The sequence below is a fragment of the Pinus tabuliformis genome, chromosome 5_2, assembly GCF_031772625.1.
Source record: "Pinus tabuliformis cultivar Carrire ecotype Pingquan chromosome 5_2, CPIR1, whole genome shotgun sequence".
NCBI lineage: Eukaryota > Viridiplantae > Streptophyta > Pinopsida > Pinales > Pinaceae > Pinus > Pinus tabuliformis.
Window position 1 is genome coordinate 277451500 of NC_142306.1, and position 144179 is coordinate 277595678.

General features: G+C 37.0%; 1 protein-coding gene across 1 annotated transcript; it reads right to left on the reverse strand.

Moving 5' to 3' along the window:
• Positions 1-6430: 6430 nt before the first annotated feature.
• Positions 6431-105317, reverse strand: LOC149158594 (agamous-like MADS-box protein AGL11). The gene is made up of 10 exons (XM_089437775.1): positions 105197-105317; positions 104846-105101; positions 29166-29255; positions 22607-22696; positions 7707-7788; positions 7441-7502; positions 7225-7306; positions 7033-7074; positions 6815-6856; positions 6431-6662 (listed from the first exon to the last, which is right to left on the reverse strand). Exons 2-10 carry the CDS (start codon positions 105025-105027, stop codon positions 6516-6518), a joined length of 819 nt encoding a protein of 272 aa, XP_089293901.1. The 5' UTR covers positions 105028-105101; positions 105197-105317; the 3' UTR covers positions 6431-6515.
• Positions 105318-144179: the final 38862 nt, after the last annotated feature.

A 144179-nucleotide genomic window follows, 5' to 3' on the forward strand; every position in this document is an offset into this window, starting at 1 on the left:
AAGTATACATTAAAACCATCTAGATCTGGAGCTTTGCCATTCTGCATATCTTTGATAGTTGCACTGACTTCAGCTTCAGTTACTGGTTTATTCAGGTTGAAATTATCTTCTCTGGACACCATCCTCGGGATATTCTTTATAATTTCTTTGATGTGTTGATCTCTGTCTAGATTATTTTGTTTTGTGATGCCTCTAAAATGTTGAACCATCATAGCTTTAATATTCCTGTGAGAGGTTTGAAGCTCCCCATCTTCATTCAATATCGAAGAGATTCTATTGTGTGTTCTATTGGCTATGGTGGATCTGTGGAAAAATCTGGTATTTCATTCACCTTCTTTGAGCCATTGAGCTCTAGACTATTGTTTCCAAAATATTTCCTCTTGTTTGCATAAATTCAGCCATTCTTGGTTGTGTTTTTCAGCTTGCTCACCTTTGATTTTATCAAAACCATCTATGATGATTGCTTGGTTTAGTTCCTGTATTTTGATTTCCGCTAATTTTTTGTTTACGAAAATGTTACCAAAATCCTTCTTGTTCCATTCTTTGAGTTTGAGTTTAGACCACCATTTTTCAATATTGTTGATGAAATCTGAGTGGGAGAGCAAGATATTCTCAAATATGAAGGGTATATTCCTCGGAGAATCAATCCCCTTGATTTCTAATTTAATCGGCCAGTGATCAGAGCCTCCAAATGGGAGAACACTTGCAGATATTTCTTTATTTGTGAGCATCAGCTTCTCAGAGAACAAAAATCTATCTAACTTGGAGGCAACCTGGGCGTTACCTCCTCTTTTGTTAGTCCAATTAAAAAGGTCGTTATGTATTTCAGACTCAACCATTTTGATGTCTTCTATGAAAGAATGGAACGCTACTCAATCTTTACATAGGATTCTGGTACCTTCTCCAATGACCCAAGGGATTTCTTCATGTCTGCTTCTAAGATCTACAAGGGAGTCAAGAAATCTAAGTTTGTCATCTATTCTTTGAGGACCATAAACATTCGTAACCAGGAAGGTATCAGACATCCCCATTGGTTGAATGATAGCTGATAAATAATTCCTTGATGCCTCCGCATATACTATGCTAACTTTTTGGGGGTTCTAAAGAGTGAGAAGGCCTCCAGCTGTGTTCTTTACTTTGACTTCTAGAAACTCAAATTTACTAAGCCATTTACTATGGATTTGTTTTATTTTCTGAATGGAGCATTTTGTTTCTTGAATGAAGATTATGTCGGGCATTACTAGTTTCATTATGTTACTTAGCATTCTTTGTTTTCTTTTACTACCTAGACCTTTGATATTCCAAGATATGAACTTCATAATTAAATATTTGTAAAGGAGTAACTTGTTAGATCTTTCATCTTACCCGAATCTATCATTAGCTTTCCACACTGCATCAAGAGCTCATTTTTCTTTTTTTTGCCTGTTTTCTTTCCTGGATTTCTAGTAGCTAATCTTGGAGTTAATTTCATTGTTTTCACCCCTCTGCGCTCCTGTTTGTGGATGTTTTTACCTTTTTCTAGCCCTCCTTCCTGAGTTTTCCATAAAATAGCTACTGTATCCTGTTGCATTCTTCTTGAGGCAGAGAATCTATTCCTCCTTTGGTTCCCTGCATTAGGAATCCTTCTAGATCCAAGTTTTCCTTATCTAGAATTTCTTCTAGTTCATGATCTTCTAGATCTATCTCACTTTTGGTCATTTCCCGGTCCATCTCCATTTCTGTGTCACTTCTCATGGCCTTTTCTTAAGAATCAATATCTGGAGATTGATTTTTTTCCCATTTCTTTTCTTTTTCTTTAGCATCTTCCTCCTGATATTGGTTCTCTCTTGTGATTTCTTCAGTCTCTTCTAGCACATGAAACTTATTCTGACTACCCCTCTGCCCCTTGGTATGTTGTTGCTTTGACCCCTTTTTTCCTCCCCTTCCTCTACTAGCCACTTTCTGAAAGCTTTCAGTTTTCTTCGTTGTCCTAAGTTTTTCTTTGTTATCATTTTTACTGAGACGGTAGTCTCTTAACAGATGCCCATTTTCATGGCATCTTCAACATCTAAAAGGGATATGATTGTAGTCTACTTTCTGCGCCCACTCCTCATCAAAAACTTCCAGGATAACTTCATCCGGAAGCGCTCCTGATAGATCCATTTCCACACATATCCTTGCAAAGGAGGTATATTTTCCCCTCCTTGTGGCTTTAGAAATTTTGATAAAGCGTCCTAGTTTATTGCCTATGGTAGCCAATGATTCAATTTGCCAATAATCAAGAGGTAGAGAGTAGAGCCTTATCCACACAGGAACCGAAGAGAAAGTCTCCCTCCCTGGGACAAAGTTCATTCTCCAAGGTCTCATATAGAGACCCATTGCAGCAAAAAAATAGGGCCCTCCTTCGAATATTCTGTCTTTATCTTCGATGTTAGAGAACACCACTGTGAAGAATCCTTTCGACCCAAGATGAAGGTCAATGCTTCCTTTGGGTTTCCAGTGATACTTGATCCACGTCTGTAAAGCCTTTTCAGTGGGCCATAGTCCCATGAATTTACAGATGATGGAATAGGTCCCCATGTGTTCCCTGTGCTCCTACAGAGCAGGATCATTTAATATTACTCAAGGAGTGATTTTTTCTTTTGGTTTGCAAGGTCCTTTTTGTTTTTTGTCTCTTGAACCCAGACTTTTGTCTTCTTCCTCTTTGTCCTTTGTGCTGCTATTTTCTTTTGTTCTGGTCCCATTTATTTCCTTTTTCTTGTCCCTATTCCTGTCATTCGTATATCCTTTATTGTTTCCAATCGGTGATTTGATTCTGTTGGCCACAACATCTTTGAAGGAGGGAGCTCCCTCCCTCCCCTACCACTCTCCTTTACACTTGAACTCTGCTAGCTTCGGTAACCCTAGTCACTTCGGCTCTCCCGCGCCCGATTTTTTTAGTCAAGATCGGCAAGTCAAAATTGGAGAGTTCACCCAACACTATTTTATTACTTAGAGAGTAATTTAAATTTATTTTAGAATACACGAGTGAGCAAAAATGAAATCAATCATCTCCTTATAGAATGCATCCGCCCAACGACCAACCTAGCCATGACATTAATAATGAGATTACTGAATCAAACATATATATTAAAGTTTTATTATTGTTATTACTTTATCCCTCTTTAAAGTAAGTATTAAATTATGAGAAGGTCGAGATATTTTACTTATTCCTAAGAGTGAAGTAAAATATTTTTAATGTATTTCCTTGAGAATAGATTGTGATATGAATATTTAAAGTACAGGTATTATTGATGCTTTATAAGATTTTTATCTAAAACTAGCCAAACAATTACACTTGTATTAATTTCTTATTATACCTTACATTGATTTTCTAATTCTTATATAGTACGTTATTTTTATTTTAAAAATGAAACTTCATGTTTATCATGGAAGAAACTACAAATACTGTTTATCCTTGGTCATTCAATGAGAAAATAAATAGCATGAAAAAGGTTAAGATATTTTCTTAAAACTCAGTTTTTAATGTGAAATTGTACTCTTAAGTCGATGAGTTAATCAATGAATGACTTATTAGCATGGATATATTTATTTGTTCTTATGTTCCACCATCTCCTAGTTTCTCTAGAAAATATAATGAATTTTAATTTTTGGAATAAGGGTAAGCATAAAAGTTATATGGGATGTCATGTTGAATGGTTTTGAAGAGCTCTCCAATAAGAAACTTATGGGGCCATCATTCTATATCAAAGGTATTAGCTCTTTGAGAACAAGAAATATGATGCAACATAGTTTTTCCTCATTCAATAATGATTGGTTCACAACATTATTCCAAAAGTTTACCACTACGCATGTCTAAAAATGGTTGGGATATTCTAGATATACCATATAGTGAAATGGAAGAAAAGATATTTTAATAGAGTATTGGGGTTGTGGATGAAGTGAATTTTGCAATAGAAGAAACAAAACATTTTGGGATTATAGAAATAGTTAGAGTATCAAAGTAGAAAAATATATACAAGACATGGAGAGTGTATTTGCCCTAAAACTACAAAAAAAATTGTTCAAGAAATTGTAGAAGAAAAAGTTGATTTTGGGCATGTTGTAGAGAGTGAACATGGTAAAGAACTAACTATATAAACATGCATATAAAACAACCTTAGTGGAAATAAAATGATATGAGGAGAACCTAGCAATGAAAGTTGAATCTGATTATGACATTCAATTAGCATTTCTTGAGCAATGACTTGCAAAGATCTAATATTCAATTAGCATTTCTCGAACAATGACTTGCAAAGATCTAATATGATGGAGGTGAAAGATGCTATGGAAAAGTAGTTGTATGTATAGTGGACTAAATAATAGAAATAGTGAAAAAAATAATGAAAATCCTTATATATTTTTTTCATAATGAGAAATGAGCTGAAACAAATGGAGATATTTCTTTTATCTTACCTAGGTTAACATATCAATCAACAATATCCTAAATACACAAGAAAAAAAAAATGAAGACAACCATAATGATGAAATAGTGAAGAAGAGTGTAACAATAAAGATAAAACTAAAAAATAGAGCATGTTTAAAGAATATAAACCAAAGGGAAAAAAAATTATTGTAGAGAATAATGTCGACCATAACATGCACTAGCATTTAAAAATTAAAAGAATTTTTTGAATTGATTTCAAGTATTATAAACCTGTGAAGAAAATTATATAGTATACCCCTATATTTTAAAATTAACTAAAAAATAGATATACATCTACTAACTATTACAATTATAAAGGAAATTTAATATAATTACTTCCAACTTGCCTATAGTAGCATTCGGAAAGTCCTAACTTATAAAAAAGAAATGGAATGGATCTGAAAGCCAAATTGATATAATTTGAATACTATTAACATATTAAAACCATTCTAATAGGATATAACCATTCTAATAGGATATATTCTATTCGCTATGCTCGCGGAGAGAGCTGACTGGAACTCCCCTCCCACCGAGCAGCCAAATTTCTCTTTTTTTTAATATATATATATATATATATATATATTTATTTTTATTTTTTTTCTCTCGTCAAACAAGCTAGGCAATCAAAAATCTCCAACTATGTGATTCTTCATTTTTACAACTTTAATGGTTATAACTCGCTCCTTTCATCAACCTCACTAATCGTACGCTATTAAAAGTCGTTTCATTTCAGGTATGTTTGAGTCTTATCAACGCATCCCACACAGTTTCCTTGTACTGTTCAAGCCAAAAAGGGGAATTTGAAATCACTTACAACGAAGTATATCACTAAATTAGTTAACTGTCGGTTTACTATCGAAAGGAAAGGAACACGATATACCTTTAACAGCTATATGCAATAGTAATTATATATGGATTTTTAAACAAAGAAGAAGAGTATAACTCTAACCACTATATAGGTAATTATATGGAAATTTACACGTATGGTATGGTGAGTGTTAAAAATATCACTACATATTTAAATGATTTTTGGTCTCCTATCTAAACGAAGCCAACATACGCGTGGTGTTAAGGGCAGGAAACACTTTTAAACATTGGAAACGTATAATTTTAACCACTGTGGATATTTTACCTGTATGATATGGACGAATGTTGGCCTTGGTAATACGGGTAAAACAAGTATATCTTTTCACGATTAAATAGAAAATTTGTCTCTTCAAATACAAAAAGTGAAATACAATCTCTTATGGCGGTTGATTGAAAGCAGTTTAGAAGGGATGCATATTGAAATTGGAGGCCGATATTTGATTAGTAGCTAAGAATGTATGCAGATTCAAATTGGGTGCCTTAACATCGGCACCCAATTATTATTATTATTATAATAATAATAATAATAATAATAATAATGAATGGCATTAAATTATAATAATAATAATAATAATGAATGGCATTAAATTAATCAAACATATATATAAATATATAATAAATTAATTTAATCACATTATTAAATAAAATTGATATACATAATTTTGGTGTTAATTTTCGTAAGTGTAATAAATAAATGTGAAAGTATAATTTGTACAATAATTTTATAATTGTATTAAGTAAATACCATTTATTATTTGATAATTTTGGTAATAATTTCATAATGATATTAATTGAATATTAAAAAAAAAATCATATCATATTATTTTATATTATATTAATATAAGTACCAAAATATGCAATGCAGACTAGATCTTGCTTATTTATGATAATAAGGTAAAATTTTGTATTTAAAAATGAAAAAGGTTAACATGCCAAAATTCAACTAAAATTGCAAATACATGAGTCAACAAGTAAATAAAATCAAGAGTCAGAAAGTCAATATTTTATAAGTGTCCATAAGGTATCCAATATTATAATAATAAATACCTATGAAAAAAACTAATTAGTAAAATTAAATACATGATTTATTTTATTTGATTTAATAAAATATTTGTTGGGAGTGATTTAGGTCGATTTTTTTTTCTCATGATCAAGAAAGCCTCAATTAAACAATGTGAAATGTTTTGGAATCCAAACAATGCTGTTACCCTCGAAGATCACAGGTATTTGAATCTTGCTTGAAATTTTCTTCATGCAATCTTTGAAGGAGATTTAGGGTGTGAAACTGAGGATGTTCTTCTTTGTAGGAACGGACTGCGTTTTTACTTCTTGCATTTTGGTATGTTCCTATCTGAACATGGAAAAAAATAGTTTAACACCTGCCGTATAGCATAAAATACATAATATATTTTGATATGTGCTTATCTAACAAGATGTTTTAATACACAACAATTACATATAATATATACTAAAATAACAATTATAAGTAGTGTATGAAGATACCTTGGTACGAAGGAATTGGTTCTCAACAATTAGCGCTTCTTCCTGCATATCATAAAATGTAAGAGATTTAAGAAAACTTTTCCTCATCTTAATACAACATCCCTTACGCCATTAAGATTAATAAATCTTTCCAACTCCATCGCTAATTAAACGGTTGTTGAGAACATTAAAATAATTCACTGAAAGCACAGGAATATTAGGTTTAAGATGTATCATACCAATTTTTTTACTGTCTGATTTTCTTGAAGAAAGATTCTATCCTGCGTATTGAACAATAAATATATTCAACAAATGATGGATCCCAAATAGTAGAATCAATGGATATTATTTGGCTATGTACTATGAACTTTAAAGGCATTTAAAAACATTTAAATTATAAAAATAAAAGGGTAACGAAATTTTCCTCTCACCTTCTGTAATCGAATACAATCTATTCCTCTTTCGAGACGCACTTCAAGTTCATCAAGTTCCTTCATAGATAAACTTGAGATACTATCTCCCATCAATTTCCGATATTGATATGAACAATCTCTTTATAATTAGCATTATTATAACATTTTGAAAATTTTCATGTACCATAAAAATTATCAACCAAGGCGCTTGAGTATCTGTAGTTGAATACGAACCTACTTTTATTGGTTAAAATGTCAATTTCTTTCTTTAACTTTGTTATATCATTTCCGCAACGCTGTATAAATTAAAATGTCATCAGAAAACCACTCTTCATAATTTAGTCATGCTAATATATTAAAATGGAAAAACATTTCAAAACTACATATTTCTGTAAATCATCAAAATACATGCCTATCAAATTTTATAAGTTGATATAAAAATGATTGAGAAAATAATACAATAAAAAATAATAATAATATATAACAATTTCAAATGATACCTCTAAGCTTGGTTCCGTTATCTGCATCCATCCTGCATCTTTTATACCCGTTATTTTGTACCTCTCAATAGTTCTACAAACACTTTTTTCCCAAATCACGAAGTTATCATCTATTCAGATAATATAAAAACATTCGAATAGAAATGAAAAAATGTCTACAGATATAGATAAAAATATAATATTTTATGACAAAATTGATGAATTTTCATTTGAAATTTTTGCATTCTTTATAGTGAAATTGAATGTTATATAATATTTGATTTTCTTTTTCATAATATTATCATATATTTATCAACTTTCCGTCCACTTATTCAAATGGAGAGGACGTCCAGCGATTTGTGTTTTTTTTTTATTGCTCCTCCATAGCTGAGTTTGTATGCAAGGTTCAGTGATTTGTTTTTTCCATCCATATCCGAGTTTGTATGGAAGGTTTTGTTACAACCACAAGGCGGAAATACTGCAATCCGTAGTTGTTGCGTGTAGGATTTCAGTGCGGGTTTGTATTGTAAAAGTTCAAGTCTGATTCAAGCAACTGTGGGTCTTGACGATATGTGGAATCTACGTGGAAACGGCATAATTGAAGATGACCTCTAATTAGAGATCAAGGAGTCGCTAATGCTATTTAAGAGATTAGCTTTGTAAAAGGAAATTTTGTAAGCCATGTCGCAGTCATATATTCCATCTTCGGAAGAAAGAAGAGAAGCCCAAGCCCTTATATTGTTAGTTTACAGTCGATGGAAAGTACATACGCCTTTATTCTATTCCAAGAACTGTACGAGACATCTGTGACTTAAAATAGGTATTATCCTTCACTAATCAAGGATATTCCGTGTTTTTTTTTCAATAGATAGAATCGTGTTATTTTCCTTTCCATCTTTATTCATGGAATTTAAGGGAACGTGTCATTAGGAAGAGTCCTTTGATTCATTTTTATTTTTATTTTTTAAGATCAAAGCTATCTCAAATCTGTATAGAGTTATATTAACTATTTATTTACAGAAAAAAGATTTAAAAAGAAATGTAAAAAAATGTAATAAGATGAATATAGAGAAGATCTCTTAATAAATAAATATATGTATCTGTATAGAGTTATATTAACTATTTATTTACAGAAAAAAGATTTAAAAAGAAATGTAAAAAAATGTAATAAGATGAATATAGAGAAGATCTCTTAATAAATAAATATATGTGGGTGGAGTCACCAACCAAATCTATATAATAAGAAATTCCTTTGCATTTTGGCAAAATCGTCTCTAAAATTAACCCCACCTCAAAATGAAGTACTACAAGAAAGAATCTAAGTTAGAATGGTTAGGATGGTTCCTAGTAGATGTATAAATTTTCAATATAAAGACTATCAATCAAGGTCATCTCTAAGAGGAACTTGGAAATTATGAGATAAAAATAAATTACCGTCTTAAAACTCTAGTTGATTTTGAAAAGGAAAAGCTCATTCAGAATAATATTGGGAAATAGTAAATATAGAATAAACTATACTAAAGACCATGCATAACCTTCAAAGTTTCATATAGTTCTAAATATTGCAATAATAAACACAAAAGATGAAAAATTGAAAGTGGAAGAGCATGAAGTTGTGGAGAAATAAATAATTATATAAGGGTAAGAAGGCCAAGGCCATCAGCATAGCATAGTATAATACATATAGTAATATTATTATGCATATATTACATAAATATTTACATTAGAATCTTATAAATTTGGAAATAAACATAAATAAATGGTACACCTCTCTTTATTTTATTATATTAACTCAACAATTAAGAACACAAATATTTGGTGCTTCTACAACACCCTCAACCCTATTGCACTAACTAACACTAAATTATAACCATGGTAATATTCGACCGGATTTAATCCCTTCCCAAAAGTAATACATGAAGAGGAAAAACAAGTTCATCTTGGCATTATCCCCCCCATTGTCCCATAACTAATGGAACCTCATCAATTGGGAGCTAACCCTTAAAACCTGAATTAGATGAAACTAAACCTATGTGTAAAGGATGTAACATATACTGAACCTTCTATCACTAGTTAAATACATTTTAAAAAATTGGGAAAGTGGGAAGGTATCCATATTGTTGGCTAGCCTAGTCAACAATCCCTCTTCATTCCCTACACCAAGTCACAAGCATGGGCACAGAATTTGCAACATTATTTAAGGTAATCACCTTCACTATGCACACTGATTATATTCAACCATGACAATCTTTCATTATTTAGTAAATTTTTATTTTGATGCCTGATTAATAATTCTAGCATCATCAATTGCAATAGACAAAAAAGAATATAATAAATATCTAGTGTGGCATAATTTTCTAGTTTTATTCTCTACTTAAGTAATATTGATGCACTAGCATTAGAGCTCCCAATCCATCAATATTTGTGAAACAAAAATCCAAAAGAGATTTCAATATTGTAAAGGAATTATAATTCCTTAATTGTAAATATTCTTAATTTCATTTAATTATTATATAATAGTTTTAAAAAAGCTATGGATAGGAGAGATTTTTCCATAAAGAAAAAGAAAAGTTTCCTTGAAGAGCATAATAGAGTTATGGAATATACCTTGAGAGGTTTAATGAATAAATTATGAGATCTTTAGGAATAAAGGAGGTAGTAATTTTAGGATTTAGGAAAAGCTGATTTATGGAGTGCTTTTTATAAAAGATGTTGTATTTCATAATTCTATTTATTGTAAGCCTACTGGAAATGAGAACTAATGGCCAAATGAATGTAGAAATAGACCATAGAAGAATAGACCACAACTTCTTATGTATGTAAAGTTCTCATTTTTATCAATGAGAAGAGAAATTCATAAATTATTTTTCTTTGATTTTGTTTGTTTATGCATGAATACATGGATATTTAAATTTGAACGATTACATCCTAGCAAATCTGTGTGAATGATTGTAAGAGAAATAGTGAAATGTTAATTTGTTCAGAGAAGTGGTGAGTTGCACTAAAATGGGAAAGTACCGTTGTAATTGTTTTTCATTGATTTTGTGTGTTTATGCACAAATACATGGATATATAAATACCTAGATATCTAAATGCCAATGATTATTTATTATTGTACAAGAGTCCTAGCAAATCTATCTGAATGATTGCGTAAAAGGCACTCTACATTCTAGTATGGTAAACATGTAAATGTAAACCTAAATGTAAAAGTAAATGTAAACATAAACATTTAATCAATCTAATTATTATTATGTATAAACACAATATAAATTTAAAACATAACAAGGTTTACAGACACTAAATAAAAATATAAATACACTAGATAAAACTATAAATAAACTCGAGGTATGGTAAATAAAAAAACCTCTTTTTATACTTATTGTCGAGGTATGGTAAATAAACAAAACCTCTTTTTATACTTACTCTCGGGGTATGGTAAATAAATAAAAATATAAATAAACTAGAGGTATGGTAAATAAATAAAACCAGTATGTATACTTACTCCAGAGGTATGGTAAATGAGTAAAAATATAAATAAACTAGAGGCATGGTAAATAAATAAAACATGTTTTTATATTACTCCATAAACCATTTTATATTTACTAAAACTCAAAAAATGAAATTTGTTTAGGTGAAGCCTATGGGCCAAATACCATGCGGGAAATTATTATTAATATCATGCAAGAAAAAATACTATTAACCCTAATATTAATATTCAAAGATTAATATCATTAGTATTATTAAATATAATCTTCATATTAATATATTATAATATTAATATTATTAAATTTAATAACTTCGATTAGTACAATATTAAATTTGTTATATTATAATATGTATTAATATATCATGATATATATTAACCCTAGATATATATGTGAGGGAAGAACAAAGATATAGAGTGATAGAGCTAGAGAGATAGGGGGAGTGGCAAGGGAGAGATGGAGATAAACTAAATGAGAGGGGAGAAGAGGAATGAAGATCAAGAGAGGGAGAGAAGTGAGAGAAGTAGAGAAGGGTAAGAGGGAGACACAAAGATGGAGGGGTGAGAGATATAAGGAGGGAAGGATGGAGAGAGTGAGAGGATTGGAGCGTAGAGAGAGAGAGAGAGAGAGAGAGAGAGAGAGAGAGAGAGAGAGAGAGAGGAAGGAAGAGAGAGAGGGATTGAGATAGAGGAGGAGAGGGGGAGGGATAGAGAGATGGAGTTGGAGGAGGAGAGAGGGAGAGAAGAAGAAATACATAGAGAGTAAGAAGTGAAGGGAGAGAGTGGGTGGAAAGGGAGAGATGGAGAGGGAGTGTGTATGTTTAGCCGTGAGATAAAGAGACAAAGAAGGAGAGATGGGGGCACATAGTAACATTGTCATAGAGAGAGAGAGAATGATGGGGAAAGAGAGAGGATTGGAGGGAAAAGAGGAGGAAGAGGAAGAGGATTGGAGGGAAAAGGGAGAGAGAGAGAGAAAGAGGATTGGAGGGAAAAGAGAGAGAGAGTGAGAGAGAGAGAGAGAGAGAGGGTGTGATGGGGGAAGAGGGAGGGAAGTAGGAGAGAAAAAGAGAGAGAGGAATGATGAAAGAGAGAGAGAGAGAGAGAGAGAGAGAGAGAGAGTGATGGGGGAAGAGAGAGGAAGGTAGGAGAGAAAGGGAGAGAGAGGAAGGACGAGAGAGAGGACTTGAGAGAGAGGAGGAGGTAGGGAGCGAGAGAGGAGGATGTTGGCATTATGGCTAAAGTGTTGTCCTTGATGGCAACCCATTCAGGTGATAGATCACAGTACTTCAAGTCAGCAGCAGAGATTGATGATCATCTATCAAATATTGAAGAAAATAAGGGGTACGCAGGTACACCTTACATAAGGTACGTACACGCGGGTCGAAGTTACATAGAGTGCGTACATACCCGCAGGTCAGCCGTTCAGGAGGTGCGTACCCCCAGTGCACACATTTCAAGGCAAAGAAATTCACATGTGGGGTTTTCTTATGTTTTACTCTTGGTATTTAGCCGACGATATTGGGTTATTATGGTGTCGGCTCGTGGTATTGATCTATGTTTTAAGGAAGAGCTTTCCTATATAAAGAAAAGGAGATCATTTGGCTTGGGTATGTTTTAGGTTGAATATCTTATGAGGGCTAGATCTGGTCTAGATCTAAATAAGGCGAATCTACTGATGGACCGAGATCTCTTCGGCGCATGTTCAGATCTGTAGATCTGACTGTGTGGGTTATTTCTGAAGTCTTGAAATCATCTATGCCCGAAGGTACGCAGGTACAGTGAGAGAAAAGTGCGTACATACGTAGGAACGAAGCATTTCAGGTGCGTCGGTACGCAGGCACAGAAGGGTTGCAGGTGCGGAGGTCCGCAGGCAGTTCAATGGACTCAGAGCGAGGTATGCATGCTAGCAGTTGAGCAGGGTGCGTACGTAAGCAGGCGAGCAGTTGAGCAGGGTGCGTACGTAAGCAGGCGAGCAGTTGAGCAGGGTGCGTACTGTAAGCAGGAAAGCAGTTGAGCAGGGTGAGTACTGTAAGCAGGCAAGCAGTTGAGCAGGGTGCTTACATAAGCAGGCTAGCAGCTGAGCAGGGTGCTTACTTCTCTTAGAATCTTTGTTTATCATTGTTGTGTTCTGGGTTTGGTCCTATTATTGTTGATCTGGTTACTACAGTTGATTGGGTGATTCTCTTATACTTGATGATCATTTGATGCTTATGGATCCAGTTTGAAAATTTATGAAAAGTGGTCCTTGTAAGAAAAGAAGTAGGGGGTTGTAGCTCCCTTCCAGGAGAGACTGGAAAACGAGAGAGAGTTGTAGCTCTCTGCAGGTTGCAGCCTGCGTACTCGTAAAGGACTGCACCAGTACAAAACCATTGTAAAAGGAGTTTCTAATTTGAAAGAAGATAGAGACATATTGCAGCAGGTGGTTTTCACCCACATTAGGTTTCCACCTTACATCTTGTGTTCTTTGGTGTGACTATCTATTTTCTTTATTCATGCTCATTATTTTATGGTACTGACATGCAAAAATAATTCAAAGAAAAAATAAGGAAGATTTATTAAAAGAATTAGATAATACTGATTCACCCCCCCTCTCAGTATTATTTCCAACAATTGGTATCAGAGCAGGTCCTTCAGAGAAGCTTGATCGCTTGAAGGTAGATCGTTCATCATGAGCAACTACGAGAGAGAAGCATCAATCAGGCCACCGGTTTTTGATGGAACAAACTTCAATTATTGGAAGGTAAGAGTTACTGCCTATCTTCAATCTCTTGGTACAGAAGTTTGGGACATTGTAGAGACAGGCTACGCTTTTCCTTCAGCTACTCCTACAGATGCAGCCGAGAAAAAGAAGTATGAAACAAATGCGAAAGCAGTCAGTACTCTATTAGGATGTATATCTCAATCAGAATTCATGAAGGTAATGCACTATAAATCCGCAAAAGAGATATGGGACAAAATTGTCACGAGCTATGAAGGAGATGAACAGGTAAAGCGTGCTAAACTTCAAACTCTCAGAATTCAGTATGAGACTCTCAAAATGTATAATGATGAAAGTGTGGCTAACTATTTTCTTAGGGTAGATGAGGTTGTTAATTGTATGAAAAATTTGGGTGAAGAAATAAAAGAGGCTATTGTGGTTGAAAAGGTTCTAAGATCATTGTCCCCCAAGTTTGAATATAAAGTATCTGCAATAGAAGAAAAAGAAAATCTACGGATTCTTACTATGTCTCAGCTACATGGAATTCTAACTGCTTATGAAATGAGAAAGGGAGGTCCATCAGACAGAAGAGAAGCTGCTTTCAAGGCATCAGGCAAAGGAGATTATTATGAAGCAAGCCACGTCCCAGAAGAAGAGGAAGAAGAATCAAATTTTGTCAGAAATCTTCAAAGGGGTTCTGGAAGGTTCAGAGGTAAGTTACCTTTTAAATGCTTTGCTTGTGGAAGAGTAGGTCATTATGCTGCAAAATGTCCTTATAAGGATAAAGGAAAAAAACCTGCTAGATGGAACAAGAAACAGAACGCAAATAAGAAAATCTACTACACTCATGAAGATAGTGATGGTCTATCAAACAGTGATGAAGATGAACAAGGTAATGAATATAAGTTGTTAATGGAATTTGAAGATGATGATTATATGGATGCTATAGATGTGGATAATCTTTATGATGAAATTACTAGACTCAAGAGATGTATAGAAGAAAAGAACATGATCATTGATACTCTACAATTTCAAATTGATGAAAAGGAAAAACATATTGAAAAATTAGAAGGTGAAATTGCTGGTCTTAGAAAAGAGATTGAGAAAACAAAAGCTATTAATCTTAAGTTTGTCAAAGGATCTGAAACTTTGGATGAGATTATCAATGTGCAGCGGTCTCCACTAAACAAGACAGGTCTGGGCTATAATGGAGAAACTTCTCAAGCATCCACCTCAAAAATTTATCTTGATGCAGCAAGAAGAAATGAGCAAAAGCACAATGAAGATCATCAAGTAAAGCAGGGACGAATTACAAACAGAAACTATCAGGGGCAATCCATCTTAAGGGTGAACAAAAGCTACAACCAACCACAGGTAAAATCTTCTCAATTTGGTTCAAGAATAGATGACAATAGAAATTACAATCAATTGGCTGGTAGATTCGATAACCGCAGAAGTTTCTTCAATGGACAATGCTTTTCTTGCCATAACTTTGGTCACAAAGCAGCTCAATGTGTTGCATATAAAACGATCATGACAAGGGAAGCTCAAAAACAAATAAGTATGATCGGGATTACAAAAAGGACCTATAACAACTTTTTGGTTCTTGAAAATGAAGTTGAATGTTCTATTTGCAATAACTTTGGTCATGAAGACTCTGAATGCAGGAGCAGGTTTCAGCAGAAAAAGGAACAAGCCTCAAGCACCAAAACATGGAGAATAAAGGAACCACAAACAGAAAGATGTGGGATAGCATTTTATGCAGAGGGACAGGAAAATCTATGGTACATTGACAGTGGATGTTCGAAGCATATGACAGGTGATAAAGAAAAACTTGAGTCATTTTCTGTTCTAGAAAAAGGAAAGAAAGTCTCTTTTGGAAATGATACTCCTGCGACTATAAAAGGAAAAGGCATTGCTCAGTTAAAAGAAAAGGTCAAGGCTGGAAATGTTTTGTATGTTGATGGATTGAAGCATAATCTTCTAAGTGTCAGCCAGATGTGTGATCAAAGAACCGAGGTTATATTCAGATCAAATGGATGTCTTGTTCGTGATCTTGATACAGGTAAAACAGTGATCAAAGGCAAAAGAACTCCAAATAATCTGTACATATTTGAAGAAGGACAACAACAATGTTATCTGAGTAAGGATGATGAGCACTAGTTATGGCATCGGAGGTTGGGACATCTAAGCTTTTATCAAATAAGGAAAGCATGCAAATATCAAGCAGTTCGCGATCTTCCAGATATCAAAATTCCTGACAACACCATATGCAAATCATGTCAGTTTGGAAAACAAACGAGAACTAACTTTCCAGAGAAAGAAGGATCAGCTAGCATGCCTCTTGAGCTAGTACATACAGATACATGCGGTCCTTTCAGGAAAAGAACACCTCGAGGAGAAGAATACTTGATATTATTCATTGACGATTTCTCCAGGTTTGTCTGGTTAGGACTTATGAAGCACAAAGATGAAGCATTCGAAAAATTCAAATCCTTCAAAGCCTTGGTTGAAAATGAATCAGGTCACAAAATTAAATGCCTCAGATCCGACAGAGGTGGGGAATTTACTTCAAATGAATTTTTTGATTTCTGTGAAGAACATGGGATAAGAAGAGAATTCTCTACAGCAAGAACTCCTCAGCAAAATGGAGTTGTGGAAAGAATGAATAGAACAGTCCAACAAATGGCTCGTGCTATGCTTGATGAGTCAGGAACTCCCGCAACTTTCTGGGGTGAAGCTGCACATGCTGCGGTTGTTATTCTCAACAAAACAAATGTCCGAGTGAACAACACTCAAACTCCTCATGAGCTCTAGAGTGGTAGGACTCCTTCAGTAAAGCACCTCAAAATCTTTGGGAGCAAATGCTATATCAAGAATACTGATGAGCAGCTTGGCAAACTTGAACCTAGAGCAGATGAAGGCATTCTTCTTGGTTACTCTCCACATAGCAAAGCATAAAAATGCTACAATAAAAGACTTGGCAGAATTGTTGACAGCATTGATGTAGTGGTTGATGAGAAGGGATACATTCCTAGGCAAGTACATCATGAAGACATCGAAGAAGATGAAGGCTACCCCCAACGACAGAATGATGAAGAAGAAGAACCTCAAGAAGAACCTCAATAAGAACCAGAGGAGCAAACAAGAATAGAAGAAAAGACTCCATCCAGATATGTTCAGAAGGACCATCCAGAATCTCAGATTATGGGGCAGAAAGAAGCAGGTACAAACAAGAAGAACAGTTGCAGAAGCTTCAAGCTATTTGGCATTACTCTCCTCTACTGAACCACAAAATGTGAAAGAGGCATGCAAAGATGAATGTTGGGTGAAAGCAATGGATGAAGAACTTGAGCAGATCGAAAAGAACAACACTTGGGAGCTGGTTCCTAGACCAAAAGATAAGAATGTTATCGGGACAAAATGGGTCTTCAAAAACAAATTGAATGAAAATGGAGAAGTAGTTAGAAACAAAGCCAGACTTGTTTGTAAAGGGTATGCGCAGCAAGAAGGAATAGCTTTTGAAGAAACCTTTGCTCATGTTGCAAGACTTGAGGCCATCCGAATGTTCCTTGCTCTCTCAAGTTTTCAAAGCTTCAAAGTATTTCAAATGGACGTGAAATCAGCCTTTCTGAATGGAGTCTTGGAAGAAGAAGTGTACATTGAACAGCCAGATGGGTTCATTCTTGGAAATGATCCAAATCTTGTATGCAGATTGAAAAAGGCTCTCTATGGTCTCAAACAAGCTCCAAGGGCTTGGTACTACCGTTTGGACAAATATCTTCAACAACAAGGCTTTTCAAAAGGATCGGCAGATAGCAATCTTTATATAAAAGTTGAAAATGACAAATTGCTAATACTTGTTGTGTATGTAGATGACATTAATTTTGGGAGCAATGAAGAAGCTATGAGTCAAAACGTTGCCTTGGTCATGCAGAAAGAATTTGAAATGTCCTTGCTAGGAGAACTGACATATTTCCTTGGTTTGCAAATCCAACAAAAAGAAGGAGGAATTTTTTTATCTCAAACCAAGTATCTCAAACAGATTTTGAAGAAATATGGTATGGAAGATGCAAAACCAGTATGTACACCCATGGTCACAGGATGTAGCCTCAGTGCAAATGATGAATCTGTAGCAGTACATCAACCAACCTACAGATCTATGATTGGAAGTTTACTTTATTTGACAGGTACCCGCCCAGACATCATGCATGCAGTTGGAATAGTTGGAAGATTTCAGGCAAATCCGAAGGAGACTCATCTTCAGGCAGTGAAGAGAATTTTCAAATATCTTCAAGGGACTCAAAATTATGGCTTATGGTATCCTAGAGATACATATCTTACACTTCATGCTTATACAGATGCAGATTGGGCCGGAAGCGTGGATGACAGGAAAATCACAAGTGGTGGTGTGTTCTTTATGGGTTCCAGACTGGTATCTTGGTTCAGCAAGAAACAGAGTTCGATTGCCTTGTCTACAGCTGAAGCGGAATATGTTGCTGCTGCATCTTGTTGCACCCAACTCCTTTGGATGATGCAGACTTTGCAGGATTTTCAAATCACTTGTACACCACCAATCCCCATCTTATGTGATAACACAAGTGCAATCAGCATCTCAAAGAATCCTGTTATACATTCAAAAACCAAGCAAATACCAATCAAGTATCATTTTCTCTTGGAACAAGTGCTTGAACAGAAGGTCAAGTTGGAGTATGTTCCTTCTAAGGAACAAGTTGCTGATATTCTCACCAAACCACTGCCCAGGGACACTTTTGAATACCTCAGGAAAAAGCTGGGGGTTGTTGATGCATCATCTTATTGCTGAACCTCTTCTGATTGATGGTACAGGTTCAGGGGGAGCATATAATGCATTGTTGGCATTATGGAGGATGTGCAAAAGGAGATCTTGGAAGTAGCTGCAATATGTCTTTATCTCTTTCATGGTGGATTATGGTTCTTCGTTGCAGATCTGGTTCATATTCAGGGGGAGCATGTTCTTAGGGGGAGCATAACCCTTTGCCCTTGATGTCAAAGGGGGAGAATGAAGATGAAGCTTTGAGGTTGCCATCAAGTCCAAAGGGGGAGATTGTTGGCATTATGGCTAAAGTGTTGTCCTTGATGGAAACCCATTCAGGTGATAGATCACAGTACATCAAGTCAGCAGCAGAGATTGATGATCAGCTATCAAATATTGAAGAAAATAAGGGGTACGTAGGTACACCTTACATAAGGTGCGTACACGCAGGTCGGAGTTACATAGAGTGCGTACATACCCGCAGGTCAGCCGTTCAGGAGGTGCGTACCCCCAGTGCACACATTTCAAGGCAAAGAAATTCACATGTGGGGTTTTCTTATGTTTTACTCTTGGTATTTAGCCGACGGTATTGGGTTATTATGGTGTCGGCTCGTGGTATTGATCCATGTTTTAAGGAAGATCTTTCCTATATAAAGCAAAGGAGATCATTTGGCTTGGGTATGTTTTAGGTTGAATATCTTATGAGGGCTAGATCTGGTCTAGATCTAAATAAGGTGAGTCTACTGATGGACCAAGATCTCTTCGACGCATGTTCAGAGCCGTAGATCTGACTGTCTGGGTTATTTCTGAAGTCTTGAAATCATCTATGCCCGAAGGTACGCAGGTACAGTGAGAGAAAAGTGCGTACATACGCAGGAACGAAGCATTTCAGGTGCGCCGGTACGCAGGCACAGAAGGGTTGCAGGTGCGGAGGTCCGCAGGCAGTTCAATGGACTCAGAGCGAGGTATGCAGGCTAGCAGTTGAGCAGGGTGCGTACGTAAGCAGGCGAGCAGTTGAGCAGGGTGCGTACGTAAGCAGGTGAGCATTTGAGCAGGGTACGTACTGTAAGCAGGCGAGCAGTTGAGCAGGGTGAGTACTGTAAGCAGGCAAGCAGTTGAGCAGGGTGCTTACATAAGCAGGCTAGCAGTTGAGCAGGGTGCTTACTTCTCTTAGAATCTTTGTTTATCATTGTTGTGTTCTGGGTTTGGTCCTATTATTGTTGATCTGGTTACTACAGTTGATTGGGTGATTCTCTTATACTTGATGATCATTTGATGCTTATGGATCCAGTTTGAAAATTTATGAAAAGTGGTCCTTGTAAGAAAAGAAGTAGGGGGTTGTAGCTCCCTTCCAGGAGAGACTGAAAAACGAGAGAGAGTTGTAGCTCTCTGCAGGTTGCAGCCTGCGTACTGGTAAAGGACTGCACCAGTACAAAACCATTGTAAAAGGAGTTTCTAATTTGAAAGAAGATAGAGACATATTGCAGCAGGTGGTTTTCACCCACATTGGGTTTCCACCTTACATCTTGTGTTCTTTGGTGTGACTATCTGTTTTCTTTATTCATGCTCATTATTTTATGGTACTGACATGCAAAAATAATTCAAAGAACAAATAAGGAATATTTATTAAAAGAATTAGATAATACTGATTCACCCCCCCTCTCAGTATTATTTCCAACAGAGGAGAAAGGGGGGTATAAAGAGATGGAGTTGGAGGGGGAGAGAGGGAGGTAAGAAGAAATACGTAGAGAGTGAGAAGTGGAGAGAGAGTGTGTATGTTTGGTGGTTGGATAAAGATACAAAGAAGGAAAAGTGGAGAGAATGGGGTAGAGAAGGAGAGAGAAGGAGAGAGGGGAGGATATAGTAACAAATTTGGAGGGTGAAGAGAGAGAGAGAGAGAGAGAGAGAGAGGTGGGAGAGAAAGGGAGATGGATGAAGAAAGAGAGAGGATGTGAGAGAGTGGAGAGAGGGAGGGAAAGAGAGATAAATTGGAGTGGGAGAGAGAGGAAGGTAAGAAGAAATATATAGAGAGAAAAAGGTGGAGAGAGAAAGAGGGATTGATAAGGAAGATGGAGAGACAAAGAGAGAGGTATAGAGTCCCATAACTAATTTACCTCCTTTTACCTCCTTTTTGCCACCGTTATCATGCAAATAAATGTAGAAAACATAAGGTTTTGACAAGGTAAAACATTCATATGTCTTCTTTTTCATATTTTGTCAATATGCCTTATTGTTTTATTAAATTTTACATGTAGCTATAGAATTGACCTAATTATGCCGCTAATCCACATATTGATAGCCACTTCCATTGTTTCCAGGGTTCGAGTGTGCAAACTTAGTGAAGGAGTATATGCGTATATAGGGAATGATTCCTATTTACTCGAGCTAATTCACCAAGAGATCCACACTATCACTCGACTAACCATGGCGGTCAACAGTAGGATAACACATTGGAACAGAGTCTGAATTTTAAGAAATTTCATCTATTTTCTTTTTCAATAGAAAATCCACAAATAAGCAATATGATTTAGTTTTCCTAAGGACTATAGAGAAGTTTTGTAGGATTAGATTTCTCGTAAGGTTAAAAAGAACTCTATAAAAACATTGGCTTCTATGTGTAATGGGTGCGCCACCGTATGTAGTTTGAGCATCTCGTAAAACTCTTTTTCACTTAATGCAAAGTTCTTAGGTCATATATTTTATGTTTTGTTGATCGAAGGCGAACGAATGCCTCGTGAAGGGGCCCTACACGTAGATCAGGTCTTTGATTCACAGTAATTAGATTTTTATTTTCAATTGTTATTTGATAGATTTAATTCATGGATGCCCCATTTTCATGTTTTTAAGATGAAATTCAATGAAGATCGTGAATAGGTTCTCTTAATTTATTTCTGTATTGTTCATTTCATTTTCATAATACATCGCATAAACTCACAAATTTCATTTCATTCATAGCCTAGCATAGCTTAGTGATTTCATAACTCAGTCATTTCGTTTCTGTTTTTCTTTTTGAATTGAAATAAAGTTGCAATGGATAAGAGTGGTAGTCTTTCTTAGCTTCTGAATATAGGCACATTTTCTTTTGAAGTTGATAAATTTAAATTTTCTTTATGACATTTCATATTTTCAAAGTTAGTTTTGTTTAGCTACAACATCAAAATCCAAAAAAATTGATAAGTTGAAAGGAAGATTAATTTAACACATCTATTGAAAAGAGGTAAAATCATTATCCAATCATTATAAAAACCCAATTCAACTAGAACTAATTCTAGAGATAACATTTAGCATAATCAATTAACAAAAAAAACTTAGGAATAACATCCCAGTATAGATAATAACATCACCTCAACACTAATTCTAGAGTTTGGCATTAGCTTAGATAATGATAACATAATCACCTTAATGACATAAAAGACTTCTAGCACATACAGTGCACTTGCACTTCATCAGTTTACCTTCCCTGGCTGATAATTTATGCTTAGAATTTAAGAACATTAAATTGACTAAACATTTTGGTGTTGTTTCCGGGGAAGTGCAAATCGGAGTTAAAAAAAAAAAAAAAATCGAATAAAAACATGACATCTGTAGGGAAATAGACTGTAGAGGTAGATTTGTAGGACAAGGAAGGAGTTAAATTCCCACAACTCTACTAACTCCACCACGACATCGAAGTTCCACACCACCCACTTAAACTCAAATTCCATCCATAGGCCAACAAAGACTTCCTGAAGTCTTAAGATCTGAAATCCGATCTTGAACTTCACCTACTTCATCTACTGAGGCTATAATTGAAGTAGAAGAAGATCTTATTGTTTCTAGGAAAGCTAGTGTCTTATCGAACGACTAGCCCTCTAGGTTTGGCAGCTACCCTAGAAACAACAGTTTAAAGCAATTCAATGATTTCTTCTAAGTGTAATAGATAAGAGAAAGATAATGGAACCAACCTGGAACTTCCACTTAATCCCTTGCTTGATCTCTCTCCCCTTTGACAGAGCTTGCAACTCCTCCCTGTACTTAACACGCTTGAAGAGTACCTACACAAGTACAACAACAAAGAACCGTCAAAGCATCGTGATCTATTACAACATAGACATTACAGAATCAAATATATAATGAACAAATGATAGCATTCACAAATGATAACATTCACAATTGCGCAATCATATGGAAGAAAACTTGAAGAACTTTATTAATAGAAGGGAGAATTACAACCCAATTGTCTGATCTAGCATCATCCTCCTAGCTTCAATCCCTATTCACCTCATGTAATAGCAATATCACACCAACAATAAAATGCTCTTTCCTTAATTACAAACTATCAACACTTCCTTGAAATTCACAATATTCCAGCCTCTAGATCTCTTAGATGAGGGTTCCATTTATAGATGTGTACAAGTGTGTGAGTCATCCATGGGGTTTGATTAGTGTCATTCCACTTGTTACAATTGGTTCCACTTGGATATTTCTTAGATCTCTTACTCATCCCTGGGCAAATTCAGAGAGGCAAGTGGCACAGGAGAAGTTTATAGAAGATTCCATGGGAAACCACCTAGAAAACGGTCTCAGACATTTGTCTATCCTCGCCCATCACACCCTATAGAAGGCCCAAACAGTATGCATCACACCTTGATAGTGTACCACATAGTATGCATCGCACTTTGCCAGTGGAGCAGTAAGTATGGTTCGGTTTAGGGCATTTTTGGATGGTTTTTCTGATGGAACTTTTGGGGAATGATGTAATCAGATGACTATGCTATTTTAGGGTATGAAACAACTCTTTTAGGGGTTGATGAGCCCTAGTTTATTGACATATAAGTTTGGGGTTGATGTTCCCAAATATTTCTATAACAGTTGCCCCCTAAAGCATGAAGTCATAAATATTGATGTCGGGTGAAATGCTTTGTCATGAGGATCCGAAGTTTTGAACAGGAAGGTGACCTGCATAAGTTACAATACAATACATCATCATAACATAATTTCATGATCTAGCCGAGGGAGGCATTCCCATGCTCAGCTTTATAAATGCATTTCATGTACATAGATCAGATAGTCATTTGTAGATGCGGATTGGTGCTTTTTTAGATGTAGAGTCATCATCCATGGCTAGGATGACCATGTGTGTAGAGCCTTTGTACATTTGATGTTTTTATATCCCTGAATATATAGCAGCCTAGATGGATGAAACTAGATCTGGGGTCTTCAAAATCATTCAATCTTCGGTCGATGTACAAGTTAGTCCATGTGAAGAGATGTTTTGAAGTCGAACATGGAAAGACATAGCCTGATTACCAGCCAATGATGTAAGTTGTTAACAGACACGAGAGGAATCGCCAATAATTATAATGACCGTCAAGGTACCGCAGTACAATTCACGTGGTGTGAATATATGATCTGATGTCGAACACCATGCTAAATTTTTTGGTCGAAGGCCATTGATGTCAACCTGTCGCCAGAAGTGAGAAAATTGCCATGATGTATGCAAGCTTCAAAGCACTGAAAGGGGTGTTTCTAAGTCAACTTCTTGGATAATGAGCTGATGTTGACAAAAAGTGATTGGTTGTAGGAGGGCCTTAATGTATCCCACATCTACGACATGAAACGAAGCAAATGATTTCTGGAGATGAAAATGAATTGATAGCACAAGGTTCAGGAATGGTAGTCATGAAAAAATGAAGGTTGGAGGTATTGGAGTGGATGAGACATTAACTGGATGGTGGTTTCTCAACTGAATGACTTCTCTTGAACATGTCAGCGACACTGAGATGAATTGGTAGCGTTAACCCCAAAACATGGATGGTATGAAAGACCAATGGTGAGATGATCGGTGAACGGAATAACCCAACCCAACTCAATAATGGAGATGAAGTGAAAGTGTCATGTTCAAGAGCGACCTACTACCATAAGTTCTTCAAGTATTTTCCCTTTTTCCCCAGTCACTGTTGACCAATACCTCTTTATTTTTGTTAAGCTTGAGGAGCATAACATATGATTGTTCAATAATTTTCCCTTCGAGCAAACTTGTCACTACATTTTAATGATTCGAGCAGTAGTGAGACTCGGTCTTGTCTAGAATGGACAAGTTTGTTGCTATTTTTTTAACGTGTTTAACGACAAGGATAACTCAGTCCTTTTCATGTTTAGAGAGTTTGAAAAGGGACAAAAAGAAAACTCCAAATGTTCCTTTTCGTAAAATAATCCCTTAGGTCCGAAAAAGGGTAAAATAATACAAAAGGGGCGACTTTTCCAATCACTTTAACGAGCTGAAAAAGACAAGCGCTCAACTTTTTCGTAAGATAATCCCTTGGGTCCGAAAAAGTATAAAATAATACATGAGGGATGACTTTTCCAATCACTTTAACGAGCTGAAAAATACAAGCGCTCGACAATATTTTCATATTTAACGAGTTTGAAAAGGCTTTAAAGAAGACTTGATTTTTGAGGAACAAGTGCTGCCTAGGGTAGCAACTGGTTTCAGTGAATTTTGGAAGTTCTCAAAACATGTTAATTTTTGTAAAGAGGGTGGCTAATAAGACCACTCATCACAACTATTCATCAAAAAGGGTAAAACAACTAAGTGAGAGTGTATGATCGCCCAAAAGGATGGTGGTGATGGGATGTACACAACCAAGGTTCAAAAGGCTAATAAAATGGAAATCACAAAGGTTAATTAGTTGAAGGTGGGTTCATTTTTTGACAAGATTGAACCATGGGGGAACTATTCTTGGATTTGGTTTCATGTTTACACAAGCTCAAAACGACAAACTATGCTTGAATTGGTTTGCATGCCCCCAGCATGATGAAAGGGGAGAGTCTCTTGTAACCAGATGGAAGTCACTGCGGTGAGGTAGGACGGTTTCATCCAAAATAGACAAAACGCCTCTTTGTCTTCATCCAAGATAGACAAAGGTGAATGGTGTGTCAGACCAATCACATAACCTATAGGGAAACTCATCTTTACACACTAGGTGCATGCCCCCTAATGCTTCATTACATTCACGAGATTACACCTGGCTATCAGGTGGATGGAATGAAGGTTCAAGAGATACCACTGAAGTAAATGGACCATTTAGGGATGATGATCAACTTGGAGCTATGCTTGGACAAGGAAATGAAAGCTGGTCAATGGTGACAATTTTGCCTTCATGCGAGAAACACATCACTCGAAAGAGTGTTGAAACTATAGCTTCCATGTTATAAACATAGTCACGCCCAAGGAGTAAATTGTAATCTAAGGGTCCTGGGACTATTATCACGTTCAGATGAATGGTTTTGCCTCCCAAAGTGATCGGTAACTTAGGAATGATCCCTAATGGTCGACTGGTTCCTTTGTTAAAGCCTAACAGATTCTGTGTAATAGGCATAAGCGATGGCGAACCAAGCGCTTTCCAAGTAGTTGAGTAAAGGATACTCATTGATGCACATTCATCTATAATAGTGCCAGACATGACCATTTTACAAACTTGTACTATGATCCAGAAAGGTACATAAGAAGAAAGGTGGGATCTTGCCATTCGATTCTAATCAAAGGAAGTGACTAGACTATTTGGAGGGGTTACTGAAGAAATGGGTGAATTAACCCCTTGAGTTACGACAACTGGGGGTTTTTCCTCTTGTCATGAAGGAACAGACGGATTGCCCCCAATTTTATTAGAATCTAAAGTAACAAAAAGAATTTGAACAATATCATTTTCACTCTCTTTGGGAGAAGTACAATTAGTTGAAGGTCAAATTAGGTCAACTGTTACCTCGACCTATTGACTTTGGTCGGGTATAGACTCATAAGATTCACTTTTAGAGAGAGTGGTTTCGACTCATGGTTGATTTAAGTCAGTCGGTTTGTCGACTAGCGAAGGACTTAGGGAGAGTTTCCTGTAGCCAGATGGAAGTCACTGCGGTGAAGTAGGACGGTTATCCAACACTCTTTTAGCTTCATCCAAAAAGGGACAAAGGTGAAGGGAAAGGTTACCTTCACATAACTTACATGGAAACTTAACCTTCCTCCTCTCTCCATGAACTTCACTATCACGAGTTGAAATTGTGTTACCAACATGATCTCCAGAATTTGATGACACGGGATGGTGTGAATGGGGAGACCATTCTCTCAAGATTTGAGGAAAGCAAGGGCAATCTTGATTAAAGTGGTCTCCCTCACAAATTATGCATGGAAATTTGGGTTTGGGAAGTTTAATGGATGGATTTTCATTAGATGATGCATTCAAAGCAATTTTTGCTTGGTTGCTCCCTTGTTGAACTGGCTTCTTCTTCTTCTCCTTCCCTTTCTCCATCTTCTCAGCCACCTAGTTACTAGTATCACTACTTTCACCAAGCGAAGAGGAAGAAGGGGAGGGAGAAATGAACGAGGAAGGAGGTGAAGGGTCGACTTCAGGATCAACAGCAGGTTGATCCTATTGGGAAGAAATCACAACATTTTGAACCACAGAGGTTGAAAATAGCCATACTCGCAGGCCAATGGTGATTCCTAGAAGGGACAGTGTAGCCATACAAGGAGCACCAATATTTCCCCAAGAAGGAAAAGGACTAGGATTCCCCTCAAAATGGGTTCCTTGATCAATGGACTCTAGATTCAATGCCATATGTCTCAACCTAAGATCAATTAAAGAATAGGGATGATATTCGCAGTTAATTAATTTTAATGATGCTTAGACACAACTTTGCTTTTTCAGTTTTTAAGAGTCCAGAAAAAGCTAAATATGACTCTAGTCTCCTTCAATTTTTTAATGACCCTGAAAGGACAAGTGCTCATATGGACCTTTTCTTTTAAAGAGTCAAAAAGGAACGAAAGTGACTACTCTGGAAAATCTAGATAGAGGGATTACCAAACCAATCACAAAACTGCAATATACACCTTGGTGATAAATTAAAGAGAAAATACCAAGGACTTATGTACGGCAATCAATCTTCCTGAATGTTGTGTTCAGAACATTGTGATCAATAAGGCGACAAACTCAACTTCCTATGGATAAAGGATTTAAGCCTATTGTGGTCTCCCAATATATACGCGACGGTACGGGGAGCACAAGTCCATGCTAGCACTTGTCATATCAAGGAGGATGAATCACCCAACCTTAAATGAAAATGATAGCCACTAATTTTAATGACGCCGGAACACGTCTCTAGCCTATACCTCTAGATATGTTGTGTTAAGTTCCAAAGCGTTGTTAGGTTCATTGAAATTTATTTCAGAGTTGATCTTGTTTAAAGTTTTCCTTTCAATGGTTCACCACGTGATGATGATTTTGAAATTCCTAAAATGAAATCTACAATGATAAACAATCTTTGTTTATTTTGAGCAATGAAAATCTTAGCTACTAGGGAAAGAAGATTAGCAAAGAACACACACTAGTGCATTTTCCTATATCAACTTTTCACACGCAACTCTAAAAAATGCTAAATGCAAATGCATGTATTTTTTTTCATTCTCCTTAATGTGAAAAACACCAAAAAGGAAAACTAAATGTAGCAAAGATATGAAATATTTCATTCAAAGTGACATTTTCGACAATTTCTTCTTCAAGAGAGAAAGGAAGACTCCACGACACTTTTAAATTTTGAAAAAAAAAAGGCTTTCGACACTTCGAATATAAACAAATCAAACTGAATACATGAATAAAAGTTCAATTGACTATCGAGGGAAGGAAGAATTCACGACACTTCTCTTTTCGACACAAAACGACAATTACGACACTTTTTGTACCAAAGTGACAAATTAATTTAAACAACTTTCGAAAAAGGATTGCAAATGATGAACAAAAACACAAAAAAAATTCACTAATCCTAATCTAATGGAGGTTGATTTATGTGATGTAGTTAGGCTTAAGTAAGGAGGCACTGTTCATATGCTCTCGAAACAACTAAACGAAACTGAAAACAAGGTCAAAAACCCCCAATTTCTATAGTGGAAAAAGGGTTCAGTCAGTCATCACACCTGGGCTTCACAAAAACGGGGATGCATCGCACTTACTACATTCGAGAGGTGCAATGCATACTGGGTTATAGTGGGAGATAGTGTGATGGTCCAGGGAGTGCAAATGAAGTGCATTTTGGCTCAGATATGCACTTGTTTTCAGTGAGTTAAGATGAGCTTTGATGGACAATAAAGAAAAAAGTATAGAGGAATGTCTTGAGAGGTCACTGAGCTACCAAAAAGGCATCTAGATGTGCTTGTAAGTCAATTTTTTAATTCATAAACTAAACTAGAGATTGACTGAAGCAACATTCATCTACTATCCAATTACAGAGCAAGAGCAGTTCAAAGGCTACTTGGCTGGCTTCAAGCTCTGTCTATAGTTTATAAAACAAACAATAACAACAATCAAACATCTGTTCTTCCCCAATGGAGTCGCCAATTTTTTTATGGGAAAATTAGTGCCTTGTCAAATGACTAGCCCTCTAGGTTTGGTAGCTACCCTAGAAACAATAGTTTAAAGCAATTTAATGATTTCTTCTATGTGTAAGAGATAAGAGAAAGATAATGGAACCAACCTGGAACTTCCGCTTAAACCCTTGCTTGCTCTCTCTCCCCTTTGACAGAGCTTGCAACTCCTCATCGTAGTTAACCTGCTTGGAGAGTACCTGCATAAGTACAACAACAAAGAACCATCAAAGCATTGTGATCTATTACAACATAAACATTACAAAATCAGATATATAATGAACAAATGATAGCATTCACAAATGATTACATTCACAATTTCATAATCATATGGAATAAAACTTGAAGAACTTTATTAATAGAAGGGTGAATTACAACCCAGTTGTCTGATCCAGCATCATCCTACCAACTTCAATCCCTCTTCACCTGATGAAATAGCAAGATCACACCAATAATACAATGCCCTTTCCTCAATTACAAACTATCAACACTTCCTTGCAATTCACAATATTCCAACCTCTAGATCTCTTGGATGAGGGATCCATTTATAGATGTGTGCAAGGGTGTTCCTCATCCATGGGGTTTGATTAGTGTCATTCCAATTGTTAAAATTGGTTCCACTTGGAGATTTCCTATATCTCTTACTCATCCCTGGGCGAATTCAGAGAGGCAAGTGGCATAAGAGAATTTTCTAGAAGATTCCATGAGAAACCACCTAGCAAATTGTCTTGGACATTTGTCCATCCTTGCCCATCGCACCCTATATAAGGCCCAAATAGTATGTATCACACCTTGGTAGTGTACCACTCAATATGCATCGCACTTTGCCAGTGGAGTAGTCAGTATGGTTCAGTTTAGGCCATTTCTGGATGGTTTCTCAGATGGAACTTTTGGGGAATGATATAATCAGATGCTATGTTCTTTTAGGGTATGAAACAAGTCTTTTAGGGGTTGATGAACCCTAGTTTATTGACATATAAGGTTGGGGTTTATGTGCCTAAATATGTCTATAACACCTACATCCCCAACTAGAGGAGTAGTTTTTATTTCTACCATTGGTGAACAAATTCGAGGAGAAGAATTAGAAATTCCCAGTGAAGAAGAGGAACAAGAAAGTCATCTTGATTATCCATTCATATAGGAATGAGAAGAATTGGATGATCCTTACATTAGTTATGGAGAATCCATCATGGCTGAAGAAGGATAAGGATAGATACACAATGCCAATGGTGAAAAACCTAGGATTGGAGGCAATATACTCTTTTCACTTCTCAACTAGGGCAATAGACCACTAGGGTTTTCCAAACCAGACTTCTATTGACTAGAATGAGCTTGACTACTGATAGTGAATGTAAATCTATCTTTAATGCAGAAAGTAAATGCTTTCCAATGTTAAGGAAATGAAAGTACTGATTAGAAAGCGGTATGAAATGACATGAAATTATAAAAAAAAAAATTCAGCAATTTCCATTTTTTTATAAAAATGATTCGCCTAAATTTTACAATATAAAATTATTGTACCTTAAAAATCACCAACATTATATAAAGAGTATATATAAAACCATTATAAATTTGAATAATTTTACAAATACATCAATAAACATTTTATAGTTTGCATATTAGGGGCTAGTGAGATTCGCCAGTCTTTTTAAACTTCAAGATAATTTTCCATCCTTAAAATTTCCCCTGTTTATCCTCGAATCATCTAGCCAAGTTTGGGCATGCTTATTGTCCTTGCTTGAGTTAAAGGTGGCAATTTTGGCTAGGTAGAAGAAACTTTTTGAAGCCTTTTAACTTCCATGCTTCATAAACTCTTCTTATACATGATATACCTAGTCATAGCCATGCTTTTAGTAAGGGAAACTATAGCCTAAATTAGGAGTATAGGGTAGGGATTCCATCCTTTAATATTTAGGCTGTAGGTTATAAATTGCTTTTGGATCTGGTTAATCATCCTCCATGATTCTCTCTATACACTATAATCTCAAATCTCAAACACACATAGAATAAGAGGGGAGAAATATTATTAAAGAGAAAGTATTTTTTAATCATAAATCACAAGATATTATGACTTGCAATTGTTTTAAAGCCCATAGTAATACTTTTGTCCTCAACTTATTCTCTTATGAATTCCGTAATCCCAATTGGGTTGATCACTAATTTCAATTCCTAAATATTTGTATGAAAAATTCCTCCAAGTTGTTATTACCACAAATGAAACTATCATAGGTAATATTTTTGAATTTAAATATCAAGACAGTCATACCCATATTGTAGAAAATGTATTGCAGTATTATTAGTTGATTGTTCATATTGTCATTGCTCCTTGCCAATAGAACAATATTGACAACATAAAGGAGAAGAAATATGATGATATCGTTGAACATGAGGCCACCACATCTTGTATCTTATAAATGGTATTAAAGATTATTAATGTAAATGCCAAAAAAGGTAGGGGATAAGGGACCCCCTTGCTTGAATTTGATATTGCAATTAATTTATTTTAATCTCGAGTGTTATTAAGGTTGCAAATAACATTCTTATACAATGTTTCTCACAACAACACTCACCTCAGTATTAACCATTAGATCCTCCAAAATCTTCCATAGCTTCGTCCTAGTAACAATTTCAAAATCTTTTCGAAATTCCATAAAAAAATAGAAGAGTTTAGTATTATTATTGCAAAATTGGTCTGCAATGATGGTCAATAGTTGAATCATGTCTCCTAAATTTAGCTTCAACTTTAGCTCTTTTACCATGCCTCTCAATGTATAAGCTAGTCTTCTTTTCCAAAGTAACTCTATATAACTTGGCTAAAGTGTGGTTGATCATAGTTATACTACAATTAGAGGGAATTATTTTATCCCCACTTTTAATGGTTGTCATAGTAAGGATGTGAGTCTAAAGCCTAGGAAATCCCTGTTTCATTGTGAAATTGAAGAGATTGTACAAGTAAGGGATGAATATGGTCATCTCATTTTAAAATTTCAAATTGATAGCCTTCAATATCCTTATCTTTCCCAATAGTTAGACTCTTAACCCTAAATTCAATGTCTTCAAAAGAAAAAATAGTATCCTTTATAGGAGCATTTAGAATGTTACCCCTATAATTAGGGAACTGATAAAGGTTTCTCAAGTAGTTATTCCAATTCTTTAAGGGGATTCACACTATTTTATTTAGATATACAAAATTATAATATTCCTCCAAAAACTTTTGGGATCAACTTAGGAAAGGTGAAGTAGCTACTCTATCTTCCTATTTCTATATCATATTTTCTTGATTTTAATAAAAAATTATAAAAAATTATGTTATCAAATTTTAAGGATTCACTGGGAACATCCCTAATCAAATTTCTAGAAATTTTAGAATCATTATCATACAAATGGTGGGCATTTTTATTATTCTGTTTATATGTCAGCTTGGTATAGAAATTGCTAATGGTATTGGATAGGATTGTAGTAAAATTATGATAATTGTACAAAATTTCATCCTTATAAATTCAAAAGTATAAATCACCTTCTAAATCTAATAGACGAGATCCATTTTACTTTTCTCAAACAATAGGTGCATTTTTCTATCATAATTATTTTTCATGTGGCTAGCATGCATGTCAAATTTTATTGTTAAGGATAAATGTCTATGATGAAAATGAGGTTCTTGGTCATTTAAGAGGTCAAATTTACAATTTGGTTGGAGACATGAATATCAAATATCACATAATCCGTCATGCTACTCCTATTCCAATAAATACTAGTAATTTGGTTGAAATTTTGCCACTTGGTTATGCCATTACAAATCATAAGGTCCTTGGAATGAGAAAGCTATATTGAATTAACAATAATTAAATTCTTTGTCCAATCCTGAAAGTTTCTTTTGAATCTAGTAGGTGAATCAAGAACCTCATCTAGTTGAAGAGTATTAGTGTTGGATTCATTAATTGGAAGAATTTGATGATTAGTTGAATTCCTAGCATTTAAGTGTCATAATAAATGGATATTACCTTCATTTCCTAGATTATGTATATCCTATTCTAGGGTATTATAAGGGAAACTCTTCTCTATATTATTTTTCTTGTAAAAGGTAAAGTTGATAGGTGCAAAATAACAAAGCATGTTATAAATCCTCTAAGAATTAGCACCGAAGATTTCCATCCAAATATATAGATTGAGGGAGTCTATCTTATGATGCCAAGTGTAAGGGGAAACATTTCTTGCTATATAGAAATCTATAACTTTAATTACTCTACAAGAGGATTTCTTGTTCCATTATAGCCATAGAATGAATCCATGTATGTGAGACACCTTAGACTCCTCATTTTCCCTTGTTTTTACAAAGAAGATAATATAAATTTCGATTGAGATCGAACTTAAAATATGACATTTATGCAATGGAAACTCACGGTAGATAAAATATGGGATCCTAAGCATTTAGTATTATATATATACATATTTGATTTTTTTTTTCAAGTTATTGTTTCATTGTTTTATTGAAATTATAGAGTTAAAGATTCACTTTCTATGTTTGGCTTTCCATTGGGAAATTAGAGAAAAGATATAAAATTGTTTACCAGTCATGGAACAAAACGTTTTGAGTGGAGCGAGAAAGCTAACCAAAAGCATAACAAAAGAAACTAGACATAGCCTTAAAGATTCACAACAAGATAGAATAAAATTAAATGAAATTATCAAGAAGGAAGAGAGGTATACACCTTTATGGGCTAGGCCTCATTCTTGTAGTGAGGAGATTGATCAGTTCCTAGAGGTTGAAGAACTTACAGATGCACTTGAAAGCCCTCAATATCTATAAGCATTATCTTTAAATCTTGAAATTTAACAATAATATGATCTTCTACTTATTTGTAATCCACTAGAACCTTGTCAAAAATAGCCTTGAGTGGTTGATTTAAATATACCATGTACAGATAGTGATTTTGCTAACATATGGCATTCCTAGTATCAAGAACCTAGATGACAAAAATATCCAAAACTTAAGAATCTAACACCATCTACTACCAAGATTCTTCTTAGAGGGCTATTCACATGAAAATGTTAAGTTAAAGCCTATTTTTAAATCTTGCCACATAAACATCTAACTTCTCCTTTATGTCCATCACCTTTAAGGTAGTGATTTCATTTTCTATCATGTCTTTTGGTGAAATAAATACGCATATAGATTTGAGTAGCCCCAAATTGAGAGGTAAAATAGAACACAACTAGGTAAATATATTAAAACACTCCTAAGATGTGAATACATGTGAATAAGTAGTCCATTGATAGTGAAGAAAAGAAGGATAAAGAAGAAATTTCCATGAAGCAATGAAGAATAGGGTAAAACAGTTTTTGCACATACTGTCTTGAGAAGGGATGAGCTACCTAGAAACTCCATAGTGAGAAATTGAAATAGAATCAAATTGTGTAGTAAAGCCGAAAACAAATATGAATATTGTAACATCATTAAATTTTTAATACACAAGTGTTGGTAGGTAACATGATTGAAGTTAAGGCTCACAACAGTTTCTAGAAAGCTTCATTTAACATAAGTGGCTCACTGATGGGATAACACGTTTGGCTAAACAACCACCTCATCCCTTATGCATGACACCCTATCGAGGAATAAAAATGGTAATTATAAATAAAATGAAAATATATAATATTTTTAATATTAAATATTAATAAATTTAATTATTGAATAATAAATAAATATTTACATAATTATATAAATTTGTTTTAAAATTTTGATGTAATTATGTTGTAAGGCATTTCCCTTTGAAATCAAATCCCCCTCTTGCCCACCTGTTATCATTGTGCACCCTAATATTATATGTTAGACTATTCAAAAAGGTGAAATCACTCGATCATGGGAAAATAGTTACAAATTTGTTGTATAGTTACAAATTCTTTGTAGATTGCTATTTGATTCAAAAGCATAGGTAACATGTTGTCTATGAGATTTGAATACTCACTGAATGGGGGCGAAAATCACCGTGTATGTATTGTCAAAGCAGGCCCTTAATCTCTCACTCTACACCAAAGTCGTAGTTCCCTAAACGCCATCGTGCACTATCAATTATGTATCCTCTGCTATGTATATATTCACATAAATATTGGGCATATGCAGAGAATGTTGTAAGATGAGATGAGTCTGCAGATTGTGCAGGTCGTGTATCCCCGAGATCTAGCACAAATCTTGTGCAAAGAGCATAAGCAGGAGCACTTTGTACTCCGGGAATGGAGTGCATGTCAGAGAGCAAGGTCTAGGTTTATAAATTACACACAACCAATAAATAAAGGGTTGAAGGGCCGCTAAAAGGCATCCATATTTTGTTATTTTTTTGGCTTTATGCTTCTTGTCATAGACCATGTATATGAAGCCCAATATTTTCATGGGGAGGTACGAATTATGGCGTTGTTGGGGCAAGGAACGTCTGCCAAGGTCTACTGTGCGAAGAGCATGAAGAATGGCAAGAGCATCACCATTAAAGTCATGGATAAAGAAAAGATCCTCAAGGTCAGAATCATCGATATTCACTGTGTATTCTGCATGATGATTGTTCACTTTAAAACTACTTTGAGTTAAATTACTGGTTTAATATGTAACCTTCTGAATGTTGATTGTAAATATATTCCTGACAGAATTGATAAGATTGAGATGGGGCTGCTTCTGTCCTTTCATTGTCAATATATTTGTGGTAGGATTAGTAACATTTATATGTCGATTGATACGGTAATGTTCTTCAAATACCCTAAGAAAGAAATATATCAATTCTAGCTATAACTACAATTCGTGTATTAGCTTGGCCACTTGATTGCAGTCAAACCGCACCCCCTTTTAGCATTGTCACATTGCCAAAATGTGTTTGGAAGCCTCATTTGCTATAGGATTCTTCTAATTGTTCCAAGCTCTTAAGATATGATAGAATTATAAACTCTCAAAGTAAATGGTTCTAACAAATTTTCCATCCACTAGAGATGAGAACCTTAAAACCTTGTCATATACTTTACCTCAGCAACCTTTATAATTTTCAACAACAAGAATGCTGCAACAACTACATCTCAGGTTGTGCATTCACAGTTTGTAGATAGATGGACTGTAATGGCTACTCCTGAGCCTCGTCAAATATTGTGGAAAAACCTTTCCATGCCCTTCTATGAGAGGATGATTCGAGAGAATATTGTATACATTATTGTGTTTCTAGCTATTGTTTTCTACATGATTCCCATCACCTTTATATATGCACGTACAACACTTGATAATATAAGAAAATTTCATCCTTTTGTGAAATCGATTATGGATAAAAAAGCACTTAAAGGCATCCTTGAAGTTAAATTTCCTAAGAAAAATGTCGTCTCATGGACTACAATTATAGGAGGATATGTTCAGAGAAAAAGGTGTGGGGATGGGCTAACTTTGTTTAAGAGGATGAGATTGGAAGGAAAGAAACCCAGCCACATTACTTTTACAGGAATTCTTAGGGCATCTGTTGAGCTCAGAAATCTAGATCAGGGGCTTCAAATCCATGGGCTTATCTTCATGACTGAGCATGAATTAGATATCTTTCTCAATAATGTGCTTCCTACCACTTATGCAATTTTTTCTTATGTAGTAGATGCATGGACAGTGTTTGACAAAATGCCTGAATGCGATGTCGTGTCATGGAATACTATGATTGTTGGATATACTAAAAATGGGTATTGTTAGCAGGCATTAGGGCTTTATGGATGGATGCAATGGACAACTATAAAGGAAGATCATGTAACCTTTGCCAGTGTACTTGGTGTGTGTGCTAGCCTAGAAGCTCTGCAGCAGGGAAATGAGGTGCATGGCCATCTAATTAGAAATGGGTTTGACCTAGAGGACCCTCTAGGGAATGATCTTCTTACTATGTATGCCAGATGCAGATATGTTGAGAGTGCACAACAATTATTCGATAGAATTCCTGAAAGAGATGTGGTGTCACGAAATTATCTTGTAAAGGGATATGTTTAGACTAAGAATGACGAGGATGATTTCCAATCCTTAAGGAAAATGCAACAGGAAGGTATTAATCCAAATCAATTCACCTTAACTAGTATTCTTGGAAGATGTGGAATTTTAAGAGATTTGTAATTGGGAAAGCAGGTCCACGTCTTTGTGATCTAATTGGACTGCAAGTCCAATGTCTGTGTCAGAAATACCCCGGTTGACATGTACACAAAATGTGGGATTATAGAATATGAGTGTCAAGTCCTTGAAGAAAAGCAAGAAAGAGATGTGATCTCATGGACAATGATTATTTCGTGATATGCCAATGTGGCTATGGCAAAGAATCCCTGAAGTTCTTATGCCATATTTGATGCACTAGCATGAAGCTCAACACGTCTGTTTTCACCAGTATATCTTTTACTGACCTTGCATCTCTAGAGAAAGGAAAGAAGATCCATGCCTCGACAATGAAAAATGGATTTGCCTCAGATGTCTTAGTGGGTAGTTCCTTTGTAAATATGTATGCCAAAAGTGGTAACATAGAGGACTCACAAAAAGTGTTTGATAAAATTGTTATAAGGGATATAGTCACATGTAATTCAATGATTGTGAGTTACACTCAACATGGTCATGACAAGAATGTACTAGAGCTCTTTGAAAATATTGAATAGGCAGGTGTGAAGCTAGACAACATTACATATGTCGGTGTGCTCTTCACATGTAGCCATGTAGGCTTATTGCATGAAGGTTGTCACTACTTTGACTCAATGAGTAGAGAGTATGGAATCTGACCAACAATGGAGCATTATGCCTGCATTGTTGATCTTCTTGGATGTGCAAGACACTTGGAAAAGGCTAAGGCTTGCATAAACAACATGCCATTTGAACCCAGGGCTTTAGTTTGGAAAACATTAATTGGTGCATGCAAAGTCCATGGTAATAGAGAGATAGGAAAACATGTGGCAAATTTCTTATTAGAGATGGAATCCCAAGACTCTGTAACATATGTTATGTTTTCAAATTTATATGTTGTAGCTGGTAGGTGGGATGATTGAGTAAGGTGACAAAAATGATGGAAAATATGGGGATGAGAAAGGAACGAGGATATAGTTTGATTGAGTCAAAAAACACAGTGCATGCATTTGGGATAGGAGACACACCACATCCACAAATAATTGAGATCTACACCAAGTTGAATGACTTGATCAGAAAGATAAAAGAGATGGCATATTTGTCTCAGGCAAACTCTGTGTTGCATGATATGGAGTTAGAGCAGCAAGAGTACACTCTTACTCATCATAGTGAGAAGCTAGCAATTACATTTGGGCTAATCATCTTATCTCCTATGACTAAAATTAGAATCATCAAAAACCTTTGTCTATGTGGTGACTCCCATACTGCCATCAAATTCATTTCCCAGTCCAGTAGATCCATGCTTGCACAATCAAAAATTTATTTGCATGAAATGTCTTTGTGGGTAGTGCCTTTGTAAATATGTATGCCAAATGTGGTAACATATAAGATTCACAGAAAGTGTTTGATAAAATGGTTACAAGGCATTTAGTCACATGGAATTCAATGGTTGTTGGTTACACTCAACAAGATCATGAAAAAGATGCACTAGAAATCTTTGAAAATATTCAACAGGAAGGTGTGAAGCTAGATGACATTACATTTGTTGGTATGCTCCTTGCATGTAGCCATGTAGGCTTATTTCATGTAGGTTGTCACTACATCGATTCAATGAGTAGAGAGTATGGAATCTCAACAAAAATGGAGCATTATGCATGCATTGTCGATCTTCATGGACATGCAGGACACTTGGACAGGTTTGAGGCTTGCATAAAAAACATGCCATTTGAACCCAGTGCTTTAGTTTGGTAAACTTGGTGCATGCAAACTCAATGGTAGCACAAAGATGGGAAAACGTGTGGCAGATAATTTATTAGAGTCAGAACCCCAATAGTCTACAACATATGTTCTCATGGACAATGATTATTTCATGATACGCCAATGTGCCTATGGCAAAGAAACCCTGAAGTGCTTATGCCAAATTCGATGCACTAGCATGAACCTGGACACATCTGTTTTCACCAGTATTATCATAGCTTATTCTGACCTTGCATCTCTAGACCAGGGAAAGCATATCCATGCCTACGCATTGAAAAATTGATTTGCCTCCGATGTCTTAGTGGGTAGTACCTTTGTAAATATGTATGCCAAAAGTGGTAACATATAAGACTCACAAAAAGTGTTTGATAAAATGGTTACAAGGGATTTAGTCACATGTAATTCAATGTTTGTGGGTTACACTCAACATGGTCATGACAAGGATGTACTCAAGCTCTTTGAACATATTCAACAGGTAGGTTTGAAGCCAGATGACATTACATTTTTACAAAAGATTTTTTTGCGTAGATCACATGAGACATCATTTGTCGACGCGTTTCGAACCAACCAGTGTGGTTCATCGTCAGGACGATGAACCACATTGGTTGGTTCGAAACGCGTCGACAAATGATGTCTCATGTGATCTACGCCGAAAAATCTTTTGTAAACTTCATATGGATCACAGAAGCCTAAACTCTAACATTACATTTGTCAGTGTGATCTTCACATGTAGCCATGTAGGCTTATTGCATGAAGGTTATCACTACTTTGACTCAATGAGTAGAGAGTATGGCATCTCACCATCAATGGCGAATTATACCTACATTGTTGATCTTCTTGGATGTGCAGGACACTTGGAAAAGGCTGAGGCTTGCATAAACAACATGCCATTTAAACCTAGGGCTTTAGTTTGGAAAACTTTAATTGGTGCATGCAAAATCCATGGTAACAGAGATATGGGAAAACATGTGGTATATTTTTTATAAGAGATGGAACCCCAAGACTCTGTAACATATGTTATGTTGTCAAATTTATATGTTGTAGCTTGTAGGTGGAGTGATAGAACTAAGTTGAAAAAAATGATGGAAAATATGGGGGTGAGAAAGGAATGAGGATATAGTTGGATTGAGGCAAAAAACACAGTGCATGCATTTCAGATAGGCGACACATCACATCTGCAAAAAATTGAGATCTACACCAAGATGAATGACTTGATCAGAAAGATAAAAGAGATGGTATATTTGTCTTATAAAAACTATGTGTTGCATGATATGGAGTTAGAGAAATAAGAGTACACTCTTACTCATCATAGTAAGAAGCTGTCAATTACATTTGAACTAATCATCTCATCTCCTATGACTCAAATTAGAATCATAAAAAACCTTCGTGTATGTGGTGACTGCCATACTACCATCAAATTCATTTCCCAGTCCAGTAGATCAATGCCTGCACAATGAAAAATGGATTTCCCTGAAATGTCTTTGTGGGTAGTGCCTTTGTAAAGATGTATGCCAAATGTGGTAACATATAAGATTCACAGAAAGTGTTTGATAAAATGGTTACAAGGCATTTAGTCACAAAAAATTCAATGATTGTGGGTTACGCTCAAGAAGGTCATGACAAAGATGCACTGGAACTCTCTGAACATATTCAACAGGAAGGTGTGAAGCTAGACGACATTACATTTGTCGGTATGCTCCTTGCATGTAGCCAGGTAAGATTATTGCATGGAGGTTGTCACTACTTTGATTCAATGAGTATAGAGTATGGCATCTCACCAACATTGGAGCATTATGCTTGCATTTTCGATCTTCTTGGATGTGCAGGACACTTGGACAAGGTTAAGTCTTTCATAAAAAACATGTCATTTGAGCCCAGTGCTTTAGTCTGGAAAACTTTACTTGGTGCATGAAAACTCCATGGTAGCACAGACATGGAAAAATGTGTGGCAGATAATTTATTAGAGTTGGAACCCCAATACTCAGCAACATATGTCCTGTTTTCGAATATATATGTTGTAGCTAGTAGGTGGGATGATAAAACTAATGTGAGGAAAGTGATGGAAAATATGGAGGTGAAAAAGGAACGAGGATATAGTTAGATTGAGGTAAAAAATGAAGTGCATCGATTTGGGGTAGGAGAAACATCGCATCCACAAACAACTGAGACCTACACCAAGTTGAATGAATTGATGAGAAAGATAAAAGAGATGGGATATTTTCTTCAGACACACTTTGTGTTGCATGATATGGAGTTAGAGCAACAAGAGTACATTATTGCTCATCATATTGAGAAGTTAGAAATTGCATTTGGGTTAATCAACTTATCTCCTATGACTCAAATTAGAATCATCAAAAACCTTCATTTATGTGGTGACTGCCATATTGCCATCAAATTCATTTCCCAGTCCAGTGGACGACAAATTGTGATGATAGATGTGAATCTCTTGCATCATTTCAAAGATGGTTTATGTTCTTGAGGGGATTATTGGTGATGTTGGCAGCACAACTAAATTTCCATACAGTTGAGTTTTAGTGAACATGAATTACTTTCTCATCCATAGAAAATATTAATAGATTTGAGGATGATGACAAGAAGAAAGTATAAGATGACCCTAATCACAAATCAATAATTTCTCTTGGAATGATTTCACTAATGAAATTAATGGTCGAAGTGATGGAACAATAAGGATTGCCTGTTGAAAACTCTACCTACACGGAACACTTCTTTGGCCTACTTTGCTTAGTATTTAAGCTCGCTAAGATAAAATTTCCTAAATATTACTATTATGAATCATCCAAGATATTCAAATCAAAAGATTGTACTGCTAAAGTTACCCTTGTTACATATTCTTTGAGCACAACCTCAATGTATATGACATAACATTTTCTTGCACTAATATATCTAGCCAATGCTTCTTGTACCATCATTTGTCTGAGTTCTTCCCCCTCCGACATACTCAAGTGGCTTGTAATGATGTCATGGAAGTTCCAAGCTTTTCCTCAATTGTGGAGGATTTTACCCCTCCCTATGTATCTGTGGAGGACAAGTTTGATGATGTTGAGCAATTTGAGGATGCCTGGTCCACCATTTACTCAAGGATGACCTCTATTACTACATCCATTCCTTGACCAACCATACCTAATTTTCTTTCTCCAATTCATTTTGTCTATAAAACTAGACATGAGAGTCGGGAGACTATTACTGCTTTTCCCATCGTTGTAGGAATAATATGTCATTTACTTTTAATAAGACCATACAAGACTTACAAGATCCCCAAGATGAGCACAACTCAAGCTCTCTGTTGTAACATAGTTTAGGATATATGGGAGCCTAGAGAGTCATGATTGTTTGTTTATCTTCTATTTCCTCTACTTCTTATTCATTCTATTTATTTTGTATAGATGAAATGAATATGATATAAAAGGGTTTCTAGCTATTTTCATTTCTTTTTCTTGGCCAACATGAAACATCTGTTCGTGGTAGTTTTCTTAGCTTGAAATAGTGTATATTTACGCCCTTTTTCTACAATGTTTCTTATGATTAAGTTAAAGTTGTTATGTTGTGAGTTTTCTTCATCAGTTGGATGCAATTCTAAAGCATTGTTCACAGAAATAAGGCTGAAATTTCCCTTCAATGTTTATTAAGATTAACTTAAAGTTGTTATGTTGTGAATTTTCTTCATTAGTTTGAGGCAATGCTAATGCATTATTCACATAAATAAGGCTGAATATTCTTATGGGATAATTGTTTATACCATCCTTTAATGGTGGAAAATATTCGAAACAAATGTTTTTTGAACTTGCTTCCTCTTATTTACCTTTAGCACCATTCAATTCAGTGACCTTCTTCTTAGAAGTGGTGAGTAGGGGGTGTATATTCTGCACAAGTTGTGAAAGCACAATTACAATCATAAGCATTTCAGTGATAGTTTTTAGCTGACCATTGATGACCAAGTTCATTTTAGGCAAAGTATTTATTAGGAGTATTTTTCCACTCAAAAAAATCTAGAAGAAATTAAAGGTAAAATATTTTTGTGTAGATTACATAAAAATATAACATGGTACTTCAAGATGCTCCCAAACACACTAATTGTTATAGATCAATGTTATCTAAACTTGATTTACTTAACAAGAACCTAAATAAAGACATAAATCAGCTATAAATTTATTTTAATTGACAAAGAGACCTAATATGAAAGTTTTCATCTGATTATAACTCAATAATATGGTGTTTTTAATGAGACCACAACTTTTACTGGACATTTATGAGAAATAATCATTTCTCTATGCATAACACATGGAGGGAAAATAATTCATTTTATATGGTGTAGAGTTCTTTGCAAAATAACCCTGATAATGGGAATTTGAGTACAACCACCACTATGGAGCTAAAGCTAATTTAAGAACACATCAACTGGAAATTTGAAATGGGTGGAGAGTAAGAGCTTCCATTAGTTCTTAAGGATGAGCATCAAAGGGGGTTTATAAAATCTTTTGAGCCAAGGAATCATTCGTTAGCTCTCAAGATAAAATAGGGAGTAGTCTAAAGAGTTAATTTTTTCCCCTTTTCTTAGGTTGAATTTTCAATTGATTTTATTTGAAATGTAGTTAGAAATTGGGAAGATTATAGTTCCAAGTTGTTTAATCTATCCATTTCAACATTTGAAAACAATTTAATTGACAAATCTACAAGATTAGTATTTCCTGATTCCATAAGCATACTAAATTTTTTACCATAATGTAGCCCCAATGTAGTATCATTCAAGGCCAATATAAATCAACCTTAAATAGAAGTACTCACACATTTCCGATGTAAAGTATTAATGTATTAAGATGGGGCTTAGGCATCAATGGTGAAGTTACCAACAAAATGGTGATAGCAACTTGGATGAATAGTTGATTAATGAGCTACCTCCTAGGTCTCATGATGAGGATTCATTTATAGTTTTTAGGGATATTTTCCATATATAACAAAAATGGAATGGAGGCATGAAATTTGCAATTGAAACAACAAACTTAGTTGTGCTTAATGTCAAGCAAGCAAACCTAATGGCAATGGCACCGCTAAGATAGCAATAACATAGGTTATTTGAGAAACATTTTTTGAGATGACACAAATTAAAATAACAGAAGGAGAGCATACAAAATTCCATGTATTGAGACTCTTAGTATAAAGTTTTCAAACATAATGTGAACGAATTTGTCCTTTACTTTCACAATTGTGAGGAACCAATTGTGCCACTTATCATTGACTTCTTAAATCATATTCTCACGAACAAAGATTATGATGCCAATATCATCATGATAAAAAACAATTAGGATGGGGAAAGCCAATTAGAATGAGGAATTCATAAGTGGCAACAACGACTCAAGATTTATATGACATCATCAAATGGTAAGAGCAATACAATTTAACCCAACCAATGTAGACTCCTTTCTACAAAGTGAAACATATTGGTTTTCCACCAACATTTATTAAACTAAATTTATAAATGAATTTAAAGACATTGAGTCACTATGGAAAGAGAATGATGGAAACCTAGTTGAGGCTATGAAAATGATTGAGTTCGATAAAATACAATGGTCTTAAGAAACAACAATTAATACCATTGTTTTATAGTTTGGACATTTTACACGAGTGAAATAAGAATAAGAAGTAACAAGTAACTAAATTAACAACATTTACTTTGTTATGAAATGTTTGATTTAAATAATTTACTTATAAAGGTTCCAGAAGCTTAATGAAGAGCATCTTCATAAATCCTGCACTTTGAAAATTACCTTCAATTTGAACATATCCTGGTTGGTATCTCCCCGAAACATAACATATGATAAAAAAGAAACACGAGTAAAGAAACAAAATTGCATAAAATTTTCGATGAGCCTAGGCATTGCAATAAGAATGTTGCAACTCTGAGGGCTACCAGCTTTACTTATCAACCCTGGGTTCGTACAAACTTGGAGGTGATAGTGTTAGATGCACAAGTAAAAGTGAAGGTCCTTCTTGTTGTCACTGCTCATCTGGCAAGAGACCCTAGGGGTTCCAAGTCGGATTTCTATGGGATTAAAAGAATCTTAATTCTTTGATGGAAGAAGAGAAAATCTATTCTAAGAGAGAGCTACTCTACTGCAGTAATGAAGAAAATAGCATGTAATGCTAAACCACACCATAAGCTAACTAAACATCTAAACAGCTATACTAAACGGAATTGCTAAATCAACACTAACCTAATGTTGCTACCTAAGTTGCAGAGGTAAAGAGCATTAAACTATACTAAGGTGTAAGTGAAGGAACTAAACTAAATCAGTTTTGGAGCGGAAGAGCAGTCGGAGATCGAAATTGGTGAAAGGAGGGCATAAGGACACAGTAGTGCATAAGGACCATTGAAGTGATCAACGAACAGAAGATGGGCAGTGGATATCTTATCGTGAGGGCTTAAGTGAATAGATGGATGAACAAGGTTAATGAACAGGATGAATGATGGGGATCTTATCACAGGGAGTTTAGTGAATAGTTGAATCAATAGGGTAACAAAGCAGACGAACAATGGAGATCTTATCGTGAGGAATTAAGTCAAGAGATGGAAGGAAAAGATTAATTAGAGGATGAACAACAGAGATCGAATCACAGGAAGAAAACGTACAGAAATTATGGAGCGGGTTTTGAAAGTGGTAAGTAGTTTCTTGCCTGCCCTCAAAGTTGTAAGCTATATTTCTGAATTTCACATGATTATCCTAACTGAGTGATATGTAGCATGAGAAAACCGTATTTCTCGTGTGCTCTTAGGCGGATAATGGTCATGCAAGAATCTGCACGAGATTGCAAGATAGACATTGGATCAGGCTAGACAGATCAACAATGGAGATCAACTAAGATAGTTGGCGATCAGGTGAAGCGATAGCTGTCGGATCAGGCGAGGTAGATTGACAGTGGGGGTTTAAATCACATAAAGTGTTGAGGTGACGTGATAGTTGTCGGATCATTCAAGGCAGATTGAGAGTGGGAATTTAAAGTGCATAAAGTAGGTCGAAGACTTCACTCGAGGTGGTAGTTGGATAAACTAATGAATCAGACAGTGATTGGGCACATTTGTTTTGGATTGGATGGTAAGGGGTTTATGCATGAAGAACATGTTGAAGGAGGTTTTAATGAAAATGACAGAAAAACTAGTGAGGGTGAACAAGTAACTCCATCAAACAACAAACTCCATAGCTCATGCGAGAACCAAAAACCTATGTTTTTTGGGTTGCTGAAGGGTCTCTTCCTCATGTCATGGTCCCAGAGGGAGGATGTGAGGCTGAGACACCTGCGGACAACCTTATGGTGATATTTTTCTCCTAGATAACCTGTGAATTGAAAGAAGGCACAAATGGAAGTAAACTAAAGAACAACCGATCTACTCTACACTACTATAAGCGGAATGCAGATACTTAAGAAAATAAACATAAAACCATGAATCATCTACGCTAACAGTTGTAATGAAAATGCAGCTACTTAAGCAAATGAATAGAACCAGAAATATATTCTACCATACATGTACAATAGAGAGGAGCTTTGGCAGCTCGGGTTGGGCCCTAACCCAAGAGATTCAACCCTCTGAGTTAACTCAATGTTGGCTCAAAACAGAGCTCACCTTTATTATAAAAACCATGGATTACATAACAAACTGTGACAAGTCTTGCAATTCAAAAATAAAGTAGAGTTTTACAATAAGAATCTGAATCCTACTGAGGTTGTAAGCCTCTCTACTTATACATCTGAAGTCTCCAATGACTACCTTCCCATTAGGGAGGCTTGGTTCCCCACTCAAGATAAACTGGTTTATGTCACTTTCACTTGCTCAGTTGTCTTTCGGTCCTCATTATTTGGACGTTTGACCCCTAGCTGATGGAGGAATATTTGAATGGAGGGGTAGTATATGAGGAGGATTTTCCTCCTATAATTCCTCTACCTTGTCCCATTTTAGTTTTTACCAAGGTCTTTGCCACAGTTCCTTGATTTTATCCTTTGTTCTTGCATTTTTCCTTGCTTTTATCCTTTCTTCCTACATTACATGCTCATTAGAGCACAAAGCAAAACATCCAACTCTAACTCATCTCATAAACAAAATATAATCAAAAGTATTCAATAACTTGTGAGAATAGTTGGTTTGACTAAGCTAGGAGGTGAATTAAGGCCAATTAAGGCCCATATAATTAGCCAATGATGAGGCTCATCATCACCCCCTACTGAAAGTGTTCCTCATCCTCTGAGCAACTTAGTCAATGTCAATGTCCTTCATGGCCCTGGTAGCCACTCTAACATCCCATGCTTCTGTTGTGGTCTCTTCTTCTTGTTTACAGAAGCCTACTTTCCTTTCTAATTCTTCCCCCTACCTCTTTTTCTCTTCTTCTTTTCTCCCTCCTATCATCCCTAGGAGTAGTGGTGGACTGAGTTTTAGGCCTATCCAATTTACCTTCAACATTTGCATTGATTTCTTATACATAGGTGTCCTCTTGAGTGCCTCTCGCAACCTTTGAAGGGAGTAATATTCTCTAATCTTCAATTTGTGTGGTAGTGTTTTCCATATCCTTTAGCAAGCATGTATATTATCATCCCTTACCAGCCTAAACATATCCTCAAAATGTGAAATTTCTTTCTCTTGGGCAGCAAGATATCTAGGTGCTAGCTGAGGATCATCTGTAATTAGATTATGGGTGCTAATTAGGGCCATGGGATTTGATTGTTCAGCGCTGATGAAAAGAGGTTCATTTTTCTCTCTAGCCAATATTCTTTTCATCTCTACAACCCTTGACTTCCCATGGTACATTGATGATGCCAAAGCCATTAATTGTAGATCTCCTAGCTCTGCATTAGGATCCCAAATATTCATGTCTATGAGGGCCATGTTGTGCAAGTAAAACTCAGCCATTTTGGCCCTATCCTCTAGTGCATTTTGATCATGAAGATCAACAAAATGGCCACAGTCCTGAAATGGCATGGTGCCCCTTTGTGCTAGTGTTTTAATCTAAAATTACAGCCATTGTTCTCTGAGGTAAAGGGCATAGGATTTAGTTGGCATCCTATAATGGATGGCCTCTAAGGAGAGGCTGGCCATACACGCTAGTTGGTTTTCTTTTTCCTGTAGTTGTCCTCTGAGTGGCCTTTGGAGACACCCTAGGTGACTCCACCTTGTGTTCTTCCCGTTATGTTTCAATGCCTTCTACCTCTCTGATAGAAGGACTAACATCATAGATGAGGGTTTTGATGTCATCCTCTACTAGTAAGTCTCTGAAGACTGACCATTTTATAGGGATCCTGAGGTTTTGGAGGGCATCCTCAATGAGGATTCTGATCAAACTGTGGTGAGCCAACTGTTCGGAATTCCCTTCCTTTACTTTGTTGCTAGAGTCTATGAGTGATTGCATCAAGAAATAGGGTATGTTGAGTCTTTGGTGAACTAGTGTTTCTACCCCAAATCTTAGTTCTTCAAGCATCCTAAAATGGTATCCATAAACAAAACTGTATATAACCTCATATGAGATATATTTGATGAGTTGGTAGCCTACCTCACTCCATAGGTATGCCATTCTGTCTCTCCTTACACCATTTTATCCTCTGTGGGTTCTTCACCTTCTAAAAAGAATTTCCTTTTTGCCACGTGATTGTCTGCTTTGTCTTCTTTTCTCCATGCAATTCCTGGGGGAAGTGTGGTGACCCTACTGATGAACTTTGGCGTGAGATCTATAATGAGCCCTCTAACTATAAAAGTGGCATGGATTTTGCTGTTTGGAGTGAGGGAATGAGCAAATTCTTGAGAAAACAGAGTTTCTTTTGTATGTAAACCACTAGCTTTTTAGAGGACTTCTAGTTCATTTGCTTGTAAATGGGGATGGATTTTTAGATCCTATCTCTTTAGAATGGTGGCAGTGGACAATTCTCCTGATGTTCCCTCTTGAACCCCTCTCTACTTATCCTGTAGACTACCTTTGTGTATCCTATAGACTGCTCCTGTAGACTGTTGCTGTAGGAATTTTCTTGCAGAACGCTAGATCCTCACTTCGAGTGGGTGGCCAGAGTTATGAGAGCTACTTGAGTGAGGGAGTTTCAAGGAGGTGGAATGCATGAATGCATGCAAACGATATTTTGTTTCCCTTTATACCACCTCATCATTCCCACTCCTTTTAATCAGTTCCCACAGTTGTTAAATCCATAGTTAACCACTTCTTGTGCTACTCCTCCTACGTTCTTTGAGTCGACTACAATCATGTGTGAGAGGATAGCCTATCTTTTATGTGATGACTGAACAAAGGTGGCCAAGTTAATTGGCCACCTTTTCACTTACAATCCAACTACCTTGTGATGTTTACAACTTTTGATCAAATGATGCATATGAGTGAGGGAGTGGGATACTTACCTATCGTCTTGATGCCATGCTGCAGTTTGTCGAGGATCAAAGGTGTTGCGTTGCTTATTCATTGCATGGTCATTATTCTTCCTCCTCTATTGTTTGCTGATGGTGTTTGTGACTACAGATCTAATGCTGTTAATGCTATGTAGCTCCTAGATTACCACTTGGCAATGTTTGGTGTCTCCCTTAGAATTTCTTGATCATGTCGTTTGATGGTGCTGTGAGGATGTTGTAATGAATGGACAGAGGGAGTAGGAGTGTGTGTGAGTGTAGGGATGATGGTAATGGATGAGTTGAGGGGTTAGATCATGTCTAGAATGAATTTTGGGGACCTAACCATCCTACCATTCAGGGGATCCTGTAGGAATACAGGGGATCTTATAGAAAACACAATCTTCACCTTAAATTGAAGCAATGAAGTTAAAAATCAATGGAATTGATGGAGGGATGCATGGTAAGGAGTGGAGAAGATGAATATATGTGAGGTAGGGTTCCCTTTGGATCTTCTCTTTGCTCCTTGATTGTCTTTCTCACCCACCTACAAATAACAATTATGTCTTTTTTCTTTTTTTCTTTTATTATTATATTTGTTTTTTGAAAAACACCTAGGCTAGCTCAGAAAGTTTTCACCCTAGATATCTACCCTGAGTGCCTCAAGGAAGGTTTTCACCTAGGGATCTTCTTACTCTTTTTCATTTTTTATCATCCTTGGGCCACCTCACAAGGTTTTCAACCCTAATATGGGACTTAGACACATCATGGAGGTTTTCACCTGAATCCTTATTCTTTTTCTTTTTTCTTTTTCAGTGCCGTGATGAGGGAGGAGTTGGAACTTGCTCCACCATCATCACTATCTTATTGGTATTGCCAATCAACTTTTGTTTTAATAAAGCCCTCTTGTAAATTTCAATCGGTGTCCATTGATAAGAAATGGAATGGCTTCTTCATCTATAGTTTTGATTTGCACTAAACCATTCTCATGGTATATTTACACCACATAAGGTCCAAGCCATCTTGTCCTTAGCTTTCCCTTGAAGTCTTTCTACCTAGAATCATATGACAATGCCCAGTCTCCCTCTTGAAATTGCTTCTCCTTGATATGTTTGTCATGCTAGATCTTCCTTTGAAGATGAACTATCTCTGTGTGTAGGAGGGCCTGCATTCTGAATTCATCCAAGCCATTCGAATGGAACCATCTTTCTTTCTATGCATGACTGAGATCGAAATCTAGTTGGGCTGCCATCCTCAATTTGTTATATTCAAACTCAATGGACAGAAAATCATTTTTCCCATATACCATCTCGTAGGGTGTAAATCCAGTGGTGGTCTTCCATGTTGTATTATAGGCCTAGGTGGCCTCAACTAGTCTCTCTACCCAATCCTTCCTATTGCTGCTCACTACCTTGCTTAAGATCTTCTCCAGTGCCTATTGGTTAGCTCCACTTGCCCATTAGCTTGAGGATGATAAAGAGTGGAGGTCATATGCTTGATTTTGTGATGGTTGAGAAGTTCTTCAATCATGCTGGAGATAAGTTGGATGCCTTGGTCTGTGACTAGCTCTCTAGGGTACACAAATTTGTAGAATACATTCTCCCTTAGGAACTTAGCCACCTTCTCTTATGTTGCTACCTTAATCGCCTTGGTTTCAACCCACTTAGTTAAATAATTAGTGCACACAATAATGTACTACTTTTTCTTTGGAGGATTGATAGGCCTAATGAAGTCCATGCCCCACTTATCAAATGGCTTGAAAGTCACTTGAGGTTGTAGGGGCATTTCATCTCTTGGAGTAGGATTTTCCATCCTCTGGAACCTCTCACACTGACTAACGCTCTTTTTCACCTCCTGATGAAGAGTAGGCAAATAATAGCCTTCTTGCAACACATTAAATGTTTTCCTCTTTGCTGCAAAGTGACGTTCACAAGGCCCATCATGACAGGTTGGAAGGATATCAAAAAATTCCTCTTCCCTTACACACCTACTCAAGATTTGATCTGGGCCAAGTTTGAACAGGTTTGCCCCAATTCAGGTGAGGGGGGTGATTTTCCTCACTATATTTCTCTTTCCTTTAGAGGGAAATTTTTGTGGGAACTATGCTGACACAAAATTGTTTGTTATATCAGTAAACCATGGGGAGAGAACTAAAACAGAAAACAAATGCTCGTCTAGTAACTGGTCATCCACCATTCCTTCTTCACCTGTAGGCAGATTCATCCTGGATAGAAAGTCTGCAACAACATTTTCCTTACCAGGCTTATCAACAATAGTTAGATCAAACTGTTGTAATGAAAGAAACGGTCTTATAATTCTAGCATTCACATCTAGATTTTTCATTAAATATTTGATTGTAGCATAATTAGTATGCACAAAAGTTTGATAGCCTATAATGTAATGCCTAAATTTGTTTAATTAATGCACAACATCTAGGAGTTCCTTTTTGGTCACATTATACTTTAGCTCAGCCTTTAACAGGTTCTTACTGATAAAATAGATGGCATAGGGAAATTTCTCCTCTTCCTAACTTAAGGCTGCTCGTATGGCTTTGTGTGAGGCATCAACATGAATATGAAAAGGGAGGGCCCAGTTTGGTCCTCTAAGGATTGGTGCAATGGTTAACTTACCCTTTAGAATGTCTAAGGCCTCTTGACAGCTCTTTGACAATATAAACTCAGAATCTTTGGCCAACAACCCAAACAAAGGAGAGGCCAACTTGCTGAAGTCCTTTATGAACCTCTGGTAGTATCCACTAACCCAAAGAATCTCCTGACATCTCTCTGCTTTTGTGGAGTTTGGACACTTTAGATGATTGCTATTTTGTTTGGGTCCACCTGCAGTCCTTACTGAGATATTGAATGATGTAGCACAGTCCCTTCATTCATTAAGAATTCACATTTTTCTGGACTGAGAAATAGGTTCATTTCAATGCATTTGTGCAATACCTTGCCTAGGTTAGTTAGGAATTCTTGAAAATCACAGCCATAAGGTGTAAAGTCATACATATAGATGTCCACAACATATTGTACTAATTCAGAAAAAATGCTCAAGACTGCTCTCTCGAAAGTCGCAGGAGCATTGCATAGGCCAAAAGGAAGAACCCTATAGGCAAAACTACCCCAAGGACAGGTGAATGTCATCTTATCTTGGTCTTCTAGGTAGATTTGGATTTGGTTGTACCCACTGAATCCATTTAGGAAGGAAAAAAACTTCTTCCCTACTAGGCCATCTAGCACTTGGTCAATAAAGGGTAGGGGAAAATGATCGTTCTTTGTGACTTTGTTCAACTCGCTATAATCAACACAAATCCTCCACTTACCATTTTTCTTGGGAACTAACACTAAAGGAGAGACCCACTCACTATCTGAGATAAGGTAAATGAATCTTGTATCTGGTAGTTTTTGCAGTTCTTCTTTGACTATGTCTTTAAGAGCTCTATTCATCCTCCTTTGTGATTTCCTTACTGGCTTGCAACCTTCTTTGATGCATATGTGGTGAGTACACACTGAGGGGTGTACTACCTTCATTTCCTTATAACTCCAAGCGAAGGCTTCAAGGTTTTCTCTCAACATGTTGCATAGCTTTTCCTCTTCTAAAGCAGAAAGAGATGGATTAATTTTCAAAATTTTCTCTGGACCAAATTCTATGGTTTGTAAACAAAGAGCATTGGAATTAGCCAAGCATAAGTCCATTGGATGATTGTTCTGGTTTCCCTTTCTTCTTCTTCTAATGGTAGTGAACTAGGAGTTGGACTTTGGAGTAGGTGTTTAATTAAGTCATCCTCATTTTTCTGTCCTCCTCCTATGGTTGCTTCCAAAGCATAAATTTGGGCAGAATAAACCTCATCTTCTTCCTCCTCCTCCAACCATAAAGGTAAATCATGCTCTAGGGTAGGTTGAGAAGGAGGGTATAGGACTAACTATTTGGACATATGCCCATTCTTGATGGTCATATTCCCAGCTCTGTAGTTAATGTAAGCATCATCTGTGGCCAACCATGGCCTCCCAAGGATGACAGGGTAACCAGTAAGTTTAGCCTTCGGCTGGAGAACCAAGAAATCTACAGGGTACTCCCAGGAGTCAATGGAGACCATCACATCCTCCACAATTCCCTTCGAGGTGACTTTGGAATGGTCTGCAAGTTGTAGAACTGTTGTGGCCTTCCTCAATGACCCTTGAAGGTTGAGGCTGAGCATGGTCTCCTTGGTCATCACATTAATGGCAACCCCAACATCAATCAGAGTGTGTGGGACAATGGTTCCATTGATGTGCACATCTACTATAGGGCTTCTAGGGTCCAAATATTTTGGACATATTACTTGCCCCATCAGTAAGTCAGACAGTTGCCCAATGACATTAATGGTAAGGGCATCCCTTTTTCTTCTTCCTTGATGCTTGAAGCGTTTCTCCTTAATAAACATATTGTAAATGTAAACATCTTTTATTGCCTGGAGAAGGGGGATCTTTACACATAGATTTTTCAATTCTCCGAGAAGTTCAGTTTCTTCTCGGGTAGGATGGAGTGGTTTGGCTAATCTGTTAGGAAAAGGTGGATTTACTTTAAGGTTGCTTTCCTCTCTTTCTTCCTCAACCTCCCTATGTGGAGAGGGAGGTTGGTTGTCTGGGAGAATTCTCCCAGATCTTAGGTTTATCTCCTAGATTTCTATAGCATAAGCTGGGTATGATGTCTCCCCACTGTATACTTGTTGGGCCTGCCTATTGTTTGGGTTCAGATTTGGCTGGGTAGGCATCTGGGGTTGCTTGGGTGGAGCAAAGTGCAGGAGTTGTGGTTGGGTCGGTGGTGGAGGAAATAGGACTAGAGCATTGAGGAATTGGGGCCTCCACCCCTAGAGTGGGGTATTCCACTGAGCTTGTGGTTGATCATCAGGTTGAAATCACTGGCTGGATGGCTAGGAATGATACTGAGATGTATAGGACCAAGGAGGGGGTGTAGACTAGGAAGGATGAGTAGGGGGTCCCCAAGAAGGTATATTTGTGCTTTGTTTGGGGTTGTAATATGCATGGGATGACTCTTGCATACCCTGCTCGTATGGTCTATGCCCAGGAGGTCTCCTTTGGTTTATGTAGTACAGTTGCTCAGTGACCCCCATTTAGCTCATTGATATATACCTTTAAGTCTAGATAAAGAAGGGCACATATATGTCAAGTGGTTTTCTTCATAGACAAAGAAAATCTTAATACAGTTCAATGGACATTCATTCCTGGGATGCCTCCCGGTGCATCTAGGACAAAATATGGCGAAGGCTCTCTTTATTTCCTCTTGCTTCCCTTTGATGTTCATGGTGTCCAATTGCAAGGCAAGGGTTTGAAGCATATCACTTTTGAAATCTTCCAACATATTTCCAATTTCACCCTTGATGGATGAGTTGGAGGATGATGTACCGACCATAGGTTGACTACCCCTACCCTTTTTCTTGGTTGCCATAGAATGGTTTCTAAAGACAATCTTAATATCCTCATAAGGTAATTGGTAGATATCTCCTTCTACTATCATATGTAAGGTATACAGAAGATCCTACCTTACTCCTCTAAGCAAGACCAGCTTCAGTGACTCAGGGTCAAGTGTGCAGCTGGCCCGTTTGTAACGTAGTTGGAATCTTTCTTCATAGTCTTCTAAAGATTCATCCTGGCCTATGGTCATCCTAAAAATCTCTTCTTTAGTATCCTTTGACCTATAATAGTCCCCATATTTGTTGTTAAAAGCCTGTTGCATATGAGCCAAATTTTTTATGCTATCTCCAGGTAAACCCATGAACCAGCACAATGTTGCATCATTGAGGGTAGATGGAAACAATTTTAACTTTTGCTCATCATCTATATAGTCGTAGGTTTGGCATATAACAACAAACTCAAATAGGAAAGTTTCAGGGTCCTTCGTGGTCAGGCCATGGAAATGAGGTAGAGCAGAGGGACTTATATTTTTCATCTTAGTGTCCCCATTGGTATCCCTGACGGGGAAGGCACCCTCAATTCTCTCTCTATTTCCTCTGTCATTTCGGTTTTCAGCTATTAGTTTAGTAGGAATGCGTTCTTCCTCTTCTTGTTCCCCTGTAGGTTCCTCAAATATTTAAGGTTGCTCACCTAAAGGGTCTTTCAATTCACCGTCACTGAAGAAGAAAGAAGGTTGACTGTTGGATGCAGTGGGGGTATTTGCCAACAATTTCCCTGAATTGTCCCTAATCCTATGAGGCATGGAAGGAAATGTTTTTGGGTTGGTTTTTGTAAGATTTTTTTTTTTTAAGCTAGAAAGTACTCTACAGAAAAGAAATTGTTGATTGAATGAAAACCACTAACAAGAAAAACTACATGCCGAATTGAAATTCTACCTGCATATTGAAAAGGAAAGAAGATAATGATAAATGAAAGAAAGGAAGATACTAACAAAGAAACTACTTTCTGAACTGAAATTCTACTTGCAGAATGAAATTATTGATTGAAGGAAGAGTACTGATAGAAAAAACTACTTGTTAAATTGAAATTATACTTGCTGAATGAAAAGGAAAGAAGATAATGACAAATGAAAGAAAGGAAGCTACTACTAAAGAAACTACTTGCTAAATTGATATTCTACTTGCATAATGGAAAGGAAAGCACATAATTACTGTTAGTGCCTAGATTTACCTTAGGCTGAGGAAGGTAGGATCCAGGACCAACATCAAACCACGCTTAACCTAGTAGCTAGCCCTACCAGGTCGGGAGAGGGCTCTCTCCGAGTCAATATCAGCAAATTATGATCGATGAGGGCTTGAGATGACTGATATAAATACTGATCTTAGGCTATGTATATGTGCAATAGAGTTTGATTTAATAAAATGATGTTTTTTTTTGGCTCAGATGAAAAGACAGATCTTGGGTGCGGGGATTGAGGCTCAGTCTTGCAGAGATCTCAATGGGGTAAGGTAGGCAATTCTTTTTGGCACTTCAATTTGAATCAGATGGAAGGATTATATAGATGAGGAGTTGAAGAGGGCAAGGAAAGTCATGAATCCTCTCCAAACAGCTGAAAAAATCAAGAAACTAAAGCAAACCTCAAGTAGAGCACTGCAATTTCAATGGATTCTACTTACATTCTTGTTTCTTTAGTTAAGAAGAAACAAGATAGAGAATGGCATACATAACACATAAGAAAATTCACAATTACAAAAGAAAGAATTGTACCAAGAAAAACTGCCACATGGATCCCAAAGAGTGATGCCAACCCTGGTCTCAATTCCTTAGACAAAATGTTGATATGAATGTACAATGAAGCTCAAGGCTTTCTCAAAAGTCCAGCCACGCTAATGAATGAAAAACTACATAATATAGATAAAACATAACTCATCCTAACATCTAGGGGTCGAGCTCACATGTTTAGGAGCTGTTTCAACTAATTCTAAACTGAGAACTAGATTTCAGGCAACAAAACAGCATGCCTCTAGAAAGAAGGGAACTGATTCATTCAATTTCAAACAACTTTTAAACTGATGTATCTACCTCTATAAGTGAACATTTGACACATTTACATCACGATCCATCAATGTACATTAAATTACATCAAAAATTTGCCATTAAGAAAGTGAAAAAGTCAAACTTGCCAAAGCTGGGCAAAAAACAGAGTAATACTTGGTCAAACTGGTAAAATTTCCTCTATGCACCGCACGTGATTCTCTATGCATAGCGCCTGTTTGGATCCACTTTTGAAGGCCTTCCTGATGTTCAAAGTTGCTCGAAGTGTTCTTGTTGGAAAGGTCTACCTGTCTACTTTCCAACCCAAGTGGAATATTGCAATTTGGTCTCCATTTGCCCCTCCAAAAGTCAGTTCTCCCAACATTGCTTCCTATGTGTCAAAATAGGGGCAGTCAGGTCTTTTTTTTAGTGTTTTTGACATTTTTGAGGGCTCAAAACCTGCCCAAATTTCTTGGCCATTGGTAGGCAAGCATATTTTTCCATGCCAAATCCAAAAATGCTGATTTTGTATCATTTAGAGGCTCCTAGAAAAAGCGAGCACCACGTGGCACGGCACATATGGCAGAAAATCCTGTTTTTTATTCCAAAAATTTCAAAAATGCAAAAAATGCTGAATTTTTTTTGCAATCTAGGCTGAGTCTTCTCCATCAAGCATTGTATTGAGCCAAGGAAGCCTCAGCCAATATCTAAAGTCCTTCATGCTCCTTTTGCCTCCTTGATGCTCTCTTCAATTTTGCCTTCAAGCTCCTGATTCTAGCTTGGCACACCATGTTCCTTGACAAATAATGATATGACAGGTTTCTCAGCATATTCTTCTCATTGATGGCATTTTCTAACTTCCTCTCCAAGTGGATATTGGCTCTTTCAAGCCATGACTCCCGATCGGCATTAACTTCTTGCTCAAGTGAAGTGAGCTCCACCCCCCTCCTTTGGGCAGCTTGGCGATTCTCTCGAATGTTTTGCAACTCCATAATCACTTGTTGGTATTCAAGCTACTTATTCCTTTGCTCCAGGTACTGTATTTTCCATTTAGCCCTTTCCAAATTGATGGAAAAGGCATTAATGTCTGCCTGTTGCTCCTGAATGACTTCTTTGAGATTTGTGCTTTGTGGGCCCATATCAATATCATCACCCTCAATGAGAATTAAATCAGTCTCACACTCACCTAATGGTCCTTCATCCTATAGAGGCCTCTTGCCTTTGTCCTGAACCTTTCGTGCTGATGACGGAAGCGAGGCCCCTTCCACCCCGGGTGGAGATAACACTCGCTTAGCTGCTGCGAACAACCATCTAGTGCCCTTCTAATAGGTGATAAACACTGGAATACTAGCAGTCTGTGTCTCATGACCCTCATGCTGATAAGAAGGTCCACCTGTCTCGTGTAAAGCATTTGAAGGTCCCTGAGGAGCTATGAAAAACTCACGAGAGATGAAATCCTCCCAAGTAATGCCCTGTAAGCCAAGTTGATTAATGACCACGATTTTAATGAGAGAAAAATGGTAAATACTGTTGAACTGCTGCTGAGGGGTCTTGTGCTGCACTAGAGTGGTCATCTTCTTGATATTTCGGCACATGAAGTAAGGGATGTTCATCATCCTTACCCTCGTAAAATGCATCAACAGCCTGATATGATAGGCATATAAATGGGAGAACCGACCCTCACAACTGAAATACCTCATTATCAATTTCATCAATGGAGCATAAGAATCTTTGAGGTACTAAAAAGGAAACACTCTCCTGAGTTGTCTCAAATAGCCGAGCTTGATGTATGGTTCATAATGCTGCTAGTTAATTTGCTGCCTCTTGTTCCATTGCTCTCCAATGTTAGGAATATCGGTTGCTAGTGAAATAGATTCTGGTGTTAATATGAAAGTGACACTAGCTAGAGTGGCTTGACCATCATCTAAATGCAACATAAGAAAACGAGCCAACTCATGGTGAAATTTAATTCTAGCAGCCTTCTCACAAAATTCATAGTAGGACTGGTGTTGAAAACAAGTGATGGCAAGAGGGTAGGCCTGTAACTTAGCAAGAGTGGTTGGTTCTTCTCGAATATGCTTGCCACCTCTATGAGGCCTCCTAGGTGCATGTTCCTCTGTAGGCGAGTCACTGTGTGTCTCCTCTTCATAATCATATGAGGGATCAAATGCCATCTCTGCTATTGGGTGAACTGTCTTGGGGCTACCTTGATGAGAAGTTAGTGATTGTGATGTTTTTTTTACTTTTATCACCAAGGGAAACAGTGATATGAGGGACTGTGGAGGGAGGAAACAATGAGGGATTTAGTGAATATTGGGGTAGGGTTTAGTTAAGGGAATAGGGAATTAGGGTATAATTTGGGAGATTTTGGTATGGGACTAGGGTTTGGGAATTTGTATTTGGGTTTTTGGAAATGGGAATTGGGGTATGGGATTGGTGAATTTAGGGACATGTGAGTTTAGGGAATAGGGAAATGAGGAAAAATGGAGTGAGGGAGTAGAAAGGTGGACTTGGTGGCTAAATAGTCAACACAAACCCTAGGCAGCAATTTCCTTTAAGAGATTTCAAAAGATAGGGTTTGGTTTCCTTTTAAACAATCACCATGAGACAACCACCTTATATTGTGCAAAAAATTGTTTCACTAGCAATGATAGAGGCTCAACCTACTTGTACAAGTGAAGATCCAAGTGTAATAGGCGATTTGGAGAAAGTTGTTGAAGGTTTCAGGCTTGTTGGTTGTATGTGTTGCGCATCAAACCCAACACGTTGTGCCAGTTATGTTTGCCGCACCTGTGTAAATTTGAACTGGAGATCACAGCCCAATGCGTTGCGCCTATCATGTGCGCTGCGCCTATCATGTGTGTTGCGCCTATCATGTGCGCTGCGCCAGTTACCCAATGTGCCGCAACTTTGTTTTTTTGCAAATTTCTCCTAATTTCTCTTGCTCATGCTAGACACGGCTTTGCTTTGCTTCCAAGAGTGCAAATGAGATTTTCAAATTGGAGACATGACTTATATACAAGGATTATTTTAACTGTTTGGTTGGAAAAACCCACTTTTACAATGTTTTGAAAATGACTTTATTTTGAACTCTGTTTTGAACTTTTTCACCTCATTAGAACTTGTGATGAACTGAATGACTTATGTTTTGTTTGTTTTCTAGGGGATTAGAGCTACCGAGGCTAGGAAAAGTGACCAGGGTTGCAGGTGAAGCAATTTACAGATGAAGGGATAAAATTACATAAATTTGTACAATAAAATCAAAAATACTGTATTTTTCCTCAAAACAGAGTTTTGAGGGAAGACACATCTTTGAATACTTGATTATAAAATTTATTGATGCTGGAACCTCCCCATGTGCCTCTTAGTTGTTATTAGACACTTTGAAACACTTTTTGATGAAACCGTAGACTTAATGATAATGAAACCCGGAAAAGACTTTTGCAATCTTTAAGACAAAAGGTGATTGTGTATGCTTTTGACGAATAAACATGAGCCAACAGGTAAATGACATGAGGGAAACTGTAGGAGCACTACCGTCAAATGATCCATGTGCCTAATGGAATGCAGTTGACTAGGTGGGACACCTAATATGAAATGCGACAAGAGGATTTGATCTCTGACAGAGGGATGACGATACTGACACTAACAATGACAACTGAAAGAAAGGAAGAAACTATATTACTTTTGCAGAAATAAACTAATGGAAGAAAATTGGAGACTAGAAATAGAAGAAAGCATTAATCACATTCTACTTAGACACCTGCCAGGAAATGACACCAAAAAGTGACGAGCCTAGGTATTGCAACAAGAATGCTACAACTCCCAGGGCTACCAGCTTTACTTATCAAACCAGGGTTCGTACAAACTTGAAGGTGATAGTCCTATATGCACAAGTAAAAGTGAAGGTCATTCCTATTGTCACTGCACATCTGGGAAGAGACCCCAGGAGTTCCAAGCCAGACTTCTATAGGGTCAGAACAAGCTTAATTATTTGATGGAAGAAGAGAAAATATATTCTAAGAGAGAGCTACTCTACTGCAGTAATGAAGAAAAAAACATGTAATGCTAAACTACACCATAATCTAACTAACCATCTAAACAGCTATGCTAAACAGAATTACTAAATCAACACTAACCTAATGCTATTATCTAAGTTGCAGAGGTAAAGAGCATTAAACTATACTAAGGTGCAAGCAAAGGAACTAAACTAAATCTGTTTTCAAGCGGAAGAGAAGTTGGAGATCGAAATTGGTGAAAGGAGGATGTAAGGAGGCAATAGTGCATAGGGACAGTTGGATCAATCAATGAATAGAAGATGGATGGTGGAGATCTTATCATGGGCTCTTAAGGAAATAGATGGATGAACAGGGTTAATGAACAGAATGAATGAAAAAGATCTTATCGCGGGTAGTTTAGTGAATAGGTGAACACATGGTAATGAAGTAGATGAACGACGGGGATCTTATCATAAGGAATTATATCAAGAGATGGATGGACAGGATTAATCAGAGGATCGACAACAGAGATCGTATTGTGGGAAGAAAATGTGTGAAATTGATGGAGTGGGTTTTCAAAGTGGTAAGCAGTTTCTCACGCGCCCTCAAAGATGTAAGTTGTATCTATGAATTTCAGGTGATTAGCCTAACTCAGCAACATGTAGCACGAGAAAACCACTTTTCTCCCGTGCTCTCGGGTGGATAACGGTCATGTAAGAATCTACGTGAGATTACACAATAGTCGTCAGATCAGGCTAGACAGATCAATGGTGGAGATCAGCAAATCTAGTTGGCGATCAGGTGATGCGATAACTGTCAAATCAGGCGAGGGAGATCAATGATCGGGAACTAAAGAACATAAAGTGTTGAGGTGACACGAAAGTCATTAGATCAGTTGAGGCAAATTGACGGTGCATATTTAAAGTGCATAAAGTAGGTGGATGACTTCACACGAGGTGGCATCTGGATGAGCTAATGAATCAGACAGTGATTGGGTGGGTTTTTTGTGGATTAGACAATAAGGGATTTATGCATGAAGAAAGTGTTGAAGGAGGTCTTAATGAAAATGACAGAAAAAGAAATGAGGGTGACCAAGTAACTGCATCAAACAACAAACTCCATAGCTCATGCGAGAACTAGAAACCTATTTTTTTTGGGTTGTTTAAGGGTCTCTTCGTCAAGTCATCATCCCAGAGGGAGGAGGTGAGGCCAAAACACCTCTGGACAACCTTATGGTGATATTTTTCTCCTAGCTAACCTGTGAACTGAAAGAAGTCATAACTGGAAGTAACCTAAAGCACAACTGATCTACTATACACTAATTTAAGTGGAATGCAACTACTTAAAAAATTAAATAGAAAACCATGAGTCATCTACATTATACTGTTGTAATGGAAATGCAGCTACTTAAGCAAATGAATAGAGCCAGAAAGCTACTTAAGAAAATGAATAGAACCAGAAACCTATGCCAGCATACATGTACAATAAAGAGGAGGTTTTTTTTCTCGGGTTGGGCCCTAACCCAAGAGCTTCAGCCCTCTGAGTTAACTCAGTACTGGCTCAAAACAAAACTCATCTTTATTATAAAAACCATGGATTACATAAAAACTTGTCACAAGTCTTGCAGCTCTTTAGTAAAGTATAGTTTTACAATAAGAATCTGAATCCTACTCAGGTCCTAAGCCTCTCTACTTATACATCTAAAGTCTCCAACAACTTCTTTCCCATTAGGGAGGCTTGGCTCTCCACTCAAGATAAACTGGTTTCTGTCACATTCACTTTCTTGGCTGTCTTTTAGTCTGCATGATTTGGTTGTTTGCACTTTGAGCTGATGGAGGAATATTCAAATGGAGGGGTAGTAAATGAGGAGGATTTTCCTCCTATAATTCCTCTCCCTTGTCCCATTCGAGTTTTTACCAAGGTCTTTGCCATAGTTCCTTTCTTTTATCCTTTATTCCTTAATTACATGCACAGTAGACCACAAAGAAAAACATCCAACTCTAACTCATACCATTAAAAAAATATAATCAAAAGTATGCAATACGTTGTGAGAATAGTTGGTTTAACTAAGCTAGGAGGTAAATTAAGGCCAATTAAGGCCCATATAATTACCCAATGATGAGGCTCCTCAATTTTGAATTCTTTCCTCTATGATATTGTTTCTTATGTCATTGCCTTACGATGTTTCCTTTGCAACATGTGGTGCAAATGCTAATATATTTTGAAATATTATAAATATTAAAATATTTTTTTGGTACTTTAAATTTACGAGGATGAAATGGACATAGTGTGGGAATGATTTCATCGTATCCACTCTCACTTATAGAGATTCCATATGACGTAGGAATGATCTCATCATATGCTCTCTACCTTACAAAGATGTTGTATGCCATTATTATAAAATTTTAGTTCATACATACAAAGCATTTGATATTTTAGAGTAATAAAATTTTAAATATATTAAGGAATTTTAGGATAAAACATATCATAGACTTAATAAATTCCTTATTCAATTTTTATTTATTATTTCTCTGTATGCCATACATATAAATAAATGTATATATGATATATATATTTCTAATATTTTATAAATGAAAAATTAAAATAAAATTATATTAATCTAATACATTAAACTATTATATTTTTAATATATTTAATTATAACAATTGTTAAATATGTTGAGAGATTTAATATAGGGATTTTTTTTACTCAGTGGGAAACCTATCATAACGCATTTGTCAAACGAGCAGTGAGGACAACCATCTCTCACTGCTATCTGTGAATTCATACTAGCTCATCATCATTAGTCAAGGAAAACCATGCCACTTGGAATAACCCATTGGTGGTCGTTAAGGGGGTAGGATTTCACTCCTCCTAGATGGGTCTGGGTCTTGGGCCATTAACCTATTTCCTTATGTCCGAGGAAGATGAGATCTTAGCCGAGAAGAAGCATTAGTTAATAATATTTTAGTTGAAAATAATAATAATAAAGCATAATATTAGGTAAATTAAAAATGAAATAAAAAGTAAAACGAGTAACAAAATGAATTAATTCATTTCAAGCCAATTTATTTCACTTCAAAAACCACAAAATATATGACATTCTAAGTAGGGAAAGTACACATTCATCATACACAATTGGGACCACTGCATTCAGAGGGTTTCCCTCTTAGGAGGAAAATATCATGTACCACTTTGGCATTGGAGAGCACTGACACTTCCTAAGATTTCTTCCTCTACTTTGAAAATGAAAGCTCCTAACTAATAGAGCCTTTTGTCCAACAAAACTACCTTTTTACTTTTTTTGAGTACATAGCATGAATTGGCTTAATAGATTCGATGATACTCCTAGCATCATGACCAGTGGACTCACTCTGATCTTGTATGTTTTATTGGTTAACATGATTTTTGTTTTCATTCCAATTTTTTTGATAGCATATGAGAAACACATATAAAATATAAGAATTTATTTTCTTGTGTTAGATTTATTGAAAAGATACTCCCAATACAATAAGTGATATTGTAAATGATTATACTAGTTATATTATGTCATGGATCTAAGGTTTATGTAGAGAGAAACAATTATCACTTTGATTGTTACCATGCCAAAGGCATTCACTCTAACGGATTGTGGTGCCTTGTGCCTACTCCTCATATATCCACCACTCCAATGATCATGATGGTGGTAGCATCCTCTTAATTTAATATTTATGGTATTTCAATTGTACGCATGTCTACTCGATAATGTTATGAATGCCATAGGTGAGGGAACATGAGAGAGAAAAAGAGGGAAATAAAAGGAATAGGGATTGGTAATTGTAATCCTTCAAAGTTGGTATGGTGAAGGAGCATGGTAGACCATCCATGGTAAGAAAAGGTTTTTCAGGCCACCCCTTCCCTACCACAACCAAGGCATTGATCAATTTGATGAAAATATCCCACTTATATGTAGACCTCGACTGACAAGAAATGGGAATCACTTGTTACAATGCATGGGATCTTCATAATCTACCAGGTCACCATGTTCGTGAACATAAATATGCCACTAAGGAGTTGAATGGACATGTCTAGGATTTGAAATTTCACTTACACTGCACTGAGGCACCTATTTGAGACATTGCTTATGCTTTGAGCCTTGAAATATAAGATTCTTCCTCATGTCCAACCAGCTCCTCTTCTCACAACCATGGTGATTCGACCTTGAATGACACTTGAACCTATCAAAAACATTTTTGAAATAACAAGGGGCTCACCACTTCCATGCATCAACAATACTTCAGTACCATGGAGAATGTTCCTAAAAATCATGTAATGTCTAGTTGCAAGGGAGATTATACCAGTGGTGATCCTGACTTATACAGGAATGAAATAAAATACAGATATACACATAAACATAGATATGAAACAAACATAAAACTTTATTTCATTAATATCAAATAATTGAAATATGCTTACATACAAAAATGGAAATAAACTAGCGTGGGCAATGGTAGCTTTACTTTGAGAAGAGATGTGGGGGATACCTCCCCCTCAAGTGTGTTACAATGAGGCTCAAAGTTTTATTTATTATTGAAAAATAATGGAAAACCCTAAACATCCAAAAACATAACCCTTGGAGATGAAGCACCAAAACTATGGGCCCCATTTGGGTAAATTGGAACATCAACTTCCTAGGGTCATAACTTTGGCATGAAATCTTTGTTTGGCTATCAAAATACATAGCTTCTAATACTCGTCATCTAGTTTGGGATTTTTCTAGTCTCTCCGCTTTCCCTAAACACATATTTTAGTCTCTCAAAATGGCCCTCAATGTTTAGGGCTCAAAAAACCGCCAAAAATAGTATGTTGTGCTACAGTTAAGGAAACTGAAAAGAAACAACTATGGGGTAAAATTGGAATAGGCAGGTGGCCTCCAATATCCACCTGGACCAAATGGCTAAATTAGTGTCGCCCATCCTTATGCACCATCAATCACTGGGACAATCTCTGCCAACAATGCACCATTAGCTAGTTGGGCAACCTCCACCAACTCAACACTCTTTTCCAGATATTGAAAATTACTAGCACCAATTCTAGTGGTATGGGAATATTCACTTGAGCTCAAGCATGACATGCAAACCCTAGTGAGTATTTTTTGGCATCATTCATGTTCCATATGGGATTCAGGTCATTTTGGGGCTTTGGTCCTTCTGTTATTGTTATGCCCTTTCATTTCCCTATTCTATTAAGGAGGTCATTTGGCTTCTCTCACAAAGGAAAATGGTCATTCATATTACAATTTTGTGTGCGCTAGTCTGTTTTTTTTATACTTTTATCTTGTATCTGACTCTCTAAGTCCCCAATCATGTAATTTTTGTATATTTTATGTAATACAATCACTTCTAGCTTATATATATATATATATATATATATATATATATATATATAGACACACACACACACAGACACATATAGTAAAAAATAATGTATTATTTGCAGTACTCATTTTACAATAATTTTATTTATATACTTCATCACATAATTTAGATAAGTTATAAGTAGGAGTTATTACTTTGAAATTAACACGAACAGTGTATTTCATGGGACACTTTAGAAGCCATAAACCACCTCTAAACAAACCACAAAACTTTATTTCTCTCTAAAATACCATACAATGACATCAAAATGATCCTGGGTTGAAACAACAATGCCATTCATAAATCTAACCAATGTCATTTTTTTTAGTTGTGCCCTCAACTCCACAATGACATCGAAGTAATCACATGTTGAAACAACAATGCCATTCATACATCTTACCAATGTTGTTCTGTTTTCAGTTGTGTCCTCAACTCCACAATGACATCAATGTGATCATGGGTTGAAACAACAATGTCGTTCATGCATCAGATCAATGCCATTCTATTTTCACTTGTATCATCAACTCCTTGAGAAGGGCTTCTATTTATTCCAGACAACTGCTTTCATGGCGATAAGGTAACAAATTCTACGTCAGCGTTATGCATTCCAAGATTATCTTGAATCTGAATAATGTTTGTCAAGATAAACAACTAAGGATTATCAATAGAGTTTTTCAAAGGGTTTATCAGTTGGTAAGTGATTCTATTGTCAATTAACATAGGTATATTCAATAAGGAAAGAAGGTTAGTTGGCACTGTTAATCAAAAGGTTAGAGATTAGTATCTTTCGATCTTTAGCTAAAATCGATCCAAAGAGTAGTTGTTAATGAGCAGAGTTGACTCTCTCCAATTTTTATGAACGCCATGGCAAATGATGTTTTTTTATTCGATATCGGCTTACTTGTTCTACTGAGAGACTCATTCTACATCCGAATAAGGCCCTAATGTGTAAGTATGTCATGTCATAAAAAAATAATAAAAATAATTTTCGTTAATGTTGACAATACTAAATTATACATAACTTTTTCATTTTATTAATGGACTAAGACTAATTATTAAAATATAACTATATATTTGAATGTATACTAAATTATCTCATGATTTTAATAGTTCTTTTATCATATACATGAATTTGAATGGATCATAAATTTACCTTTAACAATTCTTTTACCACATTAAAATTCCAAATTAAGTAAAATTTTAAACATTTTTAATATTTACTAAAGGCAATGTCATTTGCTAAATCAAAGGAAAAAATGTTAATTGAACACAAAGAATAAAAAATCTTGCTCCAAAATCTTTTACCACTTCTTTTAATTAAACATTTGTAAAATTAATCTTTAAAAGGAAAAGCCATATCCTAGTGATATATTAAAATATTTAAAGACAAATATTTCCACATTAAAGTCATAATATTAGTTAATTTGGTGTATTTTTATTATAAATTTTGTTATCGTTCCATGTGAAAAACATCATTAAATATAATAGTGATATTATTATTATAGTATTATATTTAATATAAATATTATTAAATTTAATAACCTTTGATTAATGAAATATTAAATATAATATAATATTCAATTTGTTATATTATAATATATATTAATATATCATGATATATATTAACTCTAGATATATATGGAGGGAAGAACGTAGGCATAAAGTGAATGAGGTGGAGAGATAGGGGGAGTCAAAAGGGAGAGGAGGAGATACAATGAAGTAGAGAGAAGAGGAGGAATGAAGAGAGAGAAAAAGACATGAGTGAGAGAGGGAGAGAAGGGTAAGAGAGAGAGGGGGCGAGACAAAAATATAGAGGGGCGAGAGATAGTGACATGGTTGGAGGGCAGATAGAGAGGGAGAGAGAAAGAGGGGGGAGAGAGATAGTGACAAGGTTAGAGGGTATATAGAGAGATAGAGAGAGAGATAGTGACAAGGTGAGAGGGCAGAGAGAGAGAGAGAGAGAGAGAGAGAGAGAGGGAGAGAGAGGGAAGTAGGAGATAAAGGGAGAAGGGAACTACCGGACATAGGAATTGAGAGAGAGGAGTAGAGAGGAAGGGACAAAGAGATATAGTTGCAGGGGGAGAGACATAGTGAAGAAGAAAGACAAGGAAATAAAAGTGGAGAGAGAGAGGAAGTGAAGAGGGAGAGATGGAGAGAGAGTTTTTATCTTTTGGGGTGAGATAGAGAGACAAAGAATGAGAGATTTGAGGAAGGGGGAGAGAAGGAGAGAAGAGAGAGGGAGGGAGATAGTGACAAACTTTGAGGACGAAGGGGGGGGGGGGGGGGGGGGGCGGAGATAGAGTGAGATGGAAGAGAAGGGGGGAAATAGGAATGAAGAGAGATACAACATGAATAAGAGGAGAGAGAGAGGGAGAGATAGGGAGTTGCAGGGGAGAGAGAGGTAGGTAAGAAGAAATACATAAAGAGAGAAGTGAAGAGAGAGAAAGAGGAAGTGATAAGGAAGAGAGAGACGAAGAGAGGAGGGAAAGAGGGAAGAGAAATATAAGGGGGAGAGAGGGAGAGAGAGAGTAGGAAGGAGGGAGAGATCGATATATATGGAGAAAGATTGTGTATGATTTTGGGGTGATATATAGAGACAAAGTTGTTGAGAAATTACAACAATAAATTCTAGTTTAAATTGTCCTTGAATTAAACTATGAATTAAAATAGAATTCTATTCTCATAGCAGATTGTAAATAGTTAATTAAGTTTAATTACCTTAATTAGCTTAGGAATTTTGAGTTATAATTCTTTATGAAGTCATGTATATGTTCTCCCTAAGATTTTGAGGTCCGATATGAGTTTAAATTGAGTTGGAAAATAGATCACTCAATTTATTTACTTAGGTTTAGTTAAATTAGTTCTAAATTGTTTTTGGAACTAATATAGGACTAATAGTCAGTTGGTTCACTAGTGCATACACTAGTTCTACTCCATTTAACTGGAGGTTCCCTCATGAGAAACTCATGCATGCTGATTCTAAGAATGACCCAATTTAGACTAGAGTGCAGGGACAATGTATTATCATTGCTATTATTTACTGAGGTGTAAATATCATGCATGCATTAGAGATTGATCATATGTTTGGATTACACAGTTTTCAAAACATGAATTCCCTTATATATGGGTTATTCATCCTAGGAATTAGGCAAGGAAATAGGGGCTTGGATAGCTACAAAACTAGCTAGTGTTGACCAAGACCTGACTTGTGAGCTGAGAGATTTGAGCATAGTTGTGTGGATTGTTCTAGTGAAAAAAAGCTTTGTATCGACAATCATGTTTCTGATGTATGCAAACAGATATCTGGGTTTTGAATTATGGCTTTCCCCAAAAAAATTATTGTGTTATGTACCATCAATTTATCTTATTCTTGTTCATATTGTTTTCATCGATCTATTGCCTTCCACTCATTGAACATAGAAGTACATTTTTTTCCTGTGCTTTAGTACATTGCATGAGCTTGTGAATCACATGATTTTCTACATGCCATCAGAGCTGGAGATAGTATACTAGAGGAGATTTCAAAGTTTTGATTTTTGGGTTATAGGTGACATTTGAATTTTTAATACATACTTGAGGATCGGTGGATGGCATTCTACAGTTTGCAGCTCGAGTATTCCTTGGAAGGCAGCTTGGATTTTAAAGCTTGGAGGGATAGAATGGAGGTTGTGCTAGAGGATATTGGCCTGAAGGAATTCATTGATTAATAAATTCCTAAGCTAGCACCATCGAATGCACAAAATTTGGATAAATGGAAGAAGTTCATGGCAAAGACGAAGCAAATAATCCTTTAGGGACTTTGATACCACACTGTCTCGAGTCTCCATGGCAAGGAAACTTTGTATGCTACGTGGAAAGAATTGATAGACTTGTATCAGAACAACAATGACCAAAGGAAATTGACACTAAAGGATAAAATTCAAAAAATCAAAATGGAGAAAGGTGAGGCGATTCCAAAATACTTAACCAAGTTCACTCAATGTCGTGATGAATTTGTAAGTGTTGGAATCACAGTTGCTGAGGATGATACGGTTAGTATTGCTCTTCTAGGACTCTCAAGCAGTTGGCGTAGTTATCGGGACTCTATCAATGGTCAAGAGAATATGCCAGATATGGAACAACTGTAGTCGGATTTGATGTAGGAGTAGATAAGGAGGAACAATAGGGATGACTCTTCATTAAAGACTGATGTGTAGAAATTTTTCAAATTCTCTAGAAATCTACCTCTGAGATCTATGTAAAAAATATGACTGTATATTAGCCCGATAATGCAATATACCAAAGCAAAGTACTATAGTCTACTTCTACTATCAAACTTTCAGAAGCTTAATAGATTTGAGGAAGATCAAGCAGAACACATATAACAGAGAAGAAGAATCAATACACATGAAACACAGAAGAATACTCTGGGAAAAGCCTCAGCTAAAAACCCCGCTATCTGTATTATCATACAAGGTGGAAATACATCAAGATTACACAAAGGTTTAGCTCTTGCAGCTAGCCAGCTCTCACTACAATCCTCCTGGATGCTCACAAGCAAAGAAGGCTTCTCACAAACCTTCTTCTCTACCCTCCAAGCCTCATATTTCTTTGCATTGTTTCTCCTGGGTGATCCAGATGTTACCAAGTGTAACACTGATCTCACACCCTGTAAAACTGCACAATCCTCAAGGAACCTTCTTCCTTCTGCATAGATGAGTTTCCTTTATAGGAAAATTCCTTCAATTGATAGTACAACGTTCTTGTCTTTAGTCTCAATTGGGTCTTTGTCTGAACTGACATGCATGAGTTATTTATGGGAGAATCCTCAGTTATCTAGAGTACACTAGTTTCATGCATGCATGCATTAACTCACTAAACTCATAATTAGTTCCTCAAAGAGTTTGGAACTAATTTAACTAGACAAAACTCAGTTAACTGAGCTAAATAATTACAACTCAAATATAACTCATCCTTATCTCCTCAATTACGGGATAATCTCCTTAATTTAAGGGATAACTATTGCATGACTTCACAAAGACTTCTAGTTTGAATTTCTCCAAATAATTAACTCAAGATGAATTAATTAATTATTTTTTCAAACATCTGGTGAGACTAAATTTGAATTTTAATTCTCAATTTTAATTCAAGGACAAATTAAAATTGGAATATCCTGAATTCTATTTTTAGCATTTCTTGCTGCTATTCACAACACTCCCTCTCAACAAGAAAGGAATTCAACTTGATACCGATCATAAACCTTTGGAATTTTCTGCATGCAACACTTCTCTCTAGTGTTGTTGCTCCAACAACTCCAGAAACAAAAGACTTCTAGCTTGAAACTATGTACTTTGGGCTCCTGTAGCAAGGTATGATCGATGAGATAAAACCTATCAATGAACCCTGCTCAATTTCAGCCTTCTTGGGACTATCACTTCACATTGGCCCACCTCACACCTGGAGGTATGGCTTCCTATGATCCCTCTAGTAACTTGGCTTGAAATTTCCCCCTAGTGGAGATCTCTGCATGAGTGGATTCCTCCACTCGATCTCCTCTCAGTATCTCCAATTGTGTCTCCTCCAAAATTGTCTGAGACTTCTTCTGGGACTACATGTTGAGAGGTAGTTTACTCTCCCTCTCAACCACCAAGTCTCTAACATTTTCCTTGCTCCTCAAGGCTTTTCATGCATCTTTAACCTTAAGAGAATACAAGTTCTTGACTCGTGAACCAATCTGTTTCACATGTCTCGTGGTGATGTGTCTAAGGAAAACCTTTCCCTTACTGAGGACAACGTCGTAGCCTTTGTCCTCCAACATCACGACCGATACCAACTTCTTCTTCTATCCAAGCACATACCTCACATCTATCAAGGTGATAAGAGCTCCACGCTCCCTCTAAAAAGCAACCATGCCACCTCTTGAAACACTATACCTTTCATCGTTACCCATCTCTATGCGCATCTTGAGGTCTTTCTCCTCCAAGGTACTGAATAAACTTTTATCCCCGGTCATGTGGAATGAGGCTCCACTATCAAGAAACCAACCAAAACCCATCATCGAAGACACCATGCATGTGATGAGGGTGAAGTCCATTTCGAATGGAGAGGCAATGCCTCACCTTCAGTTCCTTCCGAGGATCCCTTATCGGACTTCCTCGATGGGAAATTAGTCACATAATGACCCATCTCGTGACAATCAAAGCATCTCACTTTAGATTCGTCACCCTTCTTCCCTGCATGAGAAGAATTCAATTTGGGAGGATAATCCTTCTCCTTCCCTTTCCTTGCCTTACTTCCTAAGGCCAGATTTTCTTCATCCTCCTTGGGTGAAGAGCCATCTCATGTGCTCCTCCTGATCTCCTCATGCATGAGATCTGACCTCAGTTGTTCCCAATCTGGTAATTTCTCCCTTCCATTCACAAAGTCCTGGTAGCTATGCCAGCTCTTAGGAAGGCCAAGGAGAGTAAGGCTCACCATATCATCATCATTAGTAGTTATTCCCACACTTCCAAGCTCATCTCTATAGGTGGTGAGCTTGTTCAGATATGTGGAAATAATATCACCGTTCTCCATCTTCATTCTTCGAAGCTTATCCTTGTGTGCCAATTTCCGCTGGTCACTACTATTCTGGTAGATGTCCTTCAATGTCTTCCACATTGAAAATGGAGTCTCCTTCCCATGGAGACTCGAGACAATATGGTCTCGAACTCCCTCAAGCATGATCTGTCTCGCCCTCGCCACACACTTCTTCCATTCAACCAACTCTTGTGCATTAGTTGAACCTAGCTTTGGGGTTTCTTGATGAATGAAATCCTTTAAGCCATCGTCTTCTAATATAGCCTCCATGCAATCTTTCCATGCTATGTAATTCGATCTTCCATCGAAGGCATACTCAAGTCTCAAGCCATAGAACACCATTAACCAACCTGAAGTATGAGATGAATTCGATTTGTACCTGCAATCCTGAACGTCAAAATTCGAATTCTCTTCTCCGTATACTATTCACAGCTTCGATCACCTTTGCTCTGATACAATGTAGAAATTTTGCAAATTCTCTACAAATCTATCTCTGAGATCTATGTAGAAAATTTGATTGTAGATTAACCTGATAATGCAATATACCAAAGAAAAATACTATAATCTACTTCTACTATCAAACCTGCGGAAGCTTAATAAATTTGAGCAAGATCAAGCAGAACACATATAACAGAGAAGGAGAATCAATACACATGAAACACAAAAGAATACTCTGGCGAAAGCCTCGGCTAAAAACCCCGCTATCTGTATTATCATACAAGGTGGAAATACATCAAGATTACACAAAGCTTTAGCTCTCATTGCTAGCGAGCTCTCAGTACAATCCTCCTGGATGCGCACACGGAAAAAGGGCTTCTCACAAACCTTCTTCTCTACCCTCCAAGCCTCCTATTTCCTTGTGTTGTTTCTCCTGGGTGATCCAACTGTTACTAAGTGTAACACTAATCACTCACACTGATCTCATAGCCTGTAAAACTGTACAATCCACGAGGAACCTTGTTCCTCTTGCATGGATGAGTTTCCTTTATAGGAAAATTCCTCTAATTGATAGTACAATGTCCATGTCTTTAGTCTCAACTGGATCTTTGTCTATACTGACATGTATGAGTTATTTATGAGAGAATGCTTAGTTATCTGGAGTACACTAGTTGCATGCATGCATGCATTAACTGACTGAACTCACAATTAGTTCTTCAAATAGTTTGGAACTAATTTAACTAGACATAACTCAGCTAACTGAGCTAACTAATTACAACTCAAATATAACTCATCCTTATCTCCTTAATTAAGGGATAACCTCCTTAATTTAAGGGATAACTGTTGCATGACTTCATAAAGACTTCTAGCTTGAATTTCTCCAACTAATTAACTCAAGATCAATAAATTAATTATTTTTTCAAACAACTGGTGAGAATAAATTCGAATTTTAATTGTCGATTTTAATTCAACGACAAATTAAAATTGGAATATCCTTAATGCTATTTTCAGCATTTCTTGTTGCTATTCTCAACATGATGATGAATAGAACTGTGCCTTAGCGATTAAGGCGAAGAAGGGCAAAGGGAAAGGTTCCCACTCTAAATCATATTCTTATCATGGAGGTAAGAAGAAATACATGATGAAAATTAAGTGCTTTCATTGTCATGAGTTGGGTCATTTTGCTACAAATTTTCCACTCAAGAAGTCCAAGAAGAAGTCGTCAAGCGGAGCAGTGGGTGAGGCTTTGCCCTCTCAATTAGAGTTGGAATTTTACATTATAGCATGCACTGTGTCATTAATGATGGGAAGTGTATGGTACTTAGACAATGGAGCTTCATTCCGCATGACTAGTGACAAAGAGTTATTCAGTGAAATCGAGGAGAAATATCTCCAGATTCATATTGAGATGGGTGACGACGAGAAGTATAGTGTTACTAGATTGGGCAAGATCGCTTTTCAGAGGGAGCATGGGGCTCCACTCACCTTGAAGAATGTTATGTATGTGCGTGTGATCCAGATTTAAATATGAATGCAACAAATTATAGATGTAATCATCAATACAAAGATGCAGTAGAAATAACACTTCATTTCATTGATATAAAATACTGAAATATGCTTAAAAACAAAATGAAAATAAGACTATCTCTGGTGATATTAGCTTATCTATGAGAAGAGATGTCACAGCTACGTGCCTCTAAACTATGTTACAATGAGGGTCAAAAGCCTATTTTGTTATTGAGAAACAATGGAAAACCTTGAACATCCAAAAACCTAACCCTAGGGGATGAAGCATGAAGCTATGTGCCCTATTTGGGTAAATTGGTAAATCAACTTCCCACGTTTGTAAGTTTGGCATACGATCTCCGTTTGATGAGCACAATACCTCATTAGAAATATATATATTCGAGGACTAAGACTTTGGAATGAGCAGCATTAGCTGATCACCTGCATTGGTGACAGTTTTTCCAAAAAGCATTTTTTAGAGCGCCAAAACGGCTCTAGAAGTTTAGGACCAAAAAATTGCCAAAAATAGTAAATTGTGCTACAAATAAGGAAACTGAAAAACTAAAAGAAACAATGGTGGGGGTCCAAGTGGAATAGGTAGGTGGCCACCAATATCCATCTGGATCATTCCTCCTCCCTTAGGAAGCAATGGTCCCCATTGCATTGAGTTCCTCCATGAGATGAGGAAAGTTTTTCTGAACTTGTTTCCTAGTGAGCCACATGCCCTAGTGAAGGAGTTGGCCTGCTTTGACAACTCGATATAGTTGGATCCTTTGCTATTAGGTTTTATTGATCTACGTGTCCATGATTCGATCACTTGTGGCTTGTTCCATGCAATGTGGATTTAACTCTGTAGGTGTGAGTTGTTCTGCAATGTTTGATGTGTCTAACAATGGTGGGAAGTATGGTCGAAGGTGGTGCGCATTGAACAATGGGTGTAGGTCAGGGAATGGGAGAATTCTGAGCTCAAATGAATTATATCCCATAGTGTTGGTAATGGTGTAAGGACCATATCGAAGTGGTGTAAGCTTCTGACAGGCTCCAGTAAGGCATTCCTTTTTCAAATGCAACCAAACTTTGCCACCCACCTCAAACTTGTGCAACACTCGATGTTGATCATGTTGCTGCTTGTACTTGGCATTTGATTTCTCCATAATGTCATGGATCTGTTGGAGGATATGTTAGATGTGCTTAATGAAGTTGTTTGTCTTATTGGCTTCAGATTGGACATGAGCCAAATCTACCTGAGTAGCTCCAAGTGGTATAGCCACATCAATGGGGGAATCCAAAGCACACGTGAAAAGGGGTGTGGCCAGTCAAGCTATCGAGAGCCCGGTTATAGTTGTGCTCAACATAGGGGATAATATCGTCCCATGTGTATTGAAGCTTTGATTTGTACATGCGAAAAATGTGTACAATCATCATGTTGACGACCTCTATCTGGCCATCCGTTTGGCGATGGAAAGTTGTGGACTTAGTGAGCTTGGTTTCCAGCATCAACCAGAGACTGGACCAAAATGTACTGAGGAAACTTTTGTCTCGATTTGAGATGATAGACAGTGGGATCCCAAAGTGTACCCACACTTGTTCAAATAAGAGTTTAGTAGTGGCTTATGATGTGATATTCTTCTTTTAAGTCGCCATAATGGCCATCTTCGAGAATCTGTTGATGACCACAAAAACAAAGTCATTTCCATACTTAGTAGAAGGTAGGCGTGACATGTAATCCATGGAGATGGATTCCTAAGGTCGACTAGGGGTAGGCGGTGGAGTATAGACACCTTGCTTCTTGATGGTCGGTTTGGCAATGGTGCAGGCAGTGCAGTATCTGATTTACTTCCTAACATCCTGTCGAAGATTGGGACAATAGAAATACTTCTGCAATACTGCGACACTTTTCTCGACCCTGAAATGCACCGGGTCTCGACTGTAGTGTGCTTCCCAAATCATCTTGGCGTGCTCACTTGAAGGAACAAAAAGGTGTCCCAGGTGGCATAATAGGGCATCCTCTAGGTGATAATATAGAACTTGCTAACCCTTGAAGAGCATCTCGTATGTGTTGCTGAATTTTGGGTTACTTTTGTAGAGAAGTGGCCAGTCAAAAGTGTCGTGCCCATAAGATTTGAGCATGGTGGTTAACACCATGATTGGCGGTTGGCTAAGGTAGTCTACAACATTATTGGTGCTTCCCTTCTTAAACCTCATATTCAAATGGAACTATTGTAGGTATTTGGACCACTTCTGATGGCGATCATTCTGGAACTTCCCTTGTGTCTGTATGAATTGTAGGGGTTAGTGGTCTATGTGGATGTCTGTTTCCTTCCCCAAAATGTAATGCTTCCATTGTGGATAGGCCTGCACAATGGAATACATATCTTTGTCATAAGTAGGATACTTCTGGACTGTGTGTGAAAGTGTCTCACTATAATATTCCACTAGATTCCTCTGTTGAGTAAGGACTTCCCCAATAGCATAGTGAGACACATCTTTCTCGACCTCAAATGGTTGTTTTAATTTTGGTAATGTGAGAGTTGGTGCAGAGTAGAGGCAATGTTTCAACTCTGCGAATGACTTCTGTTGTGATTCAGACCAAAAGAAATTTTATTTCTCTCCTCCCTTGGTGACTTGACATAACGGCCAAGTGATATGAGAGAATCCAAACATGAAACTGCGATAGAAATTGGCAAGTACTAGAAAGCTGCCAAGCTCTGTCAGAGCGGTTGGGGCTGACCAATCCCGAATGACTAGGATCTTGGCTGGGTCCACATGCACCCCCCTTTCATCAATAATGTATCCAAGATACTGAACCTCGGTCATGTCAAAAATGAATTTCTCCAAATTGGCACATAGCTTGTGTTGTCACAGTGTTTAGAGAACCTGTCGGATGTGGTGGAGGTTCTCTTCCCAGCTCTAGTTGAAGATAAGGATGTGATCCAAGTATACCACTACAAATGAGTTGGTGAATGGCTGCAAGATGTCGTTCATTAGCCTCATGATGTTGTAGGAGCATTCGTCAACCTGAAAGTCATAACCAACCATTAGAAAATTCTCTCCTTGGCTTTGAAGGCAGTCTTCCACACATCAGAGGGTTCGATTAGTACTTGGTGATATCTGGACTTCAAGTCAATCTTGATGAAATATTTTTCCCCTTTGAGTTGGTCAAGAAGGTCATCAATTCATGGGATCGAGAACCTATTCCAGACAGTGATGTTGTTCAACGCCGGATAAGCAATACATAGTCTCCAATTCCCATCCTTCTTTTGTACCAACACGATCGGGTTCCCACAGGGTGACGAACTCGGCCAGATGTGACCTTTCTGCAATAACTCCTGAATCTACCTCTTGATTTCATCGTTCATTAGAATGGAGCACTGATAGATTGTTCCATTGGGCAACAACAAACCTGGGATCAGAACGATCGAGTGCTTCACCTAATAGTGCAGAGGCACCCCTTCGGGCGAGGTGAATATGTCCTCGTACTCCTCCATGACCTTGTCCATCTATTGTTGTCGTGCAGAGGGGCCCTGTCCACAGGTCATGGCCACTATCTTCTACTTTCCCTAAGGGTGTATCATCATGAAAACAAATTTCTCAATTTTGGAAATGAGCTTATTGTGTTTTGCAATAACCAAAGAGATGGTGGTAGGTGGTGCTACCTCTGGTATCCTGTACAACTTATTTCACAAAGTAACAATCGCAACACGGCACCTGGACTCATACACAACATGTCACTTCCACAAGTATGGTCGACCTAATAATACATCACAAACATCAAGGGGAGCAACATCACATAATACCTCATCCGTGTAGTGCTTGATGTTATATGGAAGGCGGCACTGTTGGCTCACGTGAAGATCCCGTACTTAGCGAAGCCACCCGATGGTGTACGGTTGTGGGTTTTCCATGGTCGGTAAGCTCAGTTGCTTCATGACCTTTATAGAAATGACATTCTTTTGGATCCTACTGTCGACAATGAACTGTAGCAGGCAAACCTTTACCCACATCTTGGAGTGGAAGAGACCCTCCTGCTCCTCTGGATCTTCGGGTTCCTCCTTCTGGATCTTCATTATGGCGATGGTGGCATTGGGCTCAACATCAATAATATGCTTCCAATTTTTATTCCCCTTGTTGGGTTCTGACTCAGAGTCAGAACATGCATTTGATTCGAAATCCTTCATCTCGGCCACCAGTGAGTGGAGCTCTTATGGAACTCACACCACTTTCCCGTGTCCTTCTTCAACTTCATGGTGTTGTTATTTTCTTGTGGGTTTGGTGAGTTGTCTTGGGCTGCCTTGTCTTGGCTTTGTCATTTGTTTTGTGGCTTGTAGGCATCTTTCACTTGCTTCAGATTCACAGATCCAAAGTAATGCTTCCTTTGTTTAAACTTTTGCTTGATCTTAACAACGTATCAATATGTTGTGCCGTGCGAGGATATGTCTAGGAACTTCAACTCGTCCTAGATGTACCTATGTAGGCAGCCATGGTAGTTGAGTACCAAATGTTTCTCAGAATCCTTTATACTGAACTTCGTATGAAGGGTATGAAAAACATTGGTAAACTCCTGCACATATTGGTTATTCACTTCATGCATTTATCCTCATATCTCCCGACATGGTAGTAATGCTCCATGATGGCATCCTGGAACGAGTTCCAAGTGGGTATGGTTGAAAACAAGGGTATGGCTAAAAAAAACGAGTTCATACTTTCATCCTTGTTCTCACACTAGGTTTCCCACCAGTCCTTGACATGGGGGGCGGCTTTGAGAAGAGAAAAGGTAATCTTTTCTTGGCTGGAAGAATCATGAATAGAAAAATATCCTTCTAGTAGATTTAACCATTTATCTACAGTGTCTACATCTATTTGGCCCTAAAATATGGGAATGTCAAAGTTTAGTTATACCTTAAAAGTAGTGGATCCTCCAGAGTGGCTGTTGGATGTGGATGCACTGCCGGTGTGCAACCGTAACTTGAAGGATCAAGGTAAAGTTATCCATCATCGTGTTCCTTTGTTTCTCGAGGGCCTCCTTCAGCAATATTTTGATATGATCTCCTACCCCCTCATCTTTCCTTTCTTCCCCCATGGGAATCCATCGAGATTTGCGAGGTTGATCTTGCAAAGGTTCAATCAAATTGAGCCCTAATTCCTTACATCCCGGCATTGTTGGGGGACATGCAAAGAAAAATAGAGAAAGAGCAGACCACTCTGATACCACTGATCCAGATTTAAACAAGAATGCAACAAATTATAGATATAACCATAAACACAAAGATTCAGTAGAAACAACACTTCATTTCATTAATATAAAATACTAAAATATGCTTACAAATAGAATGGAAATAGGACTATCTCGGGTGATGGTAGCTTATGTCTGATAAGAGATGTGGTGGCTACATACCTCCGAACTGTGTTACAATGAAGCTCAAAGGCCTATTTATTATTGAGAAGCAATGGAAAACCCTAAACATCTAAAAACCTAATCCTAGAGATGAAGTGCCAAGCTATGGGCCTCGTTTGGGTAAATCGCTACATCAATTTCCTAGGCTCGTAACTTTCGCACACGATCTTCATTTGATGTGCACAATACCTCGTTAGAAATATCTATCAGAGGAGTATAACTTTGCAACGACCAACATTAGTCTATAGCCATGTTGGTTGCATTTTTCCCGAAAGGAGTAGTTTAGGGCCTCAAAACGGCTCCGAAAACTCATGACCCAAAAAACTGCCAAAAATAGAAAATTATACTACAAGGAAACTGAGAAATAAAAAAGACAATGGTGGGGGTCGAAGTGGAATAGGAAGGTGGCCACCAATATCCACCTTCATCAGCCTGGGTTGAATAAGAATTTGGTATCCATTGACATGCTTGAGGATAAAGGCTATGATGTGATCTTCTCGAAAGGGAAGGTGTTCCTTTGACACATAGCCACAAGTCAACCTAAAGAAGATAGGGATTCAGTTGAAGAATCTCTATAAAATGGAGGTAGAGTAGCGTGCTTCTTTGAGAACAAAAGTAGAAAGGGTGTAGAGTTGAGACATTGACCAGTTGTGGCATAGGCGACTGGGCCACTTGCATCATGGGGCTTTTAAGATATTGCAATAGATCTTAATGGGTGTTCCCAAAGGTACACTTGGGCAGGTTGTTACATGCAAGGGATGTACTTTGGGAAAATACAGTGTCTTCCTTTCACAACAAAGATAATCCAGTAGAGGCTATTCTAGAGCAAGTCCATTTAGATGTGTGTGGACCATTCTTGACAACATCCTCAACCAAACACAAGTATTATGTTATATTTGTTAATGATTGTTCTCGTAAATGTTGGATATTTTTAATGCATAAAAAGGATCAAACTTTTACAAAGTTTTGTGAGTTTAAAGAATTGGTGTAGAAAGAGTCAGATAAGAAGGTTAAAGCTCTACGAAGTGATAACAGTGGTGAGTATGTCTCAAACGAGTTTAAGAACTTCTATGCAGCATAAGGGATTAAACGAGAGGTGGCAACACCCCATAACCCTCAACAGAATGGGGTAGTCGAGAGGAAGAACAGAAGAATATTAGGGGAAGCGAAGGAAATGTTGCATGATCAGGGCCTACCAGTACACTTGTAGGCTGAGGCATGGAACACAGTAGTTTATGTTCAAAACCATAACCCACATCAGACACTTGAGATGGAGACACCAAAGGAGGCTTATTCTAGTAAGAAGCTAAATATTGGTTGTTTCAAGATTTTTGCATCATTGGTATATTTTGATGTGAACAAAGATGCATGAAAGAAGATTGAGATGACATCAAAGTTGGGGATATTTGTGGGGTGCATTGATACACCTCACAACTATCGGGTGTACTTGGTGATGAAAAGTATGACAGTAGCTCGCAGGGATGTCAGATTCAATGAGGAGAAGGACATGCAAGTTTCCCTTGAGATGAAGCTTGAGCTACATGCGGATGAGGATATTTTAGCTTCTAGGGTTGAGGAGCCTCAGATTGATGTGAAGTGGCCACATGTAGAGGATCCGGGAGTGGAGACATCCACTCAGGCAGAGTCTTCGAGAGAGGGAAGAAAGTACACCATAGAGGTTGACATATTGTTGGATGATGCACAAGAGAATGTGGGAGTGCGAGCAGAGGAGGTCACCTCAGAGATACACTGGATACATGGCTCTTATGGGTGAATGTGTTATGACAAAGCCATTTTCCTTTAAGGAAGTAGTGGAGCATCCAGTTTGGGTTGGTGCCACGATGGAGGAGTATGAATCCATACTTTGTAGCAGTGTTTGGGATGTGGTCCCAATATTGGAGGACAAGTGAGTGTTGAGATCTCATTGGATTTACAAGGTAAGTAAAGATGAAGATGGTAGTCTGGAGAAGCATAAGGCTAGATTTGTGGCTCGTGGATTTTCATAGGTAGAGGGGATTGACTATGATGAGACCTTTGATCATGTTGCAAGGTACTCATCAGTCAAATCTATATTAGCACTATCAGCACAGATGGGTTGGAAGATATATCAGATGGATATGAGGAAAACCTTCCTTAATGGCATGATTGAGTAAGAGGTGTACATAGATCATCTTGAAGGTTTTGAAACGTTTGACCATGAGTGGCATGTGTGCTGGCTCAATATAACATTGTATGGTTTGAAGCAAGCACCCTATGCTTCGTACACCACGATAGATAACTAATTCATCGGGTTGGGCTTCACGAAGAGTGAAGTGAATGTGAGCCCGTACCGCATAGTGGTGGAAGGTAAGTTGTTGATCATTATACTTTATGTTAATGATCTCATACTCACAGGTGATGATCAATTGATCAACTGTTGCAAGGAGGACCTTACAAGAGAGTTTGACATGAAGGACATGGGGCTCATGCATTACTTCCTTTGCATGGAGGTTTGGCAGGGATATGGGGAGTTGTTTGCATCTCAGGATAAGTATGCCAATGAGATACTCACGAGATTCTACATGGAGAGCATCAAACCCATGGAGACTGCTGTAATAGGTAACTGGACGAAGGATGATGCTACTTCAAGGGAAGCAACGAAAGCTACTGTTTATAGGTAGCTTGTGGGTTCAATCATGTACTTGGCAAACACAGAACCATATATGTGCTATGTAGTTAACCAACTTAGTCAAGCGATGGTTAGGCCTACCAAGCTATATTGGACGGGCGAAAAGCATGTGTTGAGATACCTCAGGGTCACTACTCAGTACAGATTATGGTACAGATGGACAGAGAGAGTGAAACTTCAAGGATTCACCGATTCAGACTCAGTAGGTAGTCCATCCGAATGAGAGAGCACATATGTTGTAGCTCTGATACCACTTGCTATAGATCTAACCCAAGAATATTATAGATCAGATACGAAAATATAAGATAATGGAAATAAACCCAGAAATAATATGAAATGATTCTGTTGGGTCCCTATAATACTAGTGATTACCCTATTACTATTGTAGTTATACCCTTATTTATATTGTTGTGCCCCTATTACCCCCATATTATTATTTATGTTCCCCTTAGAATCCCTCTATTGTTATTTTTGTGGCTTTATATTATTATTGTTAGGTCGGCTGGATTATATTGTGACTCCTTAGACTCCTATATATAGAAAGGAGGTTTTGTCATTTGTATCATCCAAGAATTGTTCATTTATGTAATGTAAAGGAGGTTTCTCCCTCAAAGAGGCTGAATTCTAAGGTGTTGATTTTTCTTTTCTATCTTTTCTTGAGCTGGTTTCATAACATTTGGTATCAGAGCTTTGGATTCTAGGGTTTCGCTGCTCCAAACAGGTCATCGTGGCATGTTCGCTATAAATTGTTCCCTGTGACGTTTCAGACGTCGCAAACAAAACCCATTTGAGAAGACATCGCATGGAACCTTGGGTCTGAATTTCAGAGCATTTCGAACGATATTTTCGAAGATATGATCTGAGGAAGTTGGTCTTTTTGCAGACTCCTGAATTACATTCAAAACAGGTGACCTGGGGAAAATCGTCATAACTTTCTTTCTGAGCATCAGATTGAAATTTCGTAAGAAGGTACAGAAAGAGGACGGAATTCAGTTTTCTTGTATATTATTTTCAGAGTCAAAGGTTGAAACAGTGACACGTGGCACTTCATACAAGTTCGCTCTACTGAACTAGTCTATAATCAGGTCACTGTGGGAGATTGTGCATAACTCTTTCTTGGAGAATCCAATTTGGATCAGACTAGTGGCATTGGAAAGAGGACATAGAAGGCTACTACAAGTCACAATTTCAGAACTGGATGATTCGAAATTACAGAGATACATCAGATTCAATATCAGGCTTCTACAAAGTAAAAAAAAGGTGTGTAGTTTTTTTTTTAATTTTTGCATAAGCTTGGTTTGAAGGAATTCAAAGGGCATAGTAAAGCATTATTATCGGTAACTGATGCCCCGAGGAAAGAAAATGCAAACACCTAGTAAGGAACCTGAAAGCTCTAGCATGACTCATGAAGAAGAGGAAGAAATGCTACATGATATATCAAAATTACAAGAACAAGTGCAACAAATGTCACGCTCACAAAAGCTAACAGATGCTAAGATAAATGGCGTGGAATCTAAGATAAATGGCGTGGAATCTAAGATAAATGGCGTGGAATCTAAGTTAAAGGGCATGGAAGCTAAGATGGATGATTTGAAGACAGATTTTAGGACAGATTTTAAGATGGACGTGGCAGATTTGAAGACAGATTTGACAAATTTTCTACAAGAAATACTTACTAATGGTGAAAAGGTTGTAAAGGAAACTCATGATGTGAACAAAAGAAATGTTAATCATGATTCCATAGACTCTAATGTTGGATCGAAGAACCACCATGTTGCAAAAATCGATATGAGGAAGTTTGATGGCAAGGATCCCGCCACATGGATATTACAGATGGAGCAGTTCTTCGATCTCAATAATGTGCAAAACACACAAAAGGTACGTATGGAAACTTTATATTTGGAACCAAATCAGTTTGTATGGTATCAATGGCTTTTCTCTCGTAAACAATTTATCACTTGGGCAATTTTTACGGAAGAATTGATAGCACATTATGAGGATACAAAAAGCAACACTTTTTTTAGCCAATTGATAAGTCTCAAACAAAAGGGTTCAATAATGGAGCACATTGAGGAGTTCCAAAAATTGAACATAAGGGTAAAAGATATTCCAGAGGAGCATAGGATTGATGTGTTCATAGGGTCTTTAAAGGATAATATCCAACATGATGTGCGCCTTTGGGAACCTGATTCATTAGAGAAGGCATTCAGGTTAGCAAGAAAAATGGAAAGCAAAATTATGGCAACTAGGAAGCATACCATTCACAACTATAAAGACGGAAGTGTTGTTGCCCATAGTCTTCCACAACCTACAAGGTTGACACCACAACAATTGGAAGAAAAAAGAGCAAAAGGGCTTTGTTACAATTGTGATAGCAAATACACAAAAGGTCATAAGTGTGCTGAGAAGAAATTATTCTACATAGATTGTGAAGAGGAAGAAGAAAAGGAGCAAGAAAGGTCAAAAGAAGAGGATATATTCCAGGAACAAAGCCTAGATGAAGAACAAATAAATCCGACCATATCTTGTAATGCATTGGCGGGAATTACCACTCCTCAAACCATCAAGATAGAAGGACAAATCAAGAAGAAAAAGGTAATAGTGTTGATTGATTCAGGAAGCACCCACAATTTTATTCATTGTAGGGTAGCAAAAGAATTGAATTGCTTCCTATATCCAGCACCAGAGTGTCAAGTGATGATTGCAAATGGAGGAACAATAAATTGTTCTGGAAAGTGCCATAATATCAAGCTATCCATGGGAGAATATGTATTGACTAGCCCAATGCTTTCCATTCCAATGGGAGGTGCTGATGTTGTACTAGGAGTCCAATGGCTACAATCCTTGGGTACAATAGCTTTTAATTTTCAAGAACTTTTCATGAAATTTTCTGTGGAAGGAAAGGAAGTTGAATTAAGGGGTATTGCAGGGAAACCAGGAAAGATAATCAGCTCTAATGGCATGACAAAGCTTCTAAAAAAGGAGCAAAGAGGTGTAATTGCACAATTATGTTCGCTAGATGTTTCCACATTGGAATCATCTATTTCTCCAGATCTCCAAAAAGTCCTGGACAATCATTCCAAGGTATTTGAGACTCCCAAAGGTCTCCCACCTATGCGTGATCATGATCATGCTATTCATCTGATTCCAGGAAGTGTTCCTCCAAACATCAGGCCGTACAGATATCCATATGTCCAAAAAAGTGAAATTGAACGTATGGTTGCAGAAATGCTAGAGGCTGGTATAATTCAACCGAGTCAAAGTTCTTTCTCAGCTCCAGTAGTATTGGTGCACAAGAAGGATGGATCATGGCGCATGTGTCCAGATTATAGGGAGCTCAACAAGCTCACTATTAAAGATAAGTTCCCCATTCCTGTCATTGATGAATTACTGGATGAATTGCATGGATCAATTTACTTCACCAAGTTGGATCTTCGTTCGGGATATCATCAAATCAGAATGAAGATTGAAGACATTCCGAAAACGGCATTTAGAACTCATGAGGGTCATTATGAATTTTTGGTCATGCCTTTTGGCCTTACCAATGCACCTTCAACATTTCAAGGTTTGATGAATTCAATTTTCAAACCATTCCTTAGAAAATTTGTGTTAGTATTTTTTGATGATATACTAATCTACAGCAAGTCTTGGAAGGATCATGTTGAACATGTTGACAAGGTGCTACAACTATTGGAGGAGAAACAATTATATGCAAAAAGATCCAAATGTTTCTTTGGAGTCCAGGAGGTGGAATATTTGGGTCATATTGTATCTCATGAAGGAGTTAAGGTAGACCCTAGCAAAATTAAAGCCATTAAGGAATGGAAAATCCCCACATCCATAAAGCATCTGCGAGGATTTCTTGGGTTGACAGGGTATTATCGCAAGTTTGTTAAGAATTATGGGAGAATAGCAGCACCTCTAACAACATTATTGAAGAAAGATTCATTTTCATGGACTCCGGAAGCAACAAAGGCCTTTAAACATCTTAAAGAGGCAATGTGCCAAGCACCGGTCTTAGCTACACCGGACTTCACAAAAACCTTTATTGTGGAATGTGATGCTTCAGGAAATGGAATTGGTGCTGTTCTAATGCAAGATGAAAGACCCATTGCTTTTGAAAGTCGTCCAATCAAGGGAAAGTTTTTAAGCAAAGCTATTTATGAGAAGGAAATGTTGGCAATACTCCATGCACTTAAGAAATGGCGACCCTACCTAATGGGAAGACACTTCAAGGTAAAAAGGGATCATGATAGCCTTAAATACTTTTTAGAACAAAGATTATCCTCTGAAGAGCAACAAAAGTGGGTCACAAAGATGTTGGGTTATGACTTTGAAATCATCTACAAAAAAGGGAAGCAAAATGTGGTGGCAGATGCACTCTCAAGAAAGGATGAGGATGTGGAAGCATTGTTGTGTGCCATTTCTATTATCCAACCAGATTGGATAAACGAAGCAAAGGAGGAATGGAAGAATGACGAAGAAGTGTGGGCACTTATTCGAAAGCTACAACAAGATTCCAGTACTTCTGATACATTTAGCTGGCAAAATGATTCGTTATGGTACAAAGATCGCTTATACCTCTGTAAGAATTCCCAGCTAAAACAAAAGATTCTTATGGAATTGCACACTTCTCCCTTAGGAGGGCACTCAGGATTTTTAAAAACTTACCACAGGGTTAAGAAGGAATTTTTTTGGGATGGCCTTAAATCAGATATTCAAAAGTTTGTGGCGGAATGTTTGGTTTGCCAACAAAATAAAGTTGAAACAATTAAGACATCGGGTCTATTACAACCTTTATCCATTCCAAGCCAACGTTGGGAGGAGGTTTCAATGGATTTTATCACAGGTTTACCCAAGTCTGAGGGAAAGAGTGTCATCATGGTGGTAGTTGACAGACTTACCAAGTATGCACACTTTTGTGCATTATCACATCCATTTAAAGCCAGTACAGTTTCTACTGCATTTATGGAAACAGTTCAAAAGCTACATGGAAACCCAAAGATTATTGTAAGTGACAGAGATCCCATTTTCACTGGAAATTTTTGGACATAATTATTTTCTTGTCTTGGTACTCAGTTAGCTCATAGCTCATCTTATCATCCTCAATCTGATGGGAAAACTGAGATAGTAAACAAATGTTTGGAAGGATATCTTCGTTGCTTTGTATCTGATAAACAGACACAATGGGTCAAATGGTTGCCTCTGGCTGAATGGTGGTATAACACTTCCTTCCATACTGCAACAAAAATGACCCCATTTATGGCACTTTATGGGTACCAACCACCATCAATCACATCATATTTAAGAGAAAATTCTAAGGTTCAGGCAGTGGAACATCACATCGAACATCAACAACAAGTCCTCCAACTCTTAAAGGATAACCTCGTGTTGGCACAAAATAGAATGAAACAACAGGCAGATCAACATCGCAGTGAAAGAAGTTTTGATGTAGGTGATTGGGTATTCCTACGGCTACAACCATATAAGCAAATGTCCCTAAAGCAAGCTAAGAAGGATAATAAATTATCACCAAAGTATTATGGTCTGTACAAGGTGTTGGAAAAGATTGGTACTATGGCATACAAATTGGAGCTTCCTGCAGCTTCTCGATTGCACCCAGTTTTCCATGTTTCATGTTTAAAGAAGGTTATAGGCGACAAGCTCCCAGTTCAAACAATATTTCCAGAACTTGACAAGGAAGGAAAAATTATATTGGAACCGGAAGCAGTCACAGAAACAAGAACTCGACAGCTATGAAATCGATCAATTTCAGAGTATCTTATCAAGTGGACAAACTTATCCACTGAAGATTCCACATGGGAGGATGAGAATTTTATGCAGAAGTATCCGGAACTGCTCAGGCGTTGAGGACAACACTTTTTTGAAGGAGAGGGGCATGTTGGGTCCCTATAATACTAGTGATTACCCTATTACTATTGTAGTTATACCCTTATTTATATTGTTGTACCCCTATTACCCCCATATTATTATTTATGTGCCCCTTAGAATCCCTCTATTGTTAGTTTTGTGGCTTTATATTGTTATTGTTAGGTCGGCTGGATTATATTGTGACTCCTTAGACTCCTATATATAGACAGGAGGTTTTGTCATTTGTATCATCCAAGAATTGTTCATTTATGTAATGTAAAGGAAGTTTCCCCCTCGAAGAGGCTGAATTCTAAGGCGTTGATCTTTCTTTTCTATCTTTTCTTGAGCTGGTTTCATAACAGATTCTTTATTGATCAAACCCTTAAGGTAGGGCAATACCATATATTCACTCCTTAAGGAAGGAGAACACTCCACAAGCCATACGCCTGCTCATACAATAATCCTTGACTTTATTCCTTGACTTGGAGTCTCTAGCCTCTATATAGGCCTCATACATACAATACCATGGGTCATTACCATGGTTCCCTCATACCATCAACTAATACCATGGGCCCATTACATTATTATTAACTACTTTTGGTCCCTTACATGACATGGATTAACCGCCTTATTTATTACTATGGCCCATCCCATTATTACATTCTTACCTTGGGTACCTCCCTTGGTACCCCATATTATCCCCCCTAGGTATATAACATTCCACCCCCCTAAGCATGTTTCGTCCCCGAAACATTGGAAGAACATAAATAATAAGATCTACTCAAAAGAGTAGTCCATTGATACCATGCACGTGCATCTAGCCATCCAAGAGAAATGTGAACTCTTGATCTCGTTGGTGCCTCGCTCGCTTGAGATGGAAGTTGACCATGGTAGCTCTTCTGTGTTGATGTGTAGTGGGTGGATCTTCTCTCCTCACTATCCGTCATGTGACTACTTGGTTTCCATCTTGATGGTTGTCTTGCGGGGTGATGTGGGTGATGATATGTTGAAGTTTTAACCCATGATGTCTTTTTCTTTAATTATTCTTGATGTGGTGCTGGTTGTGGTGTCTTCTTCTCCAATATGACTTCAACCACTGAGCCCTCCTGTGATGTATCATCACCTGTAACTTTTTCTTCTTCAGCCTCTGTTTGTGTTTGATTCTTGATCATCAAAGGCTCATCATCTAATATGTCAGTCCCTGGAACATCTTCCGCTTAAGCCTCCATGTGCTCTACCTGTTTATTGATGGAAATATCTTGTAATGTAATTTTCTTCTTTTTATACCAGATCTTCAGGAACTTCTTTTGTACATTAATATTGATTGTATCCTAGATTCCATCCAAGGATATCCCAAAACAACATCCATATTATCCATATCTGAAGCATAAAAATCACCATGAAACACATACTTATCTATAGAAAGCTTCAAATCCTTTAAAATTTGAACATCCTTATCATCAACCTCTGTATGTTCAATTTGTTTTGCTGGGACTTGTAATTTTTTTGCCAAATTAACATTGATAAAATTATGTTTATAACTAGGATTGATAGAAACAATGATCTTCTCTTTCTGAATCAATCCATGGACCTGCAGTAAGGATATACCAGTAGAACATAACTCCTGACGTGTCTCATTCTTTTTTCTAGCACAATACCATTTGTCCATAAAGAGTTTTTCAAATTCTTTTTCCGACAAGTCGTCCAACTGTTTGATGCCAAGTGATTTCGACCATCTGTCAGCCTCTTCTGTCAAATTAAGTCGTACTATAGCTTTCCAACATATCCCATCTTTGGACATTATTCTTTGTATGAATTATTCAATAGTAGGACCATTATCTTTCCCTGTAAAATATAGCTTCTCCATGAACAGGGTTTTGAGAAAAATTTACTTACTTGGCGAAAATTTGAAATTGTCACAGATTCATCAATATTGCTCAGAATTTCTATTATAACTTGTTTTTAGAAATGGAACAATCATTCTGCATCTGCCCATGTGGTAAAAATCTTGACCCAGGCACTTGAAATTTCAAATCTATGCTGCTACTCTCCCGACGTCACCAAAATTTCTGCAAAAAGAGCTGATTTTAAATCAGCGATATCTCCCTCATCCGGACTCCGATTCGACAGATTTTTTTTTTGAAATTGGGTATTTTTCCCAAAGAATCCAGATCTGCAATTAGATTTTGCAGATCTTATGTTAGGACGTCTAGGTCTGTGCCGCAATTTCGCTGCCCCAAAAAGTTATTTGCAACCCCACTGATTTTTAAATCAGTGATATCTCCTTCATCCGTACTCCGATTCGACCGATTTTTTTTTTAAATCGGCTATTTTTTCTCAAAGAGTACAGATATACAATTAGATTTTGCAGATCTTACACCAAAACGTACAGATCTGATCTGCAAACTCGCCGCCCCCGAAATCCTGCAAAAAAATTAAAAAAACATTTTCCATGGTTTGCCCAAGAAAGTGCTTTGATACCACTTGTTGTAGCTCTGATCCAAAAATATAAGATAATGCAAATATACCCAGAAACAATAAGAGATAAATAGATAGAAATGATTCACTTTATTGATATCAAACCCTTAAGGTAGGGCAACGCCATACATTCACTCCTTAAGGAAAGAGAACACTCCACAAGCCATATGCCTGTTTATACAATAATCCTTGACTTTATTCCTTGACTTGGAGTCTCTAGCCTCTATATAGGCCTCATACATACAATACCATGGGTCATTACCATGGTTCCCTCATACCATCAACTAATACCATGGGCCCATTACATTATTATTAACTACTTGTGGTCCCTTACATGACATGGGTTAACCACCTTATTTATTACTATGGCCCATCCCATTATTACATTCTTACCTTGGGTACCTCTCTTGGTACCCCATATTATCCCCCCTAGGTATATAACATTGTTGTAGCTCTGATACCACTTTTTGTAGCTCTGATACCACTCGTTATAGATCTAACCCAAGAATATTATAGATCAAATACGAAAATATAAGATAATGCAAATAAACCCAGGAATAATATGAAATGATTCTTTATTGATCAAACCCTTAAGGTAGGGCAACACCATACATTCACTCCTTAAGGAAGGAGAACACTCCACAAGCCATATGCGTGTTCATACAATAATCCTTGACTTTATTCCTTGACTTGGAGACTCTAGCCTCTATATAGGCGTCATACATACAATACCATGGGTCATTACCATGGTTCCCTCATACCATCAACTAATACCATGGGCCCATTACATTATTATTAACTACTTGTGGTCCCTTACATGACATGGGTTAACCACCTTATTTATTACTATGGCCCATCCCATTATTACATTCTTACCTTGGATACCTCCCTTGGTACCCCATATTATCCCCCCTAGGTATATAACATTCCACCCCCCTAAGCATGTTTCGTCCCCAAAACATTGGAAGAACATAAATAATAAGATCTAATCAAAAGAGTAGTCCACTGATACCATGCACGTGCATCTAGCCATCCAAGAGAAAGGTGAACTCTCGATCTCGCGGGTGCCTTGCTCGCTTGAGATGGAAGTTGACCGTGGCAGCTCTTCTGTGTTGATGTGTAGTGGGTGGATCTTCTCTCCTCGCTATACGTCATGTGACTACTTAGTTTCCATCTTGATGGTTGTCTTGCGGGGTGATGTGGGTGATGATATGTTGATGTTTTAACCCACGATGTCTTTTTCTTTAATTCTTCTTGTTGTGGTGCTGGTTGTGGTGTCTTCTTCTCCAATATGACTTCAACCACTGAGCCGTCCTGTGATGTATTATCACCTGTAACTTTTTCTTCTTCAGCCTCTGTTTGTGTTTGATTGTTGATCATCAAAGGCTCATCATTTGATATGTCAGTCCCTGGAACATCTTCCGCTTCAGCCTCCATGTGCTCTACCTGTTTATTGATGGAAATATCCGGTAATGTAATTTTCTTCTTTTTATACCAGATCTTCAGGAACTTCTTCTGTACATTAATATTGATTGTATCCGCAGATTCCATCTAAGGATATCCCAAAACAACATCCATATTATCCATATCTGAAGCATAAAAATCACCATGAAACACATACTTATCCATAGAAAGCTTCAAATCCTTATAAATTTTAACATCCTTATCATCAACCTCTGTATGTTCAATTTGCTTTGCTGGGACTTGCAATTTTTTTGCCAAATTAACATTGATAAAATTACGTTTACAACTAGGATTGATAGAAACAATGATCTTCTCTTTCTGAATCAATCCATGAACCTGCAGTAAGGATATACCAGTAGAGCATAACCCCTGACGTGTCTCATTCTTTTTTCTACACGACCATTTGTCCATAAAGAGTTTTTCAAATTCTTTTTCCGACAAGTCGTCCAACTGTTTGATGCCAAGTGATTTCCACCATCTGTCAGCCTCTTCTGTCAAATTAAGCCGTACTATAGCTTTCCAACATATCCCATATTTGGACATTTTTCTTTGTATGAATTCTTCAATAGTGGGACCATTATCTTTCCCTGTAAAATATAGCTTCTCCATGAAGAGGGTTTTGAGAAAAATTCACTTACTTGGCGAAAATATGAAATTGTCACAGTTTCGTCAATGTTGCTCAAAATCTTTATTATAACTTGTTTTTAGAAATGGAACAATCATTCTGAATCTGCCCATGTGGTAAAAATCTTGATCCAGGCACATGAAATTGCAGATCTGTGATGCTACTCTCCCGCCGTCACCAAAATTTCTGCAAAAAGAGCTGATTTTAAATCAACAATATATCCCTCATCCGGACTCCGATTCGACTAAATGTTTTTTTGAAATTGGGTATTTTTCCAGAAGAATCCAGATCTTCAATTAGATTTTGCAGATCTTGTGTTAGGATGTCTAGATCTGCGCCGCAATTTCGCTGCCCCAAAAAATTATTCGCAACCCCACTGATTTTTAAATCAGTGATATCTCCTTCATCCGGACTCCGATTCGACCGTTTTTTTTTTTTAAATCAGCTATTTTTTCACAAAGAGTACGGATCTGCAATTAGATTTTGTAGATCTTACACCAAAACATACAGATCTGATCTACAAACTCGCCGCCCCCAAAATCCTACAAAAAATTAAAAAAAAATTCTCCACAGTTTGCCCGAGAAAGTGCTCTGATACCACTTGTTGTAGCTCTGATCCAAAAATATAAGATAATGCAAAGATACCCAGAAAAGATAAGAGATAAATAGATAGAAATGATTCAATTTATTGATATCAAACCCTTAAGGTAGTGCAACACCATACATTCACTCCTTAAGGAAGGAGAACACTCCACAAGCCATATGCCTGTTCATATAATAATCCTTGACTTTATTCCTTGACTTGGAGTCTCTAACCTCTATATAGGCCTCATACATATAATACCATGGGTCATTACCATGGTTCACTCATACCATCAACTAATACCATGGGCCCATTACATTATTAGTAACTACTTGTGGTCCCTTACATGATGTGGGTTAACCACCTTATTTATTACTATGGCCCATCCCATTATTACATTCTTACCTTGGGTACCTCTCTTGGTACCCCATATTATCCCCCCTAGGTATATAACACTGTTGTAGCTCTGATACCACTTGTTATAGATCTAACCCAAGAATATTATAGATCAAATACGAAAATATAAGATAATGCAAATAAACCCAGAAATAATATGAAATGATTCTTTATTGATCAAACCCTTAAGGTAGGGCAACACCATACATTCACTCCTTAAGGAAGGAGAACACTCCACAAGCCATATGCCTGTTCATACAATAATCCTTGACTTTATTCCTTGACTTGGAGTCTCTAGCCTCTATATAGGCCTCATACATACAATACCATGGGTCATTACCATGGTTCCCTCATATCATCAACTAATACCATGGGCCCATTACATTATTATTAACTACTTGTGGTCCCTTACATGACATGGGTTAACCACCTTATTTATTACTATGGCCCATCCCATTATTACATTCTTACCTTGGGTACCTCCCTTGGTACCCCATATTATCCCCCGTAGGTATATAACAACATAAGGAAGGACCTTCAATATTGGTTCAATGGTAGTTTCTTGGTATAACAAGAAACAAAGATCAGTTGAACTTATTTTAGTAGAGGAAATGTACATGCCTGCAAGTCAAGCAACATCTGAGCCCATCTGGATGAAGAAGATGTTGCTTAGTTTATTTGGTTAATAGATGGATCCAACTGTGATTTACTACGGTAACCAAATTTGTGTCAAACTATCTGAAAATCTAGTTTTTCATGATCAATTCAAACAGATTGATATCAGACATCACCATCTCATAGATTGTGTATTGATGTAGATTATGTTGTTAGAGTACATTCCCACAGAGGAAAAAAATGCTAACATTTTGACAACGGCATTGTCAAGATGTAAATTTGACTTTCACAGAGACAGGATCGGGGTAGATGATAATCCCTTTCTTATTGAGGGGGAGTGTTGAGAAATGGAAACAAGAAATTCCAGTTTAATTTGTCCTTGATTTAAAGTGTGAATTATAATCGAAATCTATTCTCATAGCAACTTGGAAATATTTAATTAAGTTTAACTAACTTAATTATATTAGGAATTTTTAATTGAAAGTACTTTTAAAGTCATGTATATGTTCTCCCTAAGATTTAGGGGTCTAGTATGGGTTTAAATTGAGTTGGAAATTATCACTCAATCCATTGAGTTAATTTCAGTTAAATTAGTTCTAAATTGTTTTTGGAACTCATAGAGGACTAACAGTTAGTTGGTCCACTAGTGCATCCACCTGTTCTACTCCAGACAGCTAAAAATTCCCTCATGAGAAATGCATGCATGTCGATTCTAAGAAAGACCCAGTTGAGACTAGAGTGTAGGGACAACGTACTATCACTGGTATTATTTACTAAAGTGTAAATATCATGCATGCATCAAAGATTGATCCTATGTTTGGATAGTGCAGTTTTGGAAGCATGAATTCCCTTTAAATACGAGTTATTCATCCTAGGAATTACACAAGGAAATAGGGGCTTGGAGAGATGCAAAATTGGCTAAGTGTTGCCCAAGAGCTAGCTTGTGAGCTGAGAGAGTTTAGAATACTTGTGGAGAATTATTCTAGTGAGAACAATATTTGTATCTTCACTGGTATTTCTAATATATGTAATACATATATCGGGGTTTTGAGTTGTGTCTTTCCCCATGAAAACTTATTGTGTTATGTCCCATTGATTTATCCTCTTCTTGTTCATATCGTTTTCATCGATCTATAGGATTTTGATGGTTGAAAGTAGAAGTAGATTCTTGTCCTGTGCTCTAGTACATTGCATGAGCTTGTGAATCTACATGATTTTTTATAGAAGGAGAGGGAGAGGGAGCTAGAGATATAGATGGGAGGTGAAGAGAGGGAAGAAGGGAGAGATGGAGGGAGGTAGGGAGGGAGGGAGTGTGTGTGTGTTCGAGGGGGTGAGATAGAGAGATAAAGGAGAGATCGAGGGAGGTATAAATATAGATGGTGGGGGGAGAGGGAATAATATTTCTTCCACAAGATGCATTTATTTTAGTGTAGATGATGCTTTATAATCCTATTTGATTGCTAGAACTAGATGCATTGATTTCAATGTAGATGTTCATTTATAATTATATTTGATTGTTGGAACTAGATGCATTGATTTCAGTGTAGCTGTTTATTTATAATCTTATTTGATTTCATACTCTAGATGCATTGGATTCAGTATATATGGTGCTCTTTAATCCTGTTTGATTGCTTGCATTAGATGCATTGAATTCAATGTAGATGGTGATTTCTAATCCTATTTGATTGCTTGCACTAGATACATTCATTTTAGTGTAGATGTTGATTTCTAATTATATTTGGTTGCTTTCACTAGATGCAGTGATTTCAGTGTAGATGTTGATTTCTAATCTTATTTGATTTCTTGCATTAGACACACTAATTTCAGCGTAGCTATTTTTTCTAATATTAAGTGATTTCCCGCATTAGATGGATTGGATGTTGTTAATCTTGAGACTGTAAATTATTAGAAAGAAAATCAAGATTCGATGGAGCGGAGATAGAGGGAGGAAGATTTCTTGCACTAGATGCATTGATTTCAGTATAGATGTTGATTTATAATCCTATTTTATTGCTTGCTATAGATGCATTAATTTCAATGTAGACGTTGATTCCTAATCCTTTTTTATTGCTTGCACTAGATGCATTTATTTCAATGTAGATTTGGATTTCTAATCCTATTTGAGTGCTTTCACTGGATGCATTGATTTTAGTGTAGATGATGATTTCTAATTTTATTTGATTGATTGCATTAGATGTTGTTAACCTTGAGATCAAAGATTATTAAGGATTTTTTTTTAAGATATATAGTAATACCTAAAATGACACTATTAAGAATTAATTTGCCATCAAAACTTGCAATACGTAGAATTAATAGACGTGCAGAATCAATCCTCCTACAAAGCGCAAAATAATCCTCCATGAGATCGTCTCCCTTCTACATCACCAACTAATTACTAATAGACAATTACATATATTCAAAATATTTTCAAAATTACATATATTCAAACTTACTAATACATAATTGCATATGCTAATGTATTCATAATATTTATCAGAGGAAAAGATATATTTATAAACATTCAAAACAAATCAAAATATTCTTGAATGAGATCTCATAATCGTTTGGAGAAACAAATAATGTAAAGATTTTATAATTCTAGCCACTCATTAATTTTATTTTTCAAAACTAAGTTATATCTTGACTTTGCTAATAAACTATAGATAAAAAATCAGTACAATATTCTTGAAGGAAATAAACTAGGAATTGCACCAAATGTTGCAAAGGAATGTGGTAAGGCAATAACATATGGAGAAAGAGCATAGATGAAGAGAGATGTGATATGTTACAATTCCAGTGAGAGAAATAAAATGGTGTTAAAGGTAAAGTGAAATCCTCTTTCACTATCCTATTGATTTGGGTTGCAATATCTCAATTGAAGGAATGCTTAGAAATTTCAACATTGTACTTGAAGCTTTAGTTTTTTTTATGTTGTTTTAGGAAATTGGCTAGGCTGAAAATTTGCAAATTGATTGTTGGTGAATGTAGGTATGGATCCTTGATTGAATGTGATGGTTTTCTTGTGTCGATGTTTATTTTAAGATGTAATGAGGAATCAGAGCCACAAAAGAGTCCATGAATTCTACCTTGTTTTTAACATTAACAATATAAAATTCAACCAAAGTGGCATATTTCAAAAGGGATGAATATAGGAGCAAGTCCAAGATGATTTTGGCATAATAGAAACCCCTCTGATGCATCACATAAGCCAAATACAACTCATGTTCTCCACCACAACGCCTAACATGTAAGCCAAAGAAGCTCATGCTATACACCACAACTTCCTATCTCGAGCAATGCTTCTCATAGAAATTTCTCAAAAAATCTAACAAAAAAAGGTATAAAAACTTCAATCCTCGTATCCAATTGAATTCATGTATAATTATATAGAAAATCTTGAGTTGGCACGTCTCCCTTAAAATTGCAGAGTAAAGTAACAAGAATGAAGAATTGTAGACGTAATTCAAGAAAACAGGGCAAAACTCTACTTAGCAACCATAAATACTCTAAACAACCTCCTATATTTTGTATATTCACATTACAAGAAGGAAAGGAAGGATAATAAACTCCCTTGTTCACATACAAGCAATAGATATCGTAGTAATAGATACTCTGCCATAGTTGTGCTTATAATAAAGGTGAATGATCAAATTCCACACATTTTGCATCAACAATATATTAAAATCATTACCACAAGCTTTGAACCAAACAATTCATTCAAGCTATGCAAAATGAAGGTCCTAGACAAATTGGTGAAGTCTTTGAGCCTAGTAAACCTCAGAAATTTAATTTCCTCTTATTGACACAACTATGGTGAAGTCTTTGAGGCCAGTACACCTCGGGAATTTAATTTCCTCTTATTCACACATTTATGCATCTTCTCTCTCCTCAATACCCGTTGCTTTAGTTCTGTGTTAGTTTTCAAAGCATCTACAACAATTACATTATTGTTGTTTTCATGTTTTACTACTTCCCTAGAACTATAGACTCTCCTTCTTTGGACATAAAAAATTTGAAGACATGTTTCTTGTAGCCCATGCCCGACCTTTCTACAGAGGAGGAAATGAAGAAACACCCCAAAAAGCATTTTCTTGAATTGTTAGCCCCTCCACATTACGGTCAGGATTTCCATCTATTACTCTGTGAATCTTTTTTTGCTTCTTCCATGCCGAACATGCTTGTAAATGAGAAGAGTAATTCTGACCAAGAGATATAATGAACATCATGACACCCAGATTTTAACTCAAATCTCCATCCTAGAGTAAAGAGATGCATTTTCTCTTTTATGATAGTTTTTTTCTTTACAGTCTTGTCCAAATTAAGATTATACTTAAGTGGTGCTCAAGGACAATCTTGAACATCAATGGTTTCTTCTTTTATAGGAGACTCCCATGATTTAGTTGATATGCACCCTAATACCCCATCAAATTCACAATCTTCTTGGTCTTTGAAGTCTGCCTCCTTGGTCAGAGATTGGGACAAAATTTTCTCAATGCAATATGCTTCATTGGCTAGAACAAGGGATACCTGTGCTTGTTCTTTTTTTGGCTCTTTGAATGCCATTATATCTTTTTATAGTCGGGGTTTAATATCATCATCATCACCTAGAATAAGGATATCCCGAAGTGGCCATAAATTTGATTTCTTATAAGGATATTTTCTTCTAAATCCACCACCAACATAAGAAAAAAGCCCTCTGCTAAACTTTGCAATAGACTTCAAATGTCTACAAAGAACTTCCGAAAGGAAACCAGCCACCAAGGGTTTTAGGTCAACCAATTGCTTTCAATGTTGCCAAGCACTATTGAATTTTTGTAAAACCTAGAAGCCTTAGAAGGTGGTTGAAAAATAATCGCAACTATTTCACTAAATGAATTTGATGGTCATTTCTGGAGTAGAAAAGAAAACCCATAGAAGATGATGGAAATAATTCCATCTATTTCATAAACGAATTTAATGGTCATTTCTGGAGTAGAAAATAAAACCCATAGAAGATGATGGAAATAATTCCATCTATGAAAAAAAAATCCGTAGAAGATGATGGAAAAAATTCCATCGATTTCATTAAATGAATTCAATCAGGAGGAGCACAATCAGAATCCAATGAAAGAATCCAGCACTGATTAGGCTTATCATTTTTCAGTAAATTAAAAATAGTGAAAACCATATTTGGTATGGGCATCAAATGGAAAATTAAATGCTCAACGAGAGTTTGTATTCAAAATAAAAATGTTGAAAAACTACAAAATGAAAAACTCGGATTTTTCTTAAGCTTGAAAATACTACAACTTTATTTAATTTATTAGTCATATTTAATTCAATGGCGAAGACATTTTTGAATAATATGATAGAATTGAGAAGGTGAAAGAGAGGTAATAAATAATGTGATAGAATTGAAATGATGAAAAGCAAGTAATAATAATATAAAGATAATAATAATCTTTTTTTCTTAATTTTATAATGTTTGAAATTATAAAAAAGAATATAATTTGAGTATATTTTTATGCTATAAGACTAGAGGGTAGTTTCATCCCCTTAGTGTACCACCTCTTTCATTGTCTTCATCTTTACTAACCATTGCATTTATACAACCAGGTTAATTAATAAATATAATTGTTATAATCATTAAAAATATTAATTTTTAAATAAAAAAATAAATTTATCTTTATATAAAATTCATATTTAAATTTAATTTTTCAAGCCAAAAAAACATATTTAAATTTTTACATATTCAACCATTTAAAAAGATAGGTCTTCGGTGACTTCGTCTGCGGTTATTCCTCTCTTCTGAACGCAGCTTTTTCTCACGAGAGATTTTTCTGAACGCAGCTTCTGGCTGCGATAGGTTTCTTCTGGCTGGTTATCTCGCCGTGAACGCAGCTTCACATAGATCTAGATTTATTTCTGAACGCAGATCTAGATTTATTTCTGAACGCAGCTTCTGAACGCAGATCTAGATATATACATAGATCTAGATTTATTTCTGAACGCAGCTTCTGGCTGCGATAGGTTTCTTCGGAAGGCAATAATCCCTTTCTGAACGCAGCTTCTGGCTGCGATAGGTTTCTTCTGGCTGCGATAGATTTAATATTCTGGGTTATCTCTTTGCGGCTGGGTTCTAATCCTCTATAGCTAGATCTAGATCTAATCTTTTCCGACTAGATCTAGATCTAATCTTTTGTCTTTTTCCTCTACGGCTGGGTTCTACAAGGAAGTAAAATATGGCTCCCAGCTTCGCGAAAATAGCAGCTGGCTCAGTGCCGTCAGCTCGTGGAGGGCAAGCTCCTGCCCATATTGTCAGTGAAGCCCCAGCACCCACTGTCGAGGTGGTCCAAGCCTCACTTGATGAGGCTTTGAAGTTTTCTGAAAGTGCCCTGATTTGTCGGTTCAATGGTTTTTGGCCGCGACTAACAGCTCTCCACAATTGGATCTCCGAGGTATGGAAGCCTGTAATTTCTGATGACATTAATATCTACCCCTGTGCTAGGGGTTTCTTTATAGTAGATTTTGAAAATCCTGAAAGCACACAATGTATTATGGATTCCGGCCCTTGGTTTTGGGAAAAATCAGGCTTATTCATGAAGCCATGGAACCCATCATTCGATCCATCAACAACAGTGATAACCTCAGCACCAGTTTGGGTGAGATTGCCAAGCCTACCCTTGCATCTCTGGAATCTCTCCTCGCTAAAAGCCATTGGAAATGCAATTGGGAAATTTTACTGCAGGTGTCCAGAAACAGAGGAATATGCCAGAACCACCTATGCACGCATTTGTGTGGAAATGGACTTCAGTGCCGGATTCCCAGCGGAAATAAACCTAACAAGTAAAGATTATGTGTGGAACAAGAAACTCGATTATGAAAGTGTCCTCTTCCGATGTCGATCCTGCTTTGAGAGAGGCCATCTAGCCAAAAATTGCCCAAAAGCCTCCCAGAAAAATCCTAGTAAAAAAAGCCACCACAGATCTACTTGGTGGGAAGGAGCACAAAAAGAACACTACACTGTCATCAAAGAAGAATACTCTAGAGAAAACTCTGAATCACAAGAAATTGGGCAAGACAGAAACAACTCTCAAGACAAGCATGGAGAAAGCCTTGCCCAACAACAAAAAAGTGCACTCGACAACCCGTCAAGTGTCAACAGTTATGAGTATTCGATTATCGTGCAAAATAAATCTTCATTTGACAACAAAGCAGATCTCCTAGACCAAACCTCTTCTCCGACTATCTTCAAAAGGACGAACACAATTGATCGCGAAGCTAAGACACCATTGTTTCAAGAACTAGAAGAGATGAAGGAGATGCAAGATAAAGGAAGTTGGAAGACCGTAGAGAAAAAAAAGAGAGCTACAACACCAATCTCGCCAAGAAAGACAAGGAAAGAGAGCTACAACACCAATCTCGCCAAGAAAGACAAGGAGCCAGACAATTAAAAATTAAAAATATTATAGGTCCGATAGACCAATTTGGTCTCAGTGGACGGTAACCACCATCATCATCATCATAAATTTTCCATTAAACTTTACATATTTAAATATTTATAATTACAATATTTTTTTAAATTTTAATTAAATTTTAAATAATTAAAAAATATTATATAGAAGAAGAGAAAATGACGATTTAGGGACTTAAAATAACCGGTTCTCAACAGCAAGCCTGTTAGTCATTTTAAAAATCATGTTACCAACAAAAAAAACTATTAATAAAAACATTTTCAAAATTTCAATATAAAAACCATAATTTAAGATGGTTGATTTGAACCATTTAAAAACATTGAACATGCAGCAAGATTCCAACTAAAAACGCTGACCAAAATGGCCTCGTTACAGCACTCTGAAAATGAAAATATTTTGTTTCACTGACCAAGTCTGCACTTCAAGAAACACGAAACTGTTGACAGATTGGTTGAGAGACGCAACTAGATCCAATCAAGACACGATCATATGTGGCAGAAGGGATAGGCTAGCCAATGACTATGACTGCGCCTTTCTCCATTTTAATTTGCAAACACACAGCCAGATCGGAGTACATGGCAAAGTCCGTCAATCAAATTTAAAACACAAGACAAAGTCCGTCAATCAAATTTAAAACACAATTTGGCGTTGTCAATGGCGTTGGTGTTGTTTCTCAACAATAAAACATTCGAAGGCCGGCTACCTACTGGACTTGGCTATGTTCCCAATAAGACAATGTTGTTTTTCTCCAATAACAACCGCTGGTCCTATGCCTTCTCGCAGAGTATCTCGAATCGTATTCCAACGAATTGAATGGATCCATTCCTTCGGTGTAATACAGTGGCAATCGCTCGAGGGGAAACATCACAAAGCGTCTCACTACAATGCGTCCTGCTGCAGAACAGCCTCTTCACAACCCTCATACGAAATAACATCTCTAAGCTCTGCACATTGGATTACTAATCTCCTTCTTGCACACAATAATCTCTGCCGCGCGATTCTTCCGAAAATAAGACTATTGAGAAAACTGGGAACGCTGGATATTAGCCTAAATAATCTCATTGGAACGCTTCCTCCAGAAATATGAAATTTAATTAATTGGGAAGTTTGAAATCTCAGTGGAAAGTCATTCAAAGGATGCATATCAGCTACTGTGGGTCACCCTGTGATGGTTGCAAAATTAAATTTGAGTGTAAACGCACTCACAAGAAGCATAATTGCAGACAGTTCAGTGAACTATACCTGGCCAGAAATAAACTAAGCATGACCATTTCTTTGGAGTGGTGAACTATGTTACCAGAAATGAGAAACGGAAACGAAACTAGAAACGAAGAGAAATCGAGTTTGGAGGTTTTGCACTCAAGAAACGAGGAGAGAGAAAATAAAAATAAAAATAAAAAATACAGCGTTAGTTTCAATTTTCAATATAGTTTCAACTAAATTTCCAGCCCAAATTTTATTAAAAAACCTAAATAATTTAAATAAGAAAGTAGCAAATTGACTATTAAATATATACATTCTTATGCCTCCTAATCAATTAAGTGTATACATTTTTATGCATTTTGCGCTTTTAGCTAATTATTGTTAAAAAAAATTCCAAATAATTAATATATATATATATATATATATATATATATATAAACAATAAATAGAATTTGCAATTAAATGTGAATTTCTTGAGCCACATTAAACTATGAATTTTAACAATATAAATGTTAAAGGAAAACAAATGACCTAAAAAAGGGACAATAGTACAAAAATGATGAGTTTTCTATATACTTGGTATAGGTCTCTAGGTTATTGAATGAATACATAAGTGAGATCTACAATAAACAGTGAAAATACAGGGCTGAGAATGACATGCAAAAGAGCGAACTACCATCGATAAAAAAATTTCCCATAAAATATATGCACGGTTAGAAAACGGCGTTTCCTTCTGGTTTCCGTTTCTTACACGTTTTTTAAGGGGGACGGTTGCCACGGGTAACATAGGTGCTGAAAGCTTGACAAAAAATCTCATAATATATGGGTTAGATCTAAGCTGGAACATCTATCAAGATCTCTTCATAGTGAGATTGGAAGATTGACGTTACTTGAATTGAACCATCTCTCATGTCAGATTCCTCAATACTGCTTGAGGTTACTTGAATCGAACCAACTCTTTGGGCAGATTCCTTAGTAATTTTAATTTTTCTTTTTATTTTTCTTTCGACCTATTTGAGGGGCCATTTCTTCATCAGGGGAATTCACAAGAAAAGAGAACAAAGAGATATATACTATATACAGATATATACCTGAGAGCATTCACAAGAAAAAACAACAAAGAAATATATACATATATATCGGTGAAGAGCAGAGACATGAACGACGCTCGTTCTTTGGTAGCAAGTTTACAAACCCAGACTCATGTCGTCGTGGATTTGAAGAGATTCGGTGGTTTGAAATAAAAGGCCCGTAGTCGTCGATATTTATATCCATGAACATAAGCGATGTAGTAGAGTTCTAAGAAAAGTTACCTTGAGCATCTTATGAAAAATGATTCAATGGCACTCCCAATGCTTAAAAACCCTTTTGATTAGAGCTTACCGTAAAATTTTAGGTGCAAACAAAAATAGCAGTATAGTACTTTAACATGTAGATTTCAGAAAGGGAGGTCGTCATACCTCATACTGCCAAACTCATACAGTTTTCCACGGCTTGAGAAGATGATGACCGCGACTTCTGCGTCGCAAAGCACAGACAGCTCATACGCTTTCTTCAACAGACCGTTTCGACGCGTGGAGAAAGTCACTCGACGAGTTGAGGCATTATCGATCCTCCTTAACTCAATCCTTCGGCGGCCCATTGTGTATTCTGAACTCGCTAAAATCCACAGATCATGTACTTGTTAGGTCTAGCCCACCGTACCCTTATTTGGACCTGCAGAGGAAGGTATGACGAAATCAGTGCGGGCGGCGATATATCTCCTGTAACAAGAGATGAGACCAACAAAAGTATCGACAGAGAGAACTTACAGCCAGAGAAGGGAAGAGGGGTGAGAAAACCGTCCCTTGTTGTTTGCTTCTGTTGCAATCACGAGGAAATGTTGTGCAGGTTGTTTCTAGGGACAATTCGAAATGCTGCTGCCGAGTCTGCTGTTGAGTTTTAATTGTTTATTTTTACCCCAAAGTGGACCTCGTAATCTGAACATATATGTTGTACTCCTTTATTAGAAGTGCAAGGCATTCAAGCGGGTCTCCACTGTCCACGTCATGCACTTCACAATCACCTCTCCTTTCCCACGGAAAACCAGCAAAACCTAAATTATATTTCTGATGTCTATTTCTGTGTAATGGTGCCTTCGCTAACTCGAAACCGTTCTGTGTAAGTCTGTATAATGCTACCTGCGGTCACTTCAAAACCGTCAGAACCCATGACCCGACATTTTACAGAATCGTGATTCATGCCTCACTACCCGACAGTTTAGACAGTCATGACTCATGAACGACGACTTCACCTTTAATTGAAATACGCAAAAGGAAATAAAATAATGTAACGAGCCTATTCATCTATTCCAACTTAGCAAATTTATTAATTTATTCCAAGTTACCCAATTTAGAACAAACATAAGACGCCAAAAGTGGAATGTCGTCGAATGTGAATCTTTTTGCAAGTGGAAGACATTTCCACGCAACCATTGGCCATCTGCTTAAACGTATTAGTCCCTCCATTGTGGAATTTTAACCTAAGTAATTATTAATAGCTGATTGGTATCTTGACATTGTTAATCGACACTTTTAAATGTAACCAAATCTGAATCCTTCTATTTTAAAACCCCATTCATATATATATATCAAATCAATATCTATTTTATAACCCTATTCATATATATATCAAATCAATATCTATTTATTAGCAAGATGTTTATTTAGTATGGCATTGACAAAGAGATTCATATTCGATTAACTCTTTAAGATAAGTTATTGGTTAAAATCACCCTTAGGTGGTTGCACCCACAAAATTTAAAATACATTGATTTATTAATAAAAATAATTACCAATTCATTTTAGTTTAGGTTTTATATCTAAGAATTATTTAATTCATTAAAAAAAGCATTGACTTGGTATTATTATAACGGTAAATACATTGCAATTGCTTTTAGGTTAAGACTTTGTTATGAAATATTGTTATTCAATTAAGTACAAAATATTAATTTTACTTTATTTTCTAATTTTTTTTTATAATATTTTGATAAAGTTTTTTTTTATTAAATGATTTGTTGGTTGAAGTTTCAAACCATCTAATGTAGTCTATCTTTAGGACAAAGGTGAAAAAATCAATCAAGCATTGGTTCTAGAGTTAGCATCTACGAAATAACTGCTAGGAATTAGCCATTGAATTTTAGTTGAGTAAATTTATTATTATTTTGTTATGTTTTATTTTATTTTTTTAATATTTTAAAATAAAATAATATTGAATTCAAATCACTTATATTAATTTAATAATAATATAATAAGAATTGAATATTTGTAAATATACAATAAAAATTAAGTTTAATATAATAAAATAAATAATATTCAACAATTAGATTTAAATATTAGATAACCTTTTAATAGGGACGTAAAAGAGCAGATATATTGCAATATAAAAGTAAAATTAATTATATATATATATATATATAATACTTAAAAAAAATTACGAGGAGAGGGTGGGGATCCAACTTCTACTTAACTTCCAACCATCATCCCTGTTAATATTAATAGCATGCTTTTCAATTTCAATGGCTTCTTGAAGCTTCCTATTAAGGAAGTGATCAACCCTCGCTATGACTTGAGAATCCTAGATGCAGACATGGTCATTGGATTTCACTGCATGTTGAGGTAAAGCTCAGGAGTGACAGTAGTTGTGTTTAATATCTGCTACATGTTCTTGGTTCTCTAGTTAATGGAGCGATCAATTTCCTCAATGTAGGGAATCCCACAAGAACATGGGATGGAGTAGACCCCTTTCACGTCTTTACAGTTTATAAAGTCTTTGAGGAATCTAAGAGAATCTCTAATGGTATTAAGGGGTTTCAAGGTGGTAAAAACATTTTTCTTTTCAATAATATGAGAAATGTTATCGGTGGTCCCATGTATAAGATGAAAAATCTCATCTGGTAAGTTTTTTTGAAAATAACGATTATAATAGGAAATAGGACCTCAAGGCTTTTGTAAGGGCTAGTAAAGAATCAAGGATTAAACCTTCTCATGATGATAAAATCTCCAGTGTTGAACTTTGTCACACACCCCCTGGGCACAATGCTACAAACTCCTCCCATGCTTTAGTAGATCCATGATGTGGACCTTTAGATTCAATTAATAGACTTTATTACTACCTTATAAATCAACCCTTATGGATGTATTACAAACCAGAAGAACAATCAAACATAGGCATTCCACAGGACAATATTCTGCATAAACTTTTCCTTCCTTTGCTAACTCAATATCAACATTAATGGAAACGTTATCATAAGTATACTGTAGCCAACATTGCCCTATATCATGATCATATTCCTAATCCCATAGTCAAATGTATTTCTAACACGTATATCTTATTCAATATGAGCAATTAGCTAAAAGAGCCTCATTGGATGCCATTTCCTCCATGATGTGAAATTCATAGCATATATAACCTCAACCCTAGGCTATACAATTTGAAGTCTTCAAACATAATTATTAATCATACCTAGTGTCTCATACATAGTTGTTCACTATCTTAAAAACCCAAATAGCATAAAAGCTTAAATATGTGACAACATAGTAATTATTGCTTAAATGCCAAATATTATGTTCCTTCACAAAATTTAACTTGGATCACATCTATGTGCACTAATTGTCAGGTGTATCCATATATAACCATCTCATAAATAAAGTATACACAGCCAATTCTACTCAAGCATAGAGGTCACATGAAATTTATTCAATCGTCTAATAAGAAATGACAACTCAAGAAAATTCTCTCGTATGCTAAATGAATTGACAACGTAGAGAGTGAGCGGCCAACATACAAAACATTCCATGCAAACGATATTATTTGAAGATTGTCACTTGGAAAATCGAGGACCACTAGCCAACCTTGAACTGGCTTTCACCAATTCACCCTCGAGCCGAGAGTTCTTGCCATGGATCAACTGGCTCCTATTGACCTCTTCAATGGGTATTTAATAACCTCTTTCATGATATGGTTTCAATTAGAAACATCACACTTTTATGGATTCCTTTTATCCATTTGCCTAGGCTTTTCCTATAAAAACTCGACTTTATCTCCCAAGAGGTTTTTCCTCATAAAACCTTTCCTTTATCTCCCGCAAGGCTTTTATGCTTTTTATTAACTTAGCAGCTTTCTGGATTTAAGTATCTTAATGGATTTTTATCTCCAAATCCATTAAGATTACTAGATTTGGATGTAGAAGTCCTATCATGAAATAATTATCCATTAACATTCACCAATGACATTTGGCAAGAATCTCATCTCTTGGCGTCTCGCTTTTCCAAGTGATTAAATTATTATAATTGATAATAAAGTATTTACTTTCATTATTACATATCGGACCTATCTTTTCTTAGCTCCGGTCAATATAGTGTTACATACAATAGAGGGGTTTTACATGCCCCCCTTATATTTACACCATCCTTGGTGTATTACTGGATCTTTCCATTTTTTTCCTCATTCACAGGTAATTGTTCTAAATTTTCAGGTTCACATGGCCTTGCTACCTGAATCAAATTGTCTCATAGATCGATTACAATGGAGTTCTACTAGCAATCCCTTCCCTAGCTACCTGTTCATTTGTTTCAATCACTTTTGTTGGGGGTTTTGAGATGCATAAACTCAAATTTGTTTTGTTACATGGGTAATTATGGGTTAATGTTTCCCACCCTTTAGTTGTGATTCGTCAGTTTCAGCTTATTTAAATAATAGGAGGAAATGCATGTTCCTCAAATGTAGCTGTCTTATTTCCAAACACTTGCTTCATACACTTCCCCCGCACTGGTCACAGGAAGTCAAACTAGCACATTTTTCCAATCAACATGTATAAAATATCATATTAGGTTAGCTTACATATATCCATCAAAATCTTAACCCATATGTAACCATCATAAAGAAGATTCATATGTCATATGTATACCAAGGCTGAAACAAAATATGGATACTTATTCTTAGTTGCTAATACCAAGTCTTAGTTTTCACATTTGTCTTTCTTTTACACTCTGGATCAGTTCCCACAACTTGAAATCACCTGGTTCCTTATCCTCAACCATGTGCACCTACACAGTGTGTGTAGTGCACACATACAACTATAAATTCCATATATCATCATGAACTACCTGAATCCATACCAGTACCATATGTATCACTTGTACATAGCACCACCTGCACACGTGTACCCAACACCAAATCTCCATACCATCACTTGCATGACATATACTTCATCCACATGTTTTCGAACATGTTAGTCTTATTCCAAAAATTCCTTCATTTATTCATATTAACTTTAGGCAAGTCCGATCAAACCGTGCACGATTTGTTGATTGGAGAGTAAGGAATTTTATGGACCCATTCAGATGTCGAAACCATTGAATAATTTTATGTTAAAAATGTTCAATTGTTTTTATATATCCCTTCCTTTTCTTGTTTCTTGTGGTTGCAGGAAAATTTTAGCAAAATAGTACCACAAAGGTGATCATGCATACTACTGCATTATCATAGAAATAACTCTGAGTTTTGGGATTGAATGTGTCATTAGACAAGGTCTTAATAAAAGTAGAATATGACCTCCGCCCAATCATAAAGAAAAATATTTTGTCTAATATTGATGCCAATGTTATATTATAGTTTCCTGACAACCTCGCCTTTGTCTTTAGCTAAGACAATAATCATTTGGTACTGAAAAGTACTCCACATATATGCTCATTATGTTTTCTCTTTCTAACACTACTTCCAACCCCTTATTGTCCATGAATAATTAGAAGTATATTGAAAATAATTCGAACAATTAGTATATAAGTAAATACACCTCCTATACAAGAGTCATGACTGAAGGTTACAATGTTTTCCCATTCACCAATGTCTTACTTTCCAAGGTAATATATATACAAGGGTGTAAGATTGAGTCCTTATCATGTGGATACCCCACCTTAACACTATATCTTGACTTGGTAGAATGAAATTCATTTTCCTAGAAACAAAGTCTATTCTTAAATTCCTTAAATCAAATTGTTTATGCAATAATTTTTAATGTTGTCCTATTCAAACCCAGACAACACTATCGATACAGTCTGACAAGTAGACATTTCCCATATTTCTTGTTTTGAGATCAACAATTTCTAACTATCACTTTATTGAAAAAAAATTCCTTTTACAACAATCTCACTTACCAAGATCATATAGCCACTAAATATGGTTAAAGAATCGAGTTGTTGTATGGTTTATTATTCTCTCTTTCCTAGAACCTTTTATATGTCACCCCTAGTGCATGTATTTTATTACTTGCATAAGATCTTAGATCATCATAGGTTGTATTAATGTGAAAAACTTTTGGGTTTATCAAGAATTTTTTTATTAATTCAGACAATCATGATCTAAATCTAGCGTAAAATTTTTGTTATTCACTAGGTTTCTCTGAGTTTCTCTATTGCATCAAAAACCACCATATCTAATCTACAAATATATTTTTCTTATATAAAGTAGAAGCACACACATCATTTTACTCTTATCACTTTGTACAATAAGTACATTTGTAAGATCTTGAATAATTCTACATATTTGAAAGGTTCCAATTTGTGAGATGTTACCCATGGAACCCCATTTATATCTGGATGGCTATGTATTAAGGTACACCTTAAGTTGCAAAGTTTGACACATTACAATTTGAGTGAACTATTGGGAAGGTTCTCTTAAGCTTAATACTGTCTTTCTGTTATTAACCGAGGAGTTTCTTCTATAGTTCCATTATGTATTTACACTAGATGTACTTTTGGTCTTAGTACCGTTGACCTTCATATTAGAGTCATAATTTGTTAATGTATGATGTCTTCTCCCACATGCATATAATGTGTTGCATTGCATTTGAGCATCTACTTCTCAATTTTGACCCTAGCTTCATCTTGATTGGAATCTAATTTGTGCCTCCTATCAACTTTAGATACAATTAACTTGAGATTTGCTTTACTCAGAAGATACTTGTAAGTTCCGAACCATGCATGTCAAATTGCATATTGAACAATAGCCTGGTAAGACTTAGTTCCATTCAATAGTGTATATTTGAAGCATTTTCCCAATTAAATGAATTAACGACTCAACCAATGGAAAAACGACATTCCAAAATGGATTTCATTATAAATCAATACAACCATATTAAATCGATAGACAATTTGTAAAAATACATAGTCTCATGTGCTTAACGATATTTCATGGAAACCTTCCTGAATATATATAATTAAATAAAACCTTCCTGAATTTATTCTAGGATAAAACCCACTTAATTAACCATCAACTCTTGTTAATGTTGATAGTATGTCATGAACTTCTTTCCTGATGATTTATACAGTTTCCATTTACATACCTTCATTCCTTTTTTATTTTTCCTCATGTTGGCCATGATCTATGGAAGTAAAAAAACACTTAACATTTGATCTATTCTCTTTGAGAGTTACTTTGTATTAGTTCAATGTTTCCTCTTTCATATATCCTCCTTTCATAGAATCTCTGTAATCATAAAGTTTATTCCATTAAGTGATGTCCTTGACTGGACTATCCTTACCGGTATTAGTTGAAATTTTATTAAGTTATGCCCTTGCATAGCAGTCATACAACCCAAAATTTAATTTTAATGGAAGAAGAGATCCATTAACGATAGAATTCACACTTTCCTTATGTACCATTACTCCTTCCAACACCACATACTTTACAATTGTTACAATTTCGTTCATGCTTCCCATTCTATTATGAACGTATAAACTATGCAAGTATCAATTTTAAATCATGGTATAGAGTCTTTATTCCCTCACGAGAGAATTCAACAATAACTCAAGTTTTCAAAAGCTTTCACAACATATAATAAGGAGAATTTTGATTTTTACATCATTTGATAAGTAGGCACAATAACTAGTAACTAATTGAGGGTTACCCCTTTCTACTTATTAACATAATTAAAATGTTATTTGTTTGTTATTTCCTTGCATTACTCTTTATCCCACCACAATTCAACATTGTAGAATTATTTATTCTAGTGTAGTCTTTCAGGGTTATTACTTGTATAGTTATCCAAAGACTGGAGAATTTCATTATACGTGAACGGATTAAACTCATCCTGGTTAATTTATATATACCCTTACTTTAAAAATTAATTAGTGAGTTATAAGATGGATATAGTTTAACATTTAACCTTTATTGAAATTTCAAGAATAAAATACACCACACATTTTGAAATTCTAAATATATTGTAAATCTACAAATTTGTTTCATCCTGAAGCTATCATCTCATTTCAATTTATTTTTTTAATTTGTGAGGATTTTGATTCATTCATGTCTGTAATCATACCGAGGCAACTCATTGTAACCACATAATGAGCTCTACATGCAAGCCTTACATAGGCATGTAACCACATCATGTGTATCCCCTTCAATCATAATGTAATTTAGCAACTCCGAAGATAAAGTATTCATATTCTTTCTATTTTATGCGTAGCCCAAATAACTCATATAAATGATACACATTATTCGGTGTAGTTTGTTTTAGCACACATTGCGCCTATATCATTTACTTTGGACCATATCCTTATCATCAAGGAATTTGTAATTAAGCAAACCGTGGCATATATTTGAACCAAGTTATAAGTATTTTGGTGGCTTTTTTTCACACATTAATGTATACACATTTAAAATAGGTGCAGTGCAGTCCTCCTCCATACATACAATAACTATATACTTGTGCACCCTACCTACCAATAGGTATCACTCTGAACTAGTCACTAATAAACTCTAGAAGAGTCAGACCATTAAAAATACCATGCGGGTTAGAGTCAACTAAATCATGATTTATAACAACTATGCCACTACATAACCTGAAATAGTTCCACCTCATGGTTAATTCTCTGAAAGGTAAGATGTATCTATTATTAGTCCCTGCCTCTGGCATAGTAGGGACTATAGCGTTTGATAGGGCGTTGACTTTCTATTAAATTGCGCATTGACCATCAATTTCTATGGGTTATTCACTGTTTAACCAAACTTTATGCTAGGCTTATGCTAGGCACTTTATCTGCTAGAAAAATTTAACCAAAGTTTTCAGTTTACCCTCTTATTTCCCACCTCACTTGGCCCGATGTGCACACAACTTAATTTATCCTAAGTTGTTTCCGGTGCCTGTTCTCCGTGCCCTCCATGCAGTGGCCTGCATGCTGCAAGTGCCAGATGTTTGTCCTGCCTGTCTAGAATCATTCAATAAGCATGAGAAATATTATTCCTTTAACAGGATTTGAACCTCCACGCTCTTAAACACACGTAGCTCAGTGGTGGTGAAAAAGCTGGAACTAGGGACTTTGCTACAGGATCTACTGGGCCTAGACTGCAAGCACGATAGAGGAATAGAGTTGTGGTCGGGGCGCGGTTAGTGAAAATAAAAGCAAGAGAGGTGGTTCTGCACAACTTTACCAGAGGCTCAGGGTTAGGGTCTAACTATCATGCAGGATTAAAGGCTCTATGAGGGAAAACAATTGAGCGGCTTTCGGCAATGTCTCCGTCTTTCTCTGCGGGCTTCGACATGTCTCCCTCTTTCTCTACGAGCTTTGACGTCCAAAACATTCAAGGTATTTCGGTATAATTTTATTTTAGAAAACCTGCTTTTAGGGCCGTCATTGTATATTCTGACCCGATTCTGTGCAGCTTCACCAAAATGAGGGGGCGTGATACGATAAATGCATTTTCCTCTGCAGAAAAGCTTTGACTCTCTGAAAGTTGACCTTTCTTTTGTCATAAAAGCTGACCCCACCTCTACTCGGGCCACTGTGTAGGGCGTGCACCAAAAGCTTCGAATGGAAGTACTGGAGCTTGCTGGTTCACTAGATGGCTTGTTAGCTGGTGGGGAGCTTGTGAACTAGGGAGCTGGGAAGCTGGAGCAGAAGCTGGATGGATGGGATTGGGTGGAGGGTCGAATGGATGTTTTAGTGAATAGCCCATAGGGTGGGGCAGGTGCTTTGTGATTATGAACTTGGCCGCAGTAAGGTAGCTTGGTGAAAGGTGAATGAAATCAGTAATGGAGGGAAAGTAGTGACGATGCCGCAGTAGGGTAGCTTGGTGAAAGGTGAATGAAATCAGTAATGGAGGGAAAGCAGTGACGATGGTTCAATCAAAGGTAAGCAAGAAAGTAGGTGTCTGGACTTCTTTATTTGCATTTATTTATTTACAGTGTCTAAGGTCAGTAGGTATCTGGACTTCTTTATTTGCATTTATTTATTTACAGTGTCTAAGGTCTGGACTTATTTATTGAACAAAACATCCCACTTTTGCAGGCTGAGCAATCCATTCCACCTAGCTAGGAAGTAAACACGTTGGGCATGCAAGAGAGACGAGTAGTAAGGTTGTAGGCCCTAGGCCCACATAGGCAGGCAAGTGGTAAAATTGTGGGCCCACAGGGTTTTACGTGTTGAATTATTTTTTTGTATGAAACATTTTTTTTGCATGTGTTACAGGTGTCTTCCAGTTTCTTTTTTTTATGTGTTACAGGTTCCAGTTTTTTTTTGTGGGTCTTATAGGTCTTCTTTTGTAAAAGCTCTGTCTTTACCTGTATACACTACATTACAGTGTGAGAGCAGTGAACTGTGACAACTTTTGAAGTCCAACTTAAGTCCAACTTTATTTGACAACCTTTGAAGTCCAGCTTTATTTGACAGGTATGGTCATGAACCCTGCAGAATTACAATTGATCAAAAATTTTATTTAGCAGGATTGAATTGTACCAATTCTACTTTTTCTACAGCTACATTCTCTGTGAAATACATTTTCATTACGTTAATTCAAGACCTTTATTTAAAGAAATATATAGAAATTGCAATAAGCTGCTCTTTGGTAATGCTAGAAGTGATCTGGATAAGACTGATTTTCCTCCAAAAAGAATACTCTGCCACTTATTGATTGGGATGCCCAAATTTTCTCTTGAAATCTTCTTTGAATATTTCTAACAAAATTCGGTCTCTGATGATTGTTGATCGTTGCCACATAATCTGGAATGAAACTCAAGCTCAAGATATGTTTTTCCACTATCGAATTTCAATTTTTCCTTTGATGGTTTAAAGTTATTTTCAAATCCAGAATTTCTTTACCATTTGCGTGTCTCTGCCAAAGTTATTTGGCATTCCAAAATGCTTTATCTTTATCCTTTGAATCCTAGGATTTGAATGCCTTTGTAGATAAATCCTTAACCGACTTGTAGCTCCAGTAAACTGACAAATAAAATCTCATAAGGCTGGAAAAAATCTTGCTAGTCTCAAAAACAGAGAAAAACACCATGAATTATAAATATATGGCAATTTCCTTTTTGACTTAGGTAGCTTCCCTCACGGACTTAATGACATTGGGTGGCTATGTTGAAGAACCTAGTTCCAGCTAAGGTAGTAGTCTGGGTTTCACCATAAACTGTTGAAGCACCTGTACAAGAATCCTAATAAAAAGCAAAGGTAGCAACATAGCTATTTCCATAGCGCGTGGCTTCAAATGGGCAAGGTAGTAGTCTGGGTTTCACCATAAAATTTTGAAGCACCTGTAGAAGAATCCTAATAAAAAGCAAAAGCAGCAACATAGCTAGTTCCATAGCGCGTGGCTTCAAATGGGCTTGTCCCTATAGCCAAGACCATGATAAAACCTTAGAGACCCCCAATGTAATGAACAACTCAGAACTGTCCAAGAAAGAGGTAGTTAGTAAATTCATCTAACGAAGAGAGATAAAAATTAATTGTGAACATTTGATAAAAATGAATATGTAATATTCTATTTGGTCTGCAGGGTTTAATCTTTAATTTCCCTAATTCTCCAAATCCAGATATCAACCATATGAACAATCCAATGTATATTTTTTCAAGTCTGAAGAATACACATGCACAAAATCCTTTACACGTCATACAGGAATAAAAATTGTGGAATAAATTCGTATGAGATGCTTAAAAAAAGATGGTGTAGATTGAAATATTATGTCTGATAATTTAGGTAACTAAACAAAGGCACAGATCTATCATTAATCTAATGTAGTACATTAACATTGATGGTTATGTCACATCCGGCAGTTAGCTATTTTAATATGTATACCAGTGGCACATAGAGAGAAAACATAATTCTTCCCTATACTTGCTTCCAATACTTGTTTCGAGAATTCCACTGTGAATCCTATTTGTCCATGAATTGCATCCTGCATATCCATTTATCCTCTGATCAAAATACAAAGAGCAACACATCAGAAAAAAAGTTGTAGAATTTCGGACACAATGACAGTGCCCACTGCCCACAGCGAATAAAAAGCTATAGTGGTTCCAACAGAACATAAAGGTTTCATTATGTAGAGTAAGATCTTCTTCCATCCCAGCTGTCAATTTTTCTGATTACCAGTTTCTACCCTCCACAACGACCATCCATAGAGGGTTTTCCTATCTACAACGCTCCAAAGAGATCAAATATTTAAGGGTGTGTGCCTGCATACCTCACGGATGGGTCTAGGGTAAAAGCAATCACAGCAATCCTACTTTTCCATGCCCCCACGCAATAGTTCTAAACGTTGTGAAATAAGAATAGGAAGGTTTGGGTCTGCCCTGTAATTACCTTTCTATTTCTCAAATCTGGAAGCATTGGCCGTATTATATATACATAATAATACATGTAGTATCCTAATACTAAAGTTGTCAGTCAAGTTCAAATCAGTGTATCTAAAAGCTAAGCCAATCAATCAAAAATTTGTTTGCCATTACAACTCTGCATTTAACTAGTATTAGCCATTTCGAAGAATTTCAAATGGCTAGCGTTTCTGTTAAAGCGGGAGCAGCTTCTACTGTGTCTTGTGGGTTGGCCAGCAACAACTTGATCCGAAGGACGAGTAATTCTCATCCCAATGTCTGGGGTTATGACTTTTTACATTCTCTTAAATCGCCTTACAATGTCAGTAATTTTTTCTTTACATTCAATTCACTGCACAATTTTTCTATGACCATTTTATCGCATTTCATTTCTGATCAAATGAATTATACATATATTGTAATGCTGATCATGACCAGTACTTATTGGGTTGTGTCAGATATTTATTCAAGTGAGTTGATGTAACATGTTCCTATAACTTAAAGCTAAATAAATTTGTTACATGGTTGCATGTTTAATATATAACAGATGGTTGTCCTTTTTTCCCAATTTTGTTTTTTTACATTACATATATCAACTTTTCTTTTGATTTACCAGTGTCATATGTTACAATGTTACTAGGTATGTTAATAGGTTGGGTACAAAGTGTTTGAAATTTTGATCTTAATTTTAATCAGTATACATTCAATTATTTACTAAATTTTTTATTAAAATATATTTAATAATAAAGTAGTTTGATAGGATTCAGCATTTGTAAAGTATCCCTTCATGACAATGCTGCCCTCGATCATGATTTCACCAATTGTAATATCGTCATTAAGAACGCTTTCCATTGTGCTGGGATTCTTGATAAAGGCATCTCTGTACACATTTACACTCTGTTCATATTGAGCAAGAACTGAGTTTCATATTTATGAATCTTTCCCTGTTTTACTCATCTTCTTCATAATGCAACCTAATGAATTAAAATGTCATTTTTTGTGTGTCTGTTTGTAACTTCCAAGAATTGGTAATCCACAAAGACCACCTTAGCTTCTGAATGCCTCAAAATAAAAGACATTGTATGTGCATCATGTGTAAAATTGTCCACAGTAAAAATTGCCAACTTCAACAGAAACGAGAAGTTGGAGCCTGTCGCACTCAACTGCCAAAACCTCACTTGCAATCTAACACCAAGATTTTATTTGAGATTTGCCTCTGATGTCAGATACATCACTTAATTTCCGATTTTCTTTTGCTGTCACATACATCATTTTATATGCCATTTGCCTCCGATGTCAGATAGATCACTTAATTGCACCGATTGCATATCAAATTCTGCACATCACCGTCGATTTGACAGCTCTAGGTGAAGTATTTCAGTTCCATTTCAAATCAGACAGTATATGTATTTATTCTTGCCCTTGTCAAAAATTTATCTCTCATTGAAGTGTTGCAATCTTGCAGGGGTTTCCCTGTTTAGTTGCATGCCATACCAGAAATCAAATTGAAAAGACTAGACGCAAAAAAACTGGAAGTACAGGACTTCTCGATTGCATCTCTCTTAGCACATAAGATCCCAGAGCAACGTCAGGTAATAAGCATTTAAAATATTTTAACAATCTTGAAATGTCTGTATGACTTCAAATTGAACTTTGAATTGTTGATGAACTTATTGTAGCATACAATTTAATTGCAGTATAATTCGGAACAAAAATTTGACCTGGTGAGGTTTTTGAAGACAATACAAGAAACAGGCCTTTATGCTCATCTTCGAATAGCACCCTATGCTTATGCAGAGTGGAACTATGGAACTATGGGTATGTATCTTTATAATTTTTGTCAAAAATATTTGTGGAGTTTCACAGCCTGTAACCCTTGTCTTTATCTATTGTCACTACAGTACTTTACAGTAATTAGTACTACATGCACTGTAGTATTAGACTATTTGAAATGGTAAGTTTTTTTTTTTTTTTTTTTTTTTAATTTATGGCGATCGTTAAACACCGGTTTGCTCCAATAAATGCTCTTCATATTGCATTATATCCTCTCTGATCTAATCTTGAAGTATTTCAATTCCATTTCAAATCAGTCCATATATGTATTTATTTCTGCACCTGTCAGAAATTTATCCCGCATTGAAGTGTTGCAATCTTGCACGGGTTTCCCTATTTGGTTGTACATGACTTTTCGGTTGCATCTCTTTTAGCGCATAGGCTCCAGAAACGCTCGTTCCACGAGGTTGAACAAGCCTATAAAAACATCCATTACCCACTATCTTTCAATCTTTTCAAATGATTACCTCTTGCTTGCAGTAAAATATTCCCAAAAACTCAGTTCCATTCACACTTAAAACCAACTTGCAAACACGTTGAACTCTTTTATAAATTGGAAAACGCAATGACTAATTTCTCGTCTGCAAAACATAACTTCCTTCTGCACCTACATATTGACATACATCTCTTTGCTTCACATAACATGTAATCCATTAGCATAAGCCAACTTACTCAACTGGCAGCATTGTTTCTCTTAGCACTTGTTCTCATGACTCTTCTCATTATGGACATCCTAAAAGTAGAAGCACAAAGGAAAAAGAAACCAAGAAACAACCACTAACAATAACATCTTGAATGAGGAGCATAGGAATCTACGACAAGTACTCGGCTATTAGACTATCCAGAGAAGCATACGAATCTACAACAAGTACTCGGCTATTAGACTATCCATCTACTGCTTCTGACTCTACAGTATCCATGCCAGGGATATAAATAAGTGGCTTTTGGGTTCAACGTTTTTCCTTCTTCTGGGTATGGTTTTGCACAATGATTATGGAGTATATTTGAGTTACAACTCACATTTTTGAGGAGAGATTGTCAAAATTTTGAATCTCAATTTATGCCTGTTGTTTGACCTTTCACGAGTTGATCTGAAGCATTTTTCCCTTGGTTTTTGAGGTAGAATCGTCTGAGGATAAATTCGCTCTAGTTGTGAGGCATATTTCGTATTTGTTATGAGGCCTATTTAATCCTTTTTGAGGCCATGCTTGAGACGTAATATCGGCCCTATGTGACATTATTTCGAGGCCTATTTTTGCATTATTTTACGGCTTGTCTCTGTTGTGATTTTGAGCCTAATCCAAGTATCTATGGCATTCTAGTTTCGTGGCAATATTAATATTTCTGTGGGAGAATTTATGAGGCAGTTTCATTTTTTAAGTTATTTCTGAGGCATATCTAATACATATTATGGAGCATTTTCATGGATTGATTTTGGTCACTTTCGACGCATATTTATTTGAGTCTGTTTGGTTGTCCTAAAGCACCCTATTCATGGTTCCCTAAGGAAATTTGAGCCCTAATGTGAGTTGGACTAAATTTTTTTATTTTCAAGCCCTAATCTGAATTTTTGTAACGAATTACACATTGAATTTTTTCAAGTCAAACATACATCTATTCAACAACTACTAAAGCCCCAATCTAAGACTGTCAGTGGAGGTTTGCAATGCCATGCAGGCAGCAAGATCTTTCAGGGAAGGCAGGAAGTTTGTTCGATGAAGGCAGGTTGAAGGTTTGTTGTTCGGTTTAGTTTAGCGAAACAGAATCGGTCTTCGTCAGAGGTCAGTTGTTCTCCATGCATTCAAGATATAAGTGGAGCTGCTTGCCTAGTCAGAAAGCTAGGCTCCATCTGTCAAGGAGAAAGCATGGTACCTCAGTGGAGGTTTGCAACGCCATCATGTTGGGTTAATTTCCAGTTATGTGGTCTAATTCAATTTGATTTTGAAGGTTCTTTCTTCTTGGAACATACTATAAAGGACATTTTTTCTAAGGGTACACCTGAAACAATATTTATAAGGCACTTTGTTTTCTTTATTTAAGACTCCTTTTGGACATAACTACATTGATCTACGAAAACCTTTTTTTGGCACATTTTTGGCTGATCTGGCATACGTTTGAGACTTGGTTCAAGTTTCTTCTTTGATAAATCTAAAGAAAACAGTTCTATGATCTCTTAATATGCTCAGTAATAGAGTGAACTTATGAGCATGAATTACTAGAATTTCTACATAGGAAGTATTGTTGGTAATCTAATTTTGATGAATAAGGTTAATAAGGACAATCTTGATATGGTATGTTTGCATTGCAAACATTGTTAATAATAGTAACTCTTGATATGGTATGTTTGCATTGCAAACATTGTTGATAATAGTGGCAGAGTATTGTTGGTATAGGTGCATGTTACACACTTTGTTTTCTTTATTCAAGACTCCTTTTGGACATAAATGCATTGATCTACCAAAACCTTTTTCTGGCACAATTTTGGCTGATCTCGCATAGGTTTGAGACTTGGTTGAAGTTTCTTCTTTGATAAATCTAAAGCAAACAGTTCTATGATCTCTTAATATGCTCAGTAATAGAGTGAACTTATGAGCATGAATCACTAGAATTTCTACATAGGAAGTATTGTTGGTAATCTAGTTTTGATGAATAAGGTTAATAAGAACAATCTTGATATGGTATGTTTGCATTGCAAACATTGTTGATAATAGTGGCAGAGTATTGTTGAACATGGTTGCAGAGAGGGTTTGCATTGTGTTGTTGTGGCAGACGCCCGCAGGGACTACCCCTAAAGCAGTGGCTCCCTTGTTTTTAGTATGGCAGCCTGTAGAGGCAATATTTGAATATTATGACTTTGGAATTCTTTGCATGTACCCACAACACGATAGTATATAGAGGCAAGAAATGATATACATGTTCAATACGAAGTACAGATATTCATAACGAGCTATTTGGTTCCTACAGAAAGCCTCACATAGCAAGAAAAGCGAATCACCGAGTGTGTGGTACAGTCTCCTAGGCAATACAAAGCCTTATAATCGGATGCGAGTGAAAGTCCTTAGAGTAGGATGACGAATCATTGAATAATGGAAAATGAGCATGGCTTCATCTTGGAAAGGAGAAACGAAGCACTGAACACTGCGAGACACTCTTTGTGAAGGAGAAGATACAAAAATAGTCTAAAGTCGTGTTCTCGTAGAGAAAACCCTCCTAAAATTTTGTGGACCATCATAAATTGGAAACCTGCATTGATTTTTTCCTCTTTGAATTGAGCGCAATCTTCTGCAATTTTACCATAGAGGTCAGACTAATTCCAGTCTCCACTACTTACTGAATTGATGCAGGCTTACCCCATACCAAATCCCAGTACTTTCGAATGAAACCGCTCGATATATATTGATACAAGTTCATGTGGATATTTGGCAACGTAGCCAAAAAATTAATCCATGATATGGGCCGCAATTGAATGACTCTTGACAAACGGCAAGGTGAGAAATTGTAAAACAAATCAACGAAGGTAGTGTGGTTGGAATAATTAAAAAAACGGAACACATAAATTATACAGTCGGTTTAGTTACCTATGTTATCAACAACCTCCCTCTCTTCTCGTCGTTGATAACTCAAATGCATATAGGGATTTTTAAAACGAACTTGTCAAACCTCATTATACAACGTAAGGATAAGATAAATCTATAATACAGAGTCAGCTAGATAACCCTTATCCAAACCGATTGCGTTGATGGCGGAACATCCTGATAAATATTAACCCCTAATTTATTTTATGAGCATGTCCATAACGATAACCATTATCAGACGTATTAGCTCAACAAGGGAAAAAAACCCGTATTGAAAGAGAAACAACTGTTGAGCTTTTCTCCAATTATCTATAAAAGAAATAATGTCATTTTCTTTTAAATCACATATTTCCACCAAACTTAATGGCGGGGGTGTTGATTGGTACCACTCGGATTCCCTAACGGATATAACTACCGCTAGAATGGATAGACTTGAGGAAATATCCTCAAATTTTTCATGTTTAGAAGTGTCCCACAAGAGTCTTCGGTTTCTTGGATCCTACCATCTCGAATTATTCCAAAACTCTAGGATATGTGGGACAAGGTGAGACTCACATGGAATGTGGAGAGTCTCTATGGTGTATTGTATATCTACGTAAAGTGGAGACAAGTAGGATCTTATGGAATGGACACCATATACTTTATTTGGCATCATTCATAGCCAAGTCATACGACACATATATTCGTGAATTTGTTCGAAAGTGTACAAGTAGGATTAATGTCATCATAGAGGTTATGAATTGTTCTCTGGATTACAATCTCCTACTAGGACGGAGTCGGTTGTAGTCACCCATCTCCGAAGACATTAATTCTAAAAGATAAAGTAGTTTTTCATTTTAAACAAATTTCTTATGAGAACATGTATAAAACAATCAACTTATATGAACACGTGGATCAGAAAGGTTATTTGTTGGCTTCATCCTTAACACACTTACTTGACTTAACTCATGATATTGTGTAACTACTTGAAAGGTTATTTGTTGGCTTCACCCTTAACACACTTACTTGACTTAACTCATGATATTGTGTAACTACTTGATTCCTGGTGTTGCATACGTAGATCAGATGAGGGTTTGGTCAAAAGGATGAACTTCTTCGCTTTTTAGTTTATCCTTTTATGTAATTTGAAAACATAATTAATTACATGCTTTGACAAGCAATATAGAAGTTGTCATTCCTTACGAAAGTATCAAGCTTTAGCAATACCAGAATCCATCATTTTACACAATCTTCGTTCAAACTTATCTTTGATTTCAATATATATATATATATCAACATACCCCTCAATAAATCATTTCAAGATTTAATTTTGACGGTTATGAATTTTAATGCCTTAAGACACTACTCCAAAACTCATTGGAACAGAACCTACAACCCATTCATATATGATAGGGGTGGATTGGTCCATAGGCCGAAGTGTTAGAAGTTAATGCTCTGGTACCATTTGTCACATACCCCCTGGGCACAATACTACAAACTCCTCCCATGCTTTACTAGATCCATGATATCGACCTTTAGATTCAATTAATAGACTTTAATACCACCTTATAAATCAACCGTGATGCATGTGTTACAACTCAGAGGCACAATCAAACATAGGCATTCAGCAAGACAAGGTTTTGCTTAAATACTTCCTTCCTTTGATAAATCAATATCAACATTAATGGAAAAGTTATCATAAGTATACTATAGCCAGTATTGGCCTATATCATCATCATATTCCTACAACCATAGTTAAATGTATTGCTAGCACATATATCTTATGCAATATGAAGAATTAGCTAAAAGAGCCTCATTAGATGCAATTTCCTCGATGATGAAAAATACATAGCATAGATAACCTGAATCCTAGGCTATACAATTTAAAGCCTTAGAATATAATTATTAATCATACATAGTGTCTCATACATAGTTTTTCACCATATTAAAAAAAGGAGATAGCACACAAGTTTAAAATTGTGACAACATAACATGTTATGAAACCAGCTCACAAAAAGATAGAAAAGAGAGATCAATGCCTTAGAATTCAGCCTCTTTGAGGGGGCAACCTCCTTTACATTACACAAATGAACAATTCTTGGATGATTCAAATGAAAAAACCTCCTTTCTATATATAGGAGTATAAGGAGTCACAATATAACCGAGCTGACCTAACAATAATAATATAAAGCTACAAAAATAACAATATGGGGATAATAGGGGCACAACAATATTAATAAGGATTACAGCTACAATAGTAATGGGGTAATCACTAGTATTATAGGGACCCAACATAACAGTTATTGCTTAAACCCTACAAATTATGTTCCTTCACTAAATTTAACTTGGATCACATTGATGTGCAATAATTGTTACAGGCATCCATATATAACCATCTCATAAACAAAGTTAACACAACCAATCCTATTCAAGCATACCGGTCACATGCAATTTATTCAATCATCTAATAAGAAAATACAACTAAAGAAAATTCTCTCTTATGATAAATAAATTGACAACATAGCAAGTGAGGGGCCAATATACAAAACATGCCATGGAAATGAGATTATCTAAATATTATCACTTGGAAAACCGAGCATCACCACCCAACCTAGAACTGGCTTTCACCAATTCACCCCCGAGCCGAGAGTTCTTGCAATGGATCTACTGCCTCCTGTTGATCTCTTCAATGGGTATTTAATATCATATTTCCTGATATGGTTTCCATTAGTGGCATCCCGCTAACTCTAGAAAATTCTCATAGACTGATTTTTCACTTTTGTCCCAAGGATGAACCACATTAGATGGTTTGAAATGTTGACCAACAACTCATGATGTGAGTAATCTGAAAGGCTTTATCAAAATTAGTATGGATCACAAAAGTCTAAAATCAAGCATTATTAATAATTTCAAGTGTGACTTCTTCATCAATACTTTAGAGAGATTGTCAATAGATGGAATCTTTGTGCTAAGACTAATTAAAATGCAAGTGATTTTTACTAGATTATAGGACAATAATGAGAACCCCCTTCTCTTTTATATTATATATTTGGTTTTTCTAACTTATGTACCTAGTCACAATTGTGGTTTCAATTAGGCAAAGGATCACTCCTCTAATGATGATAGGAATTTATCTTCTTTAACTGTGATATTAGAAATTTTAAAATATTTTAGAGTATTCTCATCTTTCTCTATTATTCGATGCTACATCCTTAGATTTCACCAACCAGATAAAATATCGAGAATGTGTAGAGTATCTAATAGGAGTTTATCATTATCCTAAAGCCACACATAAAATGATTTCAAATTATTTCCAAGTCCATAATTAATTTTTATGACTTTCTATATCCTTGTTATCAGTTAATATTTTGATGGAGATCAATTATGAGGTATCTGTGTGAGATACTTCCTCTACCCTATTATTTTCCTACATGAAATTAACATAAGCGATAACTTTGAATCTGATTATGATAAACATTCGTTTATCAATATTAATTGTTTTGCCTATACAATAAAAAAAATGATAAGAATGATTTGTTTCGTACTAAAACCCTAGGGTATCATCAACGCAAAAACACTATTGTCAACATATATGGAGATACATGACAACACATCCTATCTCTTTCAAACAACATCTAAAATGTCAACCAAAACAGTAAAATTAACATGGTAATAACATTTTTATATAGCCTTATTATAATTTTCTTTTGTATGTTGAAATTATATTCATTCTTCAAAAAGATTTACATCAAATGTATGAGCAAAAAATACGAATTCTCACCCCGACTAGGTTTGTTTCCCACCGCATACAACAATGACAAAAGAACAGAAAGGGAACTAAGGACATTGTCTAAAACCGAGAAGGCCAAAGGCACCAGAAGACAAGTAAAACATAGAAAACACCTATAGTCATGCTAGTCATCCGACGTGATGGAGGTTGGGTTATTTGTGGCTATTCTAGGAAAGGGTAAGGGTCAAAAAGAGCATTGGACATGATCCTCGAAACGATCCATCCAGAAGTCAATCTTCTCCATATTCTTTGATATAAAGTTTTTTCCTCACTAGATCACCACAATAGTCTCCCATACGTGACACTGAAAATATTGAAATTAATTTATGGTAGCTCCAAGTTCTGGTTTTTCCTCCTGTTAGATACTTTCAACAATTTCCAATCACTCCAGCGAGAATTGAATAAAGTCTCTATAATTTTCTAGGCAACAATGTTGAATGACCCTCGAACCAGCAACTAAAAACTATCCATGTCCTCATCATCCCATGTCACTATGCCACTGAGCCCCGCCCCTCAGTGGTGTTTGCGATGATCGACCCTCGCAACCTTTTGCCACACGGCCATGCCCTCGACAACCCCACACAAAAACCACTATCCTCAGGAGCTTCCCTTCAAATTCCCATCCTAAAGAGACACAAACACATCCACCACCTACTCTGTGCTCTGCAATTGAGAAGCTCGACCCCCGTGTCCCACCCAGCAGGGCTTTGGAGGGAGGGATGAGCACCCTCATTTCAGAGGTGGAAGCATTGAGAATGGGCTAATAGCTTCCTCTGCAATGTATAAGATCCCTTAGGGATGCCTGACCCACACCCACCAGAACCTTCGCACCTAATGTAGAAACTAGTAGCCTCTTAGACAGGGTTGTGGATTTTCACTAATCGAAACCACACAACACCACACAAAATTAGGATATCCGCCACTCCACTAGGTGCACCACCCCAGGCTCCAACAGATAGATGTACTAAAATTCAAATAACTCGAATGCAATATGGCCAGAACAAGCACAAAATTTCCCACCACACTCTAAGGACCATCCTCCTAAGCACACCATCAACAAAATATCACTTTTACCTCAAAGATTATTTCTCCCTTCCCCCCAAGAGACATAGAGAACCTCATGTGGAGAATTGAAACAACCCAATTAGGAGTCCAAAATCCAAAATACGAAATTCATCTATATAACCGCTACCCCTTCTAGGATAAATTCTACCTACACCGTCCAATCCAACCACTAAAAGACTCATAACCGCAGAACAAGAGTACAAAAATTAGCCAAAATCTCCTAAAGGAGAATTCCACTAGGAACCACAACTGAAAACCACTCAAAAGACACCCTTGTAGTAAGAAAGTTACTAATTTACAGAGCCAACAACCTGGTGGTGAACCGCATTTCTAGGGGTGCCATTGTATCCATTGGAAGAGACCTCTCTTCCTTATTCGGCAAATAAAGAACCAGACAAGAGCATCACGACAGAAAGAAGCATGAAGGAAGTCCCCATTGACCACCCTCAATCTTAGAATGATGTCTCTCATTTTGGTCGAGGTGCTACTACATTCCACACACATATCATCACTCCTCCGAGTATGTCAAGTGAAGTAATAGTGTAGGGGACGACCCTCAACCCGAGTGTGAATTGTTGGTGATCATGGGCCACAAGGTGTCTCGTACACTATGTCTGTCACCCCCATCAGGGACTTATTGTAATTTTTTCAACTTGAAGGGAACTTTTGGATCTTTTTCTCCATAATTTAGTTGGGGCAGCAAGAATGTCCTTGCCTTAAATCATTGTACCAAAGGGAGGAAGAGAGGCCAAGGCACTTCTACTAGCCTTTTGGGTCTTTCCTTTATCACTTCTTAACCTACTATTGAAAAAACAAATGGAAGCAACTATTGAATCATCAAAAGCAACCTATTCTTAATCATAAAAGAAATGCATCTAACAACAACCTATTCTACAAACTGAAATGAAAGGTACAAATACAAGTAAAGATGAGCTCGGCTTCTTGGATTGGGCCCTAAACCCAAGATATTCAACCCTTTAAGGTAACTCAATGCTAACTCAAAAAGGGATTCCATCTTTATTCCAAAAATAACAACAAGATTACATGAGCTGTCAAAATAGTAAGCTTGAAGTTGAGTAGAGTTTACAAAACTACAGCAACAATTGAACAAAAATTTGAACAACTCCCTAGTGAGGCCGTAGGCCTCTCTACTTATACAAATGAAGCTTCTAACAACTTCCTTGAAATCAGGGAGGCTTGGCTCCCAAAACTCGAGATAAACATTAGTTATCCTCCACTTTGCTTGGCTGCCTACTAATGCATGAATTGGCTACTTGTATTCCATGTTGAATGAAGGGAAATTCGAAGTGGGGAGTAATAAATGAGGGGGATTCCCTCCTATAATTCCTCTCATTTGTCCACTTTGAGTTATTGTTGACATTTGTCCACTGGATCCTTGATTTTGACCACAAAAATCATCAATAATCTTCATTAAACACATATTAGACCTCATGGCATCATAACTAACTCAACTCACTCTATAAGCATAAATATAATTAGAAAATCATACAATAATCTAAGAGAATGGTTGATTTGACTAGGTTAGGAGGTAAAATGAGCTCATATAATTAACCATTTATGAGGCTCATCATCACCCCCTACTAAAAGTGTTCCTCATCCTCTGAGCAACTTAGTCCATCTACTCATATTTGATGGCCGTGGTGGCCTCCCTAGCATCCCATGCTTTTGATGTGGTATCCTCTTCTTTCTCATGGAATCCTGCCTTTCTGTTTACCTCTTCCCATTGATGTTGCTCTTCTTCTTATTTTCTACCTTCTAGCATGCCTAGCAGAAGTGGGGGCTTCAATTTGAGGCCAATCCCATTGACCTTCAACCTGTGCATGGAGTGCTTGTACATTGGAACTCTCCTTAATGTCTCTTTCATCCTTATTGGGGAATGATTATCCCTAATCTGCAAACTGTGTGGTATGGTGTTCCATCTCCTCATACAAGCATGCACACAGTCATCCCCAAGTAACCTTTCCATATCCTCAAAATGTGCAATGGCTTGAGCCTAATCACTGATATATCTAGGGGAAATTTGAGGATTATTTTCAAGTGGGTTATGTGTGCTGATGAGTGCCATGGAGTCTGATGGCTCCACTCTGATCATTAAGGGCTCATTCTGTTCTTTTATCATCAACCTTCTTATTTCTACTGCTCTTAACTCTTCATGGCTCATCCATGAGGCCATGGCCATAAGTTGTAGGTCCCCTAGCGTAGCATTGGGATCCCACACATTCATGTCTGTAAGGGCCATGTTATGCAGATATAATTCTACCATCTTTGCCTTGTCTTTTGATGAACTTTGATCACACAGGTCCATAAACTACCTGTAATCTTGGAAAGGCATTGTGCCTCTCTGTGCCAAAGTCTTGATTTGAAATTGCATCCATTGGTCCTTGAGATATAGGCCATAGGACTTTGCTGGTGTCCTACATTGCAATTCCTCCATGGACCAGCTGGCCATGCATGCCCATTGGGTCTCTTTCTCTTGCAAATCTCTTCTTAGCAATTCATTTTCAGTTTCAAAGTCATTTCTTATGATTACTTCTCTATGTCTGACAACACTTAACTCTCTGCCCATTTCTCTGAGTTTGTTCTCCATATAGCCAATATCCTCAACTCCCTTGGATTTGGATATTTGCATCTACCTTTGGGTCATTATTCTTTCTTTCTCCAATTAAAAGAATAGTGGAATTGCAAATTTTTGTGGAATTATTCTTCCCCCTTCAAGAAGATTGTAGTAAGAGCCAAGACTAGGCTAGGGGTCAGGTTCTTATGCCTCTGTTGCTTCCTCCTTCCTCTGTAGCTATCCTTCTACCATTTTTTCAAGTATTTCAGTCTCCTATAGTTTTGGTAGGGTCTCTTGTAGAACATTTTGTGCCTTCTATAGAACTGTTTTTGGGTCCTGTAGTTCTACCTTTTCTTTCCATGTGGGAGACCTTGGAGTCCCCCTTTCATAAGTAATAGGTGCCTTAGAAGGAAATTCATTTCCTTGGGTAGAGGGTGAATCTTCAATAAGAATGGGCACTTTAGAAGAAGGTTGGGGTTTCCTTGTTTTGATCCTTGTGCTCTTCCTAGCCCTGAAATACATTGAGGGATATCTCTTCCTCTTTTGTTTTTGTTTAATTGGGGTGTTGAGGGCAGTGAGAGCAGTGGCTGCCTCTCATTCTAAGGTTTTAGGAGACACTTTTGTCTTTTCTATCCCTTTTTATCCTCCTTCTGTCTCTTTCTCTGTCTCTATTTGTTTTGTTTCTCCCTACTCTGTTTTGGTTTCTTTCTTCTTCCCTTCTTGTTCCTCAGTTTCTTCTGCTTCTCCCCGTTGCTATTCTACCTCCTCACTACTAGTTTAGCTAATATCATAGGTCAAGGCCTTGATGTAATCTTCAACAGTCATGTTTCAGAAAATTTTCTAGGCTATGGGGATTGTAAATGTATGGAGGGACTCTTCAACTAAAATTCTACTTAACCCATGGCGAGCTAGGTGGTTTGGATTTCTTGCTTTTGCTTTAGTACTCGAGTCAATGAGGGACTGCAGGAGGAAGTAAGGGATGATGAGTTTCTGAGATGCTGTTGTGTCCACGACATACCTTAATTCATGCATGATTCTAAAGTGGTAACCATAGACAATGCTATACCTCCCCTCATAGGAAATATACTTGATTATTTGATAACTAACTTCATCCCAACGGTATGGTATGCTACCTTCTCTTATGCCACTCTTATCTTCTACAAGACTTTCATTGTTTTGGAAGAAGTTTTTCTTCGCAGCCTGGCCAATTGGTTTTTCATCCTTGCTCCAAGGCAACCCAAGAGGAATGGTAGTGACCCTACTGATGAATTCATGGGTTATCTCCATGGACAAGCCTCTAAAAGTGACAGTGGCATGTGTTCTGGAGTGAGGGACCAAAGAGTGGGAGAATTCCTGAGCAATTTCCTCATCATACCCTCAAAATTTCTCAAAAAAGTTCATCCAATTGGCTCTTGTGAATATGTCCACTACTTGGGGGTGTGCATGGAGCCTGGAGGAGTTGGTTGAATCCTTCCTCATGAAACATCCTATCATTTTTTCTATGCTTCCTTGGAAACCCAACTATGGAAATGGGGAGGATTTTTTTTTTTTTTAAATAGAGAGACAAAGACTGTGTTTTTTTTTTAAACAATAAGCAACAATTTTTATGAATTTCCTCCACCCCACAGTTCTATTTTCTCCTCAAAAACTAAACCATTGTTGGCATATTTTGATATTCAATGGAGGTATGCCAAGAACCTACCACTGCAGCCCGAGAATTGTGCTAAAAACCATGTTTTTCCTCTCCAAAACAACTTACTGGCCCTCGTGTATACCACTGCCAGCCCTCCTGTAGGTTCTCCTATAGAACCTGTAAGTGCTCTTGTAGAACACCGAGAGCAGGGATATTGGAGAGATCAACGGAGAGCGATGGGTATGAGGCTTGTAGGGGCATGAGAAGGTAGCAGGAGTGGACTTTCGAGGAGAGAATGAAGGAGAAAGGTGGCGAGAGTACTTCAGTGAGGAGTACTTATGGCTTTTTATGGATATTTTTGGTGATGGAGGGTGAGCTGGCCAAGTGTACGTTGGCCCCTTTCGAACCATTGGTCTCCACCTGCCCTGTCATCATTTCCATTTGCTCGTAATCATTTCTCACGATTGCATCGGAGCTCCCATCATCTCCACTACCTGTCCTTGACATCTCTCTTGAGTTTGACTAAGCGCATGTGTGGTGACACCTCTGAATGAGTGAAGTCAACTGGATGAGGGTGGCCAAGTCAACTGGCCACCTCATCCCCAACCAGCCTCAACCATCTCATTGCTATTGCATGCTCTCTAAATATACCAATGCAAACAGAGGAGTGGGTTAGTTACTTACCTGAGACCCAAATGCATTTTGTGTGAGGTGCTATGGCCTTTCCTTCTACTTCATGCTTTTATTTCCTTTGATGCATGCTTGTCTGGTTGTTGTATTGGTTGTGCTTTGTGCATGTGCCTTTCTTGCTGGATCTGATCTCCAGGATTCTGCTTTAATCTTCAAATTTAAACCCTCATGCTGATGATGCTAGATTTTAATGGGATCAACTGCTATAGGAATTCCTACAGAAGCTCCTGTAGTTGCTTCTCCCTTTGAAATTTTAGCCTTTTTGTGCTTGGAGCTGTGAGGATGATGCCAAAAGTGTAGATCGAGATGAAGAGGTAAAGGGTAGGCTTCAGGTGAGGTGAGTGGTGCTGTTCCTTTTTTATTTTTTTGTTTTTTTATTTTTCTAAGAAAACTGCTTTTTTTTTTGCGAAGGGAGAAGAATGGTTCTTGGGATATGATTCAGGTCTAAAAATGATGGAGGAGAGGTTTGAAGATTGCAGGAGGATTTATAAATCCTTTATGAAGCTCCCCTATTCCTCAAACTACCTTTAAAATCCATTTCTCGCTCTCTATAATTTCTAAAGGAGCCTCCTGTAGAAAGCATAGTTTTCGAAAAAGGAGCACAATGAGGTGAAAAGAATGTCAAGAATGATGGAGAAAGGTGAGAGAAGGTAGGATAGGTGCTAGTATTGTTTTCATAGCTCCCTTGGCACCTATTGTTGCTTCCTGTAGTCCTCCTGCAAACCTGCAATACAACTGGAAATTCAGTTTTCTTTTTATTTTTCCCTTTTTTTTTGAAAACAACCAGGGTGCCTCAGGGAGGTTTTCACCCTAGTTGCCTACCCTCGGCACCCTTAACGGAGGTTTTCACCCAGGGATATTATTTTCTTTCTTCTATTTTTTTTTTTGACATCACTAGGCCACCTCAAGGGAGGTTTTCAACCCAATGATGGGACTCAAGTGCCTCATGTAGGTTTTCACTTGAGTCCTTATTATTTTTTGTTTTTTTCTTTTTCTTCAGTGAGTGGGTGAAGTGGAGTTTGAGACATGCTCCACTACTATCACTTACTTATTCAATCCTTCAATGAACTCTTGCTTAAAGAGGGGTTTCTTGTGGATTTTCAACCGGTGTCCATTGACAAGCATGGGGATGGTTTCATCATCAATGGTTCTAATCAGAATTGAACCATTGTCATTTCATTTATCCACAGTGTAGGGTCCCAGCCATCTTGTCCTCAGCTTTCCCTTGAAATATTTATACCTTGAATCATAGAGTAGTGCCCAATCTCCCTCTTGAAATTGTTTCTCTTTCATGTTTTTTTCATGCCATATCTTCCTCTGAAGCTGAACTACCTCTGTATGGAGAAGGGCCTACATTTTGTGCTTATCCAATCCATTAAGCTAACGTAATCTTTCTTTATGTGCATGGCTAAGGTCTAGGTCTAGCTGAGTTTCCATTCTCAGGGTATTGAATTCAAATTCTATTGACAGCAAAGCCTTCTTCCCATAGACTAGCTCATGGGGTGTGAACCCCGTAGTGGTCTTCTATGTTCTGTTGTAGGCCCAAGTGGCCTTAACTAATCTATCTACCCAATATTTTTTGTTACTGCTCACTACCTTTGTCAAGATCCCTCCCAATGCTCTGTTAGTTACCTCCACCTCCCCATTGGCTTGTGGATGGTAAGGAGTGGATGTCCTATTCTTGATTCGATGATGTGTGAACATGTCTTCAATCAAATTGGAAGTGAACTAGCTTCCTTGATCTGTAACCAACTCTCTTGGATACCCAAACTTGTAGAATATGTTTTCTCTAAAAAATTAAGCTACTTTTTCCTCTGTCGCTGCTTTGATTGCTTTTGTCTCTGTCCACCTTGTCAGGTAGTCAGTGCAAACAATGATTTATTATGTCTATTTTGAAGGAGGGCTGATAGGCCTCACAGAGTCCATGCTCCACTTCTCAAATGGCTCAAAGGTCACTTGAGGCTGCATGGGCATTTCATCCTTTGGAGTGGGTTTCCCCATCCTTTGACACTCATCGCACTAGTTGTCATATCTCCTCACATCCTAATGAAGACAGGGCCAATAGTAACATGCTTGCAGTATCTTGAAGGCAGTGCTTTTTGCTGCAAAATGACCTCCACAAAGCCCATCATGACAGGTCAGGAGGATGTAAAAAACTTCCTCCTCCCTAACAAATCTTTTCAAGATCTAATTTGGGCCATGTTTGGAGAGATTGCCCCTAATCCAAGTGAAAGGGGTTCTTTTCCTTACTATCTTGATCTTCTCTTTTGAGGATAAGTGTGGTGGGAAGTGTGCTGAAACCAAGTAGTTTGATATATCATCAAACCATGGAGAGAGTACTGAGATAGCAAACAGGTGTTCATTTAGCATTTGATCATCCACCATTCCTTCTTCACGTGTAGGAAAATTTACTGTAGACAAAAAGTCAAAAATGTTAGAAAAATATTATATATGACAGAGAAATGCAAGACATATAATATGCGAAAAAAACACAAACACATAAAACCAGAGAGACACAGATATACGTGGTTCACCCAGTTTGGGCTATGTCCACCTCGAATAGCTAGTCCTTCCTTTTTATTATCCAGCAAAATGAAGAGACACAACCTACAACAAATCCGTTGTAATATCCTCTGTTTTCTTTCATAGTCTCGCCTCTCTGTTTCTCGCTCGGTTAATACACATCTATTACATAGCCTCAATAAATGCCCTCATACAAAGAGAGGGGTTGCCTTCTAGGGCAAAAAACCTAAACTAAACATAAGTTCTACTCTCATATCATCCGCCTAAAGAACGGACCAGATTGGCTAGAAATTACTATACTTTTACAACAAAATTTTACATCTATTTTTAGCTTCGGTGGTGCCGCCCCCGAAACCCCTGCCGGGGGACCGCTGGCCCTCAGACACCCCAGCTGAGGGGGATTGATCCCCCCGAACCCACACGAGGGGGACAAGTCCCCCCGCACCCCCCCCCCCCCCCCCCCCGCATGGAGGGGTGTACAAACTTTCTGGGGAATACATCCAGCTGAACAAAGACCTCCAAATAATCATGCTCCACACCCAACAATCTTGCACTTGGAGAATGATTGTAGCAACTCCACCACTGCTTCATTTGTTGGACAATGACCCCTCTTTGGACCTGGCTATTTCTCATCTTCATTGTCATCCTTGAAGACCAATTGAAATTGATCATATTCTCAGTTTCTCCCTAGTTACAACTTTTGTTAGCATATATGGGGGATTTTGGCTACCGTGTATCTTTTACAGCTTCAACTCGCCATCTTCCAACACTGATAGTATGAAATGGTACTTGAGTTGTATGTGTTTAGTCCTGGAATAAAATGTTGAGTTATTTGCAAGATGAATGGAACTTTGGCTATCACTTTATAACGTGCCCATATCATGCTTCTTACCCAATTCACCCATAAACCTTTGTAACCAAATCATTTCTTTACTAGCCTCTGTAGCAGCAACATACTCTGCTTCTGTTGTTGAAAGTGCAACAACACTTTGGATTTTTGAAACCCAACTAACAGCTATTCCACCTACAGTAAATACATATCCTATAGTGCTCCTCTTGTTATCTCTGTCACCTGCCATATCTGCATCAACATATCCCTTTAGAGAAATGCTTGATTTGTGGTACCTTTCAAATATCTGAGAATCCATTTCACTGCCATCCAATGTTACTTTCCCGCATTGTTCATGTACCTGCTTACACTCCCACTGCTTGTGCAATATCAGGCCTTGTGTAGACCATTGCATACATTAAGCTTCCAATTACTGATACATATGGAACTTTAAACATATAATCCATGTCTTCCTGGGTCTTTGGGCACATTTCCTTACTAAGTTTGAAATGGCTAGCAAAAGGTGTACTAACTAGTTTTGCATTGTGCATATTAAATCTTTTCAACACCTTTTATATGTACTCATTCTGAGACAATGTTAATTTGCGATTTTTCCTGTCTCCAGTTATTCTCATACCAAGGATTTGTTTCGCAGCTCCCAAATCCTTCATTGCAAATGAATTTGCCAATTTTCTTTTGAGCACATTTATTTCCTGCATGTTAGACCCTGCAACAAGCATGTCATCTACAATAACAATATAATATAGCTTCCATCATTTTTCTTTTTCAGATAAACACAATGATCACAGTGACATCTAGTATAACCTTATTCAAACATAAACTTGTCAAATTTTAGATACCATTGCCTTTGAGCCTTTTTTAAGCCATACAAGATCTTCTTCAACCTGCACACTAGTTTCTCCTTCCCTTTCACCTCATATCCTTGTGGCTACTACATATATATCTCTTCCTCCAAATCCCCATGGAGAAAGGCTGTCTTTACATCTAACTACTCAAGATGCAAATCTTCAACTGCTACTAGACATAAAATAGTTCTAATTGAAGTCATTTCAACAACAAGAGAAAATATTTCATCATAATCAATACCTTTCTTTTGTGCAAACCCCTTCGCCACAAGTCTAGCTTTGTACCTTTGTTTTCCTCCATCTTCTTCCTTCAACCTGTAAACCCATTTATTCTGAAATTTAGTTTTACCTGCAAGCAACCTGACTAAGTCCCAAGTCTGGTTATGCATTAAGGAGTCCATCTCTTCTTTGATGGTTAGCTCCCACTTCTTATTGCTTTCAACCTGCATTGCTTCTTCATAACATTCAGGTTCACAAAAATCAGTCAACAATAAATAATATAATGAAGGAGAGTATCATTTAGGGGGTATACTTATCGTAGTAGATCTTCTAACACCCCTTTTAGGTGTTTGGGGTGCTTGTTGCTGTTGTGGTGGTTGTTATTGTTGTGGTTGTTGATTATTATTATTTTCAGGCACCTTTGCTTTTTTGGTGATCTCATCAAAAACCGTGTATTCCTTGTTTTGTTTTTCCTGCCTCTTTTCCTACAACTAATTCTTATACCAGACCCTTTCATTGAATATTACATCTTTTCTCCTAATGATTTTGTGATTTTCATAATCATATAAGCAATAACCAAAATCATTAACACCATATCCAATAAAGGTACATTTCTTTGATTTTGTCTCAAGCTTTGTTCTATTTTCTTTATTAATATGGACAAAGGCCTCACAACCAAAATACTTTAAAAAGGAGTAGTTTACCTTACTACCTATCCATGCTTCCTCTGGAACACCACCATCCAAGGAAATTGAAGGCCCTCTATTTATTAGATAAACAGCAGTATCTATAGCATCTGCCCAAAACTGTAAAGGCAATCTTGCATGCAATCTCATGCACCTTGCATGGTCCATGATTTTTTTGTTCATCTTTCCTAACACACCATTTTCCTGTGGTGTTCTTGGAACTGTCTTCTCTCTACGAATTCCATGTTCTGAATAGTACCTATCAAACTCTTTGATGCAATATTCACCTCCATTGTCTGATCTGAGACACTTCAATTTCTTTCCTGTCTCAATCTCAACCAAAGCTTTCCATTCCTTAAAAGTATCAAATACATTAGATTTATTCGGAATACAATAAATCCAAGTTTTTCTAGTTGCATTATCAATAAAAGTAACATAATAACGAGAGCCACCGAGAGATGATACCTGAGCAGGTCCCCATACATCTGTATGCACAAGCTCTAATTTTTCGCTCTTCTTTACTTTCCCAACTCTGAGAAATCTAAATCTCTTCTGTTTTCCATAAACGCAATTCTCACAGAAGTCCAAATCAACATTCTTCAAACCTAACAACAAATTCCTTGAGTGAAGAATCATCATCCCATTCTCACTCATGTGTATGAGCCTATGATGCCATAATGCTGCATCTGCTCCTTTGGAAGTTAAACAATTAACAGAGTTTGAAATACCATTGCATAAATACAATGTCCTAACCCTTTCGACTTTTTCTATTACCAGGGCTCCTTTCGTAACCTTCCAAGCTTTATCTGTGAAAGTTGTCACACAACCTTCAACACCTAACTACCCTATTGAAATCAGATTTTTCTTCAGATCTGGAACATTCCTTAACTCCTTTAGTAGCCATTGGTTTCCATTCTGCTATTTTACAAGAACCTTACCCATTCCAACAATTTTACAGGGTTTATCATCACCCAAATGGACTTGTCCAAAATCTCCTTGAACATAGTCATGAAAATATTTCTTATCAGGTGTGGCATGCAATGAGGCCCATGAATCTACCACCCAAGAATCAATAATATTTTTGAAAGAAAGAATCAAAGCATCTTGTAATACCTCACCTGTCACATTTGCTTCATGATTTTTTTCTTATTGTGCATCTCCTTCTTTTCCCTTATGAGATCTATAGTATTTCTTTAGGTGTCCTTCCTTTCTACATTTCCAGCACACTATCCCCGATCTAGACTTGGATCTACCTTTCCTTGACTTACTGCGATATCCTAAGCTCTTTTCTCTTTCCATTTTTATTCCTCTATACTCTGCCCTCAAAGAATTACCCGATATCTTATCAGAGCGTTTCCATCACATTTCCTTGTTAAGGATAGCACTGACAACATCATCAAACTTTAAAGTACTAGATCCAAAAACAGAGTTACTAATGGCCATTACTAAACCATTCCAACTTCCTGGCAATGAGCACAAGAATAACAAAGCTCTAACTTCATCATCTAAGTTTACCCTTATAGAACTTAACTGACGTGTAACAATATTAAAATCATTTAAATGGTCTGCAACAGATCCACCTTCCAAAATCTTCATATTTAATAACCGTTCCATAAGAAATGCCTTGTTTGAGGTCGAGGGTTTTTCATATAGTTTTGCCAATGCATTAATTAAACCCTTTGTCATTGTTTCCTTCGAAATGTTGAAGGCAATCGACACTGCGAGGCACAACCGTACTATTTTGAGTGCCTTTCTATCAAGGAGGTTCCATTCTTCATCTATCATACCTTTCGGCATCTTTTTTTTCCAGCCCAATGGTAGGTACATATCTTTCTGATACATATAATCTTCCATCTGCATCTTCCACAGCGAGAAGTTTTGGCCGTTAAATTTCTTGACCCTAAACTTACCATCTTCTGCCATTCTCCCACGCGAATGAGGAACCCTTCTTTCCTGTGAGTTTATCAACCAAATAGACCTTCGGCTCTAATACCAGTTGTTAAAAAAATATTATATATCACAGAGAAATGCGAGACGTATAATATGCATAAAAAACACAAACACATAAAACTAGAGAGACATAGATATTTGTGGTTCACCCAGTTTGGGTTACATCCACCCCGAATAGCCAGTCCTTCCTTTTTATTATCCAACAAAGTGAAGAGACACAACCTACAGTAGATCCGCTATAATATCCTTTGTTTTCTCTCACAGTCTCGCCTCCCTGTTTCTCGCTCGGAGAATATACATCTATTACACAGACTCAATAAAATTCCCTCATAAAAAGAAAAGGGTTGCCTTCTAGGGAAAAAAACCCTAAACTAAACATAAGTTCTAGTACTAGATCATTTGCCTAATGAATGGACCAGATTGACTAGAAATTACTATACTTTTACAAGGCAATTTTAAATCTGTTTTTAGCTTCGGGGGCGCTGCCCCGGAAACCCCCGCCGGGGGATGGCTGGCTCCCGGATCCCCCAACTGGGGTGTATTGGCGGTCCCAGACCCATGCGGCAGGGAAAAGCCCCCCCCACACCCCCCTGCGTAGAGAGGTGTACAAAATTCCTAGGGTATACATCAAGCTGAAACAAAGACCTCTAAATAATCATGCTCCACACCCAATAAGCAACAACATTTTTTTTACTAAGCTTATCAATAATAGTCAAATCAAAATGTTGTAGTAAGAGTAACCATCTAATAATGCAAGCATTTACATCCAATTTTTTCATTAAATATCTAATTGCAGAATGATCTGTATGCACAAAAGTTTGATAGCCTGTGATATAATGTCTGAATTTGTTTAAGGAATGCACTACATCTAGGAGTTCCTTCTCGGTTACCATGTAGTTCAACTCCACTTTTGACAAGTTTTTGCTTATAAAGTGTATTGCATAAGTCAATTTTTCATCAATTTGTCCCAAGGCTGCTCCCATTGCTTTGTTAGAGGTATCTGTGTGAATATGGAAAGGTAGGGCCCAGTTTAGGTCTCTCAAAATTGGGGCAATCACAAGTTTAGTCTTCAAGGTATCTAGGGCTTCTTGACAGTTTTTCGACCATATAAATTCGACATCTTTTCCTGAAAGACCAAACAACGGAGAGGCTAGCTTGCTGAAATCTTTAATGAATCTTCTGTAATACCCAGCTAATCCTAGGAAACTTCTGACATCTCTCACCTTTTGAAGAGGTGGGACCCTTTGGATGATGGCAATTTTGTTGGGGTCCACTTGAATTCCCTCTTGAGATATTGTATGACCTAGCACAATCCCTTCAGTCATAAAAAAATCACATTTTTCCGAACTGAGGGACAGGTTCATCTCAATAGACTTTTCTAGAACTTTTCCTAGGTTAGGTAAAGCTTCATGAAAGTTAGAGCAATAAGGAGTAAAGCCATACATGTAGATCTCTACTGCATCATGAACTAATTCGAAGAATATAGTCAGTACCACTCTTTGGAAAGTGGTTGGAGCATTACACTAACCAAAAGGAAGGACCTGGTATGCAAAGGTACCCCAAGGACAAGTGAAAGTGGTCTTATCTTGCTCTTCTGGGCTGGTTTGAATCTGATTGTACCTACTAAACCCATCTAGGAAAGAGAAATTTTTTTTCCCTACCAGGCCATATAACACTTGATCTATGAAAGGTAGAGGAAAATGGTCCTTTTTAGTGGCTTTGTTCAATTCTCGATAGTCGACACAAATTATCCACTTACCATTTTTCTTTGGCACTAGCACCAAAGGAGAGACCCATTCACTATCATAGATGGGATAGATTAACCGTCCATCAAGAAATATCTGTAGTTCTTCCTTAATAATATCTTTAGGTGCTGGTTCATCCTCCTTTGAGGCTGCCTGACTAGCTTGAAACCTTCCTTGATGAATATATGATGAGTACAGACTAAAGGGTGCACTCCCTTCATCTCCTTATAACTCCGGGCAAAGGGATCTAAGTGCTTTCTGATCAGGTGACACAGTTCCTTCTCCTGGGAAGTGGATAGGGATGGATTGATTTTCAAGGTTATTTCTGGACCGAAATCTATATTCCTAACATGGAAAGAAATGGAGTCGATCGAACAAAATCAGTTGAGGGGTTGTTTTGGGTTTCTCTTACTGTGTCCTCTAAAGGCGATACACTGGGAGGTGGATTTTAAATTAGATTTTCAATCATATCATCCTCATCTTGTTGTTTTCCTGCCATGGTGGTTTGTAATGTATAAAGCGGTGCAGAATAGACTTCATCCTCATCTTCCTCCTCCAACCAGAGAGGTAGATCATGCTCTAATGAAGGTTGGGCAGGGGGATATAGGATTAATTGCTTGGACATATGCCCATTATTTATGGTCATGTTCTCAGCTCGACATCTAATGTAGGCATCGGTGATAGCCAACCAGGGTCTTCCTAGAATGAGAGGATACCCAATGAGATTTACCTTGGGCTGGAGAACTAAGAAATCCGTATGGTACTCCCAAGAATCAATGGATACCATCACATCTTCTATAATCCCATCAAGGGTCACGGTGGATCGGATTGCTAACTATAGCACAGTTGTGGTCTTCCTCAAGGAACCATGAAGGTTGAGTTTGAGCATTGTGTCCTTTTTCATCACATTAATGGTAGCTCCCAGATCAATCAAAGTGTGTGGGATCATGGTGCCATTGATGTGGACATCAACTACTGGGCTTCCATGGTCTAGATATTTTGGACAGATTACCTGCCCCAACATCAGGTTGGACAGTTGCCATATGACATTGATGGTTGGGGCATCTCTCTTACACCTCCCTAGATGCTTATAACACTTCTCTTTGATCAACCTATTGTAGATAGGCACATCTTTTATGGCTTGGAGAAGTGGTATCTTTACACATGTGTTTTAATTCTCCCAGGAGTTCAGTTTCTTCTGGGGTAGGCTAGATTGTCACGGATAGTCTCTCAGGAAAGGGTGGAATTGCTTTAGGTTCACTTTCCTCTTTATCTTCCTCAACCTCTCTAGGTGGAGGCTAACTATCTGGGAGAACTTTCCCAAGTTGCAAGTTAATTTCCTAATTGTCCACAACATAAGTTGGGCATGATGGCTCCTCACTATATTCTTGTTGAAACTATCTGTTGTGCGGGTTCAGGCTTGGCTGGGCAGGCATTTGGTTTTTCTTTGTTGGAGCGAGAGGTAATGGCTATGTTTTGGCAAGTGGTAGAGGAAAAAGAGTGGGAAGAGAGTTGTATTGGGGACTCCACCCCTGATGAGGTGCATTCCATTAAGGTGGTGGCTAAGCATAGGATTGAAATGAATGGTTAGCTGGTTGGGCATGATATTGAGTAGAGAAGGACCAAGGAGGAGGTGTGGACTAGGAAGGATGAGTAGGGGGACCCAAAGAAGGTATGGAAGTGACTGTGTTGGGGTTGTAGTATGCCTGGGATGTCCCTTGCATCCCCTGCTAGTATGTTCTAGGTCCATGCGGCCTTACCTGGTTTATGTAATAGAGTTGCTCAGTGGATCCCTCAACCCCTTGATATACAGCTTTAAGTCCGGGCAAGGAAGGGAACTTATCTGTAGAATGATTCTCTTGAAAAACTGAACAAACCTCTATAGAGTTCAATGGGCATTCGTCCTAGGATGCCTCTTGGTGCATCTAGGGAAAAAGATGGCTAAAGCCCTCTCTCTTCCTCTTGTTTACTTTTGATATGCAAGATATCCATTTGCATTGCAAGAGTCTACAACATCTCACTCTTGAAGTCTTCCAACATGGTTCCAATTTCTCCTTTGATGGATGAGTTAGAGTAGGAGGCACTGGCTATGGGTTGACTGCCCCTACCTTTTTTTCTGGCTGCTCTGGAATAGATTCTAAAAACAATGTTTATGTCTTCATAGGAGAGTTGGTATATGTCTCCCCCAACTAGTAAATGGAGGGTGTCTAAAAGATCTTCCCGAATTCCCCTCAGCAGGACCATCTTCAGAGACTCAGGATCAAGTGTACACCTGTCTATTTTGTAATTGAGCTAGAACCTCTCCTCATTGTCTTCCAGGGACTCATCACTTCCTATAGTCATTCAGAAAATTTCTTCTTTAGTATATTTTGACCTACAATAATATCGATACATGTTGTTAAAGGCTTGTGGCATCTGAGCCCAAGCTGTGATACTATTGTCAGGTAATCCCATGAACTAGCGTAATGCTACATCCTTGATAGTAGAAGGGAATAGTTTCAACTTTTGCTCATCTTCTGCATAATCATAGGTTCAGCAGGTAACAACAAACTCAAACAAAGAAGTGTCAGGATCTTCTGTAGTCAGAACATGGAAATGACGTAGGGTAGAAGGGCTTATATTCTTTATTTTGGTGTCCCCACTAGTCTTCCAGATGTGAAAGATACCCTCTATTATTTCTCCATTCCCCCTAGCATTTCTATGTTCAGCCATTGGTTCCAAAGGAATATTTTCTTCTTCTTCTTCCCCTATAGGTTCTTCAAATATGTTTGTCTGTTCACCTAAAGGTTATTCCTGATCACAGCCATTGAAGAAGAGATAAGGTTGGCTATGTGAAGTAGTGGGGGTGTTGGGTAAAAAATTACCTGAATTATCTCTATTCCTACGAGGCATCAAAGGAAATCTTTTTGGGTGGCTTTTGTTTCTTTTTCCCCACACTAATAGTACATACAAAACTGAAATTGATTGAACAAACAAATTGCAACTAACTGAAATGTACTTGATGAAATGAAATTGCAGAACTGAAGAGACAAGCAAATGAAATGTAGAGCTGAAAGTAAGGAGGTGACTAATCTACTTTTGCTGAAATGGAAATTGTAGAATTGAAGAGGAAAGCAAAGAAATGTAGAATTGAAACAAAGGAAATGACTAATCTACTTTCGTTGAAATAAACTATTGACATAATGTTGCAAGAGAAAAA

Excerpts from the sequence above, each read along its gene's own strand:
- LOC149158594 (XM_089437775.1), bottom strand. The coding sequence starts at position 105,027 with ATGGGCCGCCGAAGGATTGAGTTAAGGAGGATCGATAATGCCTCAACT. Across the intron at positions 6,857-7,032 it reads ATCAGACAGTAAAAAAATTG|GAAGAAGCGCTAATTGTTGA; the intron begins GTATGATACATC and ends TATGATATGCAG. Across the intron at positions 6,663-6,814 it reads ACCAATTCCTTCGTACCAAG|ATAGGAACATACCAAAATGC; the intron begins GTATCTTCATAC and ends TTCCATGTTCAG.